The 144,179-nt window shown below is 37.6% G+C and overlaps 1 protein-coding gene across 2 annotated transcripts; it reads left to right on the top strand.

Annotated features, from left to right (window-relative positions):
- The first annotated feature begins 50,288 nt into the window (after positions 1-50,288).
- Positions 50,289-124,190, top strand: lmo3 (LIM domain only 3). Of its 2 annotated transcripts, none has more exons than XM_030149440.1 (4): positions 50,289-50,422; positions 62,089-62,302; positions 111,822-111,947; positions 123,075-124,190. In XM_030149440.1, the coding sequence occupies exons 2-4, from the start codon at positions 62,097-62,099 to the stop codon at positions 123,178-123,180; spliced, it is 438 nt and encodes a 145-aa protein (XP_030005300.1). In that variant the 5' UTR covers positions 50,289-50,422; positions 62,089-62,096; the 3' UTR covers positions 123,181-124,190. The 2 variants fall into 2 exon arrangements, with proteins under 2 accessions (XP_030005300.1, XP_030005299.1); XM_030149439.1 differs by lacking the exon at positions 50,289-50,422 and adding an exon at positions 50,857-51,189.
- Positions 124,191-144,179: the final 19,989 nt, after the last annotated feature.

The raw sequence follows: 144,179 nt of genomic DNA, 5'->3' as shown, positions 1-144,179 counted from the left end.
TTCTGTGGTTTGTTAAGTCAAAAGCAGCAGGAAGTTGAAGCATGAGTTAAATGCAATGGTAACAGGCACAACATTGTTCCATGTTACATTTTCATAGAAAAACACCCCCTCAGCTGATAGATTCTAGCAGCAGTCATTAGCCAGCTTATCTAGCTAATAACTGTATAAAATCATTAAATGACCAAAGATACTATATACTGTAAAAGCGTTTTATATTCATTCATTCACCTTCTGAACCTGCTTTTTTCCTCACTATGGTCATGGGGGTTGCTGGAGCCTATCCCAGTTACCTATGGGCAAAGGCGAGGCACACCCTGGACAAGTCACTAGTTCATCATAGAGCTGACACATAGACAAACAACATTCACTATGGGCAATTTTAGGTTTTAATTTAAGCTATCAGTGTCTTTGGATGGTGGGAGGAACCAGGAGTACCCGGAGAGAACCCATGCAGACATGAGGAGAACATGCAAACTCCACACAGACAGGTCCTTGGTTGGAATTGAACCCAGGACCTTCTTGCTGTGAGGTGTCAGTGCTAACCACTGCAACACCAACACATTTTACAAAACTGTAAAATTTACACTAAATACAAAATGTTAAAATGGTGAAATGCCCCTTTTCCACTGATGCTATCTGGTCAATTCACCTTTACTTTACTATATTTCCACTGCAGGTATCTGGTTGTTAAGTCTGATGTCATGGTGCCATAAACATCATTTCCAGATCCAAACAGTCTGAAACAGTTTGAATGTTCCTTTTCTCTAACTTCTCTCTTTAACGAGACACAAGTTAAGAAAATGCATTTATTTATTTACCTATAATACAGTTATTAACAGGGTTTTTGTTTTTTGTTTTTTTTTTTTTAACCAGCAGTAAGTTTTCATTTCACTTCAGTTGTGTATTGACATAAATAGTCAGTTTTACCTTCTCCTAACCTGGACAGAACAGATAAAGGACTCACAAATGAAACAAAATGTAAAGATGCCTTAAATCAGGGGAATCTATAAAAAATCCAGTTTGGCGATCCAGGGTGAACTCATATCAGTTAGCTCACATTAGCTTGTATCAAACTGATTTTTTTTTTTTTTTTTTTTTTCAAATGTGCTCAGAAGCTCAGAGAAAATGATTCTAGAAATAATATTTGATAATGCCTACAAAAGTGAAACAGTATAGTCTGATTACCCAACCATGATGCATAGCACATCCTATCGTCTCAATCCATTTGTTCACAATAACTCCTCCTTACAGTCTTCAAAACCAGGAGACTTCTGTTATCAACCCGGTTTCAATCAGTAGAAGGCAGAAGGTATGGATAATTTGTGAAATTACTTTTCCTAGTATACACTAAAAGGGTTGGTGTCATACGTCATATTGTCCATCACTGATAATAAACTGTTAGTTCCTAGTTTGCATCTTACAATTTCCTTAGTTGAGCCCTATCCATAATCCTTTCCTAATCCTAACCAAGTTGTTTTGTGCCTAAACCAAACAGCCTGATCACAATCAAGGGTACCAGAAAGGGTGCACAGATAGATAAAAAATAATATTGCTCTATCAAAAAATCAGACAGGCCATTTTATTTGTCTGATATTTCTATTTTAAAGTCCAAAATATTTTTGTATTATGGTGTCTACTAAAAATTTTGCAGGCTTGCTCCTGTCAAATCAGAAATTATTCGGTGTACGGACACTCCAGCCTAATAGCCTCCATATTTAATGCCTACAAATAAATACAAATGTTTCAGCACTCAGGATAATCAAGCATTGTTTATTACATAGATGTTGTGTCCAAAGCATGCGCGATGAAAAATTCCACATATTGACAGAAACAATAAAATTAGACCCACATATTTTGAATATGGTGTACGGACACTACTTGGTGTACGGACTCTACTTGGTGTACGAACTCTTCGAGACTGGAATGGAAATCTGGTTTACCACATGGTCACATCTCTGTTAGATCTGTAACTAAGTCTTCCTGGTACAGGAGTAAATAAACATTTGTTAACAAACTATAACAATATACCTATAAGGCATATGCACAATATTACTGATGGAAGTATATCGGTGTGCGGACACTACATGAATTTTGGTGAACAACGCGCCATTGAAAACATGCGGTTCAATGTAAACATCCGTTTGCCACATTGTTCCCAAATTTTCTGCAGCCAAGGAGCATACAAAAATCTGTCTAGTTGTGCATATTTAGTCATAATAATACTGAAATAACAGGTTCCCATTCTATTATTACAATTAAAGGGCTGTAAAAGAAGGGTTTTCAGAACAAAATGGTTAATTGTCTTAATACTGAAAATAAGAATTGATCATCAAACAGCTGTTCAATAAAAATGATCAATAAATGAAAAGCAATGTGATGTGTGTATTTTGTAATAAAAAAGACACAAGAGTTGAGTAGTAATTATTTATTGTGTTACAAAACATTATGTACAATAATTTTGCTCTCTTATAACAATAAAATTGTGCACATGTTTTCACGCTCATTGGGTCGCCATTTTATCAGTTTTTATCCGATTTTTTTCAAATTTGGAGGATTGCAAGATCTAGTAATAAGATGACCAAAGAAACATTTTGGGAATGGTTTTGGGGGTATCTTTTTGCAATACTGATTAATAACTGATGCAAATATACTTGTCCACCTTGATTGTGATCAGGCCGAAAGCCTTATCCATGACACTGTCACAGTCTTTATCCAATGCTATCAGTGTCATTTTGTGTCTTCAGTGTTCATCCATATATGATGGTTTGAGAATGAGTGTTGATCACCCGATGCTACTGTTTTGGTGTAAAGGCTTCCTGAAATAAATGATAGAGGTGTTGTTTTTTTTTTAAAAAAAAACAAATATTCTCTTGAAAAAAAATTGAAAAAGCTTCACTTGATGATCATGTGCTTGCCATACATAAATACGCATCTTCACTGGTTGAGTGATGTTTTTTCGAGGAATCAGAATAAGTCCAGTTGACATAAAGAGCGGTTTCCAATACCTCACAGAGAGTGATTCTGAAAAGGACCGAGGTGACTCACTTCCTCCAAGATCCTCACTGTATAACAAGCTCATGTCTCGTGTAACCTGCGTGCTTATTTTTCGTCTGCGTTGTGTGGTTTCCCGGTTGTGTCCCACGGGATGGAAGAAGGAGGCGGCGCAGGTCTCACTTATGGCGGATTTATTCTGATTCCTGAGGAGAGGACCGTCTTCTTCACCATCGTAAACATTTTCATCATCTTCTTCTTCTACTCCTGCAGATCTGACCCATTTGCTTGAGTTGTCACTGTTTGTTGAGCTTTTTCTTTTTGACATGATAAGCCCTTAACCTACGTTGTGACAGCCCTTGCTTGTACACAACACAGCGATGCAAACCACAGATGGTCGAATTTGAGGGTTTCCGCCTGAGCATCCCTCATCGGCTGACTAAGTTCACAGCAAAATTAACATAATAATAATGAAATCCTCTACCTGAACATACAGAAAATAGTTCTGTATGGCAGGTTGTGCTGGGTCTCCACTATAAAAAAGTTAGCATAATTAGCTTAGCACATTATGAACGTCGCTGAAATGTATAATCCAATAACATCAACTACAACAAATTTACTTCAAAGCAATCACTACGCAATATTATATGTGCTGAAGTAGCTCTTCTCCAATTACAACTGAAATTTCTGATTAATAAACTTTGTTCATGTAGCGGACCAAGCATATACACCTGCCCTGAGCATCCTCATCTGCTGACTGACTTCTGTTTCCACCAACCAGAAGAAGGAGCCCCTGAATGACCACCCATACAATTGATATGTGGAGGGCAAGTGGAAGCAGACCTCTGTTACACTTGCCATGTTTTCTGATTGGCACAGGAGATGGTGTCATAGCCTCCATATATAAATATATATATATATATATATATATATATATATATATATATATATATATATATATATATATATATATATATATATAGTGGTGCAGGATCTGGTCCCTGTGAGGCTGGGTTTGGTTGTGATGATCACAGGGGGATTAGCAGGCTGTTATGCATGGTCCCCCGACACTATGAGAGAACAGTCAATTAAAACATAAAAAGGGAGGACGGGTGCTCTCTGCCAAGAGATAGAAAAAATATATATATAAATAAAAAAGAAGATGACGACAAAGTGAGATGTAAAGACTTTGAGTTTGGTTGTACATCAGTCATGTCATCCTCTGCTGTGTGCTGTTTCTGCATTAAAACTCTCTCCATCCTGAGGGGCTTTGAACCCCACAGCAGCATGAACTACATGCCTAATTTGCAGTTTGATGACACAATAGATTCCCATCAAACCCTCACAGGTCTGTACATGAGAGGGCACAGAATGACGGTAGCCTGCTTGCAGTAACACTTCATTTTTTTTTGTACACATCTGTTTGTCTGGATGATCATTTGACTTGTTTGCAGACCTGAGCCCTGTTTTAAACTAGCTTCTGCTTTTGTCTGATTCAGTGGAAAGCACACAGTTTAGGGTAAGTGTACAGCGGCAACAACATGAAGCAGAAATGACAAAAGCTGCAGTTCCATGAATGGCCACAAGAGGTTCTAAAAGTGACTCAATCCTGATCGACTTGGTACATTTGCTTATTTAGCTCAAATAAAGCGATCACCGCAGCTTTCCATAGACTGCAGTGGACTGTGATTTTAAGTGTCTTAAATACGGTTTAAGATCCTGGAGGTTTACACCAGTGCATCGCTTCTCTTTGAATCCTTAGTAGTTTTTCAAGATTCCTTCATGTTCTGTGTCAGTCAACACGCTTCGATGAGAGATTAATATATTTTCAAGAACAAATCCAGTCCAGTTGAACTAGACTTTTGCAATGGATTTTTTTTGTTTTTTTCATCTCATTCTCCAGCTCACAGACTCCGATAATACTCATTCACAGATACACAAGCCCGTCGTTTTATAGACAACAGGCTCCTAGGTTCAACAAGCTATTCGACCTGAACCTGTGAAATTTGTCTGTATGCGGTGATATAACCTCCCAAGATGTTCTCTTAACCAAAATGACAGAATCAGTTGGCTTTTCATGACTCCCAAAATGACTAATTGAGCTTATACTTTGATTGAAACAACATGCTGCTGCTTTTGACATTGTTTTGTTCTTGCATCTGTTAAGATTACATGCACTGTGTTGCACCTTTATCTTTATTATTGCATGCCAAAACAACAGTGGGCAGCACAACTTGCTGTAAAGGATGCAGTAATACTGGAGAAGAAGAAAATAGCCTGAAGATCACAGGTACTTTGAACACTGTCACTGACCCACTCATCATTAGACTATGCCACCTAAGCTATTTAGCATTAGCTATTTCTTCATAGTTTGCTGTGGATACTAAATTTGCACACGAGCATCCTAATATTATGGTTTTTAAAGCACTTTTTTCCAACTATTTAGATAATTTGAAGAACATAATAAACGCTAAAGCAAGTAAAATAAAAAATGCTTAGTTTTAGTATAGTTTTAGTTTTTCATATCTTTTATCTTTTTCGCTGGACTCTGCTGTTTTCTCCAAACTTTAGTCTCAATGTTGCCAGGTAGAGTGGAGACGAGAAGCCGACTCTAAACAACAAGTGACGGACCGTGAAGTGCCACCAGTTAAAATTGCTCAAGCGAAATAAATCAATTTCATATCAATCCGACATTGACAAAGATGAAAACGAAGGGAATTTTATCCATAATTTTTATATGTTTTATTTAATTTTATAAACACACAATACAGTTTCAGTTTTGTTGTTTTCTTTTGATTATAGTTTTAATTTATTTCAGTTAACAAAGATGTTTTTTTGATTCTAGTTTTTCTCATTTCGTTAGTTTTCGTTAACGATAATAACCTTGCTAGTTACAAATGGTGTGTGCCCAGTATACCCGCCCTCCCTTCCTCCAAAACAAGAGATAGGAGAGCCTTGGGGCGTAAAAATTTGCGCACAAACACCACCTACAGGAATAAACATCATGTCCCAAAAAGACTGAGGACAGCCAGATAGCAAATTGGTCTTTTGCAGAGCATTGGGTGTATAGCTCAGTAGGTAAAGCACCGGATTCCTTTGTGAAACACTGGGTTCAATTCCTGGCTGAAGTGGTTGTTTTTTCAGCACATTTTCAAATGGGGGGCATGGCGCTGAGGGTGCCGGTAGGTAATACCACTATTGTCTTATGCCACGTTTCCACTACGTGGTACCAGCTTGACTTGACTTGGCCTTTTTGCGTTTCAATTACGAAAAAGGACATGGAATCTGGTGCCTGGTACTAGTTTTTTGGTATCGCCTCCCTCGAGGTTCCAAGACTGGGGAACGGCAACTAAAACTTGATGTGTAAACACTGCAGACCACTGATTGGTCAGAGAGTTGTCTCTGTGACCTGCCATTTTACAAAAAACAGATGTGGAAGTTTACAGTAAATATAGCGGTAGGTTAATCCACATGATGACAGCCTGCAAATGTACACCATGGTCGGTCGAGGAGATTCAGTCTGTAGTGGCCAATGTAAAAATTCAGTTTGACCTTGACGAGACAACACACAACAAGCGAGTTTATCAGCAACTCTCTGAGCAGATGACTCGGAAGTAACACGCCGCCTCGCTATGACATCCAGGTACTCTAAAGTCAGTAGTATCTTGTAATGGCAATGGTCTCCAGGAATAGTACCTGGTACCCGAGTCTAGTCGAGCCGAGCCAAGTCAAGTCAAGCCGGTTCCATGTAGTAGAAACACGGCATCTTACTATAATGGACGTTCTGTGTCTGTGTTTGTCCGGCGTGTGTTTGTCCGATCGATGTCCCATCGATGTTGCAGCACAGGAGGGCGTTTGTAGGGGTTTTCCTCAGCTTTCACAGGCCCGATCGCCGCCAAACGAATAGAAACATTACTATCTACGACGCACACTTTTATGTCTGTATTCAAATGTTGTGAGGTATGCTGGGCGATTTTAACAGAGTCCCAGCTCACCACAGACTGGCTCCCAGCCCACCACAGACCTGCTCCCAGCTCACCTCGGACCGGCTCCCAGCTCACCACAGACCAGGTCCGAGCTCATCACAGACCTGGTCCCAGCTCACCTCTGACCGCATTCCAGCTCATCTCGAATCGAATCCCTGCTCACCTCGGACAGGGTCCATGCTCACCACAGACCAAGTCCCAGCTCACCTCGGACCGGGTCCCAGCTCACCTCAGGCCAAGTCCAACCTCACCACAGACCTTCACACGCCCGATCGCCACTAAACTCGCCAAATGATTACAAACATTACCTGACTATCTACTACGCACAATTTTATGTCCGTATTCAAATGTTGTCAGGTATGCTGGGCGCTATTAGCCTCTCATGCTATTATGCGCTGGCACCATGGGTACAATGCCGCTAGTTAGTGTAACTTATCACCCACAACTCAGGGGGAAAAATGTTTTATTCAATAAACAGAAACCCTGAAAGCTGATTTGGCAGTGAAGTGAGCTGTCATACTTTAAACTGTAGAAATGAAAGCCTTCTGTTCCCCCAAATATCTCATTAATTACAGATGGACCAGCAGAATGCCCATTAGATGGTCCACATAACAGAAATGAGTCCCAGAAAACATGACTTAATGAAGTTAATTGTGTTTTTTTGCCTGTCGACATTCTGGACATCCCTCACTTTCCAAACTCTGCTTTTGTCATGCTCTCTCCCGAGCAGCAGCTCATAGATTTCAAGAAAATTGTCTAATTCTAGTCCTCCTGAAAAACAGATTCCACTATATTGCCCCATCAAATCAGACTCCTCATCACACCAGCTTTGTGTGTTTACACTGAATGCCTCCACTGCCTACCTCACCTGTGCATGATGGTAACCTCAGTCCACCGCTGCAGACCCCTAATACCAGCCCTCAGTCTTTACTCTCTCCTTACCGCTAAATGAGATTCCTTTTGATAACGACCACCAATATGATTTCATTTCATCGCAAATTTAATTACCACCACTGGTGAGGTCATGTGATCCCTCCTGTTTGTCTGTATATCCATCTGTCAGAAGGCTCATTCGAATGGTGCTTCATCGATGTTAATAAAATTTACATGACAAAAAGGAGGAAAACATAGGTTGGTAATTTGTGGTTAGTTTGTGGTTTTCTAACGTTATGAAGTGAGTGGACATGTGTAGTCTCTGAGTGACCTTCTAGTTTATATACAGATATAGATTAAAAGTATTAATCCACATGGGAAAATTAAATAATTTAATTTAGATAGATAGATAGATAGATAGATAGATAGATAGATAGATAGATAGATAGATAGATAGATAGATAGATAGATAGATAGATAGATAGATAGATAGATCCCAAACTGGGAAATTACAGTGCAGCAGTAGCATAAGACACAGTAATTTCTTATCTCCCTTTTTTTAATCTAAGGTTTTAGAGAAAGTCATCCTCTTGCAGCTACAATCTTAACTGGACCAAAATGGAATTTTTGAGAAATTTCAATCTAGTTTTAAAGCACATCACAGTACAGTACTGGTAAGCTGCCCTATTGGTTTTAGATGTGTCAACAGCCTTCGACAGTCAACCACCAAATTTTACTGTCTTGATTGGAGTCGTGTGTCGGTCTTAGAGGCTCGGCCCTAAAGTGGTTCCACTCCTACTTGTCTCAGAGGTCTTTTAGGGTTCAGCTAGGTCCCTATAACTCTGAAATTCTCAACTGTGGAGTGCCCCAAGGCTCCGTTTTGGGTCCAGTCCTTTTTATTTTATATATGCTGCCACTAGGATCCACCCTGAGGAGTCATAACATTTCTTTCCACTGTTTTGCTGATGACCTTTTGCTGATGTATCTCCCCCTTAAGCCTGATCCAGGTTGCATGCGGAATTTAATCAACTGTTTGCATGCCATTAAAACCTGGAAGGGCTTCATTTATTTATTTATTTATTTTAAGTTTAAACGATAACAAAATAGAGATTGTTTTATTTGGCCATCCTTTTAATTTACCTGCTGACAGCACTATGGGTTCCCTGGATGTTTTAACTTGCACTTGCGTAAAGAACCTTGGTGTTTTCTTTGACAGTGATTTTAAATTTGATAAACAGATGTCTTCTGTTGTCCAGACAAGTTCCTTGGCTAAGGTGAAGCCATACATCGCTGTAAGCCAGTTTGAGCATGTTGTCCATTGGTTTATTTCTTCTGGACTGGCTTACTGTAATTCATTATATTATAGGTTGGACTGCTCCTCCGTCCACCGACTGCAGATGGTACAAAATGCAGCAGTTCGTCTTCTGTCAGGAACCAGAAGACAGGACCACATCACCCCCACACTAGCTTCCCTCCACTGGCTTCCTGTCACTTATAGGATCAGTTTAAGATTTGATTGTATGTTTTTAAGCCCCTGAATGGTTTGGCACTCCCCTTACCTGTCAGAGGTTTTAAGTATGTACGTCCCAGCCAGAGAAACACGTTCCTCAAATCGCCTGTTTTTAGACGAACCAAGCACTAAAGACAAAAAGCGACAAACCCTTTTCTGTAGCAGGTCTGCAACACTCTGCCCCAACTTATTACATGTGCACAGTCAACTGAGCACTTTAAATCTCATTTAAAGATGCACCTTTTTGCACTGGATTTTAATACAAGTGTGTGATGTTTTATCTTCTGGTTGTGTTTTTAGATGCTATTTATCATATTACAGTGTATCTATTTTTATATTATCAGGTTTATTAGTATATCTTGTATTTATTCTTATTTTACTAGTTTTTAGTATATCTTGCATTTGAATCTGCAGATTTGTACAGCACTTTGGGCAATTTGCGTTGTTTTAAAAGTGCTAAATAAATAAACTTGAAAAAAAAAGAAAACAACAAAACAAGAGCAAATACACTACACATAATAAAGTACAACAAGACCTGGAGAAAAAAAAAATTGAGAATTTAACTGTAAGGTGTAAAAATAAAGTATAATGTTCAGTATGACGAAGATGCTACAATATGGAGCATGTGGTTAAATATAGCCTATTTATATATATATATATATATATATATATATATATATATATATACATATATATATATATATATATATACATATATATATATATATATATATATATATATATATATATATATATACAGTCGTGGAAAAATTATTAGACCATCAAAACTCATCAAAAATGATGGTTATGCAATCAATTACTAACTCCTGTGTGCATCATGTGACTAAAACAGAGAAGAAAACATGGAATGCCTAAAAGCACTGTTTTTGTCAGTACAATGCCATAGATATTGATGTAAGAACTGAAGTGATTTTGGTTATTATCAAGAAAACCATGGAAAATAGATCGATATCAGCTCTTAAATTAAACTCTTATGAGCTATTTTTGTTGTTATCATTGTATTTGTCCGAACAAATGTACCTTTAGTTGTACCAGGCATTAAAATGAACAAGGAATTGAAGAAAACAAGGGTGGTCTAAAAAATGTTTCCGTGACTGCATATAAAAACTCCATAAATAAGTCCTTTCTCCTTTTTATAGTTAATACAAAATTATGTTAATATTTTTTATTATTTGTGATCTGTCCTCTGTAGTTATAAATAAAGGAATGAATAAAAAGAATGTGCAATACTTAATATATCATTTTGTATACTTTATGTATTAAAATATGTCTCTGTAGTGTTGTAGTGCTGTATTGTAACAGGCTCTAGTGCAGCTGTATGTAGTATTACTGCCCAACCCAAATAGCAGTTAACAGAAACAATGAAGGAACTGATCATAAGCCTGGTTTATACTTCTGCATCAGAAGGCTATGTGCATAGCATTAGAGCGCAGGTTTCACGCATCATCTCTGGAATGTGATGTGAAGTGTCATCAGAGTTAGCATGTGAGTATTGTAGTAGCTGTAACTAGCTGCTTAACTTTTCTATTGCATGTTTCCTGTCAATTGTTAAAAAGGAGATGCTGCTGAAACACATGAACTGTTAGATTCTAGTAAGTCAAATCAGCCTTTATTTCACCTTTACTGGACATTTTTATGACTGACAGACATTATATTTGACCTACACATGGAAACATATTATCAGATGTAACCTCAGTTCTATAAATCTGTTTAGCCAATCATACTCTATCAAAATGTGCAATAACACCAGCAGCTGTGGCAAAGATAACTAGCGAAATATGTTCAGATGGTGCTGTAGACTTACTGTATGAGCGTGTAGTGGAAGAGATAAATCTGACACACAACTGCAGATCAAAATCCACAGTGTAGGCATCTGCAGGAGCAACACTGCAAGAGCCTACATGCAGATATAAGTGTCTCCTTTTAGGTGTTGGGTTTGTAAAATGTATGGTATGATGTCAAAATGACTATCAACAGATATTTTTAGAGAACTTTGCACCTCTTGAGTAAAAAATAGGCTCTAAATTGAGTCTTTACGATGTGCTACAATAGCTTCAGACCAGTGGCGGCTGCTCGTCTTTCATTGTCGGCTTACATCAAAAAAATGTCGAGTTATTTAAACATAAATTCGGCCCTCCGTTCCTTTTTAAGAAAATGGTCAGTGACCTTATCGTACCAAGTAAACAAGAAAACGTTGAAATTATATTAAATTGAAACAAGGAAGTACAATGAGTGTGTTTTATTTACAGTGCAAAAAATGAACGAGTAATTTCGTAGTGGTTTCTCTCTTGATTTCACAGCAGAATGCGCAACAGTATTAAACTGAACTCTGTCAAGTGAAGGAGTAGATCTCAAAATTGCTGTCAATGAAATGGGATTCAGCCTTTCGACTGATCCTCCAATCAGCATGTGGAAGCCCAGTGTCCAGCCCGGTCGAGCTCCACCCACAGCTCCATTCACCCCCAGAGACACCGAGCGTCCGGGGGCATGACAACATCATGGCATTTATCCAATTACCGTCCAGTTTTGAGGCAATGAAAAAAACTGTTCCACTCAGTCCCATTGAAGTGCACAGACGCTGAGCGTCTACGGGCAAATGCACTGAGCAGAGGTCGTATGAGAAAACAGCGCAACGGGAATGTATGAGAAGTGAACAACATCAAGTCCGTTGATTTGTGATAAAGCTGATTCTGAACGAACTCGCCTGTGAGATGAACGTGTTCTAACACATTTGTAGTCAATGAATTGTCAACACAACCGTACATATTTGACCATTTAATTTTCGTAATTTTAGGGGAAGCCGGGCTTCCCTTGCAGTCTGTGAGAAATCGCCACTGCCTCAGACTCATTTCTTTGTGGCTGCTGTAATCTGTTAACACACCACCGAATGAAAACATTCCACCACCATCACACAGAGGTGAGGAAAGCAATGTGACCCTGGTCTAATGCTGCTCCAGTGTGTCAGATATCATGATAGCATTCAGGCGTGACACAACAGCATCTAGTGTGACATATAACATACACGTCGCAAGTACCAGCACAACAATAACAAAACAATAATGGCAGGTGATTTAATTTTCTTCTCAGAGAGAGACACAGGACCCCAATGTCTGCACAATTTATATTTTCCAGTGTCTTGTTGCATTTGTTTCTGCAGAGATTTTGTGTTTATGTGGCATCTCATGCACATACAATATGTCATTAACATGTCACACCTGCAACACGCTAACATGTTTTTGCGAAGAAACATTCTGCTTTTGCTACGTTGACTCCTAGCGCTGACATTGCTCTGGAGTACCTAAATCTGAGAATTCTGGAAATGCTGTAACTCCAGTAGTTGTAATGTGGACAAGTTAATTCCAAATGGTAATCCATTACAGATTACTTGTCACTGTTATTTAAAAGTTATTCCTTTTCTTGCAATATTAGTGTCTCAGAATTGTAATGACATGTAATGACGTGACTCCTGTATTACTTTTGAGTTACATACAGACTCTCGTCATAAATGCCCCCCACCCCCCCACTCCCATACAAGAGATAGGAGAGCCTTGGGATGCATATGCATACATTTGTGGATGGATAGCTCAGTAAGTAACTCTACGGTCTACAATGTTTGATTCCCAGCAGGAACGTTTGCTTTTTTTTCATTCATTTCAAATGTTAACCTCATTTTGATTCTAACACAGGCACTCAGAGTAATATAAAACATCAGTCCTCTCCACTGTGTAAATGGGAAAAGCTGCAAAAAAGTAATATTGGACAATAGTCAATAGTAGACCTGTAACGGTACACAAAATTTTCGGTTCGGTACGTTTTCGGTTTTCAAAGCCACGGTTTGTTTTTTTCCTGGTTTGGCACGGGAAGAAAGAAAACCCCTCAAAATGTCTATTAATGCATTTATTAATTTTTTAAAAACATTTTTCCCCCAATTTTTGGAGACAATAGAATATAGAAAAACAGGAATAATATAATTCTGCTGCTACAAATCAAATAGAAAATAAAATAAATTATTAATATTACTAAATGTATTTTAAACATCAGTATTGTACTTTTCCCTGGAAGGTAGTTTTGAACAAACAAGAAAAATCTAATCACAGTTCTATCAGTTCACATTCTGCATAAAAATAACCAAAAAATTCCACATGAAGTGCAACATTAATAAGAGGGTAAACTGGTATTCTGTTTAAACAAACTGAAGAGAAACTTTGACACCACAATGAACCAAATTATTTATTTTAGGACAGAGAACAAACTGTTTAGAACACTGTGTGTATTTGTGTGTGCGGGCGATTTTTTGTTTTGTTTTGTTTTTGTCGGAGCCCGGGGGGGGGGGGGGGGGGGGCATTATATACCTGGGGGTGCGGTCCATAACTAATGTAATGAACACTGTCGTGAAACGAAAGTGAAACTTTACATACTTTCAACATTCTATTTATTCCTCTATTATACAGCGTGCGTGATAGAAGACAGACAGACAGACAGACAGACAGACAGAGCTAGTGTCAGTGTTTTAGAACTACCGTAGCTCATAGGGGCCAAACAACGTCCGTCTTCTTAACGTCTCTTTCCTCGTTGTTGTCTTTCACCTGAACCTGAACTGATCCAAACTGGACTGTAATGATGGTGGAGGGTCTTCAGTCTCTTCCTTCCAGGTTCACATCATATTTGTTGGGTTTTTTTAGCCTTATATCAACTGCTATTTCATATTTCGGGTCAATGTGTGCTCCCTTATTAAGTCCGTGTGAAACTTGCGCGGATTTAAAGTTCCGCATCAAACAACATCTTTCATTCCTTTTTCTTCTTCTCATCATACTCTGCCGTTTCGGTACAGCTGTGTACCGAACTGAACAGGTGTGTACCGAAACAGTTCGGTTCGGTACGTGTACCGTTACAGGCCTAGTCAATAGTATTGGTCTGGGTCTGGAACTCAGATGTGGCTTTAACCTCTCTGTGTCTGTGTCAGAAGGACATGAAGAGACACAGAAATAAACACAGTTGTTTTTTTTAATATTTGAATATTTAGTTGTCATTGTTACTGTCCATCTGCAGCCTATGCACAGAATAAAACCTTTTTTTCTTTTTCATGTCATTAACAGGACAGCGTGCTAGTGCAGGGGATAGCTGTGAACTGTTGCCTCACAGCAAGAAGGTCCTGGGTTCGATTCAACACCGGGGACCTTTCTGTGTGGAAAGGTCACTCCCATAGGTGTGAATGTGAGAGTGATTGGTTGTTCGTCTATATGTCAGCCCTGCGATGAACTGGCAACACGTGCAGGGTGAACCCCACCTTCACCCATTTTGAAGTTAGTCAGTAACAGTCATAAAAATGTCACCTTTATTCTTTATTGTAGTTGTACAATTTCATAATTAAACCAAACATTGGATTATTATCTTTCATAGAGTCCCATATTGTAGCCACCTTTTGTTAAAACATTAAGGGAGGGGGCTTTAAACAGACTTTTTTCTCTTTCTGGTCAAAAATAATGGTAAATTTTGCTGACCCCTGGGATTGGTTCAGAGGTGGTGGTGGTGGTGAGGGGAGGGGCCTCTCAAATCAAACCCTCCTTAGGGCCCCATAAACCCTCTGGATGCCCATAAGTACTCATGCCAAGAGGGACTCAAATCTATACACTGTGTAATTCATCTTTTGGTGCCAATTTTTGTGAATGAAACCACAAATTACACATTCAACCACAAATCACATCTCACAGAAGTAGAACTACTAAAAGAAGATGTCTGTGTAGGTTCTCATTTGCCCAGGTCATCATTCTTTTTGGTAGCTCTTCTTGGTTCAGTTGGACTGGTTTAGCTCTTTAGAACAAAAGAGCTACCAAGTCTACTAAGGAGTACTAAAAGAACAGGTGTAGTCTTTGGGTAGACTGAGTGATGTACAACACATTCATGTGAAGCACCTTCACACACAGGAACAACAGAATATAATCAGAGACGGAGGACTGGATCCACTGTGTTCTCCATCTAAACCAGCAGCCTGTAGTCCACATCACACAGCTGAAACCCTGAGGGTTAGAATAAGGCTATGAACCTTTGTTTGCATGAATTAACATTTCAGCTCTAATCTTATGCGTCTTTGCTGATATCAGCACTGGAGACTGACAGGAAACAGTAAATATAGCAGACCTCTCAAGTGTCACATGATAAAGCAGGATAAATGTCTACATGCAGACTTGAACCTGGATCAGCACCGTTATATGATACACACATAGAGTCAAATATGATGAGATATTCCATTTGTGTTTTCAACCAGATGCCCTACAACACACAGCGCAGCTTTGACTCCAGCAATTCCAGCACAGCAGTGCACTAGATCATCATCATGCAGCGATTTTCTCTGTATCCACTGGACTAATGAGAGAACAATAAGAAGAACAACAATCTCCTCTGACTATAAACAATAATGTGTCAGTCATTTGTTGTGGCACAGTCTCTGTGAGCCCCACAGTAACCAAACTAATTGAGGGCCATATGTAAGCAAGTAGTCCTTGCTTTAGAGTAGCACAGGGAGGGAGTCTTACAAATGAGCCCCCCTGGAGGGAAGCACAGCTGAGCCATGGTCAAGCAGAACATCGCTACATAGAACAAGATAAAGTGAGCCAGGGACCGCTCACCCAGCGGTTTGAGCAGCCAGAATGGAGCTGTGTGTTTGGCTTGGACCACTCTGACTTGTGTGTGCAAGATCCAAAGCAGTAGTTATTAGATAGGAGAAATTTACAAGGAACAGCACGAACACTGTTTACTTTAAAGGAAGGATTAAACAGCACTTGTTTTTGTGAGTTTTTGTAGATTCTGACAATGCATCTGCTCAGTTTGCGCTGTCAAAGGCATTTTAGCTGCCTCCCTAATTATCCATGGTGTTTTGCAGAGCCATGGACTGAAGAGGGGGAAAATAGATCAACTCTTGCATTATGTTGCAAAACTTTTGCATTAGCTCAAGAAATAGTTTTACTTTGGCATTTTTCCCAGAAATGTTAACTGACCAAAAGCTGAACTCAACACAAAATTTTTAAAAAGAGTTTGACATTAGTCAAGTGTGAAGATCAGTTAGAAACACTACAAATCATCCTGTGGGAACTATGGAAATATACAAACTTCAGATGTCACGGAACCCGAACCATAATTCTTAGAGACGCTCTGTCATCGAACTAATGTTTGGTGATTAAGTGGAAAATAGCGATAAAATATTGATGGCTGGTGCAACCAAATGTAAAAACGATGTGGTAGAACAGTTCATAAGGCCTGAATTGTATCAGCCTGAGTACTTTGAACTTCAGAATTTCTTTACTGTCGTTGTACAGGCAGTAAAATGAAACATCTGAACACACAAGTCTTTAAAAACAGACAAATCACAGGGCCTATGCATAAAACCAATAAATACAAATTAATTTATTTTAAGTTCAGTTATTTACTATTGTCACATAGTGTGTATAGTACAGACTGTTCGTATATGAAGAGTGAAAAATGGTGAATTAGGGGAATTACATTGAAAAACAACATGTGCAAGCATCAGCGAAGAGGAGAAAACCTCTAAATTGTGATTTGTGTGATTAAAGAAAACAGTTTCTCCATCTTGGCATCCTTCTCTTTCTTAACAGTATCATTGATGTTTAAGCCCATGTCCAAACAAAATCACATCTTTTCCTATCTGATCTTTACCTTTGTAGTTTTCAAAAAAGTGCTCCATAAACACAATCATTTCAGGAAATATCTGCGTCCACACAAAACCACTGAAAACGATGTCGTACTAATGCCAGTTCTGTATGTGGCGTTGTAATGGTCTCACAAAAAACGTAGAAGACGTGGAACATGCACATAAAGCTTACTTGGTTCTACTGGGTCTGATTCAATATTTCCCTCTGGTTACGCCTCTCCACGGTAGATCCAGGAGCATGTAGTGAATATTGTTAGCCTTGTTTGTTTGTTGCTCAGTGTAATGAAAGGGTAGCCGAAGATTTGGATTCAATATTTCCAATAAGCTCAATAGCTTTTGTAGCACGAGCACTACTCCGTAGTCCGCTGTTGTTGTTGTTGTTGTTGTGAAGTCGCATCTTGCTTCTGGGGTGAAATGTTAGAGAGGTGGGGCTATGACATCATCATTTTAGAAAAGTTGCGGATTAGTCGTACAGATACAAAACTGGCGTTTTCAAATTTATCCACTCTGGAACCCGGTTTCAAAAAGTTGCGGTTTCAGTGACTGAAAGCACCGGTTTCGTATGGATGAAAGGTCTATCCAATACAAAACTTTTGCAGATACGATGGAAACTGTCTTCACATAGACAGGGCCTGAATCTACAAACAAGTCAATGCTATCTCACTGTTTTTATCAATGTTCACTGTTTCCATGTCAGTTTGATGAAAAATATTGGACTGTTGCAAAAACAGATGGGAAATAGAAGATGTAGCTCAGTGGTCCCCAACCCCCGGTCCCTGGACTGGTACCAGTTTGTGGATCATTTGGTACCGGGACGCAAAGAAAAAAAAATTGTGGTTAATATTAAAGCAATTTTTTCCATTCGTCTTCCAGAAAATTTTATTTTGAAAAGTGTCCGTTTCCGCCCTCGCCTCATAACCACAAGACTCTGGTGCACCATTTCACGAATCAGTAGTAACTCAAGCTAAAGAAATGAGCCAAAAACAAAATTCACTGGAAAACTTTTTTGGGAAGAAATGAGGAAACGATGGTGCTGCAGAAGGATCACAGACTGCCTGCAAACAGAAAGCTGCATTTAGAAGGAAATATCTTGATTCCTGCCTAAGTTACAGGTTCATCACAACAGGTGACACAAAAGCACGTCCAAACTGCTCCGGCACATCAATCCATGTTTGAGACAACTTCAGACCTCTGTGCATTCTGGATTAAAGTCAAAGCAGAATATGTGGATATCGCCACAAAAGCCCTGAAAGTCCTTCTTTCGTTTCCAACCTCATATCTTTGTGTGGCTGGGTTTTCTGTGATGCTGAATTACCAAGTAGTAGACTGGATATACGGAACACAACTGCAGTGTGTGTCTCCCGTCAGCTCCAGATGGGATCGTCTAGTTGCAGGGAAACAAGTCCAGGGTTCCCCCTGATTCTGCATTAGGGTGAATTGATATTATACTGTAGAATCATTGTAATTGTCTGATATACAGTTAAAGTGTTTCAGATCACATGTTCTGAACTGACAAAGTTTTTCGTTATTGGAACCCCTGCACCTCTTACCAGCCCGTGGAAAATTTTCATGTATGAAACCAGTCCATAGTACAAAAAAGGTTGGGGACCACTGATGTAGCTCATGCGCTTCCATCAACAGGTTTGGAGTGAATAAACTGTGTAGTAGCAGCAGTAGGTATATATATATATGTGCAGTACAAGCATTTTTTTTTTTTTTTTTTTTTTTTTTTTTTTTTTTTTTTTTTGCAGCTGTCATCACAGTGTATGTAGATGGAAACACAGCCCATGTTTAGTGTCAGTGCCTACAGTAATGACCTTTACATATTAATTGGAAAGTATCAGTATCATCATGGATGGACATGTAGCCTATCTGTCCTTCATATTGACGTTGACGATGTCCAAAGACTGAAGACAATGGAGAGGTGTCGTTGTTCCTCAGGAAACAAACATCTACTAATCTGATACATTTCATAACTTTTCAACTACTAATCCTATCATTATATCAGAAGAATTCAGGTCAAAAAGCAGTTTCATTAGATGTCTGTTAGTGAATGTTTAAAGATTATTTCCACGTAGTTTGACAAATGACATTAGATGTAGATGCTTATTTTTACATTCAGTTAATAAATTTTGATGAAACAATACTCTCTGTACTTTTATGAACATTTACATGGTATGTAAATTAATTTCACTGGAAAATGGTAAACCCATAGGATAATATTGTAAATCAGTGATGACATATTGCTTATTAAAGGATAAATGTAGAGAATAAAAAACAGTTCTGGGTCTTAAAGAGTCAAAAGCCTAAGTTTGTATTACATATATTGATGTTATAGACTGAATAAAGTAAGAAACTGAATATCTGCCTTGGAATTTAAAACAGATGTTATGTCTTTATGGTTATCTTTCAGAATCATTAACGTCAAGGTTGACATCAGATTCATATGATTTCAATATATGTGAACCAAAACTATATATCATCACTAATAAAGGTCATAGACATGCTCACCCACGTAGTGAATAACCTCATTTGGTGCTAGATAATAAAAATCAAAGACATTAGTGTAGCTCTGGTATTACAGGTTTTTTTTTTTTTTTTTTTTTTTGAGGCTTTGAACAAAGTGACATTTTTTCAGATTTCTATCATATTTTCTATACACACCACATGTCCACCTCATGACTTCCTCGACTTTATGGCTCCTGAAAGAACAGGAGGCAGAGGGGTTAGTGCAGTGTTTTTCAACCTTGGGGTCGGGACCCCACGTGGGGTCGCCTGGAATTCAAATGGGGTCACTTGAAATTTCTAGTAATTGATAAAAAATAAATAAATAAATAAAAATTACTAATAAAAAATATTTGGTGAGTTGACAGAGACAATCCCAATCCATTAACAGACATGACAAACTGTGAGGCTGAAACTGAAGCACTGTGGTACTGTTTATCTGTCAAATGTTCATTGTGGTCGGTTTCAGATGCTGCAGCTCTTTCATAATTCATAGTTTGAGTTATTGTTTATTCAGTATTAATTGTCAGCCTTGTAAATCCAAGCTGGACTGACAGTACATATCCTGACCAAGGAAAATCAAATTCTCACTTTGTGCAGTAATCTACACCTGGCTTTTCTGCCTCCGTCCATAATAATGCACATTATATAGACTAAATGTCATCTAAAATTAATGTTCATTTGCAACATAGTATAGCAAACTATTACATGATCAAAAACAAATTAATTTTAGCAAAAAAAAAAAAAAAAAGTCTTTGTTTTGAACGTCTGGGGTCACCAGAAATTTGTGATGTTAAAATGGGGTCATGAGCCTAAAAACGGTTGGGAAACACTGGGTTAGTGGATTTGCAAAATTCAGGATTTTAATACCAGAGACTGGAGTTCCCATCCTGGTTCCTGTACATTTTTTGGTTTAGGTAATAAGATCATATTGGTAATAGTCTGGAGAAAATGATGATTATTGTGTTACAGGGGTCATATTTTGCTAAACCCACTTTTATTAGTCTTTGGTTCATTTATTTTTGTATTTGGACCCTAATAGTTCCAAAAGTTGGAATTTGAACCCTCCAGGTGCTGCAAAGCTATCTTTATATTCATTTTGGCAAAAATCAAGTGGCTTTCTACCACCCATTTTTTTTTCCTTCTTAATTTGTTATGTCTATAACTAGTTGCGTCACAACATTTGCACATATAAGGTCAAGACTTCTGACGAACATTTCTCCGAGTATGACAGAATTGTTTGTCAGCAGCAGTGGTTGTAGTCCAAACTGAAAATATGTCCAAACTTCGAGCCGATTACCTAAAATGTTCAGTTGTTGGTTGAACAGGACAGAGCAGTACAGCCAACAACCCGGAGGGGGTGGGGTGTGAAGTGGCTCATTTGCATTTAAAGGGCCAGCGCTCAAAACGACCTTTCTGGTGTCATTACTCAGAAATAGGGTTGAAGATGGACCTGTGGAGTTGAATTAATGAAGAATTCAGACCCAAGCAGAGCATTTACAGTTTATGGAGACTACAGGGAAATGTTTGAAAATGCATAATTCCATTTAAAAAAGCAAAATATCACTCCTATAAATCACATGCTTTTCACTGCCCAGTCAAAAAAAGTTGTTCATGCAATATCTGACTGCACCACCTTTGGTTTTGATTACAGGAGACATTCACTGTCATATCTTTTTTGCCACATAATGTTTAAGTAGTGTCACAATAAGGTTCATAATATTTTTTCCATTCATAGTTGGTCCTGATAGTCCTGATGATCCTGATCAAACCTGGCATTGTCCAATCTTTTTGACAGTAAAGACATGAGAGTCTAATTACTGCATCAGTTAGAGTTAAATAACCTGTTCCAGCTGAAACATTATTAACCACTGCAGTACTTACCCATGGAAGGATCTGAACTATTTGCTTAGTTAAATCCAGGCTGTTACTTTTTTTTTGTCCAGGCTGTTTATTTAACTCTAACTAATGCAGTAAGTGTCCTTTCATGTTTTTAATGTCAAAAAGATTGTACAAATGCCATTATTGATCAGGATCATCAGGCTTGTAATAGAATGGTTCAGGGAGAATGAGACATCATTTACACACATGGGTTAGCCTCCATAAAGTCCCGACTCTAATTTAGGATGTGATGAAGACTTGATGCAGCGGTCCGATTCTCCATCATCAATAATTAAAAATTAATGCAACTACGGATGGAAACAATATTATGAACCTTATTGTGACACTACATAAGGGGCCGATCAAGTGAAAGTGAACATCAACATGAAAAAGTGAATTTGCACACATCATTTATCAAGTGGGCTCAGTTTTTAGCTAAAGATCTCTATTTTATGGAACTGTTATCCTCTTTTAAAATATCACTTACACAGTACAGGAGAAGTTCCAAACCTTCTGCTAGGCAAAAAAAAACCCAAAAAAACAAAAAGACATGCAAAAGACTGTCTATTACTTAGAGAAATTAAAGTTCTGAATGATGAAGTCTGTGAACTCATACACTGGTCACATTCAAAAAGACTATCTGTGAACTGTTACCGAGAAATTATTTGTAATTTACCTCTATCAGTATGGACGACCACAAGTTGTAAATAACACTGTGTTAGTGTTAAATACATTAAATAAAGCATTGTGATTATATCTGGCTTGTTGTTTTAAAAAATAAGTCAATATTTTGGGTGATGCATACAGTGGTAAAGAGTCGTCCATGTGTTACCACATTCTCATGTCAATAAAACAGAGACTTTTCAATATTTTATTCCAGAATGTATTTTCTGCATAATTGAACATAATAATCTAAAAGGTTTTGTCCTACTTGATATCAATTTGTTGAGAACTGCATCTTTGGAATGTTTGCGTAAAGCTTAAAAATGTGTCTGTTTCAACACTACGTGCTACTGAGCGGTAATTTGACATTTTTCACCTAAAAATTTTATCTCCCCAAGTTTTGTTATACATAATATAAAAGTGCTTATAAATACCTACTCAAATGTGTATAATACATGCATATAAGTTAGTCTGCTTACATGACGGAGACTGCTGAACATGAAATGTGTTCACGTGTTACTGCTTGATTGGACCCATAAGCAGTGGTGTAGTGTTCCCTGGAGAAGTGGGTATACGCTAAATATTTGCCTTTTTTAGTAGTTCAGAAAAACACCATTTTACAAACAGTGACATGTCAGACTGCTCTGTTTAGTTTACCCAAAAATCCATCAGTAGTATTTGCTCACTATTATAAAATTGTCATGACTTGATCAGGAGCAGTTTGTAGGTTTTACTGGTCACACAAGCAGCTGCATGAATGTAAATGTATTCAACATGAGGCAAATATAGGATAACGTTAGCCTTTCAAAATGTTAGTCTTTCATAACGTTAGCCTACTCACACAGTTTATGGACAAAATCTCTTCTCCTCTAAGGCCGCGTTTCCACTACGTGAAACCGGCTCTACTCGACTTGGCTCGACTCGACTCGGGTACCATGTCCTATTTCTGGAGACCGTTTCCATAACAGGATACTACCGATTTAGGTGTACCTGGACGTCTGAGTGATGCGGCACAGTGATACTTCCGTGTTGTCTGCTCAGAGAGGTGCTGATAAACTCGCTCGTTGTGTGTTGTCTCGTCAAGCTCATGCTGGATTTTTACGTCCGAACCTCCTTGACAAACCATGGTGTAGTTTTGGGCTGTCATCATGTGGATTAACCTACCGCTATATTTACTGTCAACTTCCGCATCTGTTTTTGCAAAGGGGTGGGTCACAGAGATGACTGTCTGACCAATCAGTGGTCTGCAGTGTTTATACGTCGCGTTTTAGTATCTGGTCCCCAGTCCTGGAACCTCAGCAGAGGCGATACCAAAAAACTAGTACCAGGTACCAGATTCCAGGATCTTTTCGTAATGGAAACACAAAAAGGCCGAGTCAAGTCGAGTCAAGTGGAGCTGATACCATGTAGTGGAAACGGGGCATTAATGTACAGTCATATGTCCAGTAGTTTAAAACAGTGACTCATTCAGAAGCCACCTTAAAACTTAGATCAGAAGTATGTATTCCGTGAAAATATGTTCTCTCGATATGTGTCACTCATTTGAAAGATGTTTATTCTGCCTGTCTCATTTGCATTTCCAATAGCTGTGCATCTTTCAATGAGACGTGCGGTGACCTGCCAATCAACTGGGATGGCACTAGCACCTGAGGTGTCCAATCAGGTTCCAGAGGTGGCCAGCGCTAGTTAGCAATATTTTCCTCAGCATGACCCACCCTACTCTGCCTCTGATTGGCTCATCACTCCTCATGCCTAAAGTTAACCAATCTAATCAGTGAAGGTACTGAGTACTAATACAGATTGTCTTTTCTTATTTGTCAGACAGATGGAAAAAGTTAATTCCCATAAGGTAAAAGAATTAACTTTTTCCATCTGTCTGACAAATAAGAAAAGGCAGTCTGTATAAGTTCTAGTAGACAGTATGAACCTAATTGGAGTACCGAGTACTAGCCAATTAAAGGCGGAGTAGGGCAGGTCATGGTTTCACCATCCTAGGGGAAAACCATGGACAATTTGGCTCAGATACTACTGAATGGTGCGCATCAGGGGATTTAGAAGTGGGTATATGCAATGCTGACTGAAAAATAAGTAGGCATACACCATATACCCCCATATACCCTGGACTACACCACTGCCCATAAGCATTATGTGGCAATAAAGATGTCACAGTGAATGTCTCCTGTAATGAAAACCAAAGGTGGTGCAGTCAAATATTGCATGTGTGACTTTTTTCAGCCGGGCAGTATATTTCAAAAGAAGCATCTGAAGAGGGCTCTAAATTTACCAAAAAAATTTAAGGCTTATATCATTTGATTTGTATTTTTAATTTTTTTTACCTTTAATTATTATTTCAGTTATATCGTATTTTTATTCTTTGTTTCTTTTTTGTGTATAGTTTATTTCTGGGGAGGTATTTATATAAGCTGTTTTTGGCTTCTATTCTCTCCTGCACAATGGTGTTACTTGCATGATAATTTTTTTTTTTTTCTTGTTGTTTGTGATGTACAATTAAATAAATAAATACTAAATTTCACAGATATGGTTGAAAAGCAGCATGACTGAGTAAAACACGCTAATAAACATGGATAATAAATGTGTTTTGAGTTCACAAATGCTGAGATTATACGTATCTGTGATTTCTTGTGTAACTCGGTTGGAAGTAGGACATCTGTAGTATCTGACGTGGACTTCAACCTCAGTCTGTAATGTTTTGAGGAGCTGCAGAACCATCGTGATTGACAGAGAGACACTGCCATACAGCCCCTGAAAATCTGAAAATAGTCGATATGCGTGGACCAGTTGATTGGTTGAATAATGAGCTGACCAGATGCCAACAGAGACGGCGTACAGTGTCCTCTACCCTCAACAGCCTGCCCGGCTCACATTCTCTGTTTATCAACTTCTAAGCAGAGGAATGGTTGATTAAGAGGAGGCATGTGGGTGGCTGTTGTTTTACTCCCTATTGATCCTCAGAGCACAACTTTCCATCATGCAGAGAAGGCCAGGGCCAAAGACGACAGCTAATTAAGATGGCTAATCACTTCATTTCACAACGGCTGCAGGCGATGTCACTCCTCTTCCTCGCACCTGTTGTTTGGTATCAGTGACATGATAGAAAAACAAGCTGGATGTTTCGTACACTTCTAATCTGTGGTGATGTTTGTGATGGAGGTGGAGGGGGTGGTTTAGGCTGAAAACGGGCCTGTAAATTCTATTTAAAAAAAAACCCTCATTACTAATTATCAGAGCTGGAGCATTTTTGAAGGCCATAACATCTATCAAGAAAAGACAGAAAAGTTGAGATTGCATGGATGATGTGATGACTTTATATTATTTTAGTCTGGAAGGTTAGTCATTTAGAGTATATAGATTGTCTGTGGAGTCGATGTCTATAAGATTATAATGATAATAGGGGGTCGAGAACAAAGGCTGGAAACTGGACTGGACTGTTCATTTGAGTAAATACATGAATGTTTTATTGTGGACATATAAAAATCACAATACAGCCACCAATGAAAAATAAACCAACCAATAACAAAAGACAACCAAGAAAATACGTGCATTATATTATTAGACAAAAGAAATACTTGATACCACTTTAGTATTATTTACACATCTGTAAAGGAGTGGTTAGAGGTAAATACTTCAACACAATACCACACACAAACTATATCAATCTGTATTAACAAAACATGTATGTATTTGTGTGTGTATGTATATATATATATATATATATATATATATATATATATATATATATATATATATATATATATATATATATACTTTTTTCCTTCTTTCTTTTTTCATTTTATTTATTTTTTCACCCTGTCTTATGGCTGTTACTGTTATTATTAGTACTGTCGATGGTTTTTTTGATTATCGTGATAATAATGTTCACAATACTGTGCCCGTTTGACTAAGTATGAATGTGTGTGTGTGTTGGGGGGGGGGGGGGGTTATGTGTTTTGTCTTGTTTTGTTTTTCACTGGCCTTGTTTAACATATTTTAAATTGCAAGAGAAAAATAAATAAATATAAAAAATTAAAACATGTATGTATGTCTATATCAATCAAATAATAATGATCATATATATAATCCTACTTAATAATGTACTACATATCTGCTAAATATAAACCCATACAAATACATTATACATACAACTGGCTATAATTACAAATATGGACAAATTTTCATATAATTTATACAGATGTCACTTGTTTGATGTGTGTTTTTTTGGAAATGCACATACAAGAAATGGATGCTGACTTAACAAATATTACAGTCATGTGACTGATCATCTGTTTGCCGTGTCCTCCCAAATATTTGGGTAAATACATTGGATAAAAACATGTCTGGTCCAACAGGTCATGTTTAATGAAGAGGAGACTGATTTATTCCTCAATTGCATCTGTTAAAAAAGACATTTTAGATTTTTATTAGTCATGTGAACACAGCACAATGGATCCCAGATTATTCATAGTTTAAGTAAAATTCACATTTTTATTTGTGACTTTTCAAAAGTTTGTTTTAACCCATAAAGACCCACCACTGTCAGTTCCCAAATTACATTTTCTCTGTATTTAGCCGTTCTTTAGCAATTTATTTCCATTTATCATATAATATTACCTTCTGTATTTTGCATTTTATCAATATAAATCAGGTATTTTCCTAAATTTCATTTACTGTTTATGTAGATGTTCATAAAAGCTAGGACTAAAGTTGAGGATTATTATATCAAAAAGAGAGAGAATTGCAGACAAAGTGACTTTTTTCAGTAAAATCTATCATTAACTGAACTTGAACCAGGCATTTCCATCCACTGTCATTGATCCAACCTCATGGGTTTTACTGATGAATCAATGTTTGAGAAGATGAAGGTGTTTCTATGTTCACTACGGAGCCTCTGAACATCCAGATGGGTCATATCTGATGACCATGAAAAGATGACAAACTGTATTTTACCCTTATTATAAATATGTATTGATAGGATTAGTGGATCAATGGATATTAAACAATTTAGATCAGTAGATGGCTTTGGTTAGTGATGGATGTTATGGGTTAACTTCCTGTATTTTACAACATTTTTTTTCTAGTTTTAAGATTCTTTACAGTCTTTTAGTATCAATACATGTATGGTAGCTTTAAGAAATAGGTTTCACCCTGCATAGGTGTGTGTAAACCAGACAGTTTAATTAAATGTACTGTACGAATATCTAGGTTCTTTCTATTTGTTCATTTCCTTTTGTAGAATCATTTACTACATCTCCATTTAACAACTTGAATAATCCTACATTTGTGGGGGTTTTTTTACAACTACTGTCTCAACAGAGTGTGTGGTTAATCCATTTTAATATTTGTGCTATAATTCTATTTTCAGCACTGACAAAAGTAATGATGGTTTTAGAAGACTATTGTCCTGCTCCTGCTCTTTGTAGGAGAGGGTACAAAACAACCATGAACAGCAGACGGTTTAATGTCAGAGCTACAATGTGCATTTGTCGACATATTCAGATCTTAAATCCAGAGTGAGATTTGTTGAAGTGGGTAAAGCTGGTCTCACGGCAGCTTTGTCCCTGTTCTGTTCTCAGGTATTTAGGTCTGTTTAACGTGGGGAAAGGCTGGTGTGATGACCTTTCTGTCTTTTTTTGTTACACTGTCTCAGACGATAGAACAGGAAATGATTATGGAGAGGATGTCAGGGAAAGCAATACCCCATCATCAGAGGGAATACTCCTAGGTATTAAATTGACTATTTATTCAGTATGTATGTAAAAATGGCAACCGCAAATCCAATATAAACGTCCCGTTCTAAGCGGAACAGTTTGACTGTCAACTGATGCTCGGCACCGCAATCAGGGATTGTCTGCAAGAGATTAAAAGATATTTTCCTCTTCAGGCGGAGTAAATTGGTTTTGGATTAAGGCTGATTGATTGCTGCTGAGGTATACAGCAGTCTGTTTGAAATGCTCAGTTCTGAACACACAAGTAATTTCAGCCCAAAGCTACTCAAGGAAATCGCAGTGGATGGAATCGATAGATATTATGTAGCAGTTACCAGCATCGTATTGTTCAAGGTTATCATTAAAGGCTTAGAAAAATATTATTCAAAGGCTCATCCTATGGTTTTGAGTGAGTTAGTCTGAGTTTGAGGCAGAGACAACAAGTCCTGCTCAGATAATGGATGTGTGGCTGGCATTTTTGTGTGTATCTGTGTGTATTTATCTTATTGTAACATGAATTTCATTCTTTATAGACTGTACCTCAGCTCCAGTAATAAACATTCTGCCTATTTGTGTGGATTCTTAAGGTTTTTTCTTTATTTATTGGAGACAATGCAGATAACATGATTCAAATGAATGAATCTGATGTTGAGCCAAAATACCAAGTGGTATTATGCCTCTATAGTGTCGTATAAAGTAGAGACACACATATAGTCGTGGAAAAAAATAATTAAACCACCCTTGTTTTCTTCAATTTCTTGGTCATTTTAATGCCTGTTACAACTAATGGTACATTTGTTTGGACAAATATAATGATTACAACAAAAATAGCTCATAAGATTTTAATTTCAGAGCTGATATCTTGCCATTTTCCATGGTTTTCTTGATAATAACCAAAATCACTAAAGTTCCCTGCATCAATAGCTATGGCATTGTATTGCCAAAAACAGTGCTTTGAGGCATTCCCTGTTTTATTTTCAGTCTGTTTTAGTCACATGATGCACACAGGAGTTAGTAATTGATTGCATAACCATTGTTTTTGATGACTTTTGATGGTCTAATAATTTTTCCGCGACTTAATATATATATATAAATAGGCTATATTTAACCACATGCTCCATATTGTATCATCTTCATCATAGTGAACATTACACTTTATTTTTACACCTTACAGTTAAATTATCTTTTCTTTTTTTTTCACCAGGTCTTGTTCTACTTCAGTATGTGTAGTGTATTTGCTCTTGTGTTGTAGTTTTCTTCTTTTTTTTCCCAAGTTTATTTATATAGCATTTTTAAAACAACGCAAATTGCCCAAAGTGCTGTACAAATCTGCAGATTCAAATGCAAGATATACTAAAAACTAGTAAAAATAAGAATAAATACAAGATATACTAATAATGAAACTGATTTTTTAAAAAATGGATACACTGTAATAAGATAAATAGCATCTAAAAACACCACCAGAAGATAAAACAAATAAAAGTCACACACTTGTATTAAAAGCCGGTGCAAAACAGTGCATCTTTAAAAGAGATTTAAAGTGCTCAGTTGACTGTGCATATATGTGATATGTTGGGGCAGAGTGTTGCAGACCTGCTATAGAAAAGGCTTTGTTGCCTTTTGTCTTCAGTTCTTGGTTCGTCTAAAAACAGGCGATTTGAATTTAAGAGCTGATATCTAGCCCTTCATCAGGCAAGTGGCTATTTTTGGTAATTACCCCACACTTTACAAGATAGTGGCAGCGAAGGTTCCAGTGAGGACAGTAAGGCAACAATCTCAGGTCCAAAGGGGTCTACAGGGTCTGTAAGGTCCACCTCTGCATGAACAGTGAGTGTACCTGCTTTGTTAGGTACCATGAAGTAATGGTACTAATGTAAGGAATGATGTTCAAACGGAGAATGTGGATATGGACAGGTGTGTGGATCAGCACTTATTTTGGTCTAATGTTCTAAAATGCATGTTCCTTTCATCTTACATGTGTTTTTCATGTATTTTTTATATATACTTCTTGGAATTTTTTATTTTTATTTGTTTTTTGTTTTTTTTTACCACTTATGGGTAAGGAACCAAATATGGTAACTTCACTGACCTTGATTTTCTACATGACAATAAAAAAAATTCACAAAAGTAATAAAGTCTTGTTAGGTCCTCCAATAATACACTAAGGTTGAAATTTTGAATTTCAGAGTATTTCTATGAGTGTCCTATATAGGGCTAGCCCTTTTCCATGTTTTCTGGATAATAACCAACACATAATCAAAACAACAAGCACTTAATGGGCAAATGTCTAAAATAAGTCTGAGACCAGCATACAGTCACAGAAAAAAATTTTAGGCCACCCTTGTTTTCTTCAATTCCTTGTTCATTTTAATGCCGTGCACTTCAATGGGACTGAATGGAACAGTTTTTTTCATTGCCTCAAAACTGGACGGTAATTGGATAAATGCCACGATGTTGTCCCGCCCCCGGACGCTCAGCGTCTCTGGGGGTAAATGGAGCTGTGGGCGGAGCTCGGCTGGGCTGAACGCCAGGCTTCCATGTGCTAATTGGAGGATCAGTCAAAAGGCTGAATCCCGTTTGATTGACAGCTATTTTGAGAAATACTCCTTCACTTGGCAGAGTTCAGTTTAATACCGTCGTGCATTCTGCTGTGAAATCGAGAGAGAAACCAGTACGAAATTGCTTGTTCATTTCTTGCACTGTAAATAAAACACACTCATTGTACTTCTTTGTTTCAATTTAACATAATTTCAACGTTTTCTTCTTTACTTGGTACGATAAGGTCACTGACCATTTACTTAAAAAGGAACGGAGGGACGAATTTATGTTTAAATAACTTGATGTTTTTTTATGTAAGCTGACAATGAGCTTCCCCTCTCAGAAAGACAAGCAGCCGCCACTGTTCCTGATACCATCGCACATTTCAACTATTGAAACCCATCAGGGTTTGTTTAGTAGTGCATCTCACACCAACACATAACTCAGTCACATATCTTCCTTTTGCATTGAATTTTTGTTTTTTCTTTTGCCCAATGTGACTGTAATTTCTTCTCTCTAACCTTTTCATTAGCATTCTTTTATGTCCTTAGCACTGCCACTATTCACTCCTGTAATCATTTACAGTTTAACTGCACAGTAAATATGAATGTAGTTGAGCAAGCAGAAAACTGCTCAAACGGACTTCATAGAATAGTTAATTCCTTCATTCTTTCATCTATTCATTCATTTTCTGAACTATTTAATCCTCTGGAGGGTTGTGTGTGTGCTGGTGGGGTGCACTCATTTATTTATATATAATTCATTAATCCTACACTGGAAACTAAACAGGTAAAATTATGATAATTGTAGCCTGTGTTTTGTGTTCAGGTAGCTCAAAAACAGAGTGTATCCATTAAAACTCTCAGACTCTGTGTGCTCTCAGGTTTGTTTCTACCTGAGCTGGTTTTGCTCAGACTTTTTCTTTATTTTCCTCCAGTCACAGTAAAAGTCCAATGTCTTGACCTTGTTTTGTTTGTTTCTTTATAACATATTCACAAGATTCTACTCCAGTCATTTGACAGTACTGTTTTGATGTCTACCCCAATCCAATAGTGTGTACATAACTTTAATTTGCATTCATTACTCAGAGGAGTGAAGGAAAAACTTGTTATTGTGTTGTTTGAATCAATAAGTCCCAGAATTTTAAACAAGAAATGCAGTAAAATGAGTCTTTTCTAACAGTCGGTACAAAAGGATTGAAACTCAGTGTATTCCTCTTTTCAACTAAAGGAAGGAAGGTTTCATCACAACTATTTTTTTTATTTGTTTTTTATCATAAAACAGATCCCATCAGAAGGGATGAAAACATGTGGATTATCCAGGTTAAAGGGGGCGACTGATTGTGCAAAAACACGTGGCTGCTGAAATTACTGAAGGTTTTATTTTTTATTCATTTATTTTTTTTAGAATACCTTGTATATTTGATTTACCTATTCTGTGTTTGTGTTGTGGCACAAATCTGCCACAGATTACTCTGAAGATGGTGAAAATAAAATTGTAAATAAATAAAATAAAAATACACTCTTGTAAAGATTCAATGTCTATTTCACTTCATAGCTTGAACATCAACTCAATTTTGACATTTTGTTGTCATCTGGCGCTATATAAATAAAATTTGAGTGATTGAGTGATTTGATTGGTTTTCCCCTGTAAGTCGTTTTGGAAAAAAGCGTCTGCCAAACGCATAAACATAAGCATAAACATCTGAAAAAGTAGTTTTGTTTTATTCTAACACAGCCACCACAAGATTCTCATATTAACAGTAAAAAATATACAGACTATCAACAAAAGTATCCTGACACAATGACTTCAGATGTTTCATGCTAATACGACTGGGCTACAGAGTACAACATAATGACAAATGCCATAATTTAATATTGCAATAAACATTTTACTTAATCTTTAGGCTCAATTTTGTTCCCATTGTCATTTTTTTCTGTCATTTTTGCTTAATTTTACCCAATGATAAGTTGTCAAAAAATCATTATAGTTATTTTAAATGTTTTCTCTTTCAATTTCTACAGTATTTGTCAGATTCTGACCATAAATGATCATTTTAAACCACATGTAAGTGTCTGGTTTATTCAACTCTCACAAATCAGCCTTTAAACTCATAACATCAATAAGAAATAGTGATCTGACGTTTATTGTGATAATGATTGACTACAACTGACATTTGGCCAATTTATAACATATTTCCAATCGTCAGGAATGGGAAGTCCTACACTACTAAAGGGGATTTTAAGGAAAGTTAAAAAAAAAAAAAAAAAAAAAAAAAAGCCTTATTTCTGGAAAATTTCTCTTATTTTCAGTCTAAAAAGAAAGAATATCCTTAACAGGCAAGTTTTGCACAAAAGAAGCTACGACAATGGTTTGCATGAAATTACAGCTTGTAATAAGTAAAGATTTGTGTAAAATTTGGACTTCTTTTCCTAGCTTTGGGTACTTTGTTTAATATATGCTATATATTTTAAGAATTCTAGCCAAAACAATAAGATTTGATTAAATTTGAGAATATTTTACTTATTTACAGTTGGGCTGTTTTTGTTGTGTACAAGTTGCAGCTGAATGTGTCCCAATATTTATTTCCATATAGTGAGTATCAATTTGGTGATCGGAAGAAACAATACATTTAAAGATGCTGGAGACTTTCGTGACCAAGGTGGCTGCGCAAGCCTTCGTTTCCCACAATGCACCTTGCGACAAAACTCCGAAGATGCCCGAGTGACCTCCCGGCTTGTTTGTAAACACATGGACTGTTTATGGTGGATGGCACTTCGAAATTGTTCACCATAATGCAAGAGATTCAGGCGAGTAATCACAGAAAGACTTACAGTTTTGTGATACTTAGGCTATGACTGAGGTTTTACAGATTTGATGAAAAATTGGTCACGAAAGTCTCCAGCACCTTTAAGGAAGTCTGGAAACCACTTCTCTACATGAAACAACTATCTCAGATCTACCAACTAGACGATACATTTTACAAATAGAAGGTTTTGATGACCTTTGAATCATGCTGTAAGGTAGGTTTATTTCATTCTGATTTTCTTTTGGAGGGATGTAGACATTTTACTTAAGCGTTTTGCTTTCCCATCAAAAAACCTTATTCTGTTCCAGTTCAGGGTTCATCCTGGACCACCTTGGCAAAGTATTTGTCCAAGACACATTTTCATCGGTATAAACAGGACTTCAATGTGAGCCAGTAGCTTTTCTTCAACTGTTGGCTGTTTCTTCCATCTTCCGCTGCCCACTGTCTTTTATTTCCTGTTCAGTGTCAGAGGGAATGAAACAGGCCATTACCATAGTCCCAGCTCTTTGACTGCTGCTGTTCTCGTTTTATATTCTGACTAAATGAATAGACGCTTGAATTAAGTAATCTCCATTAACTCTCAGTGGAGCAATAATAAGGGTCAATACTCTTTGGCCCAGCTATTCTTTAGATTTGGAGGGCTCCCTTCTGACCTATTACCGAAGGTGATTCTCCAGACTTTTTGTGGGGAGATGGCTGTGGAACTTAGTTCTGCCACTTCTCTTTCTGCCAAAAGACAAAATTGGCCTGCGGGGGAGAGGAAAAGTTGTCATTAAAATTACGTATCCCTTGACCCCACTTGAAGGTCGTATACTGGCAGCAATTACTGAGTGTGTCTTTAAGGGGAAGCTCTGCTGGTCGTTAGTGTAGAGAGTCCCCTGGCTTATCCCCCTGAGGGAAAAGAGGCCATGTGTGTGCTTCAAGCCGGAGTGTGTGTGAGGGGCTGCAGGACCAGAGTGCACAATCCAGTCCTTGAGATGGTGGATGGCCTGGGACTCCTCTGTATGAGGAGTGTCCTCTACTAAATGTCAGCCCAGTGAGGAGACTGTCTGCTGAGGACAGGCATCTTAAACGGTACTGATGGACCAATCACATCTGCAGATCATAAACAGCGTCATTTCCATATTCTGTAATGCTTCCCCTGTCCCAGGATCCACACTGGGAGTTTCTATAGTAGTTATAGTAGGAGGAGTTTTTTTTTTCTTTTTTCTGGTGAATATTTCAGTGGGTGTGGAGGTTTAGCAGAATTTAGGGTGAGTTTATGTAATTTCAAATTATTATTATTATTTTTTTATTTCACAAAAGAAAATCATCCAGGTACAGTATATACATAGTGATACTAGGTCTTACTTTTTGCAATTCTCCTTCACGCTCTCTTCCCGCCTCCCACCCCTAAAGGAATAAACCAACTAAACACACTCAAAAGTCACAAGCCAAAAACGTAAAAATCTGAATATAAGAAAAGATAAATTAAAAAAAAATTGAAATTGAAATTTAAAAAATTAAAAAATAAATTTAAAAAAAATATATAATAATCATCATCATCACCCTCATCACCATCACAATAACAGTAATAGGGGTAACAACATAAGCATGAGCACAGTGATGCATGCTGTAACATAAATAGCAATGACAGGGCAGTATTCATGACGTACAAACTCAAACTTTCTCCATACCAGTAAGTAAAGGTAATCAAAATTCATTAAAGAGATGGCCACTATTATATTTATCCAAAGTCAGTTTTTCTAAAGGTAAAAAAGAAGACAATTGATCATGGAAAATCCTAAAAGATGGAGGGGAGTCATTCTTCCAGAATAAAAGTATGCATTTCTTTGCAAAGTAAGTAATCAAAATTAGTATCCTGCATTTTTTTATGATCTAACTGTAAATTATATGTGTCATTTAGTAAATATAAACTGCTGCTTACATCAAATTGTAAGTCCAAGACTGATTGAATGAAAGAGTGATTTGAGGTCCAGTAACTTTTTAAAAGGTCGCAGTCCCAGAACATGTGCATGAATGTCCCTTCCCTCTTTTTGCATCTATGGCACACTAATGAGATGAGATTTTTCAACATTTAATTTCAACATTTAATGCTCATAACTAGAATCAACTTTTCTGTTAAACCCTGGGCCATTTGTTTCCAGTGGGAATCATTTCAAAGTTACACAAAACAATGGATTAGCCTGATAGCAGAAGCTTCATTCATTTAAATCAAGTTATAATCAGAAAACAGCAGAGGTAAGACAACATTCATGATAATCTCTACATAATTTGACCTTTATTTTTACACTTTGTCTTGTTTAGTTTTATTAGTAGATAAATAATACTTGTACTGTTGGATGTGCTTAGTGTTAGCGCTGCAAAGTTTGCCTCATTGTTGTTTTATTAAATTATTCATGACATACAGTCACGAAAAAAAAAATTATGAAACCATCAAAAGTCATCAAAAACAATGGTTATGCAATCAAGTACTAACTCCTGTGTGTATCATGTGACTAAAACAGACAGAAAAGAAAACATGGAATGTCTAAAAGCACTGTTTTTGTCAGTACAATGCCATAGCTACTGATGTAAGAACTGAAGTGATTTTGGTTATTATCAAGAAAACATGGAAAATGGCTAGATATCAGCTCTGAAATTAAACTCTTATGAGCTATTTTTGTTGTTATCATTGTATTCGTCCAAACAAATGTACCTTTAGTTGTAACAGGCATTAAAATGACCAAGAAATTGAAGAAAAAATGGGTGGTCTAATAATTTTTTTCTGCGACTACACTGGTCTCAGACTCTCAGCTGATTTTAGACATTTCCCGTTTAAGTTCTTGTTGTTTTGATTGTGTTCTGTTGTCTGACAGTTGGTTTGTTGAGGTTTTTAGCTGGCACAGATGTACAGAATGTGTATTTTGCTATAAGCGTTGCATAGTATCATCATGACTCAGAGTTTTGTCTTTCACTGATGATAAAATAAATATTCTAACTAACACAGCCACCACAAGATTCTCATATTAACAATAAAAAGATACAGACTATCAACAAAAGTATCTTGACACACTGACTTCAGATGTTTCATGCTAATACAACTGGGTTACAAAATACAAAATAATGACAAATGCCATAATTTACTATTTGCAAAAAAAAATTTACATAATCTGTAGGGTCAATTTTGTTTACATTGTCATCTTTTTTTTCTCTTTCCTTTTTAGTTAATTTTACCCAATGATGTTTTTTTTTTCTTTTATCATCATAATTATGCGGTTATATGAGCGTTGATATGAGCGTATCCAGGTTTTGACAAACCCTGATATTCTGTCTGGAGTGCTCTGACACTGTTACATCAGGGGTGTCAAACTCATTTTGGTTCAGGGGCCATATTTAGTCCAATTTGATCTCAAGCAGGCCAGACCAGTAAAATAATGGCTTAATAACCTATGAATAATGAAAAATCCAATTTTTAAATGTTGTTTTGGTACAAAAAAAACCCCAAAACAATTAAATTATGAAAATATTTACATTTTACAAAAAAGATGTGAATAACTTGAAAAAACAGAAATTTCATTTGGAAAAAATTAGTGCAATTTTAACAAAATTATGCCTCGACTTATTATTTATACATGTACATTACACACAGTGTTATGTAAACATTTGGTAACAGGCAGAATATTGTTAAAATTTTGGAGTTTGGAACTAAAATTTGAACAATTTCTACAATATTACATCTCTCATTATTAACACAACTCACAGATCACAGTGGATCAATAAATGCACAAAATATTTAGTAACAGGCAGAATATTGTTAAAACTGCACATTTCGGGTTGTTCATCTTTGTTTATATTTATGTAATTATTTGCATTTTATTGTGGAAAAAAAAAGTTTTGTAAATGTAAATATTTTCACGGTGTAATCTTATTTTTTTTTCACTTAAATTTTTCACAAAGAAAATTTGTAGTTGTCATTATTTATGGGTTATTATGCTGTTATTATTTTACTGTAGATAACATTGGTCTGCATGTGGAACCTGGACAACCTTGACTGTTCAGGTTAATTTTTGCACTTTCGTCCTGCGGGCCAGAATGGAACATTTGGCGGGCCAGATTTGGCCCCCGGGCCACATGTTTGACACCTGTATATTACATGAATACATGTATACAATGAAAGCATGTCAGTACTGGAGTGACAGACTCAGACTTTTGTCTTTCAGTGATGAAAAAATAAATATTCGTAGCAGATACGGTGGTAAAACCTTAGGAAATTTGAACAATTCAAGTGTGTAGTAAAACAACCAACAAGACATCGGTTTAACAACTTGAAAAATGAATAAAGTCTGGTCGCAGAAACATTAGTATGTGGATTAACATTGAAACCAGTCACTGAACCCTCAGCCATCAGTCACAGCTGCAGAGCTTCATCCTTCTCCTCATCTTACATGTAGTGACGAGGACAGAATAACATCTTGAGGGCATGTTTACCTGTTAATGTCATCTCCCACTGATGACAGTAGATAAAGATACTGGTAAGACAAAACCACATCACAACGTTGTTATTTAATAGGGCTAAGTCTGCTACAAACCAAAGCAGCCTCATTGTCTATAGTCAGAGTCAGGCATCAGCTACTGAAATATCACATTAAATTAACATGTCACATTGTAAGCATCACAGGCTCCTGCATAAACAGTGGTAATGAGTAACAGGGATACTAGTAATTATAATGTAAACAGGGATATGAGGGTCCAGATTACTTTGAATCTGATCAAAATGAAAATTAGCCTCATAACAGTAGTCGCTTTTCCATTGTCCCTCAAATTGCACGAATATAACTTGCGCATAAAAATGTACCTAATGGAAAAATGACAATTTCGCCCAAACTCCCGTTTTTTTAATAAAAGAGGTGGTTTTTCAGGAGTAGTGCAATTGGTAAATTATGCAAAACTGCAATGGAAAGACCTTTTTCCACAACTAGAGTCACATGAATAAAAAAAAAAAAAACAGATGTTGATGGACGTACAACAAGCAAAGAAGAAGAGTTTTAAAAGAAATATGGTTTGGTATGTCCAGACACACCAGGAAACTGAATCATTTTTTCATTTAGTACAAAATAGAGGGTAATATAAAATAATAATGAATATATCTGTAAATCAACACAATATTTACGTTCGTTGCCATGTTTATGGAATGACTTCTTGTGTCATTTCATGATAATAATAAAATATAGAACATTATCTGAATAAGTGAATATCTAGTTATAACATAGAAGAACGCATAAAATAGGATATTATTGTAATTAATTAATTATCATGATAAGAAGATATCACATTTATGGATCATTGTATTTGTAGTAAATATTTAAAGTGCACATAAATATTATAGTTTATATTAAAAACGGTTGATTATGCAAATTTGATTGTGTGTGAGGTGACCAAAAAAGAGTATGTGAATGGTTTGCATTGATGTTTTGTGTTATTGTAAAAATATACAGAAGAAATGCTGTGGTAACAAAGCAAAGGAAGCAGATTTAATTTAATTACAGTATTAGTTTGTAAAAAGGGGTGGGAGTCAATAAGTTTTACTTCTTCCCACTCTTTTTCGAGCGCAGAAAAATTTTGTTTGACTATGTTGTATGGTTCTTTGTTATCTGATGATTCCATGTGCTCGAAATAAAACGACACTAATACTACTAATAATAAATAAACAAATCATCGCATTTGTGATTTAATGGAAAAACCAACATTACACACTTCTATTTTTTCAACATTTAGTAAATATCGGTAAAGTTTTGTGTAGATGTCCAATGGAAAAGTGACTAGTGATACTAGATTGCATGCAAACACAACTGTGATATCTATCATACTGTTATTCTGAAAAGTTTTATTAAATATTAACGCTTATCATCGTCATTAAGGATGGAATTTGTAATATTTGACCTTCAAAACATATAAAAATGAACTACAATCAATTCATCTAAATAAATGTGAAAAACACAGTATTGACATTGTGTCAAAGGTTGTATTTATTGTAGTGCAGCGGTTCTCAATCTTTTTCTGTTGGGTCCCCCTTTGGAGGACGAAAAATCTCCAAGCCCCCCCCCCCCCCCCCCCCCCCAACCCCAGCAACATTGTAACAGTGGTGCAATTATAACTTTCATTGAAAGAAACGTCAATATTGTAACAATACTTTTTGCTTTTCCTTGAATAATTTGTTTTTCAAATTAAAAATAACTTAGATTTTTGCTTGAACAATACAAATAAACTCAACAAGACTGCTCCGAGACAATATTTTTCCAAATAAAAATTGGAAATGCGCAATTATCTTACAACTATGACAAGAAAGTTACTTTTTCTAGAACATCAAACAAATTTTGGTAATAAAGATGAACATTTTAACAATATCAGTGGCTGCAATGAGCCTGTTTCCATTGCACATCTCAGAACATTAAAGTGCAAACTGTACGAATTGTGCAAAAACAGAAACATTCCACTTTTATTTTTTCCAGTCCAACCCTTGTCCTTGTCCAAACCTAAACTCTTTGTCTAGTCTAGTGACAGATGACCATGGCAGTAGATTTGTTTGTTGTACGTCCCTAAAATGAGTGCAGGGTGCTCCAACACTAAAATATTAGTTCCACCTGCTACATGTTCTAACCTGAAGGAGAAAAAAAAACAACCACCCAGGAGAGATCCCATGCCTCCCCGGCACACCTTCGTGCCCCCCCCCGGGGGGCCCACCCCACACTTTGAGAAACACTGTTGTAGTGCAAAGAAAATTTCACATTCAGCATGTTAACTAGAAGGATTTGCACTGTCCTGTAGTGAGTCACTGTTATGTCCAGTCTGTCCACAGTCCAATGAGCTAAGAAGACGTAGGCCGGTATTAGGGTATGTGTCAAGATGTATTCAGAGGAATGATGCACAGATGGTTAGTGTTGGACTGAGTCACTGCAGCAGTTCTGTGTTGTGATTGGTTCATTAGTTGCTTCTATACTGAAACGTGCCAATACTATTGTCGTGCTAATACTATTTGAGATAAGCATCCCTCATCTTGATGAAATTGCACAAAAACAGATCTAATAAGTCCACTGTTGCATTCCAAATGGCAGGTATATGGTTTTCTGTGGCTGTTTCTTGCTATTACAGTTAAAACTTATCACTGACTTCAAAGCTACCAGACTCCTTTGACAGAAAACAGTAATTTAACACAGGAGTTCCTCTTCAACTGCCTCAAGTGTTAGTTTCACTGCTGGTTTGGATCTGAACTATTATGTTACAACAACATCTAAATCACACAGTGATACTGACGACAAATGCATTCAACAACTGAGAACAGAAACTCCTGTGTTGTGTGAGTAATGTGACTGCTTTTGTGTGGAGAGATATTCTAAATATGGCATATATAGAGTGTCAGCAGATCAGTAATGGACGTCAATACACCCTTGATTTTCTTTTATTCTTATGGTCACAAATGTTATTTTCATGGATGTAACTCAGCTCTAGATGTGTGTAGCACTGACAGTAGTAATGATACTGAAGGTGAATCCAATATGTACTGATTTTGACATCTCCATGTTGTATCCATCTCCAGAAATATGTTTTTCCACCACCTAACCTGCTGTAAAATCTGCTGATGGACAAGGTCAGTTCTTGGTTTAATTTAAAAGAGTGATATTTTGCTTTTTTTTTTAAAAATAGAATTATGTATTTTCAAACATTTCCCTGTGGTCTACATAAACTGTAAATGCTATGCTTTGGTCTGAATTCTTCATTAATTCAACTCCACAGCAAGGTTATAATAGTTTGGGATTTTTCATTATAGTTTAGTTTTATTTAGTTTTGACTTTTTTTCTGTAATTCAGTGAATTTTAATTTGTTTTTAGAGCAGGTTTGCTAGTTTTTATCAGTTTTTGTTATTTTCTAAATGCTTAGTTTTAGTTTAGTTTTAGTACTAATTTTAGTTTTGTCGTATCTTTTCTCTTCTTCTCCGTCGTATTCAAATAAATCCAAGACAGGACTCCGCTGCTCTCTCCCAACTTTAGTCTCCATGTTTCCAGGTAGAGTGGGGACCAGAAGACGACTAAAAAACGACAAGTGACAAGAAGTGACGGACCGTTAAATATCATATGGTGCCGCTAGCTAAAATTGCTTGAGGGAAATAAATCGATTTCATATCAATCCAACACTGACAAGGACGAAAACGAAGGGATTTTATCCAGAATTTTTATACATTTTAGTTAGTTTTGTAAACGCACAATACAGTTTCAGTTAGTTATCATTTTTTTCTTTTAATTATAGTTTTTATTTATTTCAATTAACGAAAATGTTTTTACAATTCTAGTTTTCGTCATTTCGTTAGTTTTCGTTAACGATAATAACCTTGCTCCACAGGTCCATCTTCAACCCTATTTCTGAGTAATGACACCAGAAAGGTCATTTTGAGCGCTGGGCCTTTAAATGCAAATGAGCCACTTCAGGCTCCACCCCCTCCAGGTTGTTGGCTGTGCTGCTCTGTCCTGTTCAACCAACAACTGAACATTTTAGGTAACTGGCTCGAAGTTTGGACATATTTTCAGTTTGGACTACAACCACTGCTGATGATAAACAATTATGGTGAGAAAAGTTTGTCAGAAGTCTTGACATTATATGTGCAAATGTCGTGACGTAACTAGTTATAGACGTAAAAAAAATTAAGCAGGAATTAAAATGGGTTGTAGAAATCCACCCGATTTTTGCCAAAATGAAAAAAATAAAGATAGCTTTGCAGCACCTGGAGGGTTCAAATTCAAACTTTTGGGACTGTTAGTGTTGAAATACACAAATAAATGAACCAAAAACTAATAAAAGTGGGTTTAGCAAAATATGACCCCTTTAAGAAAAGATACCAGACTTTGGTTTAATACAGGAGAAATCAGCAAACACAATGCCATATCGTGACAACATGATTTTTCCTAATAATAAACCAAAGTCCTATTGCTGTATAAACCTACACAATAAAGGTGTCAGGATGTAAACTCTGTAAACTAGAAACTGTTTTTACCTTCATTCCAAATGATAAAAAAGATTAAATGTATAGCCAATTTCCTCAGAACAAAACAAATTCATCACGTTATAAAAATAAAGCTCAATTACAGTTGCAGTTGGGTACATTACTGATACTAGACGATACCAGACTGGTGCAGTTAACTGTAGTGAATGATAGGCAACATATGATACTCTTGGTTCTGAAAACTGACTAAAGAAGAATTAAAAGAGGTGTGCATTAAGTGTGGATTGAATATGGGTGGAGGTGTGTAAATGCCCACTTACAGTAAGTGCTGCAGATCACAAGTATATACATTCAGAGGCCCTTGGTTGGCTCATTTCTTCTCAACAGAGGTGGATTGACTCAATGTGCAGCCAGTGCATGTAAATCTTTGCATCAGCTGATTGCTAGATGTGTAGGATGGGTTTCCTCAGGCACATACACACACCATGTATGCTTTACATGTTCCAGTTGCATGAGACTGCATAAAGTGAGATCAGATGTTATGAGAAAAGACAAAGAAAACAGGATGGAATATAATAGAAGGTACAACTTGTAGGTCAAAGTACTGAATGTTCAGATTCACTGATGAGTACGAGGAAGTACAGAACAAAAGTACCATGCAGGGCACAGAAACATTGAGTGCATTCAGAGAAATAGAATGATGAAAAGTAACCAAACATTTACTTTCAGTAAGGCATCAACTACAAAAAGTTTAAGATGTAATTAATCATTTTATTAAAGGGTTAACAAATGAGAATTTTTTTGCAATTTGTAAACTTTTTATGTAAGATAATTTTTGGATTATGAAGTTTGAAACATTTATTATAGACGACCATATCTGTTGATTTATCGAAGTATTTAGAACACAGGCGTCAAACATGCGGCCCGGGGCCAAATCAGGCCCACCAAAGGGTCCAATCTGGCCCAAGGCATGAATTTGTGAAATGCAAAAATTACACTGAAGATATTAACAATCAGTGGTGTCAAAATCATTTTAATTCAGATTCCACATACAGACCAATTAGATCTCAAGAGGGTCAGACCAGCAAAATATGATCATAATAACCTATAAATAATGTCAACTGCAAATGTTCTCTTTGTTTTAGTGTAAAAAAAAAAAAAAAAGTACAAATGTTTACATTAAAAAACTATCCTTTTACAAAAACTCATGAATAACCTGAACAAATATGAACAACCTGAAATGTTTTAAAAGAAGTAGGTGCAATTTTACCAATTTTCTGCCTGTTACTAAATGTCTTGTGTACTTGTAATTTTAATGTAAGTTATAATGCACATGTGTAAATGATAAATGATAAACTGAGGCAGAATATTGTTAAAATTGCACTTATTTTTCTTAAGATATTTCAAGTTGTTCATGTTATTCAGGAAATTTATGTAAACAATATCAAAATGTAATTTTACTTTTTTCACTGTTATTATTTCAGTGGTCCGGCCCACTTGAGATCATATTGGGGTGAATGTGGCCCCTGAACTAAAATGAGTTTGACACCCCTGATTTAGGACAATAATGTAGAATTGAGAATGCACCGTTTAATGATGTACAATGACTTATAACACCTACTGTGACTGAATGACACATTACTGGCTCATATGATAGTTTAATGCAAATTAAAATTGAAAAACCAATGTATCAGTCAATATATAAACTTCAGCGAGACTAAATGAATAAACGTTGATCAGCTAAGATCCAATTCAGCATAATTAATAAATCTGGATCTGAGCATGAAACTTACAAAACTATAAGTGGAGACAACAAATAGAGTAAATAGTCCTAGACATTTATTTATAACATTAGAACTAAATGTGTACATGTCATTTCCCTGGTGCGTTTATTTTTAATTGTACAAAAGTGAAATTTATTTATTTTATCTAAACACAATTCCATCACAAAGAAAGGAAATTAATTCTATTGGGTAAATTCATCAGAAAAATACTATATTGTGGAACTTTTACTGTCTCTACATATTGGTGTGAATGTGTGAGGAATCATTGTGTGTTGCCATGACCCTGCTCAGACCTGGCATTAACATCTACACTGAAGAATCTGAGCACAAATGAACTCAAATGAACATAAATGAACAGCTCTAAACCAGCTCTGAACACAGTCAGGACACACTGAGGGTGTATTCAGATCTGATGTCGACATTATCTTCAGTGCATCACATTTGCCTGAGTAAAATTTACTCAAATTGAAGAAACTTTTACTCTACTCAGATAACATTTGATCCCTCTCTAAAAGAGTAAAAGTTACTCTTTGGGTAGAGCTCTCCAAACTCAACATAGAGCCAAATTTACTCTTTTTGAGGAAAATACTTTTAACTCTGGAAAAAATGCTCAGTAATTTTTCCTGTGATTGAAGATTCAAGTAGTTTATTGTCATATACAGCAGTTCTGAGCAATGAAACTCTTACATTTCAAGTTCCCTTCACATGACTCATGTAAACAATTAAGCTAAACTAAAATGAAATAAAGGAAATAAACTGTAGGTTTAAAACAATTTAAACTAAACTAAAACACAATATAGGAAATAAAACTGTACACTGAGCAAGCAAAAATAAATAGGTAAAATAAAATGAAGCAAGTGCTCTGTGTAAAGACAAGTGTATTAAGGTGCAAATGAAACCCCCAAAAATGACTGATTGATTGTGCAAGATACAAAATACTGTCACAGTGGTAATACGCTGGGTGCAAAGATTACACTGGGTTACAAAAAAAATGTTTTTTGCAAGTTCTCTAGGTTTTTTCAACTGAATTAGGACCATTTTGCACTGCTAAATCCAAAAATGACATCTGTTTTTCTCAATCAGGTCAGGGTTTTTTGCTAATTTGATTTTGAAAAATTTGATTTTCTCACAAAATTGATTAGATTTTTATGACTTTATCAGTTGATTTTTTATATAGTTCTCACCCAAAATAGCTTTTAAGAGAAAAAAAATCATTTTCTAACAGGATTTCTGTTAGGTACAATGGTGTATTCACACCGCAGATGTAACAGAATACGCCAGGCTTATTTTTGCAAGATCTTCTAGTCGAAGCCATTTCATTCACCTGTAATATTAAAAAAAAACATTAATCATAAATTGGCAAAAGTAAAATCTTCAGAACTCGTTTATTGCAAGAAATATGAAAGAATTTTGTATCATATGATGTGAAAATGCCTATAAATGTAAGCAAAAATGTTAAAAAGCCAATATGTAGCATAGTTAAGAAAGTTGACCTGATTGAGCAAAATTAATGTGATTTTTGGATTCAGCACACCAACATTATCCTAAATCAGCTCAAAAAACTTAAACAATAAATTTGTTGTTGACCAGTGTTATTATTGTTGTGCAAATATGCAGTTCAATAACTGCATACTTATTGTGCTGTGTCATATTTAAAAAAAAAAACGTGAGAAATGTTCATAAAGCACAAAACGCTATGCTTTGTATTTTTTTTTTTTTTTTAATTTATTTTTTGTGTAGTGCTGCCTAAAAGGAGCAGAAAATAAACTCCTTTTTTTTGTCTCTGTGAGGAAATAAAACATGTTCAGTTCACGAAACCCAGTAGGAATTCATAAATGTGAAGATCCAATCAACACTAAACTCTGCCATGGAAGATAAAACCAATAAAACACATGGAATGGTTGAGGTTGTCATATTGACATTTAAGGTGTATTGATTCAGTCACTGCATCACATCGTGCACTGAGTAAAGGCAAAAGCCCAGCCTCAGAGCGGCACAGTGAGTTAAATTAACAGAGGTTATAAATGAGCCTCTATCTGCATATGGAGCCCAGAAGTCAGGTGATCGCTCCAGACACATATGGATATATTTTAAAGACAGGCGGGTTAGAGCTGGACGTGTGAGGTCGGAGATCTCAACCCAGATGTTAATGCGAGGTCTGAATAGGGTCTAAACCTGCCTCCATTTTATGTGAGCTGGGACAGGATCCAGCCTCTGTCACACAAAAAATGACTATGAATAACTCTGTATTTTCTTTATGTCCTTTACAGATTATGGTGATTTGTGCAGTAACACTATACGTACAATCAAGCATGAAACGAGACTGTGTGATAAGTTATCTACTTCCCCATGCTCAAAATACTAAAAAACAAATCAAGAAGGGAAAGGGATATGACTTTCAAATTGAAATAAATAAATCAAAATGTTCTTCTACAGCAGATGTGAGGTATTTTTCTTATCTGGATGTAGGTTTTTACCTACACCTTAAATAACCAAATGTACAGTTCGGTGCAAAAGTTTCAGTCCACCTCTATCTTAGATGTTCTTGCAAAGTTGAAATTATCCCACATATTTATTTCTTATTCTATTTTTTTCAAATACAATGAGAAAATACAGAAAATATGTGCACAGCCTTAAAAGACACGAAAAAAAAAAAAAAAAAACTGAACTAAATGGGTTTTAAAGGTTACAGTCACTATTTTGTGTGACCTCTGACCTCCTGAAAAGAAGCAGCACAATTAGAAACATCTGAAATGTATTGAATGAAACCTAGTATAAAACGCCAGAAAATGAATGCAATAAATCTCAAATTGTCTGAACAAAAGAGTTAAAGACACGTTAAGAGCAAAGAGAGGTCATTAAATACTACCACTGAGGTTTATAGAAGCTGATTTGTCCCTGAAACTTTTGCTTTTCCTCCTGTACTTATTGTACTTCCCATATATCCAGATTGAATTTAATACAGAAACTGACAAATGCATATGTGTGGCCATTAGAATTTTATTAAACCAACACATCTAATGTTGATCTATGACTTTTGCACAGTTTATCCATCCGTTTTCCACTTTAAATCAGTCTAACACTGCAACTGCTCTTGCTTACACTCCGTCACTGATAGTTTTTACACATCAGTGTGAAATTTGCTTTCTTTTTAAAGTGCAAAAGCGTGACATTAGCATCTCCCCATGCGCTTTAGTTGGAACATGCTGGCTAATTAGATGGGTGATAGGAGTGGCACTGATTGGCATTATAAAAGCTGCACTATCACTCTTCACCGGTTCTCATGCAGCACCAACTTCTCCCCCCTTTTTCTGCTCAAACTTGCCATCAGAGGAATTATTTAAGATAAAAGACACTTTAGAAAAAAAAAAAAAGATTCTCCCCTGACAGATATTATCATTACAACCCTTTATGGAAACTTACTTTTTTCCCGCCTCTCTCTCTCTCACTCTTTTTTTTTTCTCTTTTCCTCTCTTTTTTTCTTCCTCCATCTGTGCCACTCGCTCTGTCTGTTTCTCCCAATGGGTAAGAAAAGGAGACAGAGAGGAGGAAGAGAAGAAGAGTGAGGGAGTGAGCTCTGTCAATTGGAGTGCACACTGCTAAGTCTGGCTTCACTACAAAGGTTAGCAGATCTGACTGTCAATAGTGTCTTGTGGGTGGGTGGGTGGTGGGAGTGTGGGGGGGGGGCATGGAGGTGAGGTAGTGGTGGTGGTGGTGGTGGTGATGCTGGTGCTGGTGGTGGAGGGAGGATGAGGAGGGGAGGGGAAGGGAAAGGGGAGGGGGGGGTCGCTTTGAGAGAAAGAGATACTTTGATATTTCGGAATGTTAGAAGGGTGAATGTGGAGAACTGGAGGTTGGGGATCTAATTACCGGGCCATAATTGGGGGCTGGGGAATAGGTTGCCGTCCTCTCAACTCGCTGCAGATCAATTATGTTAAGAGAACATCTGTAAGTAGAGCTTAATGAGGTCCATTAGAGCAACATGCGCTGCCTTCCCTAACGGTGCTTGTCAGCTTCTTGGATGAGCTGGAGTGTGCTGCTGACTGGGGACCTGGTGGAGGGGCTTAAATAGGAGAGGAGGCTCCACTCTGCCGCTTTTTCCCTTCCTGCAAGAAAGAGACGCACAGAAAGACAGACAAGACAAGACAGGACAGGACAGGAGAATAAAAAAAGGAGAGAAGACAGAAAGGAAAGAAGGACGGAAGGAAAGAAGAGTGGTCCTGAGCTGGGGGTGGGGGGGACCGGGACGCGCAAAAAAAGGGGGGCTCATCCATCTGACATCCACAGAACTTGAGGAGAAACTCTCCTTTCGCCAAGTTTTCTTCACTGGAGTTCAAGAGAAAAGTTGTGGCCACTTTGGTTTTCCGGTGCAGAGCGCGTCCAGGGTCCGGACCTGACTGACTGGGACCGCAGCGGAGTCTGTGCGTGTACGGGTTTTTTTGGGGCATCCGTGGCTAAAAGGTACGTGTTCCAACCGGTCCTTCTAATGTTTGAGCGAAAAATGCACCGAAAAAAAGGCTGTTTTACGTTCGTCCCTCTTCTTCTTCTTTTTATTATTTTTTTTACATCACGTCCCCTTGTCATTATTTTTTCATCTTAAAATAACACAACTGCGTCTTTTCTATCCGTGCGTATTTGGGCTCGATCCGATCCGTGCGTCCGCCGGTGTTCCACTCCCCTCCCGCCGCCTTCTGTCTCCATCCCCCCCCCCCCCCACACACACACACACACACACACACACACCCCCTACCCACCATCCCTCATTCATACCGGAGTGATGATGAATAATTGGCGGAACGCAGTGAGTGAAAGGCGGGTGTGGAAGGGCACCGGGAGGGAGAGAGAGAGAGAGAGGTGGCAGCAGCCTCACACACACTAATACTACACTACACACACTCTGCAGCAAATTGCATGATTACCAAGATAGGCCGCCTTGAAATAATTCAATCCATGACAAAACCTAATTACTGGCAGGTAATACCCTGTCAGCTTTAATGCATCTCATCACTCATAATGGCGCGGAGAGCATTTTATGACCCATCTCATTATCGCTGCATTTTAGGCTGGAGCCGCATGCCAACTATTGACTTGTGCCTCACCCCCCCCCCACCCACCCCCTACCCCCCACCCCAACCTCACCTCACCCCTCCTCCGTCTCCTTCCTCCTCCTCTTCTCCTCACTCACCAGTATATTTAAAAGAAGAACTTACACTTGTCACGCCGTGTGTTTGGAGCAGTGTCTCGCGTGTGCGTGGAAGTGAGTGAGTGGAGGTGAACACACGGGAGCCCCCCCCCCCCCCCACATCCCACATCCCATAACCCACATCGCGGCCGCTGACTGATGGTCCAATAACATGACCGAGAATAATTTCATCCTTTACCGAAGTCATTTAAATAAACACTTGGAGGCATGATGACAAAAAAAGTGGAAATGTATGCCTTATGATGATTGATGCGCGTGCCTTTCGTGTTCCATGCTCACAAATGCAGTTTTCCTGTACCTAAAACACACATTTGGTTTGTTTTCGCGTGTATTCATTCCTTTAAGTTTCATTATTTCGGCTGCTGTTGAACTCATCTGTATTATCTGTAAGAATTCGTGAAAAGTAACGCATTCCCATCCTTCTCGTGCTCACCAAAGTATCATATTTTGCACATTTCCTCGCGCATATTTCGGTATCCACTGCACTATTTTAATATCTGAGGTAAACATGAAAACATCTGTCGGATTGCATGACACGGAATCAGTTTATACTTTGCGTTATTTTCCGTGTGGGATTGTCCTGAACTCACCTCTGCCATCCCAGCTCAGTTGAACAGGTTTTTTTTTTTTTAATCTTTTCATTTTTTGGGATTCTGTAGTTTCATGGAGGTTTCAGCAGATAAAGTGCACCAGGCAGCCCCTGTGAAACAAACCCACATGTGTTTGTGTCTGTAATGTAATCACCGCCGTGCGTCGCTCTGCGCGCGCACCCGCCGCTCCGAGATTGAAGGACGTTCAAAAAAAAAAAAAAAAAAAAAAAAAAAAAAAGTGGGCGTTCCGGTGGCGCGCACGCGTTCCATACCACTGTTATAGTGGAAGCCGCTACTAATAAGTGTATGACCTTATCGTGCGGGTGTAAATGTAATGGCTCAGTGGTGCGGGGATCGGGGGGTTCGGACTGAATAAAGCTCCACTTCCCTGCTCTTCTCTCCACACTCCGACGTCGAACACATGGGAACGCGGACTGTCCCTCACCGCGTGCGGATGCATGAACACCTGTAGCTGGGTACAGCATCACCCAACAGACGGCCAGCCCTGACCCACGTGGAGCCCATTATTATCATTATTAGTATTCTTAGTATTAGTACCATCACTAGCCTGAAGAAGATCCGTGCGGACCGGTGCCATGCCAGTTTGGTGAACTTTTTGTTGTTGTTTATTTGTTTGTTGTTTTGGTCAGAGGGGATCTGTAGCTTCAGCTGGAGTTCACACTTCTGCGTAACTTGTTGAAAAAGGTGAGTAAACTGAAAAAAAAAAATGTTATCCTAAGGATGACATTTTATTTCTTTATTTTTTGTGTCTTGAAAGCAGGTGAAATGGGTGCGTTATATGATCTGGGTGCGCGTGGAAAGAAAACAGTAGACTAAAATACGTCGCGTGTCGTTGGAGTGGCTGTGGAGTGTGTTAAATGTGGTGTGGGGCTTGTGTGTGGGAGCGGACTCGGGGTCTGTGGTTATTGTTGCGCTGCTCATGAGCACACAGCAGCAGTAGGAGCCTGTGAACAGACCTGTGTCCATAGGAGTAGATGGTGAAGGGGAAGGAAGCATCTCTTTGTCGTCCTGTCATTCGCTGCCTGCGTCTCTCTCCGCACGCACACGCACCTACGGAGCTCCGGGTTTCCTCTCTCTCTCTCTCTCTCTCTCTCTCTCTCTCTCTCTCTCTCTCTCTCTCTCTCTCTCTCTCTCTCTCTCACTCTACACACACACACGCGGCCCCGACGGCAGCGGATCGGCTCGCTGTTGCTGCTCCTCCAGCTTTTTTCTTTTTCTTTCCCTACCCCGTGTTTTTCGTCCTCCCCCTTGTCTTCTTCTTCTTCTTCTTCTTCTTCTTTTTTTTTGCTCGCCGTGCTGGATTGTTCCCTCCGTTTAACAAAGCCTGATCCTGCAGACAGCTGCTGCCTCTCTCCGGCCGGACCAGGCGGCTCCGGGGGTTGCATGGTGTGGTGCTTCGGCTGCTTAAAAAAAGGGGGCTCAACAAATGCAGAAAAGAGAGAAAAGTTTCGGTAAGACGCTTTTGTTTGGATGAAACGCACGTCCCCCCTCCTCCCTCCCTCCCCACACACACCACCACCTCTGTGTCTTTACTGTGTTGTTGCATCGGAGGGTCCACATCTGACCCACCGCTGCTCCGACCTCATTCATACCTAGTGTTTATTCCTCTGGTAACCTTTCATTCACATTCATATGCTTTTTATGTTCATCGTGTATAGCTGCGTGTTCCCGCGTGCAGAACGGCTCCGGTCTCGGTTATGTGCTGGTTGGAAGCTGCATGGCAAATTGAGTCTTGTGTGTTAAATCCGTGATTGGCCTTTACGGCACTCCGCTGCCATGGCAACAGTAATTAAACTGATAGGGTGAAATGTCAGAATGTCGTTGGCTGGCACTGAAAGAGCAGGTCATTCTTCCCTTCCTTACATCCATCCATCCATCCCTCCATCATCATCATCATCACCATCATCATCATCGCCGTCATCCTCCTTCGCTTTTTGCTCGGATGATGATGATACATGTGGCCGAGACGCGCAGCAGCAGAAGCCCCGGAGCTCACAATGAGAAAGTGGGAAGGAAGGGAGGAAAGGGAGGATACGAGCCGGCGAGCAAATAAAACAGATATCATTAGGGCCGAGCAGCTGTGATTTCCCCTTCCCCTTTACAGAAAATGAAGCTTTTGTTCCGCACTTCCCCCCACCTCCGACAATCGTGGAAGAAGTGGCCAAATTCCTCACCCCCTTCCCCTTCCTAGAAGAGTTGACTGCACAGTACAAAAAAAAAAAAAGGAAAAAAAAGAGGTGGGGGGAGTCGAAACTCTTCCCGTCTTCTTTTGGTTTGGTAATGAGTATAGCGGGGACTTTGTAGTGTTAACGAGGCTTGGACGGATCAGTGCCGCTGAAGAGGCGCAGCGGCGGCGGCGGCGCAGGAGCGGAGAGCAGCCGGTGGAGCAGCCGCCGCCGCGCGCACCGCTTCTCCTCTAAATCCAACCAATTAACAAATCAGCAAGCGCCAACGCACTGGAACAAACGAGCTGCTCTCTGCACTCTGCAACCTGTTTGATACGTGCCTCTGCGAATTTTTTCTCAGCCAAAGACGCACTTTGTGTAGAAAGAACAATGTGTGATAGGTGAAGACAAATCAGCTTTTTTTTTTTTTTTTTTTTAGAATGTTGACAAAATGTTCACAAACCCGGCGTCAAACGCGTATTTTTGCATGTTTTTGCAACTCCAAGCACATTTGAAATAAGTGTAATTACAGTATGCAAATGTTTCCATCACTTCCTGGGGGTTTCACCTGTTTCTGCTGTGACATTTCAGACAGATAAATCTACTTGAGCTTTTGTTGAGGCTCATTTTATTTGCCAAGCTTTTGGACAGAAGTTGTGATTTTGTAATGAAATATAACCACTGAAACTTTACTTTTTTTATAGTGTCTTGTAAATCCTTGAGGGTTGGTTGCTTTGTGCTTGACAGTAATTACAGAGCAAAGCCAACGAATCAATCTAAAAGTTGATTGTAGTCAACACAGACTAAATACCTCAGTTTGTGTAAGTGTGACTTTTTTTTAGCCAGTATGTAGTGACAAAACATTCACATGCATGGCAGTATACCTTTTGCATGTTTTAGCCATTTCATAAAATTTAATCATATCTGAAATGTATTTAAATCCTTTAATTTTGCTTGCTGAAACATATTTCCAGCATGCAACATCAACAATACATAAACGAACTGTTCAAATAATTAAAGAGCTGGGATTTCACTCCTGTCTAATGAGATAAAATCCCTGAATGGTTTGTCATTCATTTTCCAGAATATGTTACATCGTGATAACAAGGATATTAGAGGCTAAGTTGCTATATGGTAAAAAAAAAAAAAAAAAAAAAAAGAAAACCCATGTGGAATAATTAAAGCAGAAAGATAGAATTTGTACAGGAGATTCAGATCCCGTGTTGCATTCAGGAACATCCCCATCAGGCACAGAGAGCGGCAGGTTTAATGTCACTCCAGAGGATGCACACTGCTGTGTGACTTAGCTGAAACTTGTTCTGCTTGTAAATGTAAAATATCTTCCATAAATGGTGATTTCTTTCGGTGGGATAATCAGCAAAAGGCAATTTTTAGGAAAAGAATTTAACACGGAGCTGTAATGAAGACTCATTTTGTGATGAATGTTCATGTAATATGACTTTATGGTGTGATGAGGGTTTGACATTTTGTGCATGAGACTGATAAAAAAATAAAGTAGAAGTAGATCGTAGCAAAGTTAACACAAAATAGCGAGATTTAGCACTAAGACATATTTTGTCACTTGAGGGCATTAAGAGCATCTAATATTGGTGGAGGTTTAAGTGTCATTAGAATGAATCTGTAGTATAATCTGTACTATGCATTAAAGTATTAAGCACTTAATGTAGTAAAGAATCAAAGTGATGTCTGAGAAACTGTCGACTGTGTGTTAAAAAAAAGAAGAAAGAATTGTGTGTTCCGTGTCTGGAAGATAGAAAACAAAATTCTTACCACAAAATATTGTTGGCAATGGGAAGCAATGATGAGTTCATTAAGAGATAAAAGGCTCAAAACACATTTAAGTGTCAGAATGTACGGAGAACCTGCTGAGAAAGAGTCTGAATGAAGCAAATACTGGGTCCTTAATACCTGATATTAATGTCAACACTGTCAAAATGTGTTGTATGATTAAAAACAAGGACAGAGGCAGAGCTTTCCCAGAGTTTCTATCAGTGTCCAGCACCTGTTTGGACAGGCCTCTGTTCCCAAACGTTCACAGATCTGTGGAACTGGGTTATTGCTGCTCCTCAGCTGGACTTCGTCTCATGGGTTTTTTTTCTCGTTTAATTTTGTCAGTTTTTGTCACAGTTGATTTTATTGGTTTTAGATGTAATAGTGTGACTTCTCGGCCAGGTCTCCCTCAAAATTGACATTTTAATCTCAAGGGAGTCTTGGGTTAAATAAAATGAATAAAGTTCAGGACACACGTCTCACATCAGTGTCTTTGTAACAGACATATGAGGAATGCCATTTCACTCCTGGAGCGTTCGGTTACTTCTTTTACAAAGACCTACAGTAAATAGATTGGATTACATGAATGTAGCTCTCACTCAATATTATAAATGTTAGTTTGTTTTTTTATGCACTTTTTAATTGATCAGTGCTTCCATGTCGTCATGCATCAGGATCAGCATCCATACAATCTGTGTTACAACCACCAAACAAATATTCTTTATCTTACAGAAAAACAATAATAATCCTTTTGACTCATGTAAAAACATAATAATTTTTTTTTTTTTTCCAATTTCATTGTTTCTGTTTGACTTAGAAGTCCTCTCCCCTCTGTTCACATTGGTAATATATATGTCAGATTTTTTGTTTGACTGCTATTGAGATTGTTTTCAGGAAGTGACATAAAATTGTTTTCTACAGGATTTTTTCTGTGGAAACTGAAGTGAGTTCAATGTCATTAAACTTGACATTCTCTACTTTTATCAAGAAGGTTTGACTGTAAAACATATCTGCCACAGTTGTAAAGTACCGTATCTGTGGAAAGTTAGAGCTCAAAATGTGTCCACCCTGTTACATTATTAACAGGGTTGAAGTTCCAATAGAGATAATTGGTGAAGATGAATGTTTTTTTTTTTTTGTCTGGCCTGAATTTGGTCAGTATGTATTCGTAAAACTTGAACATGCAACTATTCTGATACAAAACTAATACATGAAGAAACTGTGACGTTCACATATAACAAGAAGGACCTGAATGTCAAATTTTAGAAGTTTAGTATAAATATTAACAAGTAGATATCTGGAAGACGAAAAAAAAAAAACTCATTTGATGCAAAAAAAAATAAATTCTCTAATGGTAAGAAAAGATGAGTTAATTAGGAAACAAAGAGCTGAAACTGCACATTGAAACGCTAAAATCTGAGTGTAATGTAAATCATGCATTTACAACAACTTTAAGTTAAGTAATAGAAAGAAGTGTGTGTGTGTGTGTGTGTGTGTGTGTATGTAGTGAATAGTGGACAAAGGGGAGTGGGGGGTGTGGGTCTCCTCAGGGGAATGGCAGGAGAATACTAATTTGAGCCCCCTCCTCCTCCCCTTGGACCCGAGTGGGGCCAACAAAGGCTCCTCCACCGTGAGCTCAGGGCCAAACAATACGGCCGCTGCAAAGCTCTTCAGCTGTGGCCCCGCCCCTTTAAACACAGAGGAGGTCAACGCGCAGAAAAAAAGTGTCCGGGAAAAGAGAAACTGTGGCTTTGTGTGTCTGTCTGTGTGGGCCGTTTGCTGGTCTCCTCACACTTCAGTTTGTGTTTGTGGCGATTTCATTGTCAGCTGCTGTAGCTTCTCCTTCACTTCTTCTATCCTCCTTCTATCATTGGACTCTTTGCTGTTTTTGCAGTTTACTTCTTAAAATAAGTGTCATCAATATATGTGAACATCCACATGAACACATTTAGTTTATGTTTTTGTACTATGTGTACTTTACTGGTCATGTATTGGCTCTAAAAATGAGGTTTAATATGTTCATAATCAGATTCCATACCCTAAACTCAACAGGAAGTTGCTCATTTTGATTAGAAAATACAGTTTCATCCTTTTTTTTTATTTACAGTCATTGCATTTTAATTACTTCACCAGAACAACATCATCCATCCACAGTGATCAAAATGCTGACTGATCATTGAATGGTGACACATGTATTTGAATGTATCACCAAGAACTGATCAATAACCGCTCAAATCTCAAAAATCGCACCCTTCTATGAGTTTCACTAAATTGTGTATCTGGCCCAGACTTACAAAAAAAGCCTCTTAGAGCCATACTCTAACTCAAGGGTGTCAAATATACGATCCACGGGCCAAAACCGGCCCACCAAAGGACCCGCAGGACACATTTACGAAGTGCAAAAATGACACAGTAGAACATATATTAAATCCTACGTTTTAGTTCCAGATGCATGTTAGTAAATGTTTTGTGCTTTTCTAGATCCACTGTGACCTGTAAGTTGTAATTTATATGTGTGAATGATAAACTAAAGAATAATATTGTTATTTCTTTGAAGAAATTTCAGGTTGTTCCCATATTGTATGAAAGGATAGTTTATATATCTAAACATTTTCACAATGTAAATTAACTGTTTTTGCACTAATAATTAATAATAACAAAGACAAAAGTTTGCAGTTATTATTTGTAGGAGTTATTATTTATAGGTTACTATGCTATAATTTTACTGGTCCGGCTCACATGAGATCACAGTGGACTGTTTGTGACCCCTGAACTAAAATGAGTTTGACCTCCTCTCTAACACAAACAGGAAGACGGCCATTTTTGCTTGAATGTGCAGTTTTTTTTTCCTCCAGGTATTATAGTGTTGACACAGGAAGTACATTTAGTTCCTTTGTACAAGATCCAAAAGGGGGCAGGCCTGAACACATCTACACACCCACAATAAACCCCCTCGATTGCAGCCCACTCCCACTCCCCACCCTGTTGTGTGTAAAGCTACAAGAGCCTTATCATTGTCTTAACATTACATTATATGGTTTGATACATTTTAGTGTATCAGTAGTCGCTTTTCCATTGGACATCTGATGATTTGTTTATTTATTATTGACATGAGAAGTCATTCCATAAACATGGCGACAAATGTAAATATGGTGTTGATTTACAGATATATTCATTATTATTATATGTTACCCCTCTATCTCGTACTAAATTAAAAAATGATTGGGTTTCCTGGTGTGTCCACACATACCGCGACATGTTTCTTCTTCTTATTCTTCACTTGTTGTAACGTACGTCAACATCCGTTTTTTTAATTCACCTGACTGTAGTTACAAAAAAAGGTCTTTCCATTGTAGTTTTGTGTGATATAACATTTGTGCTACGCCCGAAAAACCACCTCTTGCCAGCGCTAAAACTTTTAATTGAAAAATGAGACTTTTGGTGAAATTGTCGTTTTTCCATTTGGTAAATTCTTATGCGCAAGTTATATTTGTGCAGTTTGAGGGTCAATGGTAAAACGACTAGTGTTAGAAGTTAAACTCCTGTATAAAGTAATGTTACACAGATCGTCTGTTCAGAATGTATTTAGATGGTTTTAGACGTTTACTTTTTAAAGCAAGAAATAATATATCTGTCCATCTGAAGTGAACACATTTAATTCCACTTCTGTACTTTTAATTTGTCTGTCTACTGTTTCTATATTAACCTGAACATTACATTTAGATTGGTATCACCTTTTCACATCAGGATGAGCAGTTAATCTAGATAATGAATAAATATATAACAGTAAATGAATTATACAAAATGGAATTCAGTCTTATAAAGTGCTGTTAGAGAATATTATCATGAAAAAGTCTGACTGTTGTATATTAGAGCTGAGACTAGATAAGAGATACAACTCATCAGATGAAACACTACCACAGCCTGATTCAATGGAACTTTAAAACCTTTAAGCCTCAGTTTCCTATTCATAGTGCCAGTGTTGTACAAAACACTTTCCCTCCAGTCAAACCTGAGATTGTATGGGTCAAAGTTCAACAACTGTCGCCTAAAACATCATAATAACTAACTCTAAAGGTGACAGTTTACAAAACTGACAGGGCTGCAATGACTCATCAATTCATTGACTAATTTGCAGTGACTTTTGCACTTATTTATTTATTTATTTATTTTTGGAGTACATTTTTGTAGGTAAAAAGTAAAGAAACCATTATCTTTGCATTGTGGACCAAACAACACTGAATGACATTTTTCACTATTTTACAAACCAAACATTTAGTCAGTTACAATTAATTAAAAAAAACAAATAAACAAATGTAATGAAAATGAAACTAATTATTTGCATCCTATGAAACGTACCATAAATGACTGATATTACATGTTTAGACTTCAGCTTCAGTTCCTTTTAAAGTGAAATGTTAGATAATATTTTCTATTTTCCAGTTAACAGACTATTTTAAGTGCAAATAGTGCGTGTTGTTCCGAACAGGCCAAAGATGACAGCCTCTTTTCCTTGTAAATAAATGTTATTCACTGTAAATTCACCTGTTTTAGCCGCTGCATTTCTATCAGAATTAAAATTAGACGCATCAAACATCTGTTCACCTGAACACTGCACTGTAAAATATATTTAATCCTGATGGAGCTGCTTTTTCTGTGAACGTCATGGTGAATATTTCTTAAAGCATCAAGAATATAGTCAATAATAAATAAAAAATACAATTCAAAGAGTAACCGAATTGATAAGAGAAGAAGAGAAAAGAAGAAACATTACTTTTCAGTGCTGTTCAGTGACATTTTGGAGAAATGAATCTGGTGTTTTGTCTGCATTGCTCGTGTATTTCTGTTTTGTTGTCACATTTAGCTCCACTTTTCCACCTGTATGGTCTTTTATGTACGTGAAATGTCTCTTTAATGTTTTACATGGAGGCAACGCTCTGAGATTCGGATGTTTGTGTGTGTTAAGAGGAAATGCATCAGCGCCTGTAGCTCAGGTCCAGGACTGGTTGTTGTGGTCAGATTGTGGTCCGGGTTTGGATCTATGATAGTAAAGAGATCCTCCTCCAGCTTATTTTCACAGTTCACAGCCTGAGAGCAGCTCACTGTGTTTGGATTTGTCTAGGGTTCCAGATAACCATCCTCTGGTGATGTAATCCGCTGTTTTATACCAAAAACTGTGTATGTCTTTGTAATGTGCAGTGGTTTATAAACTGTTGTGCAATTTTAACAGGGAGTGATACAATGCTAGTGCACGTCATTTATACTACAGCTTTGGAATGAAACTCACAAATACTACTACTACTACTACTACTACTACTACTAATAATAATAATAATAATAATCCGAGAACATCACGTTGTTCTTCTTCTAAATGTAAGGCTTCAGTTTTTCTCAGTCTCTTTGGTACATTTCTCAGAACAGAATTTAAATTCTCGATCTTCTCAATCTTATTAATTCCAAGTCTTTTCTCAGAATATTACACCCCTCTCGTGGCCCATTAGGATTATCTATTTATTTATCAGAACCTGCCCCTAATACACTATAAAAATCATACTGTGTGTGTTGTATTTGGTGTGTCCCTTGGCCAGAAATAAAGTAATGAGGCGAGAGATTTGGGAACATCTGTAAATAATAAAGAAAATAAAGTTAAAATGTCATTTAGACATCTTCAGGCTTAGACTAAAATCTACCTTTCTATATTGGAGTGCAACACATATTCATATCAAAACAAGTGGTGCCAGGCATAACAGACCCCACCCCTCGCACATATTGTATCTTATTTTGGCATCGATCCAGCTGATGTCATCATGTCTATGTGTGTACTTATGTCAGCATAGACATAGACAAATTTCAGCCATTATAAATGAATGGGGGAAAAAAAAAGATTTTGAAAATTACTAAAAAATTTGAACTTTGATCTATTGTTCCCTAAATGTAATCACATCTATTCTGGGTCATTGGCAATCTATAAACCCAATTTGGTATGAATTCAACCAATAGTTTTGCTGTTAAAGTATTAACAAACAAAGAAATAAAGAAATGAATCGGACCAAAAATGATACACCTTGCCTCCTCTAATAATAATAATAATAATAATAATAATAATAATAATAATAATAATAATAATAATAAAAACTAAATAATAAAATCAGATGTGAATTAAATATTAAATCACTTGGATAAAAATGTAACTGAATGCTCAGAGTTGGTATTAGTGTATAAATAAAATGTGCTCTATACTTAATGAATATTTTGAAGTTGTAATGAGTTATAAAAGTAGTGAGAAGTTGGTTTTGTTTTCTAAAGGGGATGTTGGAAATAGGAGTGTAAAGGTGAACTGTAATTAAAATGATGTTGCTTAAGTCATTAAAAAGCACGTAATTCATTACAGAGAGTATCTAAAAGTGTACTAACCCACTGCGTTTTAATACTCTCCATAAATGAAACCATTGGCTCAAACATCTGATAATTATTACACTGTCAGGGACTTGTCATGTGTGTGTTCATGTCATTTGTTTGTTATGTAATGAGTGTATGATCTATTGCTGTCGTGTTCTTTTTGACCCCATAAAGAACAGATACAGCGCTGTTGTAACGAATGAGATCCTATTAAACGAAACTAAACAAATGATAAGCAAAGCCTTACATACAGATGAAGTTCTTCTGTTTCCCGTTGTCTTCTCGAGGTGTTTTCATCCCTATTTGGTTTTTATTTGCATTTTTACACCAATGCGTTTAGTGCTTAGTGGGAAACAGTGCAGTATATAACAAGTGCAGTATTTCTCACCTTGTAAGTGTCAGCTCACCTGCTGTAAAGAGGTAGATATGATGTACTTAATTAGTCTTATCACTGTTTAATGTGAAAATATATTAGGCTTTTGTTTTTATGTTGATCTTATGACTTGTCATATAGTTTCCAGATGTTTATCTCCCGTATTGTCGAACTTTCCTCAGTCAGTACTGAAAGGCAGGGAACCGATCGACGTCTATTATTGCTATTTTCTTACATAGTATAGACCTGTAACACCAGTGCATCTTCAGTTTTTTTAATACTACTAATACAAGTGTGTGTTTTTGACTTCTAACCTCTCCTGTAAAATGCCTTTTACATTATCACTGTGATACATATATATGCAATTTATGTGCAAATAAACCCTGAACCTTAACGTCGTGGTTCCTAATTTGACATCACCGTCCCTCAGGAGGTCCCCAGGGATCACATGGGGGTCATGAGGTTTTGTCTTTCCTGAGGTTCTTAACATTTGCATATGTTTAAAAAAAGTTATAGCAACACACTTACATCAGTAAAAGTCTATGTTTAAAAATACTTATACATTTAAATATATTTGGTTTGACATTATATTTGACTACAGTTTTTGCAAACTTGTTTTCCTATACCAGCATTGTTTAACATCTTTGTATTAATTTTTATTTTCTCTGTGTATTTTCCAAACCTGTTGACACAAACACAAAGAAAGAGAAAAGTGTTCATCCATATGTGCACATATACAACCATGTATCCAATGGAAACAGGTGACATGTAACTAAAAGGAGGATTAATAATAATAATAATAATAATAATAATAATGATAATAATGATAATAATGATGATAATGATGATAATAATAATAACCAAAGATAACTGGTATGAAACAAAGAGCAAAGGAAATAAAGACCTAAAACTGATGGGCCTTTTTCCAATTAAAAGAAGTAAAAATGAATATGGTTTGGATTAACAATCAAACCTAATATTTTATCCATTTTAGTCCAAAAGACTCAAAGACAAACAACATTTGATGTATTTTCAGTAAGAGATCACATTTCTTGTTAAGATTGTTGGTCTTTTTTTAAAAATATAAAACAATGTATTTCATGTGTTACTGACAGTTTGGTGTGAAGTGTGTGGTAATGTTTTAGTATTTATTTTATAATTTTTAAGAAAGGATATGAAAATAATGGAAATTATATTTTGACCTGAATATGTTTTCAATAATGCAATAAGCAAAGTTTTGTTGTTTTTTTTTGTTTTTTTTTTTGAATGAATAATTTCTAAATGGTTGCATTACCTCTTTAAGATGCTAAAATGTTCAGGAATATACATTTATGTTCTGAGTTTTAGGTATGAATTACTTTGAGATGTGCTTTAAGGTTTTGTCAGTTTTCTAAAAAAGTGGATCCCCAGACCCTAATTGGTTTAGAACACAGTCATTTAGTTTTCTGTTGCATTATCATGTAAGTGTTAATGGACAGGTTTTACAGAGTGCATGTCTGTTTTGCTCTGTCATCCTTCTTCTGAAGCCAAGTCCAGTTCCAACCCTTTCCACTTGTTACACTGTGCCTCTGTGTGTCGTGGTTAAAGGAGAGCGCCTCTGACTTTGTCAATCTCCTTTTCAGGTATACAAATGCTCTCCGTCCAGCCGGACACCAAGCCAAAAGGCTGTGCCGGCTGCAACCGGAAGATCAAGGACCGCTACCTGCTGAAGGCCCTCGATAAGTACTGGCACGAGGACTGCCTCAAGTGTGCCTGCTGCGACTGCAGGCTGGGCGAGGTGGGCTCCACGCTCTACACCAAAGCCAACCTCATCCTGTGCCGGAGAGACTACCTACGGTAAGAGAGGATGTGTGTGTGATGGCAAACAAACACTGGACACTGAACACGCACACACCATATACATAAACACACACACACCACATACGTACACTCATACACCATAAATACATAAACACACATACACACACACATACGTATATTCACATGCATACACACATACTCATACATACACAGACACACATACAGACACACACACACAGATATATACATGCACACATAGATATATTCACATACATACACGCGCGCACACACCACATACATACACACATACATACATACATGTATACATACATGTATTCACATACATACACACACACAAATGCATACACACACTCATACATATATTCACATACATACATACATACATACACAGACACACACACCTACACACACACACACACACCACATATACATACAGACATACATACATACATACATATATACATACATACACACCACATATACATATATACATACATACATACACACACATACATACATACATACACATATAAATGCATACATACATATACACACATATACGCACATATATACATACATACATACGCACATACATACATACGTACATATATACACAGACACCACATATACATACATAAATACATACATGCACACATACATACATACACACACACATATACATACATACATACACACGCACGCACGCACACACACACACATATACATGCATATATACATACTGGGGCTTCAGGGGGTCTGTTGAGGACCTGCTCTGCTACGCTTCAGACACAACTTTGCTTTTTTTCTTTTTTTCATTGGAAGAAGCTGAGCCAGATTTTTAATCGATTTAATTATCACAAGGCAGTTTTCTTTCACTTTTCTATTGTGTTTTCAGACCTCAATGCTTATCTCAACATCACAAGTAAAAAAAAAAAAGAAAAATGACTGTGTACCTAACAGCAAATGTTCATCCATTTTTATCACCACCTTTGATATTCTTTCAGTGAATGTTTGATGATTAAACTGTGGAAAGGAATTTCAAGAAACTAAGAGTGAAAGGTAGTCGTTTTTTAGTAGTATTTTTTTTCCCAAGAAAGGAACAAAATAATATAAAAATGTATATATTTTAAGAACACATATGTAACTCTGTCTCAGCTAATATTGAGATAGATTCAACCAGTAATAAGATAAAATAATGATAGTTTCCCAAGAGATCGGTTTCTTTATTTTATGAGTTATGTCAATAGCACAACTTTTCAATCTCAGAATATTAAATTTGTCTTAAATAATTGGGTTTTCATTGTTTTTACTGAACACAACTTCCTGAAATCTTGAGGTTAATTGTTTTCTCCAATTTTTAAGGTGCATTAAGATTGTTCAGCAGCTTGAATTTTCTTCTAATTTTTAAGAAATTTAGCCAAGCCCATTTACAGTTTGATTATATTCATCTCTTCCTTAAGGGTGTTGTGATGTTTGGATCACAATAATTAAAACAAATTAAATTATTCTCTGTGAATTCTATGTGCAATTTTGTCCAATCACAACAACTTTCATGTAGATGCAGCACAGATTCCCCTGTGTTCCCCATGTGACCTACACAAAATGCTGAGCTATACATAAGTTACAACAACAAACTTAATTTCTTGTGTCTGAATGAAGACATGTCACATTTACCGACCGAATCTATAGCTAAAAATAGCACAAGGAAATTCACTGTTCTACCTGGAGGATAAACTGGTTCACGCTATGTGCAACAAACGGCCTTTAATCTATATAAAAAACGACTACTTTTGCAATAAACGCTGCTACACGCAACAAAAACCTGCTGAGAAATCAGGCATTTTAGGCAGCAGCAATCCCCAGGAACATTTGAGAAAGGACTGATTTCTGAATATTTGCCTTCTTTCTGGGAGGGTTGTAGGTGTTAATACCTCATAGTGTTTTGTTTTACATGTGTGTGGATGTGGATGCTGTGGCTGCGGAGTCAGACAGTCTCTCCATAGTGAAGGTCTGCGTGTGATTGGAATTGGTTTCTCAGTTGTTCAAACCACCACCATTTGTGTGGTTAAACTGGGTGATCAGTATCAGTGTAACAGGTGTCAGGTGGGAGAAGAGACTCATCTCACCTGTTTTTAATTCCATGTTTTAAGGAAATTCAAAATCTTACTGATGTGAATTGGAGAGTAAAACTGAGAAATGAACAGCGAAACTGAACAGTGCCGAAGCTAAATCTGTATAAACCATTAAAGATTAGGAGATCTCGAGCCTGATAAAATGGTAACTGGTTATGTGTGTGTGTGTGTGTGTGTGTGTAGATAAGGAACAGCAAAGTGGCTGAATTATCATTTAAGATTTCTATGTTTAAAATCACTTTCTCGGCCCATATTTGAGCACCACCTTAAAACCTCAAGCACAACCAGGCTCAGGCCAGTCAGTTTTGTGCATCTCCAGCTGAACAGGTCCATCAAACTGATCTGACAAGGTTTTGTCTGGTCACAAATAGCTGCTTTTTGTGAACAGAATGAAAAAACAAAGAGCCTTATAATAACAGATGTGTTGGATTGAATTTGAAAGAGAACGTATTCTAATTTTGTAGCTTAACATATGGTTAAAACTAAATTACATCAGTTCAAGCATGGTTCAAATATAACCTAAAACCTCAGATGTGAACGAGTTTGTTTGTCATATTCACCACCCCAAAAAACAAAACACATCTAAGCAAAATCTGAATATAACCATGGATTCAGAGAAACCGTTACACCCCTAGTGGTTATGACACATGACCTGATGTCTCAGAAACCTGTTTATTTGACAGTCGATGTATGAATATGAATATCTATAAACACCCGTGAATATGTCGTAAGTAACACCTGAAGCAGCTCTCGTGTCCGTGGTGTCTTTACGATTTGCAGATATTCCGAACAAAAACTGTAAATGTCATCAGTGAACCAGTGCTCGTGGACATTGTTTGCCCAACACTGATGCATACGGCAGCACGGGGCCCGGCGAATGTTGCAGAACAGCCATGCAGTGTAAGAGGGGGGCCAATTCTAACATGTTATTCTTTCATCTTCAAAGTTCAAGGTGACTGAATTGATTTGACGCTCTCTATCACGAGAGTGGCCTGCCTGCGAATGCGCCCTGACATCTCCTCACTGCTGGCTAATGAATGGCAAATATAGCAAACCGCAGCACTCCACATCTGATCTGCAGAGCAACAAAGAAAGCCCGGCTCCATCACTGAGGCAATCAATGGCTGCAACATCACAAAGCAATACAATTTTGCACACACACAGTCACACACACCGCCTTACTCAAAAAACAACCTCAAATATATTATTTCTACTTGTGTTTATCTCAGTCTGTCAGCCCAGGTTACGCACAGGAGAGGAAAAAATAAGGATGACTTCAGATTTAGTCCATTTTTATATTCCAGTGGATTTAAAAGTAAATTATTTGAGCCTTCATTATACCCCACCCCCACCCCATTCTCTGACTCAATCCTTTTCTGCTTAGCAGGGTGGCATGTTATTAGGCCTGACATAACCAGGGTTAATAGAATTCTTCAGGGGTCTACAACCATGAGCGATGTGATCCCACCAGAAGAGAAATAATAATCCTCAACTGCAACCAGGCGGGAACTGAAAAATGAAGCCAACTCAAAAGTGGCAAAGCCTGTAGTTCTTCAAATGGCCACTTGAGGCTCACTGCAAAATTCCATAGTAATAATTCATTTTTTAAGAGCAAAACCTATCGAACAAAAATAGTTCAAGTCTTTATAGCTAACTTTCATATTTGTATACAATGCACATGTAAATTATATCATAGCCTAAATGTATTCTTAATGATGGTCATTTTCACTTTGAACAATAGGTAATGTCTGTGTCTGAACTTCTGTTTATTGAGTAAAACATTTTTTTTCTTCTGACAGCTCCACTGTAGTTGTAGCCAAGATGTTACACTAACAAGGTTGTCGAAGGATTCTGTCAAATCAATATCAAAGTGGGTACTGACACAGTACTGTGGCATGAAACATCAGATTGTGTATTACCACAGAGCCAACCAGCACAGGTGTTATGTCTAGACTGGGAACTTACGTCCTGAAAAAGTACCAAGGCAATCAGGATAGCAACAGGTCAAGACTGGAACACAGCGGAGATTTAGCTCATTCGGTAAGGTATCGTACTGCAATGTGGAAGACTTGGGTTCATTTCCTGGCTAGAGTAGCATTTTTTTTTTTTTGGGGAGGGGGGGGGGGGGGGCGTAAATCCGACATTCATATAAATCAACCACTGGGACAACCGTCAGAGTGCAGAATTCCACAGGACCACAGCACTCAACTGACACAGAACTGAAATCGAACTGAAGTCACTCACCACACCGCCACAACTAACATGTAGCTCCACCCACCTTCTCCAGACTCCACATCAAAGAACACCATAAAACAACATACAGAGTATTGAGAACAATAATTCCTATTCTGTACTACAAACTATCACTGATTTGTCATTTCTTCCATCAATTGCCACAGTACTGTGGTAGCAAAATGCACAGAAGAATTCGCTGAAGTATACATCATATATCACTACAGTACTGTGGCAACAAGAGGCTAATGAGTTCAGGTAACAGTATCCATGATTGGCTCTAGTACAAATGCTAACATTTGATTGGTCTGTGGCAATTTACAAACCGATATTTTGTGCCACAGTACTGTGGCAGTAGCCATTGCCAATAAATATTTCATGAAGTTTACTTATACCCAGTTATAATAACCATCCTGTTAGCCACTTAGCTAATGTTATTATTAATTTGGTTTTGGATTATATATAGTCTGTCACCTAGAGAGTTAATTAGCATAACTAATACTAATTTTTTTTTTTTTTTTTTACACTGTGTCGTGTTAACATCTACCAAGCTGCAGAACATACTAAATAGAATTTATGATAACACTGTTCTCACGAAGTTAACTTTACCTTTATCGCTACTTTTATAATCTTAGCATTTTGTGCTTGATAATGTGGTCTTGCAATTAGCTCAAATTAATATGCTAATACGTTACACAAATTTGACATGATCAGTATCAATCACAACTGCAAGCTATGTGTTAACACCTATCAAGTGGCAGAGACGACTTTGTGACATTCAACATAACAATGTTAATGTGGTTCAGCTTTAGCTTGATAAATATCCCCCCTCATCCTACCCGAGCACAAAGGCATCTGTCACACAAATCCATCATGAATGTTTTCAGTATGTAATCAGAGAATGCACCATTTTGGCATTCATTCATTTACAGCATTAGCCATTCCTTTAGCCTGCTAATTAGCATAGTTAGTGCTACTCACTGGATTTATAGAGTAGCATACATTGTACAAAGATGAAAAATAACAACAGGACAACTTGATAATGTTTATGAAATCATTAAAATTACTTTGTGACATTTGACAAAGAAACATTAGTTAAAAGTGTGGTGTGTGTTTTAGCATTAGCTTGTTTTGTTTACCCTCTTGCAACACATGCACAAAAGAAGAAAAAAAAGAACAAATAACGATAAGGAAAAAAATAGTAAAGCTTCAGCAGCCCCTGTGTGATCAAATATGATGTACGGAGAAAACCTGTGTGCGCCCAGCCCATCCCTTCATAAACCTGCGAAGGCAAACATAATTACAGGTATTATCTCCTACAGCTTGATTTGTGCCTCGCTCTCTCTGAATACGGAGAAATGCAGCGAGAACATTTTATCAACAAATGATCCCTTTGAAACCAAAGCTTCCATTGATGATACTGGTAATAGCGCGACACCACTGTTTATGCTGATGTGTGATTTTCACAGAACAGAGCGATAATGTTTGAAAGCCCAGAGGAGGAAGAGAGAGCAGACAGACTGACACATTTAAGTAAAAAAGCGCTGAGAAAATGAAGACTGCGGCGCAGCGGCCTGCTGAGAGCCGCCACACACACAACCAGCACTGACTCCAAGGCCGGGGTGCAGCCGTGGAAAAGCTGTTGGGCATCAGTTAATGGAAAACTGTAAATTCCAGGCATCCATTTTAAAGACAGCACCAGGAGAACACTTATTTATTTATCTATCTATTCATTTTTTAATCCAACTTCAATTTTCCTCTACAGTGGTTTTACTAAGATTGTAAATGCAAGCAAACTCACAGAGCCGTCAACATGGCTGGATTTATTAACGTTTTGGAAAGCTGGCTATCAGTGAGAGATAACCAACATGTAGAGCATGGTTCACTGTAATAACTTCCAGTTTTTTTCCTGTTCAGAATCAACTATGTAGTCCACAGCCACCTTGTATAACCATGTATGTAAATGTAAATAAAAAAATGTATCTTTTTTCATCTCGCATCAGGCTTAAGACGCATTGTCAGCTTGTATGTCTGCGTCAGGCGTGACTGTGACATCAAGTCAAGCTTTATCTGCAGGGAATGGCAGCAAGTGAAGAGAAAAGCCTGAGCCAGTCTGAAACTCATCCATTCTGTTTCAGAAATCTCATTTAGATACATTCCTCCTCATGAACATGTGGCATACCTTTAATAAAAAAAAAAAAAAATGTCCAGCGCATGATTACTCTTACAGTAGCAAAACACAGCTTTTGGAGCTCAGACAAAGGAAGTGTTGAAGGTCATAATCCAACACTTGAATTATTCGTGCTCCTCAAACCTAATGAATTATGGGAGTGATGCTGCCTCCATGCTCACCTTGTTTTTCGTTGGAACCTCTGTGTTTGGTGATGTTGTAAAGCTGCTGTCAAGGTTTTGTCCTTGGTAGCCGGCCTTGGCTGCATTACCACTCAGAACCTGTAACAACTCCCTGTGGTTGGGTATCATTTAAGTTAGCTTTTTCTTAGTTTTGCAGGTGAAATGATTTAAAACTACACCAGCGCCTTAATGGCACCTGAACCCATATTGTTATCAGCCATGGCCAATAATTTGCTCATTCTATCCCTATGACTTACTGAAACATGTGAGATTGGAAAGTTGTTTTAGCTGTAAATAAATCATTGTCATTATAACAAGAAGTCTTAGAAGAAGGAAGAAGTGTTATGATATCACCACACCTGGATACATGACTTCATAGTGCTTGGTTATAGAAAATATAATCCTCACCCAACAAAAGCAGGAAAAAGGTGAACTGTGGGTGTCAGACTGAATATTGAAGAGGTAATTAAACGGCCATTGAGTGAGAATATTATGATCGAGGTACAACCTAGTTCTAACCAAATTCTGCCTGACCTCATTCCACTGTGCAGACTGAACCCACAGCATTAGTCATTAAAGGCAACAATGGATGCAAACAGCTACACAAAGAGCTGAAAGCCTCTGATTTCGGAGTAGCCATTGCACAACATCCCTCTCACTTGACGATAGCCATGCTCCTGGGAGATTTGCAGGAAGCTGGGTGTAGTTTGTCATCAGCTCTCTCCTCCCTGATTCTCTGCAGGCTGAAAGATTCAGGCCAGCTCCTCTTTCTCTAATGACTAGCGCAGATGTTCAGCTGTTCTCTGAGCTCACACTGAAGGGCACGAGGACATCCTCAGCCAGGCCGCTGGTCAATGACACAACAGCCTACTTTCCTTTAGCTGCTGCGCTCCGTTGTCTGCTCAGACAGCGGAGCTTAACATACAGTACGGGATCCATCACTTTACTGTGTTTGTTAAAGCATGGGCTGTAAGTAACAAGATGTTAAATGCTCTCAACCCTCATTCTCAACTTTTAAAGCAAAGATTAAAAATTTGTCACAGAATGAACATACCAAGGTTGTGCTAAATTAGTTTCTCTTCCTGACCTTTCCATTTGCAGATATTACTTTCTGTGTAATTATGTATTATGTGTTCATTTTCGTAAGGATCCGAGCACAAATGGTGCACAGAATGTTTTTTAGACATAGAGCACAACCAGTATTAGGGACTAAACCTAAAAGAGTGTGGTTCTTACTCCACAATGATACAGTTATTTTTCTAAATTAGTATTTTCCTCCACCATGTTTTAAAAAGAAAAATTTATTAACAGTACAACAAAAACATCCGCGAAGCAATACAAACACTCAGACAAACCATTGTTTTGTGCAGACTATAAAACCCTGCTAATAATACAGGAGGAATGTGACATGAAGTTCTAAATGTAAATACCTGAAGTCTTGGGTTGACAGTGTGTTCTTTACATTATATATATTTTGCCACAACAGCACCATGTTTCTGTCCCCTAAATGTTTGTGTGTTGAACTCAGTCTACTGCAGGTAAAACACTGACTTATACACCTATGTGACCTATATTTGATGTTCCATGTGCAGGTTCAAGTAACAATAGACATACATGCTTTAGGGTGTGCTGAGCTCATGAAATCGTGTTGTATGTCACACCAGTTCTTATGGCATTTGGCGTGCTATATGTATGCATTTTTGTCCTTTCGCATGTTATTCAACGCCATTTGATCGCGTGTCAATTTACGCCAAGATCTCCGGTTCACATAACCCTGACCCTAACCCTTAGTGCGTGGTATTTGACACGGCATGAACATACACGTGGAAAGCTTATAATGTGTACAGATAACGTGCTAATTAATGCCAATTAAAAGTGGCGTGTGTCTTTATGCGATTTCATGATATCACGTTGATTTTCTCACACAAGCCAGAGTTCTGACAAAAATAACTGTTTTTTTAAAGGCTCCGTTTTTGCTGTAGTTATGACTTTTTATTTACCTTTCAGAACTCTAAGTATGTTTAATGCAAATATCCAACGTTGTGCCATTATATAATGTCCCATTTAACTGCAGGGAAGAGTCATGCATGTTGTTTTATAAAGTATGACGAGTGCAGCTTTAGTGCGATGCATGCTCTTCAGCCCTCTTTGTAACAGCAGGAAGGTCAACATCAGGAGTGTGTGACATCAAAGATAATGTTTTATTCTTTTTCTCACATGACTGCACCTGCGCTGTAATTGTTTCTTTTTCGTTTTTAGAGCAGAAAAGGGAGGGCTGTTTTTTTTTGTTTTTTTTTTGAAGGATGTGGTTCTCTGAAAGGTTATAGTGCCTGCTGCGCCAGTGAATGCCACCATCATTACTTACTATGTCCTTGTGTATCACACTTTTTTGTTTTCCTTTGGCATGACAGCAGCAGAGAGCCGCTCTGTTAATGGTTGCAGTTTACATCTAAAAGTCAAGACAGGCAAACCCGGTGGACTGCAGGCTACGGCTCATTCGCTCAGTTTATTTCTCAAATGTATTTTTCAATAATTCCCAGATTTTCACCTAAATAGAGTTTCTACTTTCAAACATTCGAAACTGGCCAAACAACATTAAAGCCATAGATGTGATTGTATTGTAGATACTCATGTAGCAGTAGTTAGCATGTAACACGCTAACCTAGTGAGTCACTGTACCATCCAGTCTGCTCCAAAACTGAATATGAGTAGAAGGATGTTGTTGGATGCTAGATTGCATCAGCAGGAGCAATGCTCGTAACACGCTAATTGCAGTTAGCATCTCCCTTTAACACACAACATCTCAATGAACCAGTGCACTGATACACACACAGCAATGTTTATGCCCTTCACGTCATAACCCGTCTTGTGGAACATTTCAGATAGTGTTAATAATGTTAATAATGTTCATCAGAGCCAAGTTACTGAGGTAGATCAGTAACTCTTGCATATTCTGAAGTAAAATAGTTTTTTTTTTTTTTTTTTTTTTGTTAAGTGAGTCTGGTGGCTTTGAACACAACCATGTAGACTATAAACATCATTTGGAACATTATTATCGATATGTTGTAGCCTGAAGACGGTAGATGCTTCTGTGTGTGTGTATTTGATTAATATGTAGTGTGTTTCATTTGTGCACTAAAGTGTCAGGGCTTCTGTAACTATTTTGGAAGGGCTGTCAGATAACTTTTGCACTGTGGTTAGTATCGGCTCGATTTGCCTTCACTCACCTTGGATTAGCTACTATTTCAGACTAATTCAGACTCTGTTACCACCTTCAAATCCCAACTTAAGACTTATTTATTTAGACAGGCCTACTCAATTCCATAATTTCACTTTTAGCTGCTGCTATTTTATGTATGTGTTTAATTTATTTTAACAACTTTGTATGATGACCTCGAGTGTCCTGAAAGGCCCCTATAAATAAAATGTTATCATTATTATTATTATTATTATTATTATTATTAGTAGTAGTAGTAGTAGTAGTAGTAGTAGTATTAGTATGCTGTATTTCCACTGGATGTGTAGTTCTTCATCACGGCTGGTCATCATATCAACACAGCATTAGTTATTATGACACTACCACACCTGCAGCCACAAGCAATGCACCAATGGAGGAATGAAACTTAAAACTATGATTTCCATAATTTAATATGAAGATTTTTCCAAGCAAAAATAATATTGTTTACAATTCAAATCTCCTTCAATTTATGAAGATAGAGCCAACTTGAAATATTTTCAGATATTTCCTGCTATCTTAACTCACATACACATGTGAGCTGATGCAGACACTTTGAAATGACCAGTTCACGTTTATCGTACTTTCCAGACTGTTGGCCGCACCTGACTATAAACCACACCCACCCCGTCTCCAACATCTCACCATCAATTCACTGATACCAAGTTTTCGTGCAGCAACTCTATTTCCTTCTTCGACAGCCGGATCGATCGTTAGCCCAGAAAACATAAATTAGCGGCATCAGTTTAGAGCCGCGGGTTCACAGCGTGTGGAAAAAAGTAGTGGCTTATAGACCGGAAATTGCAGTAGCATGACTTCCGTCCACTCTAAACCTCAGTGAGGGTGAGACTAGAATAGTATCTGATTGTCCCAGATGGTCCCTGCTGTCATGTCATGTGCCGCGTTTCCACTGCGTGGTGCCGGCTCGACTCGACTCGGCCTTTTTGCGTTTCCATTATGAAAAAGGACCTGGAATCTGGTACCCAGTACTATTTTTTTTGGTGTCACCTCTGCCAAGGTTCCAAGCAATACTAAACCGTGACGTATAACACTGCAGACCACTGATTGGTCAGACAGTTTTCTCTGTGACCCATCCTTTTACAAAAAACAGATGCGGAAGTGGACAGTAAATATAGCGGTACATTAATCCACATGATAACAGCCCAGAACTACACCATGGTTGGTCGAGGAGATTCAGTCTTTGGTAAAAATTCTAACGAGACAACACGCAAAGAGCAAGTTTTCAGCAACTCTCTGAGCAGACGACACGGAAGTAACGCGCCGCATCGCTATGACGTCCAGGTACTGTAAAGTCTGTAGTATCCTGTAATGGAAATGGTCTCCAGGAATACCAAGTCGAGCCAAGCTGAACTGAGTCGAGCTGGTTCTACATAGTGGAAACGCGACAATGGAAACACCAAAAACCCCATGTCCAGTTGAGGCGAGTCAAACCGAAGGGGACATATGACCACAACTCATTCTGGCTCCTCTGATAGTTGGGGTTCATTTTAGAGCCTTTACAAATTGTGCATTTAAAATGCACCATACAGAAGTTTTAGTTTTTAGCCAAGTTCCGTTTTTAATAATAAAAGAGTTTCTGAGGCCAAAAGAAGCAGCCTTCAACTTACTGAGTCCCTTGAGCACTTGAGAAGGAGAATTTGCCAGGAATGCGACGCTTCATTCAGAGCCACAGATTGAATCCTGTCTCTGCTGCTTGTTATTACAATAGAGCACTCAGCATGCACAAAGGGCCTCTCCTGCTCAAGCTTTTAATGGGACTTTTAGGTGGAGAACGCGGCACTCAGTCTGTCAGCTGCGCCACTTTACCTTCTTATTCCCCCGTCTTTCTCCAACATCCCCCTAAAGACACACACACACACCGAGCCTCTCCATCTCCCTCTTAAGTCTGGGTCCTTTTGGCCTTCTTTGATGCTGCTAATCAGGCTCTCCATCACTTTAGAGTGGCCATAGATGATTACCTGATGCTAATTACATACAAGGGGGAAACTTTGTTTGATGTTTTTGTGTGTTTCTTGTCCTAAAATCCTCTCCCTCCCCCATCCCATCTAGGACTGGGCAGAATGACTAAATAATCTCAATATACGATAAATCAAACACAATGCAATACATTAAAGTATCAGTATTTATTTGTAACGGCACAAGTAGCATGATGTATATGGTAGGTTCAGAAGTTTTCAAAAGTATGGTTGCATTTCACCAGTAAAGGTGACACTAGGGTATTTACGACTGTTGTAGAGCTTCAGTTACAACAAAGTTAAATACCTCCAACATGCACCAATGGAACGTCTGGGATTGGCTGTTTAGTGGAAGGGGCGGTGACAGCAAGGCGTCCTCTGTCTCAGTCGCTAACATTAAACTTCTTCAGGTTCTATTGATACTGTTAATGTTAGCGTCATTTCACTGTGTCAACCTGCTTGACTATTGTTTAGGAATAGTTTCCATGTCCTAGAATTACATTTAGACGACGTTGAGGCTCAGAGGCTGCAGCAGGTAGATCTAACACTCCTTTAACTGCACCTTTAGAACCCTTAATGAGGTTTGTTCAAATCAAATGCAAAATGTTAGTGCATATTTTACAGTAAAGAGTTAATACAAACAAAGCCCCTAATCCAACAAGAATTCTTCTAAATTGCAATCCCTGTATACAGTCGTGGAAAAAATTATTAGACCACCCTTGTTTTCTTCAATTTCTTGTTCATTTTAATGCCTGGTACAACTAAAGGTACATTTGTTTGGACAAATATAATGATAACAACAAAAATAGTTCATGACAGTTTAATTTAAAAACTGATATCTAGCCATTTTCCGTGTTTTCTTGATGATAACCAAACTCACTTAAATTCTTACATCATCATCATCATCATAATAAAAATAATAATAACAATAATAACAATAATAACAATAATAACAATAATAATAACACATTTTACTTGTATAGCGCTTTCCTGGAACTCAAAGACACTTTACATGAAGCAGATAAAAACAGAAACATCAATAGCTATGGCATTGTACTGCCAAAAACAGTGCTTTTAGGCATTCCATGTTTTCTTTTCTGTCTGTTTTAGTCACATGGTACACACAGGAGTTAGCACTTGATTGCATAACCATTATTTTTGATGAGTTTTGATGGTCCAACAATTTTTTCCACAACTATAATATCCAACTGTGTTTCTGTATTTCAATATAAAAACACACTTCTGCATATAAATATAAATCTGCACAAGTCTGTACCATACCATGAATATTGCTGCTACTTATATAAAATACTATTGAACATAGTTTCTTTCTATTGTGCCCAGACATACCCCCATCCGTGCACCTTTTCCCTTTCACCATATGAGGCTCTACATACATACAGCAGTGAGGCAACCTCAGTGCTACACAGTGAACTATTCGCCGGCACGTGTTATTATTAATAACTGTCAGTGAGAAGGGTCACCCAAGACAACTTCTTGAAAAGAACCCCGGGCAGGGCAAGTAGGCCGCAGCTGGGTGTGTTGTAAAACAATACCCCCCTTCCCCCTGAGGAGACTCGCTGCTTAAAGCAAGAATAATGCATGGAGGAGAGAGCGGCGCAGACACATTTTTTCGGCTGTGAAAAATTAAGATGTCACCACCTGGCGCTTTTAAGCATACCTTTACCACTGAGCTGAAGGTATAAGCATATGAATAGAGCGGGGGGGCTATAACTTTCAACATCCCCTTTTCTCTCCGACAATACTTCTCCGCACCTCTGCATTGTCGTTAAAGTTCTAATGGCGGCGTTAAATTCAAATGGCTGGTGAGTGCAGAACAACTGGGAGGAGCGGAGAGGGAAAATGGGGGGAAATGCTAATCACGAGTCAAATTATGGGACATCTCTAGTTAGCGGAATTCATGTGGGTTTTATAGCCATTTTAGCTGCGCGGCACACTGGTGAAGTCAGTAAGAATACAGTGTGTAATTAAGGCTTAAAAAGGCATGTTCTAAATGTCTTTGTTATGAGAAAATGGATGCCAACCAGAGTTTATGCTACAGTGTTTGGTCACAGTCACTATGGCTGTTAATAGTGTAGAATTTAGATATCGCACATATGCCTTATTGTGTATTTATATGTTTCTGACATGAATGCACAGATACAAGTGTTTTGCCGAGGGGCTGCAGCAGATACATGTGTCTGTGCAGTTCATGTGCTGCATTATGAACTTTAATCGTTATGGCCATAGGCTTTTTTTCTCTTCTTTGTGCACACAGTCCAACTCATTGTCTCTGCACTTCTAGGTTGTTGTTGCATCTATAGGGGTGACAAACTGTATATTACAGCTTGTTTTTTTCTCTGTTTTGTGAAAATATGACATTAGGACGTCCATATGAATCATTGTTCATGATTTGATTATTATAAGAAACTTTAATGTTGTGGCTCATTTATTATGGCCTCCTTCTACAATCCAATATCTTGTCTTTTGACCTATTTTCTTACTCCAAGATCTATTAGTTGATTAATTTGACAATATCTGGACTAATGACATGGCTTGTCATAATCAGTTTGGTTTCCCTTGTCTTAACCCTATAACGCCAAATGTATCATGTTAGATACATGAGTTTTGAAGCCCTTTACACGATCAATGTGGGTTTTTTTCTTGAAAAACCTGATGTATACAATTAGATACATGCAATACACAGATAATCCGCCAGGGGGGAGGAATTCATTCACCAGAGGCCAAACTTTGCCAATTTTGAAAAGGAATTACCAATTTGTTAGACATGTTTGTGTTATGTTATGTTTTTATTTGTTCAAAAATATTAATGTTTGAGCACTGAGACATGATGTATCAAATATGAAAAAAAAAAGAAAAATACAAAATTGAAATTCAATATGGAAAATGATATTTGAAAAAAAAAAAAAAAGGGTTGTTCTTAGGACAAATAAAGGCTCCAGTTTCAAAGAACTGGAATTTTCTGTGAATGATTGAATGGTTCAGGCATTAACAGGGTTAACCTGTGCATTGATTTTTAGTTTTGACTTAAATACACAGTTCTAAATGTAATTTCTGTTTGATAGTTCGATGACAGCGTAGGATAGGATTGTCTGAGTTGTTGCTCACAACACCATTGCTTATGAAAATGTATCGAAATGAAAAATCAGACACTGATTAAAATATTCAGATCACTTTTACAGATGTAAATCCACATTTTTTGTTTCAGTCTAACAGAAAAGCTGCAAGTGCTATTATCTAATATAAACACTAACTTGTCATCAGATGAGGCAACTTAGCAAATGTCAGTTAGGATTTAGCCTTATGTTAGCATAATCAATAGCCTGGTGGTTTGCATAAGCTACTGGTCACACATTGTGATAGGCTCGATCAATATTGAAATATATCAATATATTAGTTTTTTACTAGATTACTGTGTTGTAAAATGGCATGCGAATAGTAAAAATGTAAACACAGACAACAGTATTAAAAAGCAACCGGATGAAATGGGCCTTACATTGACTAAAATTAAATATTTTCTGAATTTGACCATTATTGGAAGCATTTGATATAATGCAAATGCACACATAAACAAAACATACAGTATAGGCCAAGATGTTTTTAGATATTATACCCTTAATCATTGCTGGTATATATCTGTCTTAAATAGTTTCTTACACTCTTCAAGTTGTACATTATTAGAAAAAAAGCAGTATTTTTACAAGAATGTTCATTCATCACCTCTGTCATAACTGTACTTTGGATTCATGTAATGACATGACAGCAGTGGGAAATTTAAATGGGTTTCTATTACTGCTCTTCTGAGGAGTCGAAGAGTTAAGAGAATTAATAATGTAGGAGTCTTCCTCCTCGTCTCTCTCACTGTAACAACCTGAAGCATCAGACTCTCCTCTCACTAACCGTGTGGGAGGAATCACTGCAGCAGGACACAGCATCAAATCCCAAAAACAAACAGCACAATATCATGCAGCAATTTTTAGGCCTTTACACCGACCGCCTGAAAATATGAAGCCGTAGTTGTGACGGCTGCATGGGGAGGATTACCCCATTCTGTGCGGCAGATCAGATCAAATCATAACATAGACCACTATGTGAACCTTGACCCCACAGAACCAATTTCATTTGGAAAGATTGCAGGGGTGAATAGTGCGGCAGTGCCGACGACATTAAAGCATACAAACTGAGCGCAGCCTAAAGAAAGCTCATGAAAAGGTTAGAGAGGAGAAATTGCAGTCACATATTTGTCTGTCGAAAGAAACATGAAGGATTCAGATGTGTGTTGGTGTGAGACGGTCTGTGCAAAACGCTTCCCCATTTGGTATCAAAGAACAAAATACAGGTTGGGTTTATATTAGATGGGCTATGTCAGCCAGAAGCACAGGGGTTTGGGCTGTAGTTTAGCTTGTATTTTAGCCACATATTAAACAAAAGTGAAGCTTCTATGGATAATGATAGCTTTATTAACAACTAAACATAAAGCATGAAGCAAATAAATAAAAAATATATATCACGTTTTCTGAAAGCCAGGGTCTTGTTAATAATTTTCTTGTTTGTCTTCTTTGTTAGCTACAGGATTTGAAGTTGAAGTAAAGGAGCAAATGAAATAAAGTGGTCCCAGTGTTTAGAAATACCTGGACATTTTATTGTGAATACAGATTTGCAGAGATTGGCCTGTTTTATTTAAGAGAAAACCCACAAACCTGCTCTGATTCAGTTTTTGCTCTAAGTATTATTATTATTATTATTATTATTATTATTATTATTATTTTAACACATAAACAGCAGTAGCAAGACTTAAAAAATGCAAACATTGCAAACAAAATTCAACATAAATGTAGAAGTAAGAGGTGCATTGAATGTTTGTGTGATTTCCTCCAAAGCTGTGGCGTGAGCAGAGGATGAGCTGATGAAGATTTGTCAGTGCTGAACAGACGGGTCATATGACCTGAATGTGGTGTTTGCAGTAATGGTTCAGCAGTGGAGTGGGCTGTGTTTGCAACCTGTTGTTGTTGTTGTATTGATTTCTGACAGCCACATACTGTACTTCTGCAGTTATGTAAGTCCTCAAGGTTTAGGTCGTACAAGTTTACAAGGTTCACATCTTCTCACACAATACCAGCAATAGTGTAATGTTAGAAGTGTAAAACTGAGTCTATGTTGGGAGCTGTTAGGATTTGATTGGGCGTCTGCTTGACCATACGGTTTTTATTCCTTTTAACATTTATAGCGCTTGTTGTAAAACTAGGAAATATTACTTTAACTCATGTCAGTGTTGAACTCAGGCTTTTATACTGATGGATGATAAGTGAAAGGGAAATCCTGATCCGAATAGTGTCGTCCAGGTTGACAACGTCCACTTCCATAGGACACAAATGCTCACTGTACAGTTAGATGAACAAGGCCATTGTGTGAATCATCTGCCGTGGTGGTCACAGTCATCAGATCCCCACCCAACTGAAAACCCACACCCTCCACCTTCACAATCAAAACAAAAAGTATCAGAAGATCTCCTGGAGAAACTGTGCCTCATCCATCTACAGTTCAGACCTGTAGAACTGGCAAAAGCAGAACTCCGGTGCTAAAAAATGTCAAATTTATGGTTTTAATAATTTCCAAAATAAAATTACACATTAAAGTTGCTCTGAAGGAATACCATTATTTTCTGACTAGTATTACCTGTGAACCTCTGGTCATTTCTAATACTTGAAGGTTATCTGTGATCTTAATTCTGTATGAACTGGCCATTGTTGGAATGTCTAAAGTAAAAATTCCACTGCTAATTACCCACCAAACACAGAGGTCCTGTGATAATATTAATGCTATGAGTGCGATGAGCGATATTTTTGTTTGCACTGCAGATTTATTCAGTCTATTTCCTAGTCAGTGATGATGAAGGATGCACTGGTGATGATAAATAACAGTTTTGCATAGAAATCCAGGAGGCTCATGTTGTGATATAACATAGACATCAACTGAAGAAACAGACTCAATCTTTAGAAAAACAACAATGACCTGCAGGACAGCTATGGGGATGAGTGTTTTCTGTATTTAAAGAGTTGTCTGTAAGTGGTGAACGTGCCTTTAACATCAGAACTGGTGAATAATGTCAGTAAACTCAAGTAAAAAACAGACTTTGTTAATTACATGTGAATGCACCACATGAAACACAGATATAGGGGGCAAATTTCCAAATCCCCAGAGGTCCACATGTAAATAGGGCTTTAGTGAATAATATTTTATAGAAAAAAACTTTGTAATCTAAAAACTTGAAGTTAATGTTCCTTAAAAGTAAGATGGAGCAATTGACACCCTTACTTTAAAGCAGTGTTTTTCAACCTTGGGATCGGGACCCTACGTGGGGTTGCCTGAAATTTCTAGTAATTGATAAAAATATAAACTTACTAATAAAAAATATATGAGTGAACACTTTTCAGGCTCCTATGAGAAACTTAATGTACAAATTTATCTGTCGACTGAACGATTGTCAGAATTCCATCATTCAGCTTTTGATTAATCCCAGTCATAGTTCAGTGTGATACCAGTCATCCTTGTGGCGACACTGGTACAGTTGTCTTTTATAATATTGAGTATGTTTTGTTTGTATTTTTAATCTGTATTTTTAAATGTATTCTGTTTGTTGATTGCTTGTTTGTTTGTTTTTAACTGGACTCCCAAGTCTACAAATAAAGATGATGATGATGATGATGATGATGATGATGATGATGATATGGTGAGTTGACAGAGACAATCCCAATACATAAAAGACATGACAAACTCTGAAGCTGAAACTGAAGCACTGTGGTACTGTTTATCGTTCAAATGTTCACTGTGGTCGGTTTCAGATGCTGCAGCTCTTTCATAATTCATTGTTTGAGTTATTGTTTGTTCAGTATTAATTTGCAGCCTTGACCGACTGTACATATCCTGACCAAGGAAAATCAAATTCTCACTTTGTGCAGTAATCTACACCTGGCTTTTCTACCTCCGTTCGTAATAATATACATTATATAGACTAAATGTCGTCTGAAATTAATGTTTATTTGCAACATAGTATAGCAAACTATTACATGATCAAAAACAAGTTAATTTTAGCAAAAAAAAAAAGTCTTTGTTTTGAATGTCTGGGGTCGCCAGAAATTTGTGATGTTAAAATGGGGTCATGAGCCAAAAAAGGTTGGGAACCACTGCTTTAAAGAGTCAAATTATTGAAGTAAATCTGACTTGTTAACATAACTTATTATCTAGTTGTGTGTTAACAGTTGAAGTCATATATACATGGGTTGGACTTGTGTTTTCCAGTAGCCCAACACCTATTTGATACACCTTTTCCTGGTTTGTCTTTTCAATTCTCACTCTACACTAGTCTCCTCAGTGTTAACATGAAACCTGTCACTGCATGCCACTGTATATATGTTCCTATATGTAGACGTGAACAGTCCAGATCCAGATCCTGGTGGTCCCTGATACACAGCCTCAGCTCCCGGTTTCATCAGCGGACTTATCTAACTCACTATCCAAAACATATCAACCAGGGTAATGAAAAATTCATCAAGTCAGTTACTTCCAGCAATTGAACACATCCATCATGGGCTGATGCTTTGTAATATTGTAAATCATGTGACCGTCCCCATCATGAGCCCCCCTGACCAGGCAGACCTTTTCATAATGAATATTGACTTGTATTGCGTTAAATTCATTCAAGCAAATCAAGCCTTTTCAGTTTCTGAAACATACCGTGAACTCGCTTTGGTCGCAGGCACAGAAGTGTCAGCATTAAATTCCTGTCATGGTTTTCCATTTAATTTTCAAACAGTAGAAGTAGAAGTTGATGTTGGTAACTCCATTACCTGCTGAGGAGACTCCGGCTAAATTTAACGTTCCTCCACAGTGGTGGCTCATGTGGATTTCTCTCCTCATCCCAACTATTTGATATCCTCTCTCCTTCCAGATTAACCTTTATGGCCCTAATAAATGGTCTATATTGACATCAAAGGGAACGGGAAGATGGTGCTAGGCCTTATGGGAAGGCGAACGTGGGTTTGCTGAAAGAGCTTGAGCTCCCCTTCTCACCGAACAGTAATCATGTCTGTCCACTCCGAAATTATGCTCCTCTTTGTCTTTTTAATTAAACTCAAGTGCAGTTTGGAGGCTATTTGACCTTTGCTGCCCCCCCTTTATGGGAAGTGCCGCAGGTCATTTCCATGCATATATTAATGGCTCGCCCTCCTCCCTCTTCCTCTTAGGCAATGATCCATGAGGCTTTACAGATTAAGGAGAGGTTTGGGTCTCGAGTATTGCCCATTTTTAATCTGCGACGCGAGAAGTTCTTTGATAGAGAAGAAGCAAAATGTTTCAGGCTTTAGTTGAAACAGTTAAAGGAAAGTGTAGTTTAAGTGATTGTGTTTCATCTGTAGCCATGGTTAACCTCCTGAACTCTGAGTTTGCCTCCAATTTTCTCTTAAGTCGCTTTAAATTTTGGGCAAGATCAAGAAAAAAGCTTTTTAAAAGGTAGGAGGATAACAGTCAATTTCCTCTGTGCTTTCCAAGGTATAATATATAAAACTGAGATTGAATATAATACAAATGAATCACAAATGTAAAGTTTATAGCTGCTTTTTTTCTGTGATCCACATCCTCTAAGTGTAAATGTGTTTTATTGTGATCTGTTGCATAGTTTCACTACTTTACATTTAGGCAAGGCAAGGCAAGTTTATTTATATAGCACATTTCAGCAACAAGGCAATTCAAGGTGCTTCACACAGGACATTGAAATAAAAGAAACAAAAAGAAACACATTTAAAACATTATAAAAGAAACATGTAAAAGGTGATTAAAAACAGTAAGTAAGAAAACAACACATAAAATAAAAAAAAAATAAAAATAAAATAAAAACACACATATTAAAGTAAGAGTTGATTTGGTTTAATGTCATAGAGAAAATCTATAGACACATCAGAATGTTGGGCTGCTGAAGTTTTTTTTTTTCTAAATAAATTTCCTGTCAATCGATTAAATGATTTGAAGTTTTTGGTGCATTGGCAAATAAGAAATGTGTGCTGACAGCTGTACAGCTCTGTACAGGTTAAAGATATTATTCATATGGTTAAAGCTTATTTATCACTGCATACCTTATCATACAATGAGAAAAGGGAAGATACCGTGAATTTATGGCATAGGACATGCACCACACTCACAGTTTTCATTTGTCAGAAAAAAACCTTAATGTATAACCTTAATATATAACATAAGATAGTATTGTACGTTATATGGACAAAAATATTGGCACTCATCTCACCTCCAGTTTGAAGGACTTCCCATTCCTGTTGATTTGAACTATTATGATAAAATGTTCAATAATTATCATGATAAATGTGAAATCAATACTTCTTTTAAGTTTAAAGGGTGATTTTTTTTCTTCCCAAGTGAGAGTTGAAGATGCTTGAAGATGATGATTCAGATTTTTTTTTTTTAAATAGTCAGAACATGACAAATATTTTTACAAATTTAGATGTTGAACTTTTAGAAAAAATGATGAAAAACATGAAAAACTAGAAAAGCACTCGGAGAACGCAGACTTCCACCAAGGCAGATCACCCCCCTGGTCACCACCAAAATTTAATCATTTGTTCCTTGTGCTGGTGTCAACATTTCTTGAAATTTTCATCCAAATCCATCCATAAATTTTTGAGTTATCTGGGGAAAAAAAAAAAAAAAAAAGCTCTGAATGTTTTAGATGACACTGAAAAAAACTTAACCTTAATTGCAATATACATTTTTTGATATTTTTCATCATCACCGTTGCACTGTTAAGAAGAAAACACCCTATTTGAGTGTGTCCCATTACTTTTGTCCACATTGTGTATTTCTAATATTTAACGTTGATAAAAAAACAAGGTCTTTGTGATTTTTTTTTTTTTTTGTTAAATAGTACTTCTATCAATGAACAATTAACATTAACAATAAACATAAAATGTATTAAATTAAATAAATCTCTTTGAAACTCTGCACTGCAACTCTTACTTTAATATGTGTGTGTTTTTATTTTTATTTTTATTTATTTATTTTTTTTTAATTTATGTGTTGTTTTCTTACTTGCTGTTTTTAATCACCTTTTACATGTTTCTTTTATAATGTTTTAAATGTGTTTCTTTTTGTTTCTTTTATTTCAATGTCCTGTGTGAAGCATCTTGAATTGCCTTGTTGCTGAAATGTGCTATACAAATAAACTTGCCTTGTCTGCCTTGCCTTACCTAAATTAAAACCTCATTTCACTAATTTTTTCTGAAACTACTGCCATATCTAGTTGAACTTTAATGTTTATGTCATAATAATCTGGTCAATGTGTTGGTGGATTACTACAGTAAGATAACAGATGAGACAGACATATATGTGTATATGGCGTTGTCAGAAGGCCGGGTACTAAACTGTTCATTTCAGTTGCATTTCAGCTGAAGTGCAGCAGCGGCAGCAGTGGCGTCCCTATGTTGTGATATTGTGTCATGTTCAGTGTTGTGTGTTGCTAAAGGCCCCTGTGCGGTCAGTGCCTCTGCAGCCTGGGCTCCATGCCTCCTCTGGAACACACCGCTGGCTGCAACACCGCCACATATTTGGCTGCCACCTCTTCTCTGCAGGCATGTGAGAGCACGATAACAGCCCTGCTGGTTGACACACAGTGATATGCACCCCCCCCATCCCAGAGGCTTTTGCACATATTGGTTTTGTTTTGTTTCAGGGCTATGTGTTTGGGAATCATCCACAGTTTTCAACCCTGTATGCAATCACACTCTTGTAGCCAAAAAAGACCCCCTCGGTTCTGCGAAGTTGAGTGTGGAGGGTGCATGTGTGTGGGAGTGGGGGGGGGGGGGGAAGAAGATGTACCAGAAGATGTACAGATACAGACACAGGGGTTCAACTATTTTACTCAAGTAAAAAACAAAAGGGGTACGGTCTGAAACGTACTGAAAATATGAAGCAAAAATGATTTCTTCTGGCTGTTTCTGTGTGAAGATAACTGAACCTTGTATCAATATAATGTGAAGACTGTTAAACTACTTTAACCTGAAATCAAATAAAAACATACAAATGGATTTTCGCTGACAGCAAAAGAAGTCAAAACATAGTGATGCCTTTTCTCCACGGTTCAGTTTCCCTTTCCTCTGTCTTGTCTTTTTCTTTGACATTATTGGACTTTTTGCATCTTTAACTTATTTTTCATCTTATTTTGTGTGTATGCAGCGGTGGACATGGTTGTTTTTGAATCTCAGGTGAAGAAAGTGTATACATTTATATGAGGAAAGTACAGATACATGAAAAGTTAAGTACAGAAACAAAGTATGTGGACTTTTTCTCATCTGCATTTGTCTTCGTTTTTAACTATTGATGCTAAATAGCTCCAAGTGACAAAATCAGATGTGTTTTGTTGAGGGGGATTGAATGCAAAACGAATGGGGTCTGTCGCAGCAGATGCAGACTGAGGCGAGGACTAGCAGACCCACAGAACTGGAGGAACAAACAGCGAGAGGGTGCACCTGTTAGTCAAACATGACTCCTCTGCTGTGACCTTTGCCCTCTGTGTGTGTGCGTGTGCAGGTGTCTGTGGATGTAGCTGCAGGGCTGAGCACGGCCCAGAGACCCGGGCTCTGGTCTGGAATCAGATGAGGCTCATGAGACTCAGGGCGATGCAGGCCTGCTGCTGTTGGATGTTCCCTGTGAGCTCCATAGTGGTCTGTCCAGCCGGTCTGCTCAGGGTCCAGGCTCTGCACTCACTGGGGATGATAACTGTGGGCTGGCGTATCACTAGGAAAATACAAAAAGTCAAAACCAGAGCACATAGAAGGGCGGCGGCATGACAGGAAACCCCCATTTATGGTGAAAGTTTGTCTGAAATCAAGTTTAGTTCATTTCATTTCATTCATTTATTAGTTCCATGCACAAGAAAAAAACAAAACTCTTTATGTGTACAAAGAACTAATACCAGAGCAAATAAATTAATAAATAGAGGTGATCAAGACAATATAGGGTCAAAACACCGTATTTGAAATCTCTCTGACGGGACATTTTAGAGACAATTAGACAGATTAGTGTTACTAAATGACTCGCATTTTTACTTTTAAATTAATTTTTGCTTTAGTTGGACCATAAGGGATTATCCAAAACAAGGAGCTACTTTATATTGAAATAAACGCTGGAATGGCAATCAATTACAGTTCATTCTCTGATGGGACATTACTGTGTTTTCACCCTATAGCAATTACCGTGTCCACTGGTAATAATAAAATAAATTCAGTAAGTTTTGCTCAAAAAGTAGTGAGAAGAAGAAAACCTATTCAGTCCCACCTCCACCTCTCACTTATACAACATAACACATTACTTTTGCTTCCTTAATGATATAGTCACATCTGTTTAGAGTCCTATTAATGTGAATGGGCCCAGTTGGTAGAGTGGGTCATCCAATGATCGAAGGGTTGGTGGTTCGAATCCTGGCTCCGACTGTCTACATGTCAAAGTGCCCTTGGGCAAGACACTGAACTCTAGATTGCTCCCAGTAGGGTCTGGCAGGGCCTTGTATGAGTGTGTGTATAAATGGCTGAATGTGAGGCTTTGTAAAGCGCTGTGGGCACCATAAAGGTGTATAAAATGCACTATATAAGTTCTGTCCATTTACCATTTAAATAACAGGTAGTAAACAGATTAGGAGAACTGAAGTATATTACACATAGTGCATAACTTATAATCATAAAAAGACATAAGAAAAAGAAGGCACGAAACAAATCAAAGGTTAATTCAGGAACATGGTACTTGACACTAGAATATGGACTCTCCGTCCAATATGCATCTTGATGCATAGCTGACAGTCAGATCCAGTAGAGGTGGTAAAGATCAGACCATCAGTTTGAGTTTGTGTTGTGAATCTGTGATGTGCCTGGAGCTGGATGGGCTTTTGACACCAGCTGACTCCATTTTGAAACTAATAGCATCTAGTAGTGCACAATGTTGTAGCCGGAAGAACAGAAGCGAAGCTTCATAAGAATTCCCACAAAAATCCAATTCGATTTATCTGCATAGAAATCAATATAGGTGTTGTATCATGGAAGTAGGCAGACAAGACATTTGTTAGTTTATGGAGTTAACGACCTGTCAATAATTAATGCTGTCAATAATTCAGTGCAACATTATATTTATACTATAAGTGAAAATGCATCAAACACAAAGGACCTCTTTTAGACTTGGGGTTAAATTTTTACCACATGTGAATTATTGTAGTTTAGGTTGTGTTTTAATTATGTCCTAAAAAGTCACTAGCGGATGTTCAAGTCCACCTGAAGCCTAACACATTCATGTTGTACTTAAGCAAAGAACAATTCATACTTGTTAGGGTTAGGGTTACATTTAAGCCATGTTTGAAATGATGTAAATTTATTTTGATTTAGCAACACACTAACTCAGACTAACACTGATTTTAATGTTCCCTTAAATGAATTCTAGCACATGCACAAGTTCATATAACCCAGCAAAATTTGCCTACGATACTGACAGACGTTCAGACAGTTTGTTATTCTTTAAGAATATTGGATTCTGTTTTATTTGTTTTTCTGTCCAAGATTTTTACAGACTGCTTGTAAAAACACTCTGTGTATTTATGTGTAGATATCTATCACCAATCCATCCTATTTATTAATAAAAGTGTGTGAGACACAGTGGAGCACGGTTGTAGAAGCGTGGAAGCAGCACGTCTGCACGCGTTACACTGAACCTGAGCGGCAGTCAGTCAGCTGAACTCACTAGCAATTACTGTGCTGGTGTGTGTGTGTGTTTGTGTGTGTGTGTGTGTGTGTGTGTGTGTGGATGTGGTGCTCTTCAGCCAGGCCTTCTGTGCCACCTCTGGTTAATGAGGCCCTTATGGAGATGAAGTAGGGGGGGTGCAGGAGAGGGGGGGGTGAGTCCTAGCCAGGAGACTGTGGATCTGGCTGCAGCTGTTAGAACAGTGAGGAGGTGGGCTGTGGGTGGAGGGCAGGGGTGGGGTGGGGTGGGGTGGCGGCAGCGCGGTGGAAAACAGGATTTTAAAATGCTGATTGGTTGGTGTCAGCCCCACTTACAGGCGTTATTTGGATGGTATAGGCAGAGCTGTGAGGCCTGCGCTGAACCCCTGAGCGACTTCTCAATTAGTGAGCAGCCTAGCGGAACTGCCAGATACTTTGTGCTCCCCCCCTCCACCTCCACCCCCACCTCCACCCTCCCAACCCGATGCTGATCCCGGCTCTGCCTCACAAGCCCCACAGCAGCCAGATCTCTCCAGTGATCCGGGCCTGGTCCACTTATTCTGTGCTGTCTTGGTGAGAACGTGGAACGTTAGGAGCCTTTCACTAAACCGTCTTTTATGTGAGCCTGAGAATCTTATCACATTCTTGTTGTTTTCATAGTGCAGAAACTTTGCAGACGTAATATGATGCTTATGATGTTGTGCCCTCCTTCTTGATAGCCACTGGGTTCAGAATGGAGGAGTGTGATGCTTTGTGATGGCTGAACCTGAATCTCTGTGATAACACATGCCACAAAGAGGATGGAAAAGCCTTGCTTGCGTAACCAAGCTGAGCCAGTCCAAGTCGCCGTGCAACGCTTGTGTAAAATGAGATGTAAATGCAGCAATTTTAACAGGCTGATTTATTCATGAAGAAGCCAAAAGAAAGAGGGGAATGCTAATGCTACACCCTGCTTTGCCCTTGGCCAGGGCACATCGACAAACAAGTCACTCAGCAGAGGAATTAACAACTTCATTAAGTTACCTGACAGCGTTGGCACATGCAGCCCTGCGTCACTTTGTCTCTGCTGGCTGATGCAAGAGCTATCTACCGCTGCAGGAGGTACCAGGCAGACATTTTTAGACTTAATGTGAGCTCAAAGTCCATGGAAAGTAAATTCACCGATTTGTTTCCAAACAAAATATGCATCAGAGTTTCAGTGAAAGTAGTTGCTGAAACACTGAACCGCAGAGTTTGACACGGTTTTAAAGTCTTCAGGATTTTTGGGGTGGTTCTGACACACTGAAACCATAAACAGCATGTTCCCTCCACTTATAATGTAAAGGTATAAATTCAAGCAGTGTTTCACTTTCTCAGTTAACATAGTAACACAGATTACTAACTTGCATCAAAGGAAAAAAAAAAAGAATTTGCTTAAATGTTGGGAAATTTTGTTGTATTTTGTGGTCCGTTGCTGTGAATGAAATAAAAACGTAAAATGGGAACACAAAATAATCTGTCATATATTCAAGTATGCACTATATTTATGTTATTTGCACCACTGTATCATGTGTCAAACAGAGTATTGATAGAGTTGTGAAGGTGTTTTATTACTCCATCCAAAGCCACTGGACTCCTTTGACAAAAACAGTATTTTTACCTTTCAGGAGACTGGAGCTTCTGGTCTAGCACCACCTGAGTTTTTTTTTTTTTTTTTTCTGTATGTGTCATTATTTGACCTTCATACTTAAACACTATAACACATCTGAACTAACTGCCAATTCCTGTGATCTACAAGGTTAAATTACTATTTCTGTCAAAGGAGTGTAGGTTTTTTTAGGATAGTGACAGAAAGCATATTTTTTCAGTGACTAACTCTGTCCACAGCATTAGGCCACATTCAGTGAATGCACCCACAAAGTTTGAGAGCAGCAAATAATGCTTATATATGGGTGCTTCCATGAAACTGGGTTTATTTTTGTACCTTTGCCAGCTTTTTTAGACCCAATAATAAAAGAGAAATGTAGACATATTTTCACCCAGGATGTATCTAATGATGACCTCAGAGAGATGCAAAAAAATTATACTCTTGCTCTGACCCATCCCAAAAATTAGTACATTTTTAATAAAATATTAGGGCCAAAAATAGGACCAAAATTGGGACATGAAAAACTACCTAGGTGTCAGTGCATTTGATCTGGAAATCATGGCTGTAAATGGTCTTATATACCGCTATAAATAGACACTGAGCTAAATTTGATGATCCTAGTGGTTTTTCTAATCCAGACATGCAGGTTTTTAATGAATCTCAGTCTCATTCTAGGTTTTGTGTGTAACCCATCGTGTCCACTGGTGTTACATGTGGGTCCTGCCCATTTAAAGTGATTTTGCAACAGCGGTCATTTTTGTGAAACACTCTGCATTGTATTGTTAGTTCGATTCCCAACATGTACCTGTGAGAGAATAAAAAGATATTTGAAAAAATAGTAGCATGTAATTTTCATGTCCTTTTCACCATGTTACATGGAGATTTTTGTATAAAAATATTGTAAAATGTGTTTTATCTGAAAAATAGTTTCTCCTTTATCTAAGTAAATATTTATTTTTAAAATTGACCCAAAGTGCTTTAAACTTTCTTTATAACATTGGTCTACATCTGGATTGAATTTTTAGCCCCTCTGTCCTGTTTTGAGGGACCAGTTTCATAGAAGCACTCATGTTTATGACATTGAAATATAATTTGTATAGTAGGTGGTTAATAACCCATTGATTTATGGTGTGGCAAACCCAGAACACATTTACTTCTGTTTTATTTGGATGTGAAAATAATGTCAGCTTTAACTCTTTATAACATCATCTTGGGATATTTGGACTGTCCAAGAAGAAATTAGTTAGGAGAAATCTATAGGAGTGGTTATTGAGATGACATTCAATCTATAATTGGTTTGGGGTATACAAAAGGATCGATGTGTTCCTGAGGTCATGCCTGCCTCGTGTATATCTGATGTGTGTCTGAACGTCTGGTCGTAAAGCAGGACACCAGCAGTGACTGCAGAGAGGCCGCCGCTGCATTGATTGCACTTTTCCACTAGTTCTCTGTGCGCTTTTAATCTGTGAAATGCTAAAGAGGCAATCAAAGCAATCTGCAGCCGCCCTGTCAAAGCAGTATCCATGTGTCAGTCTGGTGATTTCTCAACCAGCTCTGCTGCATTAAGGCGTCCTGATCAATGGGCGGGCGAGCCAGGCCTAATATCACAGCCACAGATGTGGTGAGCTGCAGCGCTCAGCATGTACGATCACACTGCCAGCAGACTTCACACTAAAGCAGAAGCAGGAAGCATCTGACCAAGACGTGCATTTTGGACTTGTTTATCAGTACTGAAAACACAGAACTGGACTTCACTATTACATCTTACTATGACGTAGGTATGTTTCTACAACATAGTAAGTTTTATTACTTATTTTAACCCTTTTTATTATCATATTTTGAGCTATACAATGCTTGAATTTCCCTGAGGGGGTTGATAAAGCTCATGCTATGATTAGAATATCGTCACCTCCCTGAAATAATGGCCTTTTTCAGATTTTTCAGGAAACACAAAAAATTATGGTAAATCCATATGCTTAATGAGTGTCTAACTGATTTCCAGATGACTAAAAAAACTCAACAATAAACAGAGGTGGGACTTTATTATATTGTCACCTTCCCAAAATAACTGACTAAATATTTTTTTTTAGATTTTTCCAGAAACACAAGAAACTTAACGAGAATTTGAGTGTACAGGCAAAAAATGTCATTTTTGTTAAAAAATAAAATAAAATAATAATTTAGGAAGGTGATGATATGCTGCTATGAGTTTTACAAGACATAAAAATACTAAGAACATAACCTATAAGTGCACTGTAACCAAAACACACTACTAAAACTAAAACACAAATATAAACTACAGTTGCAACTAATTATAATTCTTATATATTATAATGGAGTCTGAGCTCAACAAACTGACTCAGACCAAACCTATATTTAACCAAATGAAGCTGTCACCTTTAGAAACATGATACAGGCACAAAATGAAAGCTTCAAGCAGGTATAATTGGGCAGACAAGGAGTTTTTCTGTCGGTATTTATACATCTTCAGGTCACACTTTATTATGAAAGGGCAGTAGTTGTGGCGTCCACTGTTCATTTTATTCCTTTTCTCACCAATAGTTCAATGCTATCATGTATTCTTGCAGAGAAAGGTAGTAGTGATAATAGCTGACAAGAGCCTTGGCTGTCACTGGATTTACTTTATCGTCATTTCTTCTCCTCGTGTTGGACTGATTGACAAATAAACCTTACAGAAGTGGTTCCAACCTTTTTTGACTCATGACCCCATTTTAACGTCACAAATTTCTGGTGACTCCAGACATTCAAAATAGAAACATTTTTTTTTGCTAAAATTAATTTGTTTTTGATCATGTAATAGTTTGCTATACTATATTGCAAATAAACGTTAATATTAGATGACATTTAGTCTATATAATGTGTATTATTATGGACGGAGGCAGAAAAGCCAGGTGTAGATCACTGCACAAAATGAGAATTTTATTTTCCTTGGTCAAGATATGTACAGTCAGTCCAGCTTGTTTAAGAGGCTGCAAATTAATACTGAACAAACAATAACTCAAACTATGAATTATGAAAGAGCTGCAGCATCTGAAACCGACCACAATGAACATTTGACAGATAAACAGTACCATGGTGCTTCAGTTTCAGCTTCACAGTTTGTCATGTCTTTTATGGATTGTTATTGTCTCTGTCAACTCACCATATATTTTTTATTAGAACATTGTTTTTTTTTTTTTTTTTTTTTTTTATCAATTATTAGAAATTTCAGGTGACCCCATTTGAATTCCAGGTGACCCCACATGGGGTCCCGACCTCAAGGTTGAAAAACACTTCCTTACAGTGACTCACTATGAGAGGAAACTGGTCTTACTAAATAGAACAAGCCAGCGCTAGTTAGCCAGCACGCTAAATAAGTACAAACAAAATCATTTAAATAGCAGATAAATATATATTTCCTGTTTTACTGTCCTCTGCACTTCAAACACTGCAGTAACCCCATGGTGGGATCAATAAAGTCATATCTTATCTTAAAAAATATTACAATCGCCCTTAAAAATAACTTATAGGAACATATACAGTTTCTATTCATTCGTGACATCTCATTTAAGGAGTCCCCTTAGGTCACAAGACCTTTCTTTTGGCTCTGATTCTTATAAGTATCTTTAGTTGGTAAAACTAATGAAAAGTTGCTGAGGGTTGTCCTTAGTCTGTCATGTGAAGTCATTTTACATTTAAATCAATAAATAGCTATAGAACAATAAAACCAGCGGGACAGTGGAAATTGAGCATATCTTTCAAGACACCTGTTTGGCAGTGTCAGTGGAATAATTCTGAAGGTATTCACTTACAGAAACCCTGATGAGTTTAAGTCCATTCACATCAGTAAACTGACAGGACAAATGTTCTTTAGAATGGTGGTTTAGTCGTGCTTTTTGCCCATGATGTAACAGCTCTCCTGTGGATGATCCTAACACAAACAGCTAAAAAGTAAAGCTAAAAAAGAAAGCTCCTCACACTTTAATGGTTTCACATATTTAGGTTTGGCCAGACCAGAGGCTTTTGTAGACTCTCATTAATTTAATTGGCTGCACTCAGCCCATTCATTAGCAAGATCTCCTTTGTTCCATGCATTGCTTGGCTCCATTTTCACATATTTTTTTGCCTCATCACCACATTTCCCCCCATTTTTTAAACAATGAAGAGCCATTATTCCCCAGGAAATGTAGATGTTCTTATTCTCAATGTCTGACTATGATACTTACATGTATGATTATGTGGAAGAAAAACCCATCAAACGACATGAATTTCACATTCTCTTAATCACACAGAGTAATGTTACTCTAGAACTGTGTGAGTAAATCAGATTCATTTGATAGTGCAGATGTCATTTACACTGAAGAGGACATTTTAACTCTTTTTTTAGAGCTGCAATGAGTTAATTGCCAATTCCTTTAATTATCAATGAATTAGCTCATTATTAGAGAAAATTAAATAGGATCAATGGGGAAAAGGTCCTGGTGGTCTCCTCTAGCTCTAAGTAAAGGCAGGTTTTTTTTTACGAATAGAAGGTAAATTAAAAACAAGTTTCATGGATTTTCTTGGAAACAAAACAGGAAAAAGGAGAACATTTGTGAAACCAATCACTGAAACCTGGAAAACGGTTTAAAAAAAAAAAAAAGTCACTAAATAGTAGTTTATCTAAACCAACTACTGTTACCACCATATGCAAGATTCCCCAAAAAGACAAATAAATATAAATGCTAATTTATATTACTTTATGTTTATATTAATTTTATAATCTATATTTTATCCATGTTTAACTGGCCAGAGGATGCATATTTAAGTGGTAAGTTTATTTTTTTAAAACATGAATGACAGAAAATTTCTCAAATGGCTCCTTTAAGCAACTTAAAACACATTTTATCAATGTAGTTGTATTGGTATTTATATTTACTAAGTTACATGCGTCATGAATATTTGTGAAGCATCTACAAAGTTGAGCTTATTCAGTAAAATTAAGCAAAAAGAGCAAATAATTATACATACTGTACATCTTAGACACACATTTGCTAGTGTCTTGTATAACTGGAAAATACCTTTTTTACACCAGCTGCATTGAAATGATCTTGTTAAAATCAAAACAATATGTCTTCCGATAGAGAAAAGGTGCTTTTAAAACTGATGTTTCACTATTCTTTAAATTTTTTTTTGCAGGTATAAGCTACATTACGAAAGAAAAACTACACAAGCACACACTGACCTTTTGTGACAGCAGATAGTTCAGATATTTCCTCAGATACGTATATGATGGGATAATAAGAAAATGAAAACAATATGAAAAGTTATTTCTTCTGACAGCTTGTGACAGCTGGCTTGGAGGCAGCGCAGGGAATATTTATAATATTTCTATCCGTGTCAGTGTTTCAGCATTGTGTCAATCAGCCACAATTCACCTGATTCGCTGTGTGTCAAATAATAGCATGCTTCAGTGCTGGCTGCTTGGGAGTGTAATTGCTGCTGCGTGTTTTTCATCGCCGTCAAAAATGCTTTCGGTTGAAAATACCTTCTTTATACAAAGCATAGTAAATCAAAGTCAGTTATTGGACCTTCTTTAAAACATAATCTGCTACAGGAAGTTGCTGATTTCGCTTTGGATGTTCCACCACTCAATAGAAGTAAATATAATATCCCTGTGCGCATGACACGTTTCTAAATACTCAATTATTTGTTGCACATTTCTGTGTCTTTTAAAGGTTCAAATGGCAGAAAATATGATTCAAAGAATTGTGCGTCTCTACCTCGGCAGCTTCCACCTCAGTTTGCAGTTTAATGAGATGGCACATAGATGTTAAAAGCTCTGAAAGTACCCTGTAATTGTTATGTTGTGCTTAGGAAAGCTTGGCTGCCATTAACCTCCCAACACCACAATTCACTTCACACGTCTAGCAATTACCTCTCCAATAACGCCGAAGCTTGCAAATGTGTGTGCTCTGAATTTCCTGTAATTAAATTGGGCTTTTCACATGTAATCTGAAAATGCTATGGGGTCAAACCAAGCGCTGGTAACCGTGAGTGATTGAGTCGGAATAAGGGTCACACATGCTGGAGGGTCTGTTTCCACCCAGGGCTTAATTGTACTGATGAGAGGGGTCACATTTCCTCAAGGGGAGGTCAAGAGTGGGGTACCTTTGTTTTGTTTCACAAAAGCACAGAGGTAATGTGATTTGATGGAAAGGAATTACAGGCCATCAGTGACAGGACCTTTTGTATACAGAATATATGGTGTTTATGATGGCAAATAAGCACTCGAACATGTCCTCGAACCTCAATGAAATACGATTATTACGAATTGTTCAGAAAATATGACATGAAATTTGCATACACAGAATACTACTGATACTACACTACCAGTCTGGTCCAGTTTGGGCACAAAAACAACTTTGTTAGGGATAGAAAAACTTTGTGATTAGCGCAAAAATAAGAAATTAATTAATTAATTGATAAACAGCTTTTACATTTTGTTCCAGAGGGACATGAACAAATTCACATGGTTAAATAGTCAAAAATATAGCACAGACAACTGTCTTTAATATTAAATAGGGGGAGTTTCCATACAAATGTATTATAAACTTACCAAATACTCAGAAACTGTCTCATAAGTATCAGCAGGTTTTTTTTTTCAAGAGACCAAATGACTAGGACTGGATTATAACCAACCAGACCTCGATTAAGGTAAAGATTAAAACACAATAACTGAAAATGACTGAAAATGGAAAATAATATTAATTCACAGCAGAAACACAAGACAAATAGTGTGAAAAGTCTAACAAACACATGAGCAAATGGCAGTCTTACATTACATACTTTACATTATAAGGAATGTGTTTAAATGTTGTAGTATTGATTCTTTTCAGCTACATTTAATAAAGAAGTGGCGCTCGCTGGCACACTACATATTGGATAATCCTCTGCCAAAAACAGTCCCAAACAAAATGCACTGTTTCATCCTATGAACTATAGTCTGCAGATCTGGAGGGAAAATTAGTAAGCCTTAAAGAAAAGTGGAACAGAATATTACAACAGCTTGTGTACCTTGGGCTGATCCATCAATCCATCAAACTTTTTCATGTTCATGGAGTGATTGCATTAGTGTAGTTTAACAGTTAAATCAGAAGAAGTGTAAGGACAAAATAAGGAAATTGCACAAAAAATTGCACTATAACTGTACAGGAGTTGATACTGTGCCCTTATGTATGAAGAGTTTGGGCATATTTAGTGTGTCTTTTTTCTTTTTTTTTTTACTTTTCTTACGTTTGTTATTATATCTTGTGTTTTTAATTCACTACAGAGACTACGTCTACGTGTTTAGGTACTTGGCGAATAAAAATGATTCCGTGTTTAGCATCCGGCTAAAACACAACTTACTTAGTTTAAACAGTTAAAAGGAGGGTCAAAAGTAACTCTTAGCCTTAAATGCATCCCCAGAAATGGAGAAATATATGAATGCGTGTTTTCATTTTCTTTTTTTATCCTCTTATACATTTATTGAAAGTTCCTGATTAGAGCTACCACTAAACTCTGCAAAAGTTTGTTTTTCTCACATTTTACTTGTAGAACAGTGCCACCATTTGGTCCCAGTACAGGACAATCCGTCAGTGTTAAAATTTATTCCAAAATGTTAAGTCGCCTGGACACATATTTTGGACCGTCCCTTTTAGTTGAGATTAGCTAAATTAGCTGTGAAGAGCAATGACTCATGGGACTGTGCATGTTTGGTGCAGATAATTGCAGGGCTACTGTGCCATAGCCTGGCACCCAGCTTGGGATTGCAGGTGGGTTGGCTTTGGGAAGTATCTATCATCAGCACATCTGGCCCTGGCGGGGGACACAATCTTTCATTACACCCCTCAAAATGGATTGCAAAAAATCAGGATGAAAGCTTTTTTCTCCTTATTTTGTTGTGATTACATGTTTAAAAGGGCTGTTTATCATTTAAGCTCAGAAGAGCCAGTGTATTTTTTTTAAAATTCTGTACTATGTGATGTAATGTGTGATTAGATTTAAGAAAGAAGGTTGAAAATAAAAGGTTAGACATAATCTCTTAAAAAGGTTATGCAGGGTTTGCTGAAAAATGAAATGTCAAATACTGTCCTCTCTTATAGAAATGACATTCATATGGAAGTGAAGTATAATTTCTAATACAATGTGTTCTAAATGTAAAGCCACCTGCATTGTGATGTGGTTCAACATAGTAATTAAATATTATTAATGTTATTTCAAAGTGGCAGAAATGATGCTCGTCGTAAGAGTGAGGGGTGAAACCAAGTGGCAACAACTGCAGTGACAATGAAGCCGATATTGGCTTCAAAATTCACTGTAATTGAAATATTTCTCAAATTTTTTCAACCTCATGTTTTCTGAATGAAACACTTTTTGCCTACACACACAGGCCTCATTTTGTGGTGAATAAGTTACAGGAATATATAATCACTCAAGATGGTGAAAATCCAATCTTGTCGCTTCAGAAGAACTACTTTAAAAAAAAACAAAAAAAAAAACAGTTGAACCAGTTGAAGTCCATCACCTTCCTGTTCTGTCCCATGGGACCTCATTTTGAGAAAAAAAATAAAAAATACAGTTATTGGTGAAAGATGTGTCATTTTTTGATCCATTTTAATTAATTCCATTTTTTTTTTTTTTTAACTGTATGTTTATTTGGAATGGACAGAAAAGTACAGCGTGACATCACTTAATCAAAATTAAGAACAAGTGGCATTCCAGTTTTTTGGTTTTAGACCAGAAAGAGAGTCACATCCAACGTCCAGACATGAAAGTTCAGAGAAGGAGAATCTCAGATTGTGGGTTAGGCCGTGTCAGTCCCTTATAGAATCCACTCTCCTCATAATAACATATACAAAAACATAAAGAAATGCACTGAGGTACAAAGGGTGGAGACAATTTTTCACTTAGAGCCCGTACTGGCTAGATACCCAGAACAGACAGAGCCCATGGATGTTCACAGATTCATTTATAGAAAGTTCTGGTATGATTTAAAGTGAAGAGGAACAGTTAACACATAACTATGTACAAAAATCGTGTGGGGAGACAATACCTGCCGCTGTTGTCATAAAAGTAGTCGACAATAGCCAGCCACAAAAATAAAATAGGTAAGTTACAAAAACAGTATTACCAGTGGAATCAAATAAAGTCTGCTCTCATGGGGGCTATGAATAAGATCCAGTTTTTCCAGATTTGGTAGAATTTGTCTTTTTGGAGTCTTATTTAGTAAGTTAATTTTTCCATCTTAAATATTTCCAAAGTAATTCCAAACCAGTCATCTAGGGTAGGTTGAGTCGGGCTTAACCATCTTCTTGTAATTGTTTTCTTGCTTATGTTTTAAATTTAAGCCACCTGCATTGCGATGTGGTTCAACATAGTAATTAAATATTATTAATGTTATTTCAAAGTGGCAAAAATGATGCTCGTCATAAGAGTGAGGGGTGAAACTAAGTGGCAACAACTGCAGTGACAATGAAGCCGATATTGGCTTCAAAAATCACTGTCGAGGTATAATTGAAATATTTCTCAAATTTTCTCGGTTTCTTTTTTTTTGACTGAAGCATTTTTTGCCCACACACACAGGCCTCATTTTGTGGTGAATAAGTTACAGGAATATATAATCACTAAAGATGGTGAAAATGCAATTTTGTCGCTTCAGAAGAACTACTTTAAAAAAACAACAACAGTTGAACCAGTTGAAGTCCATCACCTTCCTGTTCTGTCCCATGGGACCTCATTTTGAGAAAAAAAAATATTGCAGTTATTGGTGAAAGACATGTCATTTTTTAATCCACTTTAATTAATCCCATAATTCAAACATATGAAGTTTGTCAGTTTATAATATAAACAAAGTTAAGGAAGTCACAGGTTGTTGTGAAACTGTTGCAGCTTCAGAATACAAAAATAGAAAGACTACACACCTGGAAGTCACACATCGAAAGTGTCTCTTCACAATCTGTCCAGTCACTGAAAATGCCTCTGCAGCTTTAATATGACCAGACTTTTTGGTATTTTTGCCTCTTTTAATACTTTTTCACTTTGCTTTCAAAGACCAAGGTGAAATATGCTGAAGTAACGGCTGTCATAGTGTTGGTTACGTGTATCGCATGTGATAAGAGATGCAGTCCACTGAGCTGTTTCCACACAAAGCTACAGCATACTGTTACTATATGACAAACTTGACTTCTTGACTTGTAAAATTACATTTTAAATAGACAAGTGTCACATGAGAAAGTGGTAAGACAGTTCAGACATGATCAAAAAATTGTTTAAAAAAAAAATTGTTCATTGATTGATGGACAGTTTTGGTTTGTTTTTTTTCTTTTTCTGAACTTAACTGGACAGACTAGAATGGAAGAGGCTTTTTATATATAGGAGTTGTAGAATAGAATAGAATAGAATAGAATAGAATAGAATAGAATAGAATAGAATAGAATAGAATAGAATAGAATAGAATAGATCTTTCCAAGAACAATGAAAATCAGTTTAGTAGCTTTGTTCTCTTTAGCCGCCAATTCTTAAAGTGCAAAAAGAAAGCCTGCATATAAAAAACAAGGAAATGATACTGAAAATATGTACTGAAAATATACAAAAATGTAAAGAAAAACACAGATAGAGGAAATATATGCGATATATGAAGGATATATACAAGGTAAAATTAAGAACAAGGAGCTTGAGTCTTTAGTATTGCACTGAGGGGGGGGTAGCGTGGCAATTGACTGCTTTTACAAAGTCTGTGGGTGAAACTCAGCAAGTGAACGCTAACTCACTGATAACACCAACCACATTGTTGCGTAGCACTGGTAATAAATGTGATACCGTAATGATCAGCAATGTCAGATTTGTGTAATTTATAAATAATTAGCACTAGCTGACCTAGTTTACAAAAAAGTGTACATGCTAACATCAGCTAATGTAATGCAAGATTATGTTTCTATAAAAAACATACAGTTGCAAGAGAGGTTTGAGATTCCCTCACAGTTGGTAAATGTAATATTGGACTAAACATGTCTGCCGCCAGTAGTTTATCTCCTTTACAGTTTCAGAGATCCATGACATGGAAGAGCTTCTGGACCTTATTAACGAGTTTCAATGGCAGCTAATTAGGTAGCGCTCCGTGGCTGCTCTTCAGGCTGACAGTTCAGGAGAATGTTCCTCTGTATGGTCTGGAGTCTCTCAGAAAGCAGGCCATAATTCATCATTAGGATATCAGAGTCCAGGTGCAGATGAGAACTGATAGAGCCGGCAGCCAGGCAAGTCAGGGCACTCAAGGAGGAAAATCTTATCCCAGGGACAATTCCCAGGTCATGCCCATGGTAATTGAAATAATTTTGCCCCTAGAGTTGTTTAATCACTGACAATCACACATGCAGGAGAGACTAAATTGAGGAACACACAAGTCTGATTACATCTGCCACCCCTAAGTGTCTCCCATCCCCCAACAGCTCACATCGGCAACTCCGATTTCTGCAGCCCCCTCAAACCCGCCCTCTATTTATTACTCTCAGGTTTTTCTTTTAATGAACTTTTAATCATGTAATTTAATATGAAATACAAGCCGCATGTTATGTTACACATATTTTTTTGCCTCTTTTATTGCAAATATTAGTTACGCATCCTCTTGGTTACACTGTCAAACCTATGCTTGTCCTCACTGTGATTACATTTAAGGATGGACGCCAATGTGACTGCAGCCAGGGTGGACGGACAAAGCACAATCCCATTAAAAAAGCCTATGTTGAGATGCAACAAATCATTTGTCTGTTATTAACCCTGAGCCTGTAATTATGCAGATTGCCATAGATTTTCCCTGGGTGCCTGGAAGTGAGATCCAGGGGTTGTTCTCAGCGTGGCAGGCGGACGAGGGAACGGCCGTGCATTACTGAACTTGCCACATTCATCATGTTGACTGATGGCACAGGGAGTCGGTCCCTGGGTCCCGGTGGTTAATGTAGTGGGTAATTAACTGTCATTTGCCTAGTAATAGGCCGATGATCAATGGTTTGTGAGGAAACAAATTCTAATCCGGCAGCTGATGAATGCACGCCGAGGCTGGAGCAATTGAGGTGGTGGGAGGGATAGAAGAAAGGGTTGATGGGGCGGGAGGGGGGGCTGGAGGAGGGCAAAGCCACTACTAGAATTTCAAACTGGAAGTACTGGTGCTTCATTGTCCCCCTGGTACAACAAAACAGATGAACCAAAGCAAACACTGCCACTGTTGGTGCACTTATAGTGACTTATAGAAAAGCTGATTGATCATCTTGCTGTAAAAACTATTTAAGAAAATGTTTTTTTGCTTTACATTAGCTCATAACCCGGTGGGTAGAATACAGACTTCCAGAAGCTGCTCTGGTTGACATTAGTAGGACAACTGCAAAACATACTTGTTCCATGCACTACATGCTGTTTACACCTTTTTTCAGTCTTCCTGTCGCCCTACAAAGTGAAGTTAATAACATGATAATTAAATGTTAGTGTTATTTTTGAGGTAGAATAATGTGTGTAACGAAAGATATTAACTGGTTTTGAGTTTAGTCACAGAAATCACAGGTTGGGTTTAGTGAAAGTCTCCGGGATTTTGGCTTAAAACCTTTAAAATCTACAGTCTGGGTTTTTGGCCATCATCGTTTTTTTGTAGCAGGAAGTGATCACATTCGCATAGCATGGGGTGAAACTTGCTAATGCTACAGTAACTTATTAAAAATACAGACCACATGGTTAACACTGTTATCTAAACTCTACCTAATTGTTCCAGCATCTTATTAAAAATTGACACGTACATTGTTAAACATTTTCCTTTAGCATATATCCAATTAGCACTACCTGGTCACATTAGCTAGCTGACAAACCATTAGCATTGACTAGTGAATTAATTCTAACAGTAGCTAATGTTATATTGGTGGCATTATTTTCAGCTGTCTTATTGCCTAATAAATTGGAGTTGAAAACATTGTAAAATGTCTCAAAGAAGCCAAGAAACCAATGTGACTACACAGAAGTAAAGTGCCATATGTCTGCAGCACTAAACAGTTCCAAGAAAAAAATATATTAGAACTGCACTATGGCGCCAACTTTTCACTCTTTGACAACCACCAAACCATAATATTATAATCCATCTCCAATTATTTTGTTTGGGTAATCGTGGCACAGATGTTTCCCATTAGCAGCATCTGTATGCTTTTCCTCACTGATCGTTTTTGTGATCAGAAGTGCCACAAAGAGTTGTTTTGGTTCAGTTTTTGGATATAATACCATAGAAATAGAGCTCAGCTGTTACACAGGTCAAGTGATTTTATTCAAAACATGGGTATATTGAAGATTGTTATGAGTGTATATGTTTTCTAACATTAGTTGATTTTCCATTGACCCTGAAATTGTGCCAATATAACTTTGGCATAAAAATTTATCTATTGGATAAACAACAATTTTGCCAAAAGTCTAATTTTTTGATTAAAAGTTTTTTGCACTGGCAAGAGGTAGTTTTTCAGGCATAGCGTGAATGGTATATCACACAAAACTACAACGGAAAGACCTTTTTTTTGCAACTAGAGTCAGGTGAATTAAAAAAACGGATGTTGATGGAGATTACAACAAGCGAAGAAGAAGAAGAAGAAGAAACATGTTGCGGTATGTGTGGACACACCAGGAAACCCAATCATTTTTTAATTTAGTACGAGATAGAGGGGTAATATATAATAATAATGAATATATCTGTAAATCAACACCATATCTACGTTCGTTGCCATGTTAATGGAATGACTTCTCGTGTCATTTTGCGATAAAAAATAAACAAATTTGTGATTTAATGGAAAAACCAACATTACGTACTTCTGTTTTTTTGACATTTAGTGAATATCGGTAAAGTTTTGTGCAGATGTCCAATGGAAAAGCGACTATTGACAGGAAAAGATGCTTATTTTCTTAAGTATAGTTTATTGTATAGATCTATTATGTATCATAGATGGATGTTTCCTAAAACTCTCATAAGTCTGAGTAAACCCCCCTGAAGACCCCTGGGGTTCAGAGGCAGAACATCCAAACTCCTGGTCGCTTCTCCTCTACTTGTTGCTACATAATTCATCCTATAAATCCCACCGTTCCCTTAACCACCGCTTTAAATGATTCAACACGAGCTGCTGACTTAAGGGAACAATACATACATCAACTCCTCAAATCAACAATCTTTTCAACGTCTGACAAGCTCAGTCAAAGAGAAGTGGAGTGGCTTACAGTACTACAGAGGGATTTACCCAGAGTGCATCTGCAGCGAGCGCCAGCCAGCCAGCCAGCCAGCCAGCCAGCAGGGCTCAGTCGACTCTTGTGTGGCAAACACTCTTCAAACCTGCAGCGTACATAGAGGAAGCTCTGGATCACCCTGAGGGGAGGGAAGATGGATGGAGCGTACCTGCCACTCGTCTTTCGCCGCTCCGCCAGTTTGATGCCACAGACGCTAATGGCTCTCAAGGGAGGAGGCAAATTAAGCGTGGTTTGCTTGTAATGAATTCAAAGGCACAGGCTCCAGCACAATCAGACTATGACAGTTTAGAGGCCTTGTGTGCAACACCCAAGGCCTCAACACTTTTAGCACAGGATTATAATTGGTAATAAATAATAAATAAATAAATAAATAAATAAATATGTTTCTAATGCGTCTTTTTCAGATGGAGCAGCTGTCTCCGACCGCAAGTCTTGTTGGGGGGCGGGTGTGTGTGTGTGTGTGTGTGAGAAAAAAAAACAACAACAGAATAACATATGTAGAATGGCAGGCTTGACATGCACTTCATATCCATGGCTGACAAGATAGCATGTATATTTAAAGAGGCTGAAGATACAACATGAAATTAAAATTCATGCTTTGCTCAAAATCTGAATTTGAAAGTGAATAGAAGCAGTCAGTGGCCAATACCTTGTTTGAGTCAAAAGGCATTCACTGTGCATTACCGCCTGGTACGGCTCAGTGGTACCTTTTTGATGAGAGAAAAACAGACACCAATTAAATTATTCCACAAGGCTTTAGCCCAGTGGACCCCAAAAGCCAATCCACGTCTGCAGGCCCCCGCCCCAGCAGCAGAATGATGTCAATGCTTTTCTTCAGCTTTGTCATCCTAAATCCAAAATAAAATGACCCCCCCACCACCACCACCACCAAGCCCTCCAGTGATCACTGGAGTATAGGAAATGAAATACATTATCCTGGAATATATACATGCAAGCACAGAATTTGTACAAAGGCAAAAACATCTGGTGCAGTGACTTTTCTAAAACCTCTTTTTCATGAACAGAGGCATTTTACATAGAACCAAAAGGATCTAGAGCAGGTTTAAATAACATGACAGAGTAAAAGTATTAATTCATGTACTGACTATTTTCGTGACAATAGAATTTACATCAGAATACAGAAGTCCATTTGTATAATATTCCAAGGGTCTTTCTTTACCATGAAATTAAATACAAAACTGTAGCTTTGCATTTTACAGCGTTAATTGAAGGTGATTACCAGGAGAATGTAACATGTCCAGGTGGTAAACTGTTAAACATATCATTTGTAACTAAAGGGGATGTTTAGAACACACATTTCAGCTTTATAATATATATATGCACTACCAGTCAAAAGTTTGGACTCACCTTCTCATTTAAATGACATGAGATGGACCACAGATGGACAACAAGTGCTCAGCATCACTAGGAACTCCTTCAAGACTGTTGGAAAACATTTCAGGTGACTGCCTCATGAAGCTCATCCAGAGAATGCCTAGAATGTACAAAGCAGTAATAAAAGCAAAGGGTGGCTATTTGGAAGAATCTAAAATATAAAACATGTTTTGAGTTATGTCACACTTTTTTTAACTTCATAATTCCATATGTGTTCATTCATAGTTTCAGTGCCTTCAGTGAGAATCTACAATGTAAATAGTCATGAAAATAAAAATTCAAAAACAGATGAGTCCAAACTTTTGTCTGGTAGTGTATATAAAATAATTTTCTCATGATTTTGTTTATTTCTACTGATAGAGTAAAAATATGAACCTGTATTAATGTATTATTACACAGTTCATGTCAATATATGACATGTTTCAGTCTGATTGTTGCACCAAAGTAGCCATTTTATTGTAGGTTACTGTACATACCAAAGTTTTAATACATAGTTTTGCCTGTGGCTCGTTTTTTGTGTCTTATTACCCAGTAACATACATTTCAGTCTTATATTTTCCACTATAAGTACTAAGCTTGAACCTAGTTATTGCCCTACATGGTGATGATATAATTATTATCTCTTTATTATTTTATTATTATAACTATTACTCCCACTATTGCCATGTTATTACATCAGCAATAAAATGTGAAATTGTTAATTATTACCAAAGATGGAGAAAATCTACATTTAATCATGTCTCATTAGTGGTAAAACATGTAACATTAGGATGAAATATGTTGTATTTGGAAGGAAAATGCCTGAAACGTCTTAACATCCATCGTCTGTGCCAATTTACACCTTACATTTTAGTTATTTGGAACAGATGTTATGTAGTTTGTGTTTATCCACATGCTAAACATAGAAACTAGATGTTTTCTAAAGTGTTTTTTAATGCTTTATATTATAATGTGTAAACCTCTGCATCGAGTGCATCATTGTTTGTGATCATATTCCGGTTTAACCTCAGCACTCATGTTGCCGTAGCAGCAACAGACTCCAGACTTTATCCACTGTTCACTGGATGTTAGACACAAATACGCCATATGTTCACAGAGACCTATGGCCAGAATGTCTTCAAGTAAAGTAGTGTGACGGCGCTTCTCAGCAGCGCAGACCACCTTAAATTTGCAAGAGATGAGAGAAGTGCATGGACAGACACAGCGAACAGTGAAACAGAACACCATTTGGATTCAACGTGACAGGCAGAAAGCTTAAAACATCGCTTTTTTACACAAATCCCTTCCATCATTTATAATCCAAAGCCTTGAGTGCATGCTATCTGAAAATGATTTAGGTTAGTTGAAGACAAGGACACAGTGACAGGCAGCTGCACTGTGACTCTACGTCCTGTGTCTTCTATAAGATGATATACAAAGTGCTGCTGCTGTTCTCAAACACTTACACTTGTTATCTCATATGAAATCTATCAAGAAGGTTTGAGAAAAGAATAGTATGAGGGCTCTGTGGTAGCCATAAGGATTCTATTTCTTCTTCTTAGTATTCATCAAATATAATTGCATTCGGAGGTACTAACATTATTCTATTTTATTTTATTGTTTATTTTTTGTATTGTAGGTACAGACATAACTAAATTATTTAATCATTACCTGTAGATAGGCCTACATGAGTTTTTTTTTACTGAAATATACCAAATTTTGTTCAGACTTTATGATGCCAGAAACAGCTCAAAAGCATATCCCTGAAAATAACAAATATTAGCTCCCAAATTAGGTTTCACTAAGACCCCCCCCAAAAAAAGCCACTTATGCGCTATTTCTAGAGGAATTTGGAATAATTCTGTAGGTTGTCTGTGATGTTAATCCTATGTAAATCTGCCATGTTTATGATTTGTAAAGTAAAAAATCGCACTAATGTCCAAACCTATTTCAGCGAACACACCAGTCTTGTGATATTAGATAATAGTGTGAAGCTGCAGGACAGAACATTTTCCTGTCATCTGTAAGCAGTGAGCCTGCATTTGACAATGGAGCTGACTAATAATGTCAGTAAATCTGAGTAAAACACAGATTTCTCCTATCCAGTGTGAATGTGCAGCTTGAAACACAGTCATTAGAGCAATGTTTTTCAACCTTGGGGTCGGGACCCCATGTGGGGTCGCCTGGAATTCAAATGGGGTCGCCTGAAATTTCTAGTAATTGATAAAAAACACACAAACAAACAAACAAAGTGAGTGGTGAGTTGAGAGAGACCATCACAATACATAACAGACATGACAAACTCTGAAGCTGAAACTGAAGCACTGTGGAGTTATTGTTTTTTCAGTATTAATTGTCAGCCTTGTAAATCCAAGCTGGACTGACTGTACATATCCTGACCAAGGAAAATCAAATTCTCCCTTTGTGCAGTAATCTACACCTGGCTTTTCTGCCTCCGTCCATAATAATATACATTATATAGACTAAATGTTGTCTTAAATTAACGTTTATTTGCAACATAGTATAGCAAACTATTACATGATCAAAAACAAATGAATTTTTGCAAAAAAAAAAAAGTCTTTGTTTTGAATGTCTGGGGTCGGCAGAAATTTGGGATGTTCAAATAGGGTCACGAGCCCATTTTAAAAGGTTGGGAACCACTGGATTAGAGGTAAATTTCCATATCTCCAGAGGTGTCCAGGTTATACTAACCCATACCTTACACCCAAGAGACAGCTGAAAATGGGATTTTTTTTTTTACATTGTTGTTGACAGTTACAGTCCTTAACCCATACAGACCCAAACAGCCACTGGCAGCTAAAACCATCTACTGACCTAAAGAGTTTAATACCTGTTGATCCACTAATCCTATCAACACATGTAAATAATTGGTGTAAAATGCAGTTTGTCAGCTTTTCATGGTCATCAGATATGACCCATGTGAATGTTCAGAGGCTCCATAGTGAACGTGGAAACACATCTTCTACAACATTGATTCACCAGTAAAACCCATGGAGCTGGATCAGTAGCTGGGTTTCCATTACAGTTTTCTACAAAATAAAAGCGATATTTCTACAATTTTGACAATGTATAATTGCTACTTTTGTGTTTCCATTGAAGAGTGTTGGGCTTCGGATGTGTGATTCTAGTAAAGTCCCGTCTACCTGTCTCGCAATATGTCGTAGTTCTCTCAGGGGGGGTCCGTGCGTACCTCACAATTTCACTCTGCATCGTCCCAAGGCAAAGTCCTTATTTATGGCAGCGGCCACGTATAATGGATTTCTGGGAGAGGATTGTACAGAATTCACCAACGAGTTGTGGATCCAGATCCAGGCAACATTTAATGAACTGTTATGTTATAGAACCTCTCATGGCACCGGACTTGTCATGTGTGTGACCAGTGAAAATGTGTAAGATGTGTTTCCATTACACTTTTGTGCAATACTTCTATCAAAATGTCTCAAAAACCGCCTCATGAGAGCGTAAAAACTTATTTGTGATCTTTGACAAATTTTGCGACATTCCTGTGTTTCCATAGCCAGTTTTCTATTGCACAATTTACATTTTGCGCATTTCTGAGAGTAATGGAAACCCAGCGAGTGACAGTGGATGGAGTCACTCAGTTAATGATATAATTTGTTGAAAAAGTCACATTTTCTTCATTTTTCTTTGTTTCTGATATTACGACAGTTTTAATCCGAGCTTTTATGAACATTTACATGATCAGTAAATTAAATATGGGAAAATACTTGATTTTCATTGAAAAAGTGCAAAATACAGAGGATAACATTGTAAAGTAAAAAGTAAATAAATAAATAAAAGTAGTGCTGGGTCTTTATGGGTTAAAGAAATTCCTCCAAGTGAATTACTTGAGTGACTTCCTACTTTAGTTTCAGTTGGTAAGGACCACAATGGTTCATTGATTCCTACATCCAATATCAGGCCTGAAGACATCAGAATGCAACATGCAATAAAAGCTCAACGGTGATCTATGCCAACATGCATGGAGGTGTTAGTGACCAATCATTTCTTCTTGCAGCTTTAACTTTTTCTCTTTTAATGGATTTATTTTATTTTTTTTTTTTTATTCAGATCAATTACTCGGCTTTGTAGAAAAATCATCATTTCATCTATTTCATGTCAGGGCCTTCTGGCAGTGCACATTTATGCAGAAAATAGCATCTAAATTTAGATGGCTCAAAGGAAAAGGCATAATTCTTTTAATTAAGTCAGTACTAATCCACTCAATTGGCCCTCTTTGTTTTCACCCACCTACCATGTTACAAGAGATATCCTTCATTGTCTCAAGGTGTGTTGACAGTGGCCCTTAATTCTGTAGGTATTCATGAGGGCACAATCTATCTACTTTCTTTGCCTCTGGGAAACATACTTTCTGAAGGTTAATAAACAACCCTGCATATCCCAAGCCCTGAGATCATTTATCAGATTGCGATCTCTTACAGACTCTGAGAGTGGCATGCCGTTTTATCATTTTAACAACGACGGCTAAAAGTGCCTCAAGAAGTCTGCCTAATAGGTTATTTTGTTATATGATTTCGTTATCAGATATTTTTTCCCTCGCTCGCCTGGTCTTGGTCGCTGTGTAGTAACAGCCCTGAATCCCTAATGAATACTCACATTAATGTCCCTGGAGCAGCCCAAGAAATAATAGGGTCCTCCCTGGGCAGTAGTGCTAGCCATGTCCCATCTATTTCTATGGCACAAGCTGTGGCCCTGCTATTTTTTACTGTGCTACTGTAGTCCGGCCCTGTCCAAACTATTTTTGTGACTGATTCAAGCACCCGATCTGTCTCAGCAGCTCATGTTTAGTCTGTTTACCGCAATCACCGTGACAGCTGTCAGTCTCGTTCACCGAGTCACCAAGAAGCCGGAGGAACACACGATGTCTCCTAATTTTGCTATATACTGTACGGTCGTGATGGGAGGGTGGGACGTAGTGGAGCTGAAAATGTTCCAGAGCGATTGATCTGAATATAATACATTCTGTATCTCAGCAGTGAGTTGTTACATATCAACCCTGTCTCATAGTAATTATGTTCAGCTGAATTACACACTCAAGTATATTTCCCTGATTGTGTTGCAATCAAACATTGGGTTTATCCAGTTGTTTTTTTTTTATCATATCTTTGTCAATATTATTGTTTTAAACCTAAACACAAACAGTTTAATAGTCCTGTTCTCAAAACCAGCTAATATTGAAAACTGTATTTAAGGTGGAAATGAAAAATATTGAATTACATTTATGTTGAGAGTATTTTTGTTATTTTGAAATTAATTAAGAGCACTTAATTATGTCAGAATGAAAAGTAATGTGGGTAATATTATGTTTATAGCAGCTATGCTGGTTCTGTTACACAGTTCTACACATATCACATGCTTTATTCTGTGATGTTGTTGTAATGTGTCAAAGCAGTGAAAAAAATGTAGGTTTCTCTGATTGTGTTCCAGGAAGACATTGGGTTATCCAGTAATTTTTCATCCAGTATTTTTTTCCAGTAATTTTTTCATCATATCTTTGTTATTTTTTTCTGTATTAAACCTAAACACAAACAGTTTAATAGTCCTGTTCTCAAAACCAGTTAATATTGAAAACCATGTTTGTGATGGAACTGAAAAAATACTGAATAACATTTATGTTTGAGAGCATTTTTGTTACTTTGAAATTAATTAAGAGCACTTAATTATGCCAGAATGAAAAGTAATGTGGGTAATATTATATTTATAACAGCTACACTGGTTCTGTTACACACTTTTACACATATCACATGCTTTATTCTGTGATGTTGTGTTGTAATACGTCAAAGCAGTGGAAACAAAAAAAGTATGTTTCCCTGACTGTGTTCCAAGAACACGAGATTTATCCAGTAATTTTTCATCCAGTATTTTTTTCCAGTAATTTTTTCATCATATCTTTGTCGATTTTTTTCTGTATTAAACTTAAACACAAACAGTTCAATAGTCCTGTTCTCAAAACCAGCTAATATTGAAAAACCATGTTTGTGGTGGAACTGGACAAATACTGAATTACATTTATGTTTGAGAGCATTGTTGTTACTTTGAAATTATTAATAGCACTTAATTATGTCAAAATGAAAAGGGTAATATTATATTTATAACAGCTATACTGGTTCTGTCACACACTTTTACATATATCACATCCTTTATTCTGTAATATTGTGTTGTAATGTGTCAAAGCAGTGAAAATAAATGTATGTTTTCTTTTAATAGTGGCTAAAATAAAATTCTGTGAGTCTTGACTAATAAGAAATGTGGAGGGCTACAAGTATCAGCCTGAAGTTCCTTCCACCGGAGTTCTATCAGAATGTACTACACCCTGAACAAGGACTTTTGGGGAGTAAAATATTGCCCAAAACTAAATCCAGAACCTGGTGTCTGCAAGGGAAAATGTTCTTCCAAAGGGAAAGCTTCTTCCCTCACATACAGTCTACTATGAATCCTAATCTTTGAGCATATGACTTACATCATGTATTTTCTGCTGTTGTGTTTGTGTTTGTGTGCTTCAGGTTGTTTGGTGTAACAGGGAACTGTGCAGCCTGCAGCAAGCTAATTCCAGCCTTTGAGATGGTCATGAGGGCCAAGGAGAATGTCTACCACCTGGACTGCTTCGCATGCCAGCTCTGCAATCAGAGGTGAGTGATTGGACCACGTCTGCTCTTCTCTTATACCTGTATCCTGTCCGATAGCTGTCCAGGGAGACCATATGGCAGTGTCATGAATCTCAAGAACTGCTGAGAGTTGAGAAAATAGAGTTCACATAAGGAATTTATAACCTTAAATAGTGACCAGATAGACAGAACCAGCGCCTTCAGGAACCCTTCTGGACCCAACACTGTGATTATCATCCAATAGTAATGCTGTACTGTGGCAGCTTATAGCTACAGGTGCGCTATGTATGATTTTTATGAGTCACAATACGCTCAGATATTTTAGGACAGTACTGCTTACATCAGTGCAAGATGGGAAGACTCCTGTGCTCCTGAAATGTACATGTCCGTTATTAACTAACAGTTCATTATGTACCACTTAAGATCAGTCATTGGAGACCCATTCATGGGTTGGGGTTACATTTGAGACATGTCTGAACTGATAATGTTTAACACAGGAATTAGACCATATTTGCTTTCTAATGAAGTCTAAAGTGTGCATTTAGTTAGGATTAAATGAAAATAATGATTTTTAAAAATGTCAGGAAATCAAAACCCTCTCAAAATGGTCCTATTTTGAGAGGGAAAATGATGCCCCCACTTACTAAAATTGTAATCTTAAATGTACTTTGGTAGACATCCAATCACCTCGTACAGTGTTTTTCAGCCTTGGGGTCAGGACCCCACATGGGGTTGCCTAGAATTCAAATGGGGACGCCTAAAAATTTCTAGTAATTGATAAATATAAATATAAAAAAAACTTACTAAAAAAAATATATGATTAGTTGACAGAGACAATCATGATACATAAAAGACATGACAAACTGTGAAGCTGAAACTGAAGCACTGTGGTACTGTTTATCTGTCAAATGTTTATTGTGGTCGGTTTCAGATGCTGCAGCTCTTTCATAATTCATTGTTTGAGTTATTGTTTGTTCAGTATTAATTGTCAGCCTTGTAAATCCAAGCTGGACTGACTGTACATATCCTGACCAAGGAAAATCAAATTCTCACTTTGTGCAGTAATCTACACCTGGCTTTTCTGCCTCCGTCCATAATAATATACATTATATAGACTAAATGTCATCTAAAATTAACATTTATTTGCAACATAGTATAGCAAACTATTACATGATCAAAACCAAATTAATTTTAGCAAAAAAAAGTCTTTGTTTTAAATGTCTGGGGTGTTTGTAATGTTAAAATGGGGTTACAAGCCAAAAAAGGTTGGGAACACCTGACCTAGTAGTTAAAATCTCATCACCAGGTCATTGGTGGTGCATTCAAGGGTTAGGATTAGTGTTATATGAGTACCATGCTTGAAGTGATCTGAGACACATCCACATCCATGTAAAGGTTCAGATTTTCTCTTGCTCTCTCTTCTATACTTTTACTATAGCAGAACATAGCAGAGCATGGTCATTTGATCAAAAGATCTGTTCAGGATTTGTTAAAAAGTGGACCTGATCTGTGTTACTGCCACACAATCTTTTGGAGACAGTCTGGTCACATACTTTCGGTTAACTGACCAACTTGGACTGCTGTCTAGTAATCTTTGAGGGTTTTAAAGCACTTTCCATTCAAACCATAGGGAAACATCATGTGACAGTTGCATGTCTCTTTTTCTTCCCAGAACTCAGGTTTGATGCTCACATATAGATCCGAGCGTATACACACACATACACACACACAAACCAGACCCATTGCGCATGCTAAAGGCAAAGAACCTGGTTACGCACAATTAGCACTCGGTTATTGTCTTGCCACTTCAGCCGGCTGCACCAGACAGCCTCTCCTAATGGAAGAAGTCAGCTAATCTTCATCAGCCAGGCCCAGGCAGGCCAGCTCTGCTCTCCCACATTAAAACCCATTTAAGCGCGAGCAAATCTTTCTTTTTACATTAGGGCGCCTGATGAACTGTTGAATAAAATAGACGTTAGTGTGTTTCACATGGTCCGCTGTGGCCTTGCAAGCACCGTTCAGATGCCCATCACAATTTCACCAGGGCTTGGCTAAGATTTATGGTGTGGCACTGGCTTTAATTGAAGCTGTTCCTCAGCTTCAATTAAAGAGAGATACCCGTGCAGGGATAGAACTGCCCGCTCACGTCTTAGAGGAACTGCCTCACACAAGTATTGAGGATGTGAACTTTAGAAACAAACTGTAATGTCCAATTTCCCACTGTGGTTCCTTCTATTATTGTATACAATCAATTTTTTCCCAGTAGAATCCTTAAAATGTGTACTGCACTATGTTATTCTAAAGTAACAACGTTTTTTCCCCCATGTTAAAGAATAGATTAGACCAGTATTTATAAGCTAAAACAGCTGATCAATACAAAGTTATCTGCAAATAACTTAGAGACAAATCCCATATTGTTCTTTTTTTTTTTTTAACACTACTCTGAGTTATGGGTAAATCTGGTTATTTGCTGCACATAATGTCAAAGTATCTTTTATAATACCCTATTGGTTCTCAAAATTACTATGAATTTTTCATTCATAATTTAAGCATAAAGATTCTCCTTTATTTACTGATGTACACATTGTTTGTGCTTAGATGACAGGTACAGGGTCATCCCATTTCTCTGATTGCATGGAAATGCACTGTTATGGCTCAGGTTTTATTTATATAGTGGTGTGTAAATGACAGTTTTCATCAAATTACTCTAAAAACAACTGCAGTATATGTTGCCTTGTTAATAGTATTGCAATATATTGAATCATAACCCTTGTACTGTGACACATATTGTGTCACCAGACAGAACATACTTTGATGTCATATTCATTTCTGTGTAATAACATCTGAGCCAGAATTTATGGATGGTGTCTTTAGTTGATTTGATGTAATGCATTCCACTGCTGCAACATAACTAAATAAGTCTAGTTTAAGTAGGTTTCTCAACATTTTATCCTGATTAATAGAATGACCTTTTCAAAATTTTCTCAGCCTCAGCCTGAGATCTATCAGGAGATCTCACTTAAGATTCCCTGAATAGTTTCTCAGCGTCTCATTGGAAATAGGCTCCTGCTCTTTGTCTGGCATACTGATCTGCCTTGTTCATCCACACTAGCCGTGTCCCCTCTCATTTCCCAGCCTCAAACAAGCATGAAAGCCCCCATCAACCCCTCCCACCCCAGTCCTCCCCCCCATGGGCCCTTCAATAAAGCAATCTAATCCATCTCACAAATGGCCCAGAGATTTCTCTGTGGAACATCGTCAGAAAATGTGAAATCTGATAAACACAGCAGGCAGTTGAGGGGTCAGCAGGGGTCATGCGGTGTAATTATCCGTTGCTTCTACAGGTCGGCCACTGCGCATGATGCTGTTTGAAGGTTGAATTGCTACAATCAAGTATGAACATACATTGAACACCCCCACACACATACACACTTATACATACTCCCCCATCCATTTATCTACGCCATCACTTATGGCTGCAGTATTTCACTGAACAGGGAACTCAAAGTCAGTGATTATTCTGATTTCATCACCGACTCACTGCAGGACTCTAACAGTTACTGGGCTCAGTTATTATGGGTGTTGCTTAAGTGATAGGCCAATTAGTGGCAGAGATGGACTGACCCGTTGGCTGAGACCAGACATGTCACTACAATCATGACCTGTGTCCACTTCTTTGTCATCATCAGTATTAAATTGGCAACCATCTCTCACTATGAAAAGCTCTGAGAGCCAAATCTAATCAAGTGGCAGCCTCCAGGGCTGGAAAATGAAGCTAATGCAAATGTTACAAAAACTGCAGTACCTCAAATGGCCACTGGGGGCTGGCCCCAAAAACAAGTTAATCTGTGTAGAATCCTGTTTTAAAATGTCCAGCATCATAGGAGTAATGAATGTGTTAGTTTACCTTTATAAACAGTGTTAAAGCTATAGATTATTTAGGGTGTGGTAGTTTTGAGTGACAGCTGTGATAGTTTGCTAATTATAACAGCTAATGCTAATTAGCACATTATAGGCTACACCACGCAAAGATGTAATACTGTTATGAAACACATCTCTAGGTGTTAACAGTTAGGTTATCAATTAGCTGAAATTAATTAGCATCTTTATATTACAGTGTTAGCAATGTGGTTGGTATTTTCAGGAAGTTAGCTGGAAAAGTTAGTCTTCTCCAACTTAACCCTTGTGTCCAAATATTCATGGTCTGTATAAAATAACTAGACAAATGTGTGAAGTCACCCATTGATTTTGAATTATAGTTTTGAAACCTGGAGTTTTCTTCATTCTGGCTTTGTGACACCAGAATTGACAATATTTGGGCAAAACTATGGAGCAAGGAAAACATTATAGTGACAGGTTAGTTAACTAAAGGAATAATAAAAATAATAATTAGTGCACTTACTACTGGGTCCAAATCAATGGTATAAGACTAGAATAGCTTTTGGAAAAAAATGCCAATGAGTCCATATGTCTACCGGACATATGTCTACTGGAGGTCCATGGGAACCAGATGTTTATGAAGTCAATGTCTAGTGGACGTCAGTGGTATTAGATTTTGAGATACTAAAGCTTTGACATTGTTGCCCCATGCAAAAAGGCAGTTGCAGTGGCTTAGTCTGCTCCCTATATAGAGTCTGTGAATGTATTTAATAAAAAAAAGTTAAGTTGAAAAGCCTCAGCAGTTGTGTGTCTGCCTGAAAGCGCCACCTTTTTCTTCACACTATGTATGACTTTGAAACGGTATCAAGCTGAGGAGAGTGAATAGCTCCTGTCCCTGGTCTATCAATGAAAATATAGGATCCTACATTGGCTCTGATTGCTCATGTCTGCACCCAATGTGGCCTCACTCTGTTAAACTGGACATAAATCTAGCAGCATGACCTTCCTACCAGCCAGACCTTTTATTTTCTGCACCTGAGCTAGAAAAAGGTAGCACCATCACGGTCTTAGAACCAAATAAATGGGGGGCTGGTCCTGAAAAGAACGGGGGTTTGCTGGTGAGGGTGAGGTGTAGGGAATAAGGAAGGAGATATGAGACTCCATCCAGCAAGCAGTTAGCCACAGATCAGCCCTGGGGGACAGCTAATCGATGGGGCTGTCGTCCAGCCTCATCATCTAGCCAGTGCTGGCCCAATATCCCCCTGATGAGCTGGAGGCCACAGTACAGGGAGGCTGGAGGAAGGTTAGAGTAGAGGGGAGCAGAGGAGAGCAGGATGGGTGACAGTGCAGAGGAAGGTCAGCGCTGATAAGGGGTGAGGCTCCACACTGGAGCCTTGGAAGGAGAGACTGACACCAATTGGGTTCAGCACAGCTAAGCTCAGCCACTGGTGCCTTGTATGAGTCATGAGTTAGGCTTGTTAGACAGGGGCCTAATGGGCAATAAGGGACACAGTTGTCACTTTGTGTATGATTGGTGTTGAGAACTCAGAGCCTCTGCAGCCAGGCTAGTGGAGAGCACAATTCAACTACCTTATCCTATACTGCTGAGGGATAAAAATGCTCAATTTAAAAAAAAATGACAAGTTTTATACAAATAAATGTTTCTTTATCTATTTGTCTAGATAAGCCATTCCTAAACTTAAGAATTCTGAGTCCCGGTTTCATATCTGATCCATACAACCTTAAATCACAACTATAAACAATACACAAGACTAGGATGAAGTATTTCACTTGTGTTTTTTATTTCACAAACCCAACAGATCTGTATGAATGTTCAGCATGATCGGTGCTCAAGTATTTTCTACGTGTCACCAGCAGTCATTGGTTCAAAATCTGAAAAATATTTGGCTAATTTACTAAACTTATTCACTTAGAATTTATACTTTTTGTGTGCTTGTAGTATCAGAATTTATTGAATCTTGAACCATGTGTCATAACACCTCTTACACTATATTCTTTCAAGTGCACATCTATACCAGTGCACACAACAGGATGCAGATCATGACTAATGTATTTTGTGTTTTGTAGTTGGTATTCTGGCGGAGTCATGCTGAACTCAATGCTGGAACAACTAAAACAATGGCTTTTCATCTGTTAGTACTGTAAGAAAAACTGCAAACTAGTTAAAAATATTATTGGACATGTGATTTTTTGTTATATTGTAGAAGACATATTCTTCTGAGGGCTAAGCTGAAGAGATGGAGGCAAAACAACAAAGACTGAGGCAAAACAGAAAATCTCATTACATGTGTCCTTGTATTGGTGGAACCTGATTGCCCAGTAACAATCTACCGGACAAGAGCTCCAGCATTCTATTACAATTAAGTATCACTGCCATAGGGCCAAGTGTTTCTGAACATGTATGCATCCCAACAGTAATTAGATTTGGTCGAGTTGAGACTCTTTTCTCTCTTTGACAATCTCCCTGTTTCTTCATTTGAGTGGAAAGTGACTACTCTAGTTAACATGGGCCTGGGAGGCAAATAGCTGGCATTGCAATACATCTTTTAAGTGTGTGCCTGTGGAAGTCATTCTTTCTCTTCCTCCTACAACAAGAGGTCCCTAAAGACTCATTAGTCACAGTCACCTCTGAGTAAAAGGAGGAAGACGGAGGGAAGAAAGTGAAGGCAGTACAGAGAGGAAGACAGCAGCAGCAGCAGCAGCCAATCGACTGCTAGTTAAGTTAGCATTGAGCCAATAGTTAGTGTGCAGCACTATTTATTTTAGATGGAGGGTAAAAGGGAAAAAAACCCAAGGCTTACGGTGGGGTCGACAGGAAGGATATATCCCCAAAATCCCCCCAATCCTCTGCTCCCCCACCCATTTAGAAAAAACACACTACCTGGTGTTAAAATATGACATCATGTAAACTCAAAGTAGTGGCATGAAGAAAGATAATTGTTAGACAATCGATATGAACTCAGTTTGAGCTACATCGACCTGATAGTGGCAGAATAATGGTCAGAGAACCAATTTTTCCCACAAAACTCCACCTAGTGAATGAAAATGACACCATATAAACTCTGGACAGTAGAGAGAAAATGGACATTTGTAAGTCCATTGATATGAACCAAATTTTTACCTCAATTGGCCGATTATTGCTTGATTTATGTTCAAAAAACTGATTTTCAACTAAAGTGCCCCCATTTGGATGACTTATAATACTCACAGAGAAGCTGAAATCGATAGGGTTCTTCCACTAGGGGTCCCCTATGTTGATTATCAAGGGAGAAGAAATCCAACCAAATCTGTCCTAGTTATCACGTTCACACAAAGGATATTCAGCAGCGGCGGTCAGGGTAAAAGCATTATATCCCCAAAACTCCATTTCGGGGATATAATGAATGAATTAGTTTAAGAACAGAAAGAATATAGGTGGTTCATTTAGGAGACAGTGCTTCAAGTTATTCATATGTGATGGATTCATAATCACCACATTTCAACCCAGTTTAACACTGTCGGGAGATTTAAGTATACAGCCAACATTCATATTAAACCTTTATGACATGAGGAGAAAAATGTCTAACATCAGTGTTAAACACTCATGACCATATGACTAAATGAACTTATAACGCTTACATGGTCAAAATGTTCTCATAATATTTATTTTTCTATGTCAGATCTTTCATTCTATCAAGTTTAAAGGCTGGTCTATGGAGTGGGAGTTCAAGAAACCACCATGGTTTTCTCTAGAGATGTGCAAAAGCAATTGATTATTTGATTAGTTGACATCTTGTTTTTTAACAGTTGAGTCCAGTCTATTTGGGTCAGAGAAGGTAGGAGATTTATGTTTTTACTTATCAGAGACACGGAAAAAATGTTTCTACCCAAAGTCTGAAAGGTCTGCTTGAAGACATTAAATGACTTACCTGCAGCTCAGTTTTATTCATTCAATTATGAGTATTATTACTTTGGTTTGGGTGGATGGCATGTGTTAAATATGACGCCACAACTAATGGACTTGATTAGGTATGATTATTGTACATTATTGAAATGCTCATCCCTTCATTTTACAGTTTTAAATTGTTCTCTGACATGACGAACATTTCATTTACTTGTAAAATTTCAGAACTCTAGAGGTCCAACATTTAATTTAAGTTCTGTGGATAAAACATTTTCCAACACTTAAGTGTTTTAAATGCAATTAAGCTTTTTATCAATGTAGTAGAACATGTTCTACATGACATGAACTGAGAATTAAGGAAAATATTTTAGTAAAGAATATGAGACATTGTGTCATTTTCCTTTTTCCATTCATTGCACCTCCAGAAGTTTTCTACAATGTGTTAATTACATATGTTCATATCACAGTGAAGTTTTACCAGTTAGATGTGGTTTAGATTTGCTTTAGAAATAATTGTTGTTATTCCTGTGTCTTATGCTGACTTTGTGACTATTCTGCTGTACGCATTTGAGAACACATAGAATACAGACCATTAGTATTATCTAAGTGCCATCGTCAGAGATAGTTATTCATTCACGTGTGTTTCCTGCAGTAGATTACAGTCAGCCAGAACCAGAAGAGATTCTACTGCCTGCTCTAAAACGACTCCTAAAGAAAAAAAAAAAAAAACATCCACAGCTACTCATCCAAATGCATATGTCATACCATTTCATCAATAGGTTAAAGTGTGAAATAAATGGGTAGCAGCAAGGATGAAAAATGAGAAAGAACAGCCAGACAAACACAGAGGTACACAAACCTACTAATAGAGCAGATGTGGAATAAACAAGGGCTGAAATAGTGCTTCAGTGGGAGTGGGCACATTGTCACTGAAGGCAGATGCTAATATTGTAGATCCTGAGGACAATGTATCATTTAAACAAGACAGTTTTATTAGAGTGGATGACAGTGTTACATGGAGCACACCGCTGCCTCTGGCTAATCACTGTGTCAAACTGGATGTTAGTTGTCTGTGTTTGATTTGATATTAAACATGCCTCAGCATCCTGCCATTAAACACAGCACAGGTTTTTTTTTTTTTTTTTAAGCCGTAATTCTGTGGATGGTCTGGACGTCTGTCTCTTCTGTACATGCTTCGGTTGGGGCTTAAATTTCACTTTCTACGCTGATCATCGTGAGAACATGACCCTTGATGACGCCCTTGTTTTATATCTAGCACCACCAGCAGGTTGACCTTATTAATGGGCACAATGAATTCTCAGCTACAGTATTTACGTGACTTTAATTTCTGGTCTAGGTTTTTAAATTTTTTAACCTTTTTATCCTGGTCTAATAAATACAAGAAAATCAGTGCGTGTGTGGTATTGGAATACTTTACCGTTAACTAAAACAAGAGCTAGAATACACAAAAGAAGAAGTGAAGTTTTTGTTTGTCGACAATAACAGCTGTTCTCTATGTTTTTGGGTTCATATTTGTCTTGAGGAGGGTATGTCTAATAATGTATCTTTCATGTGAGGGGTCTGTGGTCCATTAAAATGTCTTAAAAGTACATACTGATACTCCCCAAACAAAGACAAAATCAGTGTATAGTCCTCTTCTGCACATGTGATGAGAAAAAAAACATTATATTTACAAGACTACTTAAAGCACATATGACTTTTTTTTTTTTTTTAAATTGTCACTGCTGCCTTCAATCATTTAGTTGTATTTGCAAAAACACATCCCTTTCACACTGTTTGGTGTTTTGTGCCAAATACCTACGGTGGGTTTGAATCCTCCTAATTGGTCCCAAATGGATGCAACAAATCATGCTCTGTATCTGCCCTCCAGCCCTGAATAAATGCTGTGAACAGCCCTATCTCCTCAGTTACCTGAGCTCCATCCACTGTGTGCAGCTTCCAACACTGCACTCAGCACTCTGAACATCCAGGGAAGTCAAACAGAGGCGAGGCCCACTGTCCCCACCTCCCCACACCAGGTCCACCTCCCCCCTGGTAAACATCGGGACCGGCGCTTGCCGACCTTGTCCAACCTGCACAGCGAGGGAGATAAGCGGCCCTCAGGACAATACAGCAAGAGTTACCACTCTTACGTGTTCAACATAATCTCCACTTGGTGCTATGCTGAAAGGTCAAGCGTAACTGTGCAAACCCCCCCCCCCCCCCCCCATCCTAGAGAAGGACGGGCTACTGAGGGCGATGGGGGTTTCTGTAACAGCTGCAGGTGCAAAGAAACCCCAGCAGCCTGAAACAGAGATAATTCTATTCATTTACACCACCACCAACCCCCACTCCCAAACCAACAGCACCCCCCTTGTGTAATCGAGTTGACTGTTTCCAAGAGGAGTAGTCCTCATCCTCATCCACACATAGCGCTGTTCAGCCAAAGGGGTTAAAGGATGGGGCTAATACTCTGCCAAAACCTACTAAACTAAAAAAAATTCAATAACCATCATGGCTTACAAAAACAATAAAAAATATAATCTCTGCACTGCACTACTTTAGGAAACTCAACCTTAGCAACAGTAATAAGGAGCTAATGTACTGCCAAAACACAGAAAACAAAACATGTTTTAGAAATATTCAGAAGTACAAGCAAACAGCATAGTTTACAAATATAAAGCATTAGCAGCAAACAAATAAATTTTTTAGCAAATACTAAACATAGTAGTTAAACATCCGTCTGTCCATCCATCCATCCATCCATCCATCCATAAACATGCTGGTGTTGTGCCAAGTTATGCCAAAGTGAGCTCTGCTAAACAGTTTAGGACAATGTCTATCTCTCTCTCTCTCTCTCTCTCTCTCTCCCTCTCTCTCTCTCTCTATCTATCTATCTATCTATCTATCTATCTATCTATCTATATATATATATATATATATATATATATATATATATATATAAAATGATGCTACCCAACAGTATATTTTGGGTTAGATACAAAAAACACAACAAATGAGATACCACAACTTTTTATACTTTTTTTTTTTTTTTTTACTTCTGTAGGGATATTTTTTTTGTATTTGTTTCTGATGAGTGTTTGTTGTGTTATTTTAATGTTTTGTATTTGCAAAACAACATGCACTAATTGTTTTGTATGTGCAGACCATACTGCATATGAAAAATGTATTTTATTAGTTGTTTTGGCAGGAAATATAATAGAAGGTAGAGGTGTTGCACAACACCAAGGAAGCTAGCGCCACAGCTGGCTGGAGTTGCTAGCCTACAGCTCCGTACTAATGATGAGATTCTTACTTTGATGCTTATGTAAACCTCTCCTCCCTCGCTGTCTCTTTGTCTGATGCAGGTTTTGTGTAGGAGACAAGTTTTTCCTGAAGAACAACATGATTCTGTGCCAGACAGACTACGAGGAGGGGCTGATGAAGGAGGGCTACGCTCCCCAGGTCCGCTGACACTTGTAGGCCAATATGGAGGAGGAAAAGGAGAGGAAGAGGAGGTGGAGGAGGAGGAAGATGATGGGTGGGAGAAAGAGAGAGACTGAAGGAGAGCTTGCAATCAACAAAAAGCACTAGAGCCTCCTGTCCAGCTCCTGTTTCCCACATGTACATAACTAAGCAAGCCTCCCTGGGATTGGGGGGGGGCACTCTGCTGTACAGAATAGCCATAGAGACTGCAGTGTGGCAGGGAAAGGCCTGGACGCCTACAGCCGACCACAAGTATTAAAAAAAAAAAAAAAGAAAAAAAAAAGTTTGTCCATTTGTTTGTTTGTGACTGATGCTGTTTCTTTCCTCCTGGTCGTCAAATGCCAGCCTCAGAGCAACAACTACCCAACAGCTGGCCCTGGGAAATGGGAAAAAAAAAAAAAGAATTAAGAAACCCAAAAGCAGTCTTGTCTCATTTTATCTTGCAAGGACAGACATCCACCTGACTGTACAGACTGCTACTTGAATCAAAAATACACTGAGGTACTGTCAATCAATGTAATTTTGAGATAAAGACCTTTTTACTCCATGTTAAACTAAAAACACAGCGAATGTACACTGAAGCGCCGCAGAAATGTGTGTATGTGATGTGTGAGCATGTGGGTAATATATATTTGAGAGGAGCTCTGATATCATGTTGTGAGGCTTGGTCTGGTCCATATAAAGACACCACTAAAACACTGTCAGACACAACAGTGAAAGGTCAACATGCTATCAAGGCACACAAGTGCATTTATGTGGTCATGTAACAGCAGAACAAAGGGTTCTTTAAAGTTGCTATGTGAGTAGTAAGTGAACTGCTGGGCCTTGAAGATTGCGTTAAGAGTCTCTTGAACCTCTCCAACATCCACCAGGTCCCCCGTTGGAGTAAGGTTTAGGGTTTTGGTGTGGTTACATTTGAGCCATTTGAACTGAAGTAGTTTACTTAGTGTTTTAGCTACATGCTAAATACAGAAAATAGAAGTCCAAAAAAAAAAACATGTCAGCTTTATAATTCTGATTTTGTAGGCCTGACCCAAAGGAAAAAAGCGGGATGTTAAAAAGTTTGATATGCACTAAATAATCATTGGTAATAAATGTGTCACTCATAGGGTGCTGAGAGGTGATGGGTTTTGTGGGCTAAATCACAGTTAGCTTCTCTGCAGTTCCCTCATCAGAAACACCACCATGGCTTTTGGATTACTGCAGAAAATAAGATCTGTAGCAAACAAATGTTTGTTTATTTACACATTTTGTTCAACAAGATAATCTTCAGAAATGAAATCCACTTTTATGATTTGTAAACATCAATACAATCAAGCAAATTCTAACGTTAAGCTATTAAGGTACTATACCACAGTCACATTACTACCAACACTAAGCTTCCAACTGTCAGTTCATTTCATTTGCTGAGCGCATTTACAAAAACCTTTGTTTTTATGGCGTGATCTGAATAGTTTGAGAACCTGGAAGTTTAACATGCTAACTCACTTTTAACACTCAATCAAAAGCCACTTTAAAGACTTTTGTGGGTGTTCAATTCATTAATGGATTTTTTTCCCTATTTTATTTTGTAGAACAAAATTTTAAAGCTTGTGTAAACCACAGACCTTAAATCAGGCATGCTAACTTGTTTCTGGTTTTAAGACTAACTTCTGCAGCACTCTGTGAATATCAAGTGACAGGAAAATGTAGTTATTTATATTCGTTGTTTTATATGAATGAATAGCAAATGTCATTTCAGTGTCAAAGTTACTATAGGACTGCTAAGCCTTGCTTTCCCAAAAGTGGTTCTTGAAAATATTAAATCTGCACTAATTGTTATTAATAATGAATGCATCACTCAATGTCGCAATGTTTCCGTTATCACCAACTGTGCAGTTCTGCTCTGCTTCAGCTCAATATTGTTCATAACCAGCTAGTAAATCCGATAGACTGTCTGTAAAGATGGACATAATGACAGCTCTGCAAAAGTGAAGCCAAAACATCTCAATTGCCCCCTGGTGGCCAGCTGTGGTATCAATCATAAATTCCATGGAAATAAATACTCAATAAATTTTCCCAGCGGCGAGTTCATCAGGCTTATTTATGTCCAAGTTGTCATTTTAGTGAACAGTTTGTTTTTCCTAAGTGATGATAGGTGTAATATCCAATCACTATGGCAGGATTTTGGTGTTGCATTTTCCATCTTCATATACAGTCTATGGTAAAGACAGCTGGGCAAGATGGTGGAGACCAAACCAGAGTCAAAAGAGTAAATATTACCATGGTAACATTGTGCTGTGTTTGCTGGATTTGTAAATAGGGAAATATTTGCTCACATGTTCAAAATACCAACTCACTTTTATTTTTATCTTGCACCACTGGTCTGAAGTGGCAAAAAAAAAAAAAAAAAATCAATTAATGCAGATTTAAAATGATGGACCAGATTTAACGCCTACAGACAAACACCTGGCTGCACAAGATTATATTTCAGTTGGTGAAAAGTGTTAGCTCTATTCCTAAAAATGCATTCCATCAAAGCTCCTTTCAGCAGCGTTCGGGTGGTCTGGGTTTGGGCTGTGACTCCAGGCGGCTCCTGTTCTTGTAAAGGAAGGCTGTGTATTTTTTGCTGACAGTCTTTCTATTTATTAAAACCTTTGCTTTCATACTGGTCAAACTGAAACGTGGGCAAATGCTCGGGGAGGCAGGAGGTTATAGTGGGGTGTAGAAGTGTTTGGGGAAGTTGGGGTTGCTTACTTTTTGTACACTATTTATTTGATAAGCATTCAGTGCTTCACCCGTTGTCCAAAATTTGGCATCACATTGACACATGCTGATACTTGAATCCAATCATCCAATCCCTTATTTCTCAATCACTGTTTCACTGTTTGGCTTGTGTAGTTTTCAGCTTTCGGTCGAGTAATCTGTACTCTGTAACAGGTCAGTCGCCTTAAGACCCGGTCATCTTGGTCACATTGGCTCCCTGCTACGGAGTTTTGTTTTTTTTTTCTTTTCTGATGAAAAAAAAAGAAAAAAAATCTTTCAGTATTCAATAAAAGCATCTTTGTGCAACAGCGATACACAGCATCATTTCTTAGGTAGAAAAGAAAGAAACACTTCATTAATATGTAAATTGTGGGTGTAAATAAAAGAAATATTCATTTTTGCTTGCTATTGTACAATGATTTCTTTTTATGTGTCATCCAGCATGAGATGTTTATTTTTAGGACAACGCTTGTAAATACTGTAATTGTAATAATTTTAAGCACAAATGTAATACAGTTTTATTGTGTTACCAGTGGCTACGGTGTGTTTTTTTTTTTTCTCTTTTATTACTTTGACTGTCATTTCAAATGGTTTTCCAACTGACATTTATATCAGAAAAGTTTATACTTTTAATACTTTACATATCCATTTATAAAGCACTGTTTGCTGAAGCAACTAAGGTTAAGTATCTAGCTCAAGGGCAAAGCATTAGCTCCGAAGCAGCTGCCGGAAAGAGCCTGTTCCCCGTCTTCCCTGTCCATTACCTTAACCAGCCGAGCATGTTGCAGCCTATGATATATGATTGATCTAAAGTGCAGTCATTTCTTCAGTTTGTTGTCTCTGCCGCTTGTAAAATGCCCTTTTCTGTTTTGTTCTGATGAAAGGCAGCAGAATCTCAAAAAGCAGGCTCAGTTGCGGGGCTTAAACCTCGCCCCCCCCTCCTCCAATTCAAATGAGATCTGCGCAGATTTTCTCAAACCTATCTTTTGTCAGCACTGAAAAAACAATAGGCTTTTCATCTTTGTGTGAGAAAAAAAAAGTGGATTTTCTATTTTGGTTCTGTCATGTGTCAAACATGGAACAAGAGAAAAACCAACACTTCATTTATACTTTGCCATAAGCAGCCTTCAAGACGAAGAGCCAGCGATCTCTTCTTGGGTTTTTTCAACTAATTACCTGGATTTCAATTTAGAATCATCTGGAATGTCGTGGTAAAACATTTGGATTAAAGTTATTGCTCTAATTAGCGAGGTGCTTTTAAAGTGCCTTGTGAAGTTTGTCGACAGTGATGCTTACACCACATTACAGAGCATAATATCCAGGCCAATTAAGCTAATTGAATTTCCTTATCCAGAGACACAAAGAAGAGAAACTCTTTGATTAGGCTCAAGCTGTTGAAAGTCCTTTAGTAGATGAAAACACTCCAAGCAGATGAAGATTACAGCCTAGTCAAATTAAAAGAAAGTGTGGCAACCACGGGGAGGGTTCTCACTATTGGCAGACATGTGTCATGTGTTATTATGGCTCAGTTCCTCTGGAGTCAGATGGTAACCCCCTGAATCTTGCTGCTGATAATATGGCATCATTAGCACCATGCTGCCTGCTGTCACAAGGATGATGCAACACAATGTGATGGCCGTCTGCATGGCAAGAACATAATATGCAGATAAAGAAAGGTAGTGTGTCCAAGAACTGACACAACCCAAAGTATGGGATTATGTTAGCACGGGAAAGGTCCACTGCGGAATATCACAAAGTATCCATACAGGAGGAGAGTATCTTAAAGCAATAATTGAAAATGAATATGGTGAATGAATGTGCCTTTATATGAAACACACTGACAGTGGAATACAGCTCAGTCAAAGGTATACCAAAAATGCAACCCCACTAAAGAAAAGCCAAGCATTCGTAAAGGTTAATGGTGTAATATTTAGTGACATCTACTGGTCAGGTTGCAGAATGCATTGCTGTGCCCTTACCTCACTTTCCCCCTTGGTTTTTTCCTCTATCACTGGATGCCATGTGTCATAAAACAGAAAAGTCTGAAACACCGTATTCTAAGCTTTTGATCATACACTGATGACATTTTGTAATTTGATTCTTTTTTAAGGGGCTGTATTCCCACACCCCGGCCTCAGACTCATACTATATAACGCTTTACTTCCTCTGGTATCCTCCGCAAAGTTAGAAAGTTTTCAAGTAGTTTTCGCCCTACAAAAATGTTTCTAAAGGAAGAAGATGAATCTGCAATGACTGGTGTAACAGTCCAAAGTATACCCCCCACCGGAATATACCCGGGGTTAAAGTAGACTAGACCAGTTTACCCTCATGATATTAGTAGTGTTGAGTGATACACACAAGTATTATTTAATTTTTCAACATTTTATTGGGGTTCAGTTTTGTCAGGTAAGTTAAGTGACTGAAATCTTAAAACTCTAAAATACTTTTATGATTTCAACCAGAAAAACCTTAATCAGTAAAAATATTAGACTACCACAGAAATCAAAGATTACTACCACACTTCCCAGAAGTGTTTACACATTCAGATAAAAGCACATCAAAAACAAAACATAATGCAGTTGTAACATAATGTTCAATTAATGACTGTTCATTATGAATCTGAAACTGAAACTTCAAGACTAGTCCTCACTACAATATAAATATTCAAAGTTAAACACAATAATAGTATAGAATGTTATTGAATGTTATAGAATAGAATAGAATAGAATAGAATAGAATAGAATAGAATAGAATAGAATAGAATAAATGTCATTGTAACAAGGACAACAAAATTAAAAGTGCCATCCAATCTGTGCATCATATAAAAAAAATAAAATAATAATAATAATGATAATAACAAAAACATCAAAAGGATCATGCTTGGTTTCAGAGTCATGCACTCAGGTAGGAGTGTTATGAACAAGGAATTAGGAGATTTGGGAGGATTCCCAATGGGTCAGCTCATGTCAGTCTCGATGCTGGGCTAGTTAGATGGGAAAAGTAATTTTGACACTTATCTGTCACTTCTCTAATCTTCTTCTTGCATTCATTCTCCATTCATCTGACAGCGCAGCCCCTCCATCGCAGTACATTAGATGGGTTCTATGGACCCCTGGCTTACAGAATGAGATCCATATAATAGAGGCATACCCCCCCAACCTGAACCGTGGGTCCCGTGGGTAACCCACTGATCCGTGCATCACTAGTGAGGGGCTTTATCAACAGAACGCACTGCATTGGGGCCGGTTTACTTTCATTTTCACCTTGCAAAGGGAAACTGTTGTTGTACAGTAGAGTGGCTCATTGATGCGTGCAGTCGTATGTATCTATATCATGGCGCTTGCTTTGAGTACCAATCAGGAAAAATTGGACAATCTTCCATGGCATACCTGATGACTTCTCATGGCACATGTATGCGCTGCAGCACACTGGGTGGGAAACACTGCTATACAGTACTGTCCAAAAGTTTTAATCCAACATTGGATTTGTTGGTTTTGTAAAGTTATGTCTATGCATATGCATTTGTCAGTTTCTGTATTAAGATCTAATGTGGATACATGTAAAGTATGTACAGCAGTAAGAACAAAAGTATCGGGGAAAAAACTGATTCTTTAAACCAAAATGGTAGTATTTAGTGTGACCTCCCTTTGCTCTTTTGTTCAGACAATATATTTATTGCATTCATTTTCTGATGTTTTATATCAGGTTTCATTCACACAGCTGTATAAATTATTGTTAGACATAAAGTTGATAGAGGGCTGCACAGATACTTGTGTTGTAGTGAAATCTACACTGCCCACTTTACACTTTACACACTTTAGAAAATATCCTAACTCGCAAAGGGTGGCATTTTTTAGTCACTTGACAACTCTAATTTTAAATCATAAATATGGTTTTAGCACCATAAATACCTTTTAATTTTATGTTTTAGCTTTGTTAAAATTTCATACCGTAGATACCATACTGTACTGAACATTCTGTGTAGCAGCCAAGTTGAAAAAGTTGCTTTTGTCTAAGATAGTCAGCCTTTTCTGGCTCCCTGGCGTCTGTCTGAAATTTGGAGTACTCCTTTACACAAACACTTGGTTTTACCAAAGGGAAGGTGGTGGTAGATGGCAACACTGCAAGACTGTGTTTTATTCAAGAGTCTTTATTATAGTATCAACCACTTACAGCTCACAAGGGCCTTCAGTGAGATATGTGCTCATCCCCTCCCTCAGTCCAAAAACTAGAGTAAAAAAAATATATCAGAGTAGCAAAAACTCTGAAAGACACAAAGAAAATGAAAAAAGCTACCACTCTGCTGTGTCCCTGGCAGCTACAGTGAGCTGACGAGGCACAAAGAAAAACAGAGAGCCCGAGTTCTCCCCCACATTAGGGTCTGCAGTCATTAAGAGCATTTAGAAAAAGCATTAGCTGCCAGGCTGCGTATCGTTAGCGTCTTCATCCCTGTGTTATGGCTGACCCTGAAGTTAGCGCTGGGTGTACGGTTAGCCCTGTTCTCCTTTGCCAAACGGCTCCAGGGGCAAAAATAATGATCTTTACAGACATGCCAATGCTATCTGGACCAGATAACACTACTTTAATGACTCCTTATCCTTTGGCCCTTTCAAGGAGATGGGCGCCCTGGCAAATATATTCCCGTTGTTGGGTCATTAGCTCTTTATTGCAGGGATAATGGACTTTTGTATTTTTGGTCTGATTTGAGTGTACTACTCAACAGAGTCAGCCCCCAGTAACAACACAACACACTCCAACTGATTCACCAATCACAGGCTGGTAGCCAAAACTAATTATGACATTTGCTCTATAAAAAGAAAGAACATCAATTGTATATATAGTTGCCTGAAAAATAATTATTTGTCATGGCTTCTTGACATGGCTGTTAGAGGACTATCTCACCACTAATTATACAGATATTCCAACCCACTTTTGCAAAAGCCACTTCAGGACTTTTACTAGATTCCGATCTTTCCCATAATTCTCTGAGTGCACAGTCAAGGGAAAGAATGTGGCAGCCTGTAAAGGTCGCAGGACATTACTTTGCTATTTGTGGTATGTACTAATGAATAAATCTGCATTATGTAACACATCAAAGCCTGGACCTTTGTCATATGTTTTGTTGACTTGTGTACTCACATACAACAAAAGTTGCGTTTCCATAAAATTGTCAAGCAAATTTAAAGCAAACTTCTGAAAAAAGATATATTTACATATCCGGTTTAGTGCAAAGACACTAGGCTGTGCAGTGTCATCTGAAGGCTACAGTACATATCTTTAATAATATGCACAACACTAAGCACAACCCGAACTTTGTCTGTTCAACATGGCTTAAATTTAATCCCTAAAATGAGACGCCAATGATCCAGTTGACATAAGAGGTTGAGAAGTCATTTCACAGGATCGTCCTACAGCTTCAGTGAAGAAATGCCTGCAGAGTCAGAAATCAGTCCAGCTGATTATTGATAGACCCAGATAGAAAAAGATGCATATGCCTGGGAGACACACAATTAGCACCCCATTGATTGTGTAGTTGCAACCCAAACACATGTTCCAACACTAACAAGGCCCAGTCAACTGATCTTCTCCTCAGAAAATATATTAGGCAATCTGCCCGTCATTAGTCTCAGTGCAGTCAGGATGCATAGCATGAGGCAAATGGTCGGGGAGATGCTGGATTCTGCAGGAATTCAGTTTCCTGAGTCTTAGAAATCTTTCTTTTGAAGTAGCACTGTAACCTCTACCAGATGTCCACTTAGGCCTCAGTCCACCAGTTCAACCATGCAAGGAAAATTACTGAAATCCACCTCACACACACACACACGCACGCACGCACGCACGCACGCACACACACACACACACACACACACACACACACACACACTATTGCTGACCAACAGAAGTCTTCCACTGGAATGTGGTTTTAGGTTGTTAAGTGATAAAAGCAGGCCTCTAGTAGGGCTAAAAGAAATATTAATGGTCTTCTCAGATGGCGACACTGATGTCAATACTGTCGTATCTCTAACACCAAAATCTCGTTTGTTTGTTCAGGTATGATTTATGTTGAATCAAAAGAAACAGTCAAAGCTGTAGTGTGTTTACCGATCCAGCCACAAATCAAACATCCAATCTGGTGATGCTGCTTCAGGAGGAGGGGTGGGGGTGGTGGGGAAGTGGGCTTCTCTCTGTCTCCCAGTTAGTAACAGAGATCTGTGGATTTCTGTTTGTTTGTTGCCCTGGTTTCTCCACAGCCAGTGTCATGGCAATCAAGCATGGATGCACCCAGAACAGGGGGAAATGGTGCCACCCTCCCCATCCTCCATCGCCAGCATGCCGACCCTGTGTGTTTACGGTGCGCTGTTTCCATATGACCTAATCTCAAACAAATTGGAAAGATGATTGTCATCTGCAGGGGGGCAGGAGCTGCATTATTCTCAACAATAACCTTCAGAAAACCTTTCAAGAGGAAAAAAAAGGAAAAAAATCAAGAAGCAGATTATTCAAAAGGCAATTTTCTCTGTTTCCAACCCACCCAGCTCGTTTGGTGGAGAAACGTTGTGGGATGAAACGTCTTATTTTGTTGTGTGAAATGGCGGAGGAGACTCAAAGGCCCTGCTCTCTCTCTTCTTCCTCCCTCTCTCTGGAGGATGAGTGTAATCAAACAGGGCAGATGGGGGATATGAGGAGAGCTGTGTGTATAAGCGATAAACGAGAGAGCAGTTTTAGAAAATACGGAAAGCAATAGGTCTCTTGCACCTGAACACAACGTACTCTTACAAACTGTCATTTAAATTTACAAGAAAGCATATTGAATTAAAAGCTTTATTAAGATGACACTTTATGATCGGATTTATGCTGTGTTTGATGGATGTTTTTAATTGTATCAGTTAAAATGGATGGACGGTGGACAGGCGGCTGGGTGGACAGATGGATTGTATGGATGGATGGATGGACGGATGGACGGACGGACGGATGGATGGATGGATGGAAAATAGCAGTGGTTTAGTCACCAGCTGCATCTGAATTCAACCCAACTTAACTCCATCAGCAGGATCCACACTTAAGTCAGTCCAACTTTTTTTCTTAAGGTCTCTGAAATGGCTGAAAACCTATGGACTTCCCTTGGACTCATATAAAATGCCGTGCACAGAACTGGCTCTTTCCATAGACCATCAAGCAGTTGTGCACCTCTGATGGCTTTGCAGGATTTCGCTATTGGATCACTGCAGAGTTTATTGTATTGCTTTGTGTTAGCTGACCTTCAACTCAAAGTACAAATCATTCAACTAAACTGTGATGAAAGCTGCCAACAATCTTTCAGTCTGCATAAACAAAATCTCCTTGAATCGCCCAGGCTTGCCAGTAACGTGACTCTTAGTGATGTGCTATCTTAATTACAGGAAAGAATGGATCGTAACTTACACCTACACCCTGTAATGATGCTACAGTTAATTCAACTTAGATTTTCTGGTTTTGAAGTGTTGTGGGAATGTAATTTGCAATCAATACCAGACTGCTTACATGGTAACCCACCATTTTGAAGTTGGTATCAATGAAAATGTAAGCAGGAGAACACTCTCCTCAGACCTCTGACACTGGACAAGGAAAGTTAACCCTTCTCTGATATAAGAACTCTGGGTCATTCACACATGACTAGATGGATGGATGGATGGATGGATGGATGGATGGATGGATGGATGGATGGATAGATAGATAGATAGATAGATAGATAGATAGATAGATAGATAGATAGATAGATAGATAGATAGATAGATAGATAGATAGATAGATAGATAGATAGATGGATGGATGGATGGATGGATGGATGGATGGATGGATGGATGGATGGATGGATGGATGGATAGATGGATAGATGGATAGATAGATTTACTTTATTAATCCCCTAGGGGACATTCAGAATACAAAATGCGGTCACCGCTCCACAAACACAGCCATACCACATGAACACACAACAAATAAATAAATCCAGAGTATAAATAGCTGTAAATAACTTAGACTAAAAAGAAGTAGACTTAAAAGACAAGATGTGTTTTCTACCTATCACATATAAAACATAAAAACATAAAAATATAAAAGCATAAAAACATAAAATCATAGAGACCCACCCGAGGACACAAGTGTTCCTGAGCTACTCCCTCCTATACACCCCCACCCAGCTGCTCGTCTCCCGTCTCCTCCCACCTCCCCTCCCACTTAAAGAGTTATATAGTCTTATTGCACGAGGGACAAACGACTTTGCATATCTTGTGGTGGAGCAGCTCAGTGAGTGCAGTCTGTCACTGAAGGTGCTCCTCTGCTGGCTTAGGACACTGCATAATGGGTGGTTGACATTATTCATGATTGCCCTCAGTCTGTACAGACTAGATGGACTAGATGGACTGGACTAAATTCTTGCCACTGGTGATACAAAGCTTGGACGTGCATCTACCCCCGCATCTAAATGCAGATAAAGCCGCATTCAGGCCTTGCATCGGAGCTGTCTGACTGTAATTAAGATCACCCAGCACTCATGTTAATAGTAACGAACAAAAGAAGTCCTGCATTCTAATAATTTGTTGGACCACCTTTTTGATTATTGTACACACTCTGTGGCAGGATTTCAATAAGCTTATGCAAAGTCACAACATTAATTAATGTCATTTTTGGCCATATAATGTTGCTAAACCTAGACCTAACCAAATAAAGGAACCCCAGATCATAACAGTGCCCCCACAGGCTTGTACTGTAGGCACCAGACATGATGGGTAATCACGTCGTCCACCTCTCTTGTTACCCTGATGCACCCATCACTCTGAAACAGGATCAGTCTGGACTCATCAGACCACATGACCTTTTTCCATTGAAATACAGCCCAGTCTTTATGCTCTATCAAACTGATGGTTGTTTAAGAAATGAGAAGGTACTCACTTCATCATGTAGGTTTACGGAACTTGCTGCATCTTAACCCTTTGATGCATGAATTATGAGAACCTTAGTCACGTTTTTTTTCCTAAGTGGTTTTATTCCTCTTTAGCCATGAAAAAAACAATGTGATTGAATTTTTTTTAATGAACATATTTTTTATGGAGTTACAAAAAGTGTCCACTCAGCTGGACACCATGCATTTAATTTTTGAAGCAAAGAAACATGTATTTAAAAAGGCAACATCAGAAAGTGATATACTGTGTGAGAACTCTGATATAAAAATATTTTTAATGCAGCTAATCAGATGTTTTCTCACATTTTAGCATAAAATGGATTTAGGATTAAATAAATTTATACTTCTTCCTACTCCTTTTTGACCATGCAAAATTCAGACTTGCACGTACTTGAAGATAGATTCTGTTCATGTAAATATTATTTTGTTTTTGTCTTAATTTGCTTTGTTTTGTTATATTTTGTTTCTTTGTATGTTCTAAATAAATAAATAGATAAATACTCTAATACTGTCAAAACCTTTTTGTTTATGAAAACGGTTAATTACAGTCTAATAACTAGCCATTGATTTACACTCAAACATGTTAGTGCAGATCAGGTTTATCTAGAACAGCAAAGTCACGGTAATGGTATGAATTGTAGTGTATTATGGGATGGTGCATAAGCGTCCACTGTGTTGGCTGATATGGAACTAAAATAGCAAAACCCATTAATATACAAGAGAGCAGATGTAGAATAACTGTCCACTGTAGTGACCACTATGCATGAAAGGGTTAAACATACTGTCATCACTACTGAAATTATCCAAGACTCTTAACTATTTGCTTTACAAGTTAAAGACATATAATAGGACAATTGAACCTCAGAAAATAAGCAAACTGACAATACAAGGAGATTGACTTCTATATCAGAATCCCTTCTGCACTACATTTTTATTGAAGAAAAGTTGGTCAAACCTTTATGGAAAAACTGTTGTGTACAGACATCATTACGGTGTACAAGAGGCATCATACACAGGTTTTTAAGTGTAGGAGTACATATACTTTTTGCCCTATAGTGTATTTACAACAGGCAGTTTACTGCAAGCAAATAAGCTCCTTAAAAATGTCTTTATTTCAGTAGTAAAACATCCAGAATGTGCACTGAATAGAATATTAACCCAAACTATCTGAAAAAACCTGAGCAATTACAAAGCCTGCATACGTATGTTTTTTTTATTTTTCATAATAGGTCCAGTGCACCACAAGGTCAGGATCTCTCTACCAATCAAATCTCATGTAACATCACACAGAAGCCATAACCCCCATCATTAACTCCCCCTGCACGTCTCACCCTGCTGACTGCTGGTCTGCAAGCTCTTGCTACTGAGTGTGTTATTAAGGAGGCTGTAGACTGAGGTGACGCTAACAACAACAGTGAGCTCCACAAATGAGCGGGCCTTGCTGTAATTGTGCAGTGGAAGTGCACAGGGGTTGGCTTGATCAGGACGCTGGGCCTCCGTCCTAATGGGTCCTCTAGAGACTCTGGAGCTGGTGCTCCTTCTGCCAATCCATGCTGTCCTCCTGACACCAGGGGGATCTTAGTGGGGGCCAGGGCCTCGATGTAATTACTGTTCACTGTCCCGTCATGGAACCTGACACCCCTAATACCCTGGCAAGCCCCAGCCTGAAAGGTCTGAAGAGGCTGAGAGAGCTTCATGTCTGATCCGTCAAAAAGCACCAACAGTGAAAAGTCAATGCTGTCAGAGAAATCGCCCTGATGCCAAAAACAGTACCTTTAGCTTGTATTAGCGTCGAATTCGATATGTGTTGTGATGGTTTACTGTTTAGATTCAGTCCCACTGGAGGGGGATTCTGTGGAGTTGTTAAATAAAAAGTCTATGTTTAAATAAATTATTACAATATCTTCCTATTTGTACTTCCATGCTTCAGCTAACAACATGACTCCTATGTTCCTCCTTTCTGTGTTTGTTGATGGTGGTGGAGGTGAGATGCATTTGCATTGCCAAAGTCATGAAAGACGTCTTTTTGCCGCCTCCGCCATTGACCTGCTGACCCCACTAGAACAATTTGGAAGAGTACGCCCACATACAGCACTCGTAGGGTGTAAATCACTTTGGGTTGAATACGTGGGCAGAGTGAGAGAGAACAGTATATGAAAGAAGAAGAAAGAGAGCGAGTGGCTGCTGATGGAGACTGGAGTGTTTGTATTTGTCTCTGAAGACGGAGCAGACCAGTTGAGCAGGACTGTCTCCAGAGAGCAGCTGGACCAAAGCCATTGCCTGAGGCTCTACCCCGGGGCCTCCCAGCCCCGTATAGCACTACTGAGGCACCATGACTTACCTGGGACTGCCTACAGGGACAACAAAGAAACCAAAACTGTGAGTATGAATTATATATATGGCACAGAAGGGAGCTTCTTAACAATACAGCAATAAAGAAAGTAAGTTACAGCTATAATCAGCATTTTTTTTAATCACTTCACAACAGCAAGTTACTGAGGGCCAGTACCATTTACTTCTGATCAAAAAATATGCTCTGTGTCAGTATATTTTCAGCAATGAAAAAATACATCATAAAACAACAGCTTATGTTAGAGCTTCCAGCTTTTTTAAAAGCATCTGCAAATTTGGCTTGAAAAGGTAAAACTGCATGTGTTTCATTAAAGGTGAGAGTGAGATTTAACAAAAACCTTGGTGAAAATATTTTTTTTAACCCTTACTGTAAAACACAACGGTTCATTAAAAAGATGGGATGGTCCAATGTGTGTGGGTCCTGTTTCTGTGCTATGTGAATAAAGGAACAGTGATATTAAAATTTACTTTGACTTGTGTTTCACAGTATTAACCCAAAATGACTACTTCTGCAGCAGTTCCCAGATTTGTTTTTCTATATTTAACATTTCCTAAGTCATTTATCATTATTTATTATAATGTTGACATCTGTATTTTGCATTTTTTTCCAGTGAAAATCAGGTATTTTCTAAAAAATTTATTTCACAGATCATGTAGATCAGGAATATCAAACATGCGGCCCAGGGGTCAAATGCGGCCCGCCAAAGGGTCCAGTTCGGCCCCTGGGATGTTTTTGCCAAGTGCAAGAATTCCACAGCCTCGAATTGAATTAAGCAAAAAAAAAAAAAAAAAAAATTAGCTTGAATTAAGGAAAAAATCTTGAATTAAGCCAAAAAAAAAAAAAATCTTCAATTAAGTAAAAAAAATGTTGAATTAAGCCAAAAAATCTCAAATTTAGCAAAAAATGTTGAATTAAGCCAAAAAAAATCTTCAATTAAGTAAAAACAAATTTTGAATTAAGCAAAAAAAAAAAAAAAAATCCTCAATTAAGTTAAAAAAATCTTGAATTAAGCCAAAAAAATGTAGAATTAACAACTTCATTTTTTTTCTTTGTTTTAGTGCAAAAAAAACAATCATGACAATATTTACATTTACAAACCATACTGTAACACTAAAATGTGAATAACCTGAACAAATATGAACAACCTCAAATGTCTAAAGAAAATTAAGCACAATTTAAATAATTTTCTGCCTGTTCCTCAGTGTTTAGTGTCTTTGTAGATCTGATCCATAATGCACATGCAGAAAGGATAAGTTGAGGAATAATATTACTAAAATTGCACTAAATTTTCTTACCTTTTTTAATTTAAATTTCAGTTTTTCCTTTTTTTTTTTTTTTTGATAGTTTATAAAGTAAGTATTTTCATAATTTAATGGGGTTTTTTTTTACACTAAAACAAAGACAAAAATTTGGAGTTGTCATTATTTATAGGTTATTATGTTATTATTTTACTGGTCACTTCAGATCAAATTTAGCTGAATATGGGCCCTGAACTGAAATGAGTTTGACACCCCTGATGTAGATGTTAAAGCTCAGATTAAAGTTGGGAGTTATTATAGAAAAAAACTGAAAAAACTGAAGAAAAAGTTACTTTTTCAGCCAAATCTATCATTAACTGAACATAAACCAAGTGTCCCCATCCACTGTAATTGATTCAACTCCACGGGTTTTTCCAAATGAATCAATGTTGTAGAAGATGTCGGTGTTTCCACATTCACTATGGAGCCTCTGAACGTCCAAAATGGTCATATCTTATGACCATGAAATGATGACAAACTGTATTTTACACCAATTTGTTACATGTATTAATGGGATTGGTGGATCAACAGACATTAAACAGTTTAGATCAGTAGATGCTTTTGGTTGGTGGTGGATGTTTGGGTCTTTATGGGTTAAAAACATATATTTACTTTATTTAATTTGTAAATATAAATCAGTTCCTCACATTCAGGCTGCAACATTCATTCATTCATTTTCTGAACCACTTAATCCTTGAGAGGGCAGTTGATGCTGGAGCCTTTCACAGCTACCGATGGGTGAAGACTGGGTACACCCTGAATGTCACACCAGGTCATTGCAGGGCTGACATATACAAATGAAGGATCATATTCACACCTAACCTATTGTGCATGTTTTTGGGCGATGTGTGGAAGCTGAAATACCTGAACATAACCACGGAGAACATGGAAACTACACACAAAAAGACCCATGGCGACCCTTAGACTGCTATGCCACACCCAGGCTACAACAAATTTGAGAAAAAAGTTACAACAGGAGTAATTTAGGGCCAATAATGATTTAAAATTAAACAACAACGTGATTTGGAATGTGATTTCATGAGCAAGTGATTGTAGGAGTAAACATTGCCGGTTTGTCAATGACTACATGAGAAAATCATTGGAATGTTAAAAACGTTGGTCATCAACGGAAGACAGGAAGGGATTTAGATAACTGTTAGAACCACATGGGGTCAGGATTACTGTGGGTTATGTCAAAGGTCATTTGCACATCTGATCAAATGAAAAGTGCATTGATTTTTGGGGGCGCAACATATATTCAAGGTTACAACTTTTTTAGGAATTCCTGTTATGAATTCTTTGCATCAGAGACTGCATGTATAGCCAAAGATGCAGCAGCAGTGTATTATGCAAGTTAGACTAGATGTGCAGCTTAATCACAAAGCTCAGTCTCCCGTGCCATGTCGGCTCTCATCCATATCTCTGTTTTCCAGTACAGAAGTCACAGATGATAAAATACTGCTCCTGTTATTACATGTACCTGTACAACAACTCTGAGTAACGACGCTGAACTTGATTTGGTGGCTCTGTGATCTTCAATAGGAGCCCTGTAGCGGTCAATTTTTCCATCCAGTCCATGCATATTTCAACAAAACAATCCAAAACCACATTGTGCACACATTAGAAAGGCATGGCTGGGGATGACGAGGGTCCAGGTGTTAAACTGGCCTACCTACAATCCCCCATGGAGAATGTGTGGTGCAAAATCTCACCCAAAACACTTCATCACTTGGTCCCTAAAGGTCTTTTTAAGTTTTGTGGAAAGAAACGGCAACATTGCTAAATGGTAAATGCCACTGTTCCATTTTTTCTTGAAAGTGTAGAAGGCCTGAATGGATGTATATTTATAAATGAAGTTTACTAGAAAACACATGAAAACTGTTGTGTTCATATGGTACCAATGTACAGAGTAAGTACAGTGTAAATCTTAACCCATAAAGACCCAGTGTTTCTTTTGTGGCAGTTCCAAAATATTTTGTCTCTCTATGTAAGTTTATTCAAGTGATTTATCACAATTTAGTATGACATATATTCTGTATATGGCGGTGTTTTTTCAGTGAACATCAGGTATTTTCCTTTATTTAATTTATTGATTATGTAGATGTTTATAAAAGCTCACATTAAAGTTGAGGGTTATTATATCAAAAACAGTGAAAACTAAAGAAAATTTATCTTTTTCTGCAAGGTATATCATTAAATGAACATAAACCAAGTGTCCCCATCCACTGTTCTTGATCCAACTCCACGGGTTTTACTGGCGAATCCATGTTGTAGAAGATGACGGTGTTTCCACGTTCACTACGGAGCCTCTGAACGTCCAAATGGGTCATATTTGATGACCATGAAAAGATGACAAACTGTATTTTACACCAATTATTTACATGGACTGATAGGATTAGTGGATCAGAAGTTCCATCCATCCATTGTCTTCTGCTTATCCGGGGCCGGGTCGCGGAGGCAACAGTCTAAGCAGAGATGCCCAGACTTCCCTCTCCTAACACACCTCCTCTAGCTCTTCTAGGATCAGAAGTCATTAAAGATTTTAGATCAGTAGATGGTTTTGGTCGTCGGTGGCTGCTTGGGTTTTTTTGGGTTATTACCATTTTTTTCCCCCCTCATTTAAGGTTGTATTCCATTACTGTAATTAGCTCCTCCTAAACCCACTGAAATCTAACATACTGGACCCTTAAACGCACCATACTGTATGTAGCATTTCCAGAATAAAATAACTAAAAGTGGATAGGCATATTATATGATGCCATGTTTTTAGTTGGCTTCTGTAAATTATATTAAGTGTTTCCAAAACTGTTCAACATTTGGAGAAAGCAGTGATTTTTTCACTCATTATTCATCACAATGTGTTTCATTTGGTTTCCTGCCAATGGTATCAAATCCCTTATGTTAAGCAAAAATTTAATGTTCCTTGCAGCTACTTTAAAATTAAACAATACAATGTGAATATACTTCACCTGACATGATGTCAGTAAAGCAAGTAGCTAGTTTATGATGTTACCTCTTCAATAATGCCGTGTAATGTTTAGAGATTTTTATTGTAATTAGTTGCATTGTCAGCAGCTGTTATGATTGAGAGACACCAGAAAATGCAGTTAAAGGTGAATATTACACTTTGTGATGTTTACTGTCATGTGCTGCTGCAGTCAAAATATTCTAAATGATGTATTTAAAGGATTATTATGCATTTAATGTCCAGAGCCTTGTACTTAAGGAGCCCAAAAACACTTTGTACGTTGTTTTACTTCACTGATAGCAGTCTGCCAACTATGTAGGATGTGTAAGAGGTCACTTGTAGAGATGAAACTACAGACATTACCTGACTCAGCAGCTTTACTTGGCATTACAGAGCTTTACCGTGGCGTTAAGCTCCCACCACTTCCATAGCCTCATTTCTAGCCGCAGCAGGAAGCCATTTTCAGTGAAACAGCATTAAAAACACACTGTACACTACCTACCCCGAGTAAAACAACAGATAGAAACACTTAACAGTAAAAGCTGGTCAACATAGTGGTGACTTTTACAAGCTCAAAGTTGAGAGTTGAAACCAAAAGCACCGTGTTTTCACTCTATTTCTGCTGCCCACAAGTGGCTAAAAATTAGAGCTAACACAGTAATTTAATATAGCACTCTCATTAATTCTAAACTGTAAGGTGTCTCCATGCATCCTCTGAATTATGTAGTTCTATAGGTTAAGTTTCAAAATTGCTGCATCCTAGTTTCTGTAAGACAACCTCATTTCATTAATTTCATGGGAACCTGGTCAACCTGGAAAACCTCAGCAACAAAGCACTGCATGAGTGTTAAACCAAGCATCATGCTGCAAATATTACAATATGTTACTTTGATCAACATTTTATTCTGTATGTCAACCCCACAAACATAACAAATTGCAAATGTAGTAAAAATGTGCAGTTTTTAACATAATAATCCCACAAATGTAATAACTTTTAACACTAATAACAGTTGCCTACCACAAACATAATAATTATTACTTTTATTATTATTATTATCATTATTATTATTACATTTGTGTGATGGTAAAAACCTTCAGTCTCCACAATTGTAATAACTTCCCACAAATGTGATAAATTAATACATCACATACATTTAAGTAATGCATTCATGAATATTCATTCATCTTTCTTTCTCTTCCGATTTATTCTTGTCCTTTGGATTCTTGCCTTTTTAAAATGATGAAATGTTCCAGTTACATCACATGGTACAAATTCCAGATTAATAGGTGTTTAATTACAAATTACAAATACAAGTGGGGGAACAAATCCGAATGGGCACAAATGTTATAAAGGTTTTATTATAAAAGCTTCAGGATGAACTGGATATTATTTATTCTCATAATAGAAGCCTGTGTTTGAACCATGTAAATAAAATGTCTGGATAGGATTATGATAATAATGGAGAGAAGGAGCACACTGTGGGTAAATGAGGTATTATGTTTGTGGTAGGTGACTGTTATTACATTTGTGGAAAAGTTGTTACATTTGTGGGATTATTACTTTAAAAGCTGCAAATTTTTATTACATTTGTAGTTTATTACTTTTGTGGGAGCTATTATGTTTGTGGGGTTAACGCTATACATCCTTACGGTGTGAGAGTGACTGTTGGACTCAACCATGGAACGGCTACACGGGCATGAACATCCTTGATGATTCTGTGATGATTCACTGACTTGTAAATCAAAAAAGAAAGAAAAACATAGAAAAACTAGTATGCCATCTTTAACTGACATTTCAAAATTAATTAAATTTAGGTATTCATAGATTAGTGATGTAAATCCTTAGCCTGATTGCTGAGTTCTTCATTGTCTCTTTTCTGCTCCTCTACAGCAGTAACAGTGTGCGACACTAGTGACCATTAGCTAAAAATGGACTCTAGGCAAGGCAAGGCAAGGCAGATTTATTTGTATAGCACAATTCATACACAGGGCAATTCACAGTGCTTTACAAAAATGGAAAAGAGACAGGTTAAAAACACACAATTACAATTAAAACATAACACAAAAAAACATAATCAATAAAACATAAATAATAATCAATTAAAACAAAGTAAAAGAGAAGAGTGCAGATAGAACCCTGTCAGACTCTACTCATCAAAATTGCGCTCAACACAACCTTAATCGAAACAAGTCACAACCAAGACCAGAATGTATTGAGACTGAGACAGTATAATGATAATATAGTATAAAGTATGGTATGGTATGGTATGGTATGGTATGGTATGGTATGGTATGGTATGGTATGGTATGGTCGAACAGGTTCTGACAATAACACTGACGTGGTGTGTTTTCAGTGTGTGGGTAAAAATATTTTAGTGCCAAAAAAAATGTTTCAGAGTTTTGTTTTGTTTTTTTTTGTTTTTTTGTTTTTCGATCCATAGTGATGATGTTAACACATAAACCAGACAATGCAGAAACAGTTTAGTTTTATTCCCGCAGTCTTGGACTTGACTGGTCTTAAAATAAAAAATCCCAAGTCATCTTTATCCAAGACTGACACAAGACCAAGTAAAAATGTGAACAAGACCGAGATGAAGGAAAACAACTTTAAAATGTAGTTTGAGTCAAGACCAGGAACAATCTCCAGATTTACAAACCTACTGCTAATGCTAACAAACAACCGCC

The sequence above is a fragment of the Sphaeramia orbicularis genome, chromosome 12, assembly GCF_902148855.1.
Source record: "Sphaeramia orbicularis chromosome 12, fSphaOr1.1, whole genome shotgun sequence".
In the NCBI taxonomy this organism is placed as follows: domain Eukaryota; kingdom Metazoa; phylum Chordata; class Actinopteri; order Kurtiformes; family Apogonidae; genus Sphaeramia; species Sphaeramia orbicularis.
This window is presented reverse-complemented; position numbering and strand designations above follow the sequence as displayed.

Excerpts from the sequence above, each read along its gene's own strand:
- lmo3 (XM_030149439.1), top strand. The coding sequence starts at position 51,165 with ATGCAGAAAAGAGAGAAAAGTTTCG. Across the intron at positions 51,190-62,088 it reads GAAAAGAGAGAAAAGTTTCG|GTATACAAATGCTCTCCGTC; the intron begins GTAAGACGCTTT and ends TCTCCTTTTCAG. Across the intron at positions 111,948-123,074 it reads TGCCAGCTCTGCAATCAGAG|GTTTTGTGTAGGAGACAAGT; the intron begins GTGAGTGATTGG and ends TGTCTGATGCAG.